Source organism: Pelodiscus sinensis, chromosome 12 (assembly GCF_049634645.1).
Source record: "Pelodiscus sinensis isolate JC-2024 chromosome 12, ASM4963464v1, whole genome shotgun sequence".
NCBI lineage: Eukaryota > Metazoa > Chordata > Testudines > Trionychidae > Pelodiscus > Pelodiscus sinensis.
In genome coordinates, this window is record NC_134722.1 from 8278630 (window position 1) to 8422808 (window position 144179).

Genomic DNA, 144179 nt, shown 5'->3' on the forward strand with positions numbered 1-144179 from the left:
AAGCAGAAGTATTAAAACCTTAACAAAATAGCTGTTATTGTTTCGGGCATTATGTATGATATAAAACACTGGAAATTCATCGAGTTGAAGGCAGGATTAACCAGCATACAGTACTGCCCCCTTTAAATTGCTAGTTTGTTAAGAAAAGGCTGAGTGTATAGATGAGAGTTCTACAGTAGTGTGCCACCCACATGAACTTTGAATAATGATTATTAAAGCTATAGTTGATATAGTTGGGGGGGGAAACGGGGTGTGTCTAAAAAAAGTGACGCAAGACACAAAGAAGTCAGTCAGGCTGAGATTGGGGAAAGAAAATTCCCAGAACTGAACTCCAGCCTTTCAAATTTTGTAATAAGAAGGATTTGTGGATAGTTCCAACAAAAGTAATGTTTGTAAACAGTGTTCTTTCTATTTTCTCCTTCCACGTGCAGAATACATTTTATGTGCACTGAGGCATGTACAGATGTGCACCACCAGCAGAAACACATGCTGTCTGCGATAGGCACTGTAAGCATATTCTGCTAATCAGCGGGGTGACATTTGAATCTCTCCTAGGTGGCTGCCAAAACTCTCAGTTTCCAGGGAACACTGTTTATATCCAGAGACACTCCTGCAGTGTTTTGGAAGTGTGGAGTTCAAAACTTTGTGAAACCATAGTCAGAGGTTAAATCTTACAGCAAGAATATAGAAGATTTCTTTGATTTCAGTTCCTCTATCTTAACAGAGATTTAGGGTGTGTCTACACAGCCGGGCTTAATTCGAAAAAAGCTATACAAATTGATCTATGTCAATTGGGCAACTTATTTTGAAATTGCAATTGGGAGCATCTACACAGCTCTTATTTTGAAATAGAGCACTCTTCCTCCAACTTCCCTTACTCCTCGTACAATGAGGGTTACAGGAGTCAGAGTAAGAAGTCCTCCAGCTTGACGGTATTTTGACATTATTTCAAAATAACTGCCTGCTGTGTAGACGCGGACTAAGTTATTTCAAAATAAAGCTAGTTATTTCGAAATAATGTTGCTGTGTAGATGTACCCCAAGTCTAACCATTCACTGCATTCCGAATGTTCATGTTGGGTAGGATACACAAAGGCACTTAGATGTTGCAATACTGGACCTCGTAGATGCTAACTTTTAGGCACATAAAACATCTCAGACATCCTCAGTGTCAAATTAGTTGCCTAGGCTCCACATACAATGAACGGGGATAGAGGAGAAATAGGTGTCGAGGAATTCAACATGCAAAGAGCCGGTGTGCTAGGCACAAAGTCACCTAATCTAGCCAAAGGGTCTCAGAGATGCCAACTCTCTCTGAGACAGATGCCTAAGGACAGGTCTACACTTAAGTCAATCTACCTCATGCCACTCAGTGGTACGAAAAAAAGACACCCCCATCCAAGCAACATAAATTACAGCAACCCGTAGCACTGTCCCCCACACCAGCCCTATGTTGGATGAGACGCTGTCCCTTTGACACAGCTTCCACCTCTCACGGAGGTGGAGTAATTATGCCAATGGGAGAGCACTTGCCGGTTGGCATAGAGCATCATAATTGAACATGCTATAGCCACACAGCTGCACTGGTGCAGTTACACCTTCTAACGTAGACCTGCCTTGAGCTTAGTGATCTGCCAGGGAATGGAAAGCAGTGAGCTGGAGTTAGATGGCTTCCGCATTTAGAATGCTTCTTACAGGAATGAGTGAGTCTGCCGTGCCCCACACAAAACAGCAAGAGGAGGTGTTACTGCTGCTGCCCACCTTATCCCAGTGGTTAGACTACTCAGCCTGGCACGTGGAAGTCTCAGGTTCAATTCCCCCTCTGTTTGCCAGAGGCACAGAAAGGATTTGAATAGGGGGTCTCTCCAGGGGCAACGTGTGGAGGGGTGAGGGGGTATGTCCCCTCCCCAAATGCCATGGACAGGAGTGGGGAGCTGAGCAACGTGGCCCTAGCCCACTGCCCCAGTGGCTGGCCTCATCGCTAGGGAGAGGGACCGACCCTGATATGCACCGCTGCCAGTGAGTGCATGGGAACTGACCCCTGCTTCCAATGCCAGACACCCACTAGTCCCCCGAGCCACACAGCTCAGTGGATGCTGGGGGGAGGAGATGGATAGTCGTGGAGCAAGGACACGGCAGGAGCGGGAAGAGGGGCGGAGCAGAAGTATAGCCTGGGGCCGGGAGGGGGTGGGGCTTGTCCAGGCCTTCCCCCCCCCCCCCCCCCCCCCGGTTAGGGGTGGTGCAGGGAGGAGTCACATAGAAAAGGTTGGTCACATGGCCGATGCCCCCTTGTGTCCCTCCTCACCATTTGCAGCTGGGTCTCTACCACCTCTTGGGAGGTTTCTCTCATCACAGGGCTATGTGGGGTTCCCTTGATCTTCCCGTTGAAGCTGTTCCACTGTGGCTCAATTGGAGCAGGGTTGTCTCATCAATCCTTGCCCCTGGACTTCTCGCATTCTCTTTGCCTCGGGCTCAGAGACTGTTCCATTGTGGATAAATACTTGGGGCTTCTCTCCACTTGAGTGTACCTACACTGACGGCAGGGGGTTGCCCACCAACAGGAGGGGTGCCCGAGTGACAGCAGCTAGGTTGACAGAAAAACCTCTTGCTATCTTCCCCCATTTGTGAATTACTCTGAGGTTTGTGGGGGGAAAGGCATCGGGATGCCTATAGGAAGATATTGGCATGCATGCCCAGCAGCAGGAACAGAGGTGCTTGTATGTTTTGGTGGGACTTTTGTGGGTTGCAGTGGTCTGAGTTTTTAGGCATCTAAATACCTCTGTGGATCTCACCCATTATGCTTGTGGTAGTCTTCTAAACTAGAGCATCATCAGCATGCCTCTTAACTGTTATTTCCGATCAGCTACAACCGGACCATTTATGGCTACATTTTCATCTCTATGTGAAACTGGTGAGGTAAGCAATAGTGCGTAGTATTTCATGACATACACGACATATACTTTAGAGTACTGATCAATTTCCTGTTTTTAGGGTCCAAAATAAATATTTTAGGTAAATTGATTTTCCTTTGATTCACTATAGAGTTAAAGAGATCGCCAAAGCTTTTTAATAATTATTTGCAAACCCTGGTTTATTTCTGTAATAAAAAACATAATTCATTTCCAATCATATCTTACTTCCCTTACTGAAATAAAAAGAAATAATAAACCAGGGTTTTTAGAACTTAAACATGTTACCTGAGCAAAGAGATTTTTTTTATGTAATAGTTGATTGAAAAAAAACCCCAAACAGTTGTCAAGTTGCTTTCATATTATTACACAAGATGAAATGTTGAAAAAAATGGAAAGCCCCATACAGTATCTCCCAAAGCAAATGAGTTTTCATAAAGATATGGTAACTACAGCTATTGATAACATCAGTTTTATCATGTCTTAAATAAGCACAGATTTTATTTTAGAGACCATGTATCTGATTTCCTTAGAACTGCAACATCATTTTATTTGAATCTTCTTTTGGAGATGAACACAGGTAATGCACAGTACTAGCACCTTTTGGGGAAAAAAAACTTTTAGTGATGGGAAGAAAGTCTCCTCCTTTTATTCTGCTTATTCTCCTTTTTTATCTGTTGCATTGATCTGTTTGAAATAGTCGATTTAAAAAATCCATTGACCCTGTGCTTGTTATGCATTAACATTCATCATGAAGACTTCCAAATAATACAAACCATGGATCCATTTTCATCAGCAAGACCTAACTCAGCTCCTTAGCTTTAGCAGTTGGACAGACCTAGTATAAGTTCTCATCCCTCTATGCTCCTCTCATTCTTCTTGTAAACCTTGATTAGTAGCTCAGGTAGATGTTTATGTCACTTTATTCTAGGTTTTAATGCTCTGTTCCTGATTAAACTCTGTTAGTAACTCAACCTACCTTCTTGTGCAAAAACAGTTCTATTTTAGCATTGTCACAATCTCAAAGGCTCTCCTAGCCTATGTCACACATCCCTTCATGATTTTATAACTCATCATTAGGCCCATCATAAGGTGGAGAGACATGTCAGTATTTATATTCTGTGGATTTACCTTTCCACACCCATCCCAAATCTAGCCCTGAAGTCCCACCCAGCTGCAGACTGCCAACTCGGTGAGAATCTGCAACATTCACCTGACAAGGTCAAATCCACCCTTGAAACTGCATCTGGTCTACAGGATCAAATATACCCTTGCAGAGTGTGTGCACTGCCTATTTTTTATCTCAGTGGTAGGAACCAAGTGGAGTGAAGTTGGCAGAAGACAGCAGATTATTATCCTCTATTGCAGTGTCTGTTTCACCCTCTGGTCCCTTTTAGTCTTGCTCCAGCTGTTTATATGACAACACTTTATCAAAAGAGCTACCTACTACTGCTGCATGAAGGGGTGTGTGACACAGTATAAAGGTGACTATGTTTACATTAATGCACCAAAACTTGCATAGTGGTGATAAATACTGTATAATCCATGCCTTGTAGGGTATCAATGGAAAACTTACAGACTACTAAGTATTATCCGGTTTAAGTCCATGTATCCTCTTTGTATATGAAGTTATGAATATTTGCTGAGTGTTTGTATCTCACATATGTTGTTTCCTGGGGTGAGGAATCCCCAAGACAGATTTGCCAGCCAGCCTGCTGGATGCCACATAAAGGACAATCAGCTCACCCCAGATGTGTCTACACTGCACCTTATTTCAAGATAACAAGAGTTATTTCAAAATAACTATGCGAGTGTCTACACAGCCATTCTGTTATTTTGAAATAACGGACGGTTTATTTGGAAATCTGTAAACCGCATTTTACAAGGAATAACGCCTATTCCAAAATAGCTATTTCAAAATAAGGCGTGTGTAGATGCTCCACTGCTGCTATTTCAAAATAGTCCCTCACCAGGGCTCTTCTAAGTTATACCTCCTGGGGCTCTAAATCGAGATAGTACATCTGCATTAGGGAAGCCTGCCTCAGACTAATTTTGAGGCTTTCCTGCAGTATAGATGTGTTATTTTGAACTAAGCTGTTTTGGAATAACTATTCTGGGATAGATTCTTTCGAAATAAACGTGCCATGTAGACACAGCACCAGTGAACCTGTCCTGGAAATGTTTCAGAGAAAACTGAGGCAAAATTCTACCCAAGCATTCAAGGAGACATATAAAGACACGTGATGTAAGATTCTTATCTTTTTTGCTAGAATCTTTCTGGACACGTGGGCTGAAAGTATAAAAGAGGAGATTGTGACATCACAACCTTGTCTTCAGTCCTGCTCCATGTCTCTGGCTTGTGATTTCTAACAAGGAAACTTGCTCCAACCCCCAGCCCAGAGCTTGTACTACCTCCTGTCCCCTAACCCCCAGCCCAGAGCCCCTCCCCAAACCTGGTGCCCCCATTCCAAACTCCTACTCAGAGCTGTACCCCCAGCCAGAGCCCTTACAACCCAATCTTGTCCTAGCCCTGAGCCCCCTCCCACACTCAGAACTCTTTGGCCCTGCTCCCACGATACAAATTTTGTCATGTGCACCAGTATGATGAGCCACACTGATGCACATAAGAAAATTAATTCTGCTCAGGGCTGGAAAATATTAAAGGGAACACTGCTGATGACCCCCAATCTTTTGGGTAATCCAAGAGACTTTCTGCAAGCTAGCAGACATACCATCACTGCTAATCTCCTGAACGACAGACTCCAAAATCAATTGTAAGATATAGGATTTCTTTAACAATTTAATAACTCTCTTCTTTAGTTCATAAATCTTTAGTTACTAAAGGAATTGGCTGCAGCATGATGTTTGAGATCTAAATCATATATTGACCTTTTCATTACCAGTATTGAATTTATCAACATTAATTCCTCGATGTGATAATGCCAGGGTGTATTTGTATGGGAAAGAAAGGAAAAGAGCTTGAATAAAAATCTCGAAATTCTATAACCCTTTGTATTAGGTGCCTTCTGCAAATGAGATAAGAAATAGTTATTTATCCCCGTTTTTGTGGAAGAGGAAACTAAGGCAAGGAACAATTATGTCATTTGTGAAGGTCACCAATGAAGTCTGTGACAGAGATGGGCACAGGATTCTGATAGTACAGTGTCCTAACTTCCAACCAAGGTTTTCTGGCTGATTGACAAAATATCCATTTGGTCTATGAGAACACAAAACAAAAGCATGAAATCACTATCACTGCATGTAGAAGTGTTCTTCGTGGGAGAGAGACACATCATACTTTTGCAAGAGTCCCGGGACATCACAGAGTGAGAGCCTTATTCCAAAGTATTTCAGTATGGAGCTACTCTGTTTGCAGGTCACTTGAAACATGCAATGTGCTGTATTTCAGTAACTTGGGGTGCGTCTAGACTGGCAAGATTTTGCGCAAAAGCAGCTGCTTTTGTGCAAAAACTTGCCAACTGTCTACACCGGCCTCTTGAATTTGCGCAAGAGCACTGACTTTGTAATGTAGAAAATCAGTGCTTCTTGTGCAAATACTTTCCCGCTCGGGAAATAGCCCTGTTGTGCAAGAATACTTGCACAAGAGGGCCAGTGTAGACAGGGAAGAACTGTTTTATGCAAAAAAGCCCCGATAGCTAAAATGGCGATCGGGGCTTTCTTGCGCAAAATCACGTCTAGACTAGCCATGGAGGCACTTTTTGCGCAAAAGCATCCATGCCAATCTAGACGCACTTTTGTGGAAATACTTTTAACGGAAAAACTTTTCCGTTAAAAGTGTTTCCGCAAAATCATGCCAGTCTAGATGCAGCCTTGTAGTACACACTTAACGATGAGAATAGGTCATATGAATAAACAGATAGATACCAACTTTATTAGGCTTCTTGATCCTTGTTTAGGGGCCAAAGCTACAAATAGCAATAATCTGTTCTTTTGATATGTGTCAAATGAATTATTATGAATTATTTATGGCAATAATTCATAGTATACCCCAAAATATTCTGTAATGGAGTCTGATCCTGAAAGTACTTACATGTCCCTAACTTTCTATATGAAAAAAGGGTTATTCCCCCGCTCCCTCCCCACTAAGGCTATGTCTAGACTGCAGTCTTCTTTCGAAAGAGGCTCTTTCAAAAGCACCTTTCGAAAGAGCCTCTTTCGAAAGATCGCATCTAGACTGCAGGCGGATCTTTCGAAAGAGAAATCCGCTTTTTCGAAAGAGAGCACCCAGCGAGTCTGGATGCTCTCTTTCGAAGACGGCCTCTTTACATTGAAGAACGCCTTCTTTCGAAAGAGGAACTTTCGAAAGAAGGCGTTCTTCCTCGTGAAACGAGGTTTACCGCCATCGAAAGAAAAGCCGCGTTCTTTCTAAATAATTTCGAAAGAACGCGGCTTGAGTCTGGATGCAGGGGAAGTTTTTTCGGAAAAAGGCTACTTTTCCCGAAAAAACCCCTGAGTCTGGACACGGCCTAAGGGTTTGCAGTACCGGGCTTCTATTTTGCCCAGGCCTAACAGCAGAAAGCAGAGGGCAAATGGGAGCAGCTGCTCTGGGGTCCAGTGTCTTAAAAGGGCTTGCAGCTGCCACCACTGCTAGTACAGCAAAAACAGCAGCCAGAGCCACAGGCACTGCTAAAGAGCTATCTGGGGGAGACTAACCTGCGCCACCCCTTCCACCTGAGGCCTCGCCTATTCTGGGGGGCTGGCGTTGCCTCCTCCTGCCCAGGGTCCAGTAAAGTCTGTTGGCTGCCCTGATTTAGCGTAACCAATTGTCTTACATGATGCATTCACTTGGACTTGGGGTTGTCAGGTGTTCCGTTTTGAACGGACAGTGCAGTGTTTGAGCTTTCTGTTCGGGAAGCAAATTGAGAAAATAGAAACATCCGGTATTTTCTAAATAGATTGTAATGTAGATTGTGATGTAATGGCAAGAGTGTCCGGTATTTTTGTTGAAACCATTTGGCAACCCTACTTGGGCTTGATCCAACTTACTGAAATATTCTTTTTGATTCCACTGGAACCTGAACTGCATCCTCGATGTTTTCACAATCAAACGCTTTGCTGAGGAGTGGGGCAAGAACTCACTCGATACCATCTCTGAAATAGTTATGAAAGATGCATTTCCTTTCAGGTGATCAATAAAGAGAAATATCAGTTTGGGTGTAAACAATGCACACAGAGAGGAATACAGTCTGATATTCTCAACATGTTTTATTTTTTTCAAATTGTAGAGACACCAAGAATTCCACACACAAGCATATATAATTAAAAACAAAACAAAAAAAAAATGACAAGCAGCCAATTAGTAGAAACAGAGAAGAGTCTTGGGGCATCTTTGTTGTGTATTTACACATGAAAAGGGTTGCACAAAGATGAGTAGGAACTATTCAGTCAACAAAGCAGTTTTCAGGGAGCTAAAAATGTTCCCTTATCCCTTTTTAAGATCAATTACAATATTTCCTAATGCAATGTAAAGGTATTATTACTGTACAGAGTACTTTTTGTAATTTGTTAAATTTAATAGTTTCTATTGTTTAAGAAAAACACCCAAAATATCCAGAGGGTTTTTTTTTAAACAAAGTATATACTTTGAGCCAGTTTTGTTTAATCTTTTGTGTCCCGAGGCATCGTTTCCTTTCTTTCACTCCAGCTATTCACAAGATGCCATTTTTAATTTTTTTTAAAAAAGCTATTCATATAGAGCAGTGGTTTTCAAGCTATGGGTTGTGACTCAGGCCTGGGGGGGGTGGAATGTTGGGCATTGGGGGTCAGGTGACCTGCAGGGGTGCTAAAGCAGCTACTGATCTGTCCTGCACCGCACACTGTGCAGCAGGCCCAGCTCCTAGGTGAGGGGAGGGGGAAGAGAGAGTGCACAGGGCTCCATGCACTGCCTCTGCCCCCCGCACTAGCTCTGCACTCCCATTGGCTGGGAACCTGCTGCTGGCTGCTTCTGGGGTGTATCATGGTCTGCAGTGCTAGGAGAGGCAGGAAGCCTTAGCACCCCTCCTCTGCAATGCTGATCCGGGAGCCACTCAAGATAAGCCCCTCCTGCCCCAGCCCTGACCCCCCCCCCAAAGCCAGAGCCTCCTCCTTCTACACTCTAAAGCTCTTGTCCTCAGTCCCCCCCCCCCCCGACCCCACATTCTAATCAAATTATGCTGGATCGTGGGCATCAACAAGCTTTTTTCAATTAGGTCACGGAGATCCCAAATTCCCCAATCTCCAAATGATGTTGAAAATGATATTTCTCTTAAAGTGCAAACACGTTTTTCTTAGAAGAATTTTCACATTTATGAGGCTTATACACCCCAGGAGCCAAAAGCAGGCAGGGCATTCCTTATACATGGGATAAAAGGAAAAACACAAATGTGAAGTACATGGTTGTGTTGCACAATGAGAGAGATGTGGATGAAGGGGGATTTGCAAGGAAGCTAGAGAAAAATTGATCAAGAGCACCAAAGCCAAACTTAAAGTCTTGAAGTCCACTCAGTGGATCCCCAAGTGACAATCAAAGAGCGTTTATGAGCATGACTGACTATCTGAACTGCCTGAGAAAGCTTTACAATAGTCACAATTATAGGCCTGACAATTCTGAGAATGGAAATGCTGCTTCAACAGCTGCATCACATCACAACCGACAATACACAAAGCCTGATAGAGCCAACAAATTATGAGTTCCTGGTTATAACAATAGGACCATGATTATAGGGCAGGAACTTCAAGAGTAAATAACATAATATGGCAAACTACAGACTTGGTATTAGCAAAATGTGTTATAAAAAAGTACAAAAGTTTCAAAAATTTCTAAAAATCACTTTGTGTTGGGATGAGCAATAGAAATCTATGGCCTGGAATTATTATTAATTGCTGCTATAAAAATTGCAGGGACAGTCGGAGTTTGCTGGTTCTTAACCTCTTGCAAATCAAACAAAAGATCCATTTGTAAACTGCTCCGGGGTGAATGTTGGAAGGCTAGCCAGACATTTGGTGAATTTAAATCCTTGCCGTAGACACAACCCTGCCTGTGAAGGATGCAACGACAGAAGGATTGCGCATGGTGGGGTAATACACTCTACAGGGGTGTGATTTCTAAAGCACGAGAACATATTGTGCATTAATTAGTCTGTGTTACTCCTGTTGATGCACTTTAACCCAGTGCTGTTTTAAACAGTTTTCTGTGAAAGGGCACTGGGAATTGTTAACATGCACGGGCAGGGTCTACAATCAAAATTTATTTCGTGTGCAGGGCATAAATCAGACTTCTTTGATACTACTCCAATATATGATTCTCCTTCCAGTTCAGTCATCCAAGCCCCAAATGGCATCCCAAAAATCCACATCTTTCCCCTATATCAAGTCCATCCTTGCAAGCACAACAGTTTTGCAGCCACCTGACCAAGGATCAGAGGGGTAGCCGTGTTAGTCTGAATCTGCAAAAGCAGTGAGGAGTCCTGTGGCACCTTATAGACTAACTGAAGTGTAGGAGCATAAGCTTTCGTGGGCAAAGACCCACTTCGTCAGATGCATATACTGACCAAGGAGTGTTTTTTGGGATCCTTGCATTGGCTGGTAAATGTCATCATTGCTAGAACCATGCTAAATTCAGCCATTCCTAGCTCCTGCAAACTCCCCCCCCCACACACACACTCTCCCCCATCCCATGGATGGTTTGCTCTTTGCCTTATGTTCATTTCGAGCTTTTGATTTCAAACATCTACCCTTCCCCCGACCTACCTCACAGTGAAGTCTACGTGTCTCACCAGGTTCAAAGGAAGGAACAAAACCTGGTCCTGAACTAGGAGACGTCAACCAAACCAAACGTGGTGTTGGATTTTGTTATGAAAGTTTTGCACAGTTCTAGTCATTAACAAGGGATGTCAAGGTTACATCACCTTTCCTGGATTTTGTAGACCAGGGGTGGGCAATAAGCAGCTCATGGACTGGACGTGGTTCACCAGGTTAGTCTCAGGTGGCCTGCCAGATGTTTCATTTACCTGTGCATCTGCAGTTCTGACCATCTGCAGCTCACGTTGGCCGTGGTTCGCCATTCCTGGCTAATGGGAGCTGTAAGCAGCTTTACCTGTGGTAAATAAATGTCTGGCAGGCTGCCAGGGGCTATCCCTGGCACACCGCATCCAGCTTTTGGGCTGCTTATTGCTCACCCTTGTTGTAGACCATTGCACCGTGGAAAGAGCAGTGGAGCTTACAAGCTGAGCCCAGATCCGTTACATGCCTGGACCAGAGCACCTCGCACTTTGGTCACTTAATAATATCCTCTGAAACGTAAGAGTACAAAAGTGTCATTTGCATACCAAGATGCCTTGAACACGTGTCCTTTAAATGGTTTCTCATGCATACCAGAAATCGGATACTCACCACTCTAGATTGCACTGTAAAGTACATTTAATGAAAAAAAAAAAATCAGGATTTACAACAAGATCCATATCAGTTTTCAATTGCAACTGCTTCTCGAGCTCTCTTTGCAACTTCAAACCGATGTTTGGTCCAATTTTCCTTCCCCGTTATTTCATTTTCTAAGTCCAATTTTTCAATGTTTTGAAAACGTGTACCTTTATTACAAGGGTGTGAGAGCCAAGAACCACAGAAGTAACAGACTGCGTCTTAAATGTACCAGATGGATAGCACAGCACCCTTTGCAACCTCACCCCCATTCTGCAGTAGTAGTTACCATCACAAGACCCTCACCCGAAGATGTTCAACCACATGTTCTTGAAGGTTTCAGAAACTGGTATCTTTTTTCCCGTAAAAAATAAAAAGATTAGAAAGAGATGATTAGCTACAAGCTTCCTTTGGATTCCGGCCACAAAGGTGGGTTATCCAAGCTGCGTCATCTGCCTCGATCCTGGTGCTTCTTCATTTTTGTCTTTTTCTTTTTGTCCTCCTTTTGGGGTTTCAACGCACAGACGCACGCAGACACGCCCGCGATCGCTTTGGGGAGGTCAGTTCCTCTATACCACTTGTTTTTCTCCTTGTCGTACACCTGGACAGTTTTGGAGAAGATGGTGTCTTCCCAGCTATAGCCCCCAAGAATATAAATCTTGCCTTCCCAGACTGCCACTCCAGACTCGCTGTTGGCTTGCAGCAGGGAAGAGACTCGGGTCCACTGGTTACACTGAGGGCTGTAAGACTCCACGCTCAGAATGTCAAAGCGTGCCATCGTTTCTATGTTGTCATCACTGCCGCCAATGGAGTAGATATTGTCTTCTAAGGTACACATGCTGTGCCACCCCCGAGCAGTGATCATCGGCCTCTTTTCCTCCCAGACATCTGTGCGGTAATCATAGCAGAGGAGATTTTTTCTATAGGGACCAATCTGGTAATCATGGCCCCCAGAGATATAAACAAATTCCTTGTAGACAGTGCCAGCATGCCCGTAGGTAAACCTAGGATAGGCCAACAACAACAATTTATTGTTTTTGCAGACAAGTGCAAATATTTAACCGTGATTGGTACTTATACATGCAGTCCATACACTGAAGTGGTGAGTTATTGAATATCTGTTACATTTTAAAATGATATTTCAAGTTGAACTAAGTTATAATATAGTTATTCAACAGGGATGCACTAAAGAACAATGTGTATTCAACTTTCTTGGCAGCATGAAAAAGGCTTTAGAGAGCAGCAAAAGCAGCACTGCTCTTGCTAGTATTATTAATAAGTAAGTACATAACATGTTTGGGTCTATCACAATCCCAAGGAAAGCACGTAGGAAAAAAGAGAAAAGAAGAGAACAGATTTCAAAATAACCTGCTTGGTAGTGTGGATGTAAATAAATTCAGCCTAAAGGGGGTTATTTCGAAATAACTCCCTAGTATAGACCAGGGCCGAGTGAGAGAATTCTAATAATCTGATACTTTAATCTATCTTCAGTGACATTTTTAATTTAATCTGCTATTTGGTTGCAAAACTTTTGTTTTGTAAACTTACAATAAAGCAGTGTTTCTTAAACTTTTTAAGACCGAGGAACACCAAACAATTTTTTTTTTTTTTATGAGGAACACCAAGGATTTTTTTGTTGAGAAACAAAAAAAAGGAGGGGAAGCAGAGGGAAAGTTATTGAGGGGAAAAAAAAAAAGTCACCTGCCCCTTTAAGAGCGGCCATTTTGAACTGTGTTCTCCACGGCACACCAGAATGCCACGTAACACAGTTTAAGAAACACTGCAATAAAGTAAACTGGGGCACAGCCTCAGAATTCTCTTCGGAGCTCCTGTCGTGGAACATTATTCTGATAGTATAGCTACTGAATGAATTTTCTGAGTTTGGTTTGCTGTTGGATATTATAACGCTAACTACTTTTTGCATATTCATAGCCATCCAGCAATTTTGATAGCAAAAAATAAAACAGAAGAAACTAAACTTGCTCTGCCGCCTTAAGTTTTATTCTAAACAGTCCTGGATTTTCTGGTCATAGTCCATATTTAGATTTACAGAGTATCCCAGAACATTGATTCTGCTTTGCAAATGATGAATCCCCCCCTCCCACTCCCACTGGTTTATTTAAACTTGAATATGTCTCTGGCAAATCTAAACTAATGTTTTCCTAAATTCTGGGAATGGGAGTTATTTCGAAATACCGTTAGTGTGGATGCTCCAGTACTGCTATTTCAAAATAACTACTTCCCAGAGTAATTTGGGCTAATTACTTCTCAGTGTTTCCTGGTGCTCTAAATTGAGGTAGCACGTTCACATTAATGGAACCTGCCTTGGACTAATTTCGAGGCTTCTCTGTATTGTGGACACGCTATTTCAATTATATTATTTCGGGAATTGTTAAATTGATTTCTGTTATTTTCCTACTGTAGACATGCCCTCACCATCCTCTAAAATGACAGAACAACCCCCCCCATATACCCGTGCATGCCCCTGCATACATCTAGTTCAGAAGCAGCTAATTCTTAGACAGTTACATTTCCCCCCATTCTTATCATACAAGAATTCAACATTTCTAGATTGTTCTGTTACAGCAGAAATAGATTATAGTTAAAAACACTTCCCTCCTATTGGAAATCTGGGATTGCCATAAAGGAACTGGTGGGGGATTCTATGATTAGCTCTCTGCACCCCTCCATTGGTGTCTAACATATATTTCTGTAACAAAGACATGGATAGTTGGCAAACTCGGTATTAAACCAGACGCGCATGCTACTTCCTACAGGGTGACTTGTACCCTTCCAACTCCATCTGCTCTTGCAATACAGCGATCAGAACCCATGATTCCTAAAGTAGATTTTTTGGCTTCACACTGAAATGGTTTTAACAGCATTAGCAATGGCAGCTGAATCAATATTAAAATCAGTTTAGCATGAAATAATTTTAAACCATGCTTCAACATGCTCATGACTCAATGTGGACCGAATCTAAGACTTGTTTTTATTTCACAGAGCAAGATTCTCTCTCAACTCCAGACTGCCAACTCTTTGCACCCTACTGCCGTAGTTTCTTCCACATCTAGATAGTGCAAAGAGCAAAGAAAACCCAGGTTTATCGTAAATTATCGTTTTGAGAGAAGATAAAAGATCTGAAGCAAAATAGAGGGCTATGTAGCACTTTAAAGACTAACAAGATGGTTTATTAGATGATGAGCTTTCGTGGGCCAGACCCACTTCCTCAGATCAAATAGTGGAAGAAAATAGTTACAATAGATATTTTCTTCCACTATTTGATCTGAGGAAGTGGGTCTGGCCTACGAAAGCTCATCATCTAATAAACCGTCTTGTTAGTCTTTAAAGTGCTACATAGTCCTGTATTTTGCTTCAGCTACACCAGACTAACACGGCTACATTTCTATCACGATAAAAGATCTGTACTTGTTAATCCAGCTCCATGCACAAGCCCATGACCCGGCACTCCTTCAGAATACTCTTGTTTGGAAGGCTTGTTACTGAGACACATAAGCAAGCTCCAACTCTAGGATACAGGAGGGTCCTTGAGATGGAACACAAGGACATGCATGGTTGGGGGGGGAGGGGGGGTTAAATTTAGATTAACTAACTAATCGAATAGTCGATAGGATTTCCCTGAGAGGCTTCTGCTTTTGGACTGTACAAGCACGTTGTATATTTCAAAAGCAGAATTGCAGCAGATGCAGAGCAAGCAGAGTCCGCTTCAGTCCCCACTCGCGCTGTTTCTGCTGTGCCTCTACCTCCCCTACTCCACGGAGACGGGGCTGGGGGGAACTGTTTTTTAAGCTGTCTCCCCCTCCCCCCAGCACCAGCTCTTGCTCCCCTCCCACTTTCTGCCTTTCTCTGATAGAGGTGACAAGGGGGGAGAAAGTGACTAGTTGCATCACTAGTCGACTAGTCTCTTACATCCCTAAGCATGGTCTCATCTCACTTGGTGAAACACTGCAACATGGGTGGAGCTTTGTTTGAGTAGCAGCACCATCCATCCAAGACTTTGTTGCATAGGACCAAGCTGTTAGACTCTCAGGGCTTGTCTTCACTCTGGGGAGGCTCAACGCTGCAGCTACCATGCCGGTGGTTGATTTAGAAAGTCTAGTAAAGACCCACTAAATCAACCATGGATCACTCTCCTGTCAACTCTCGTACTTCAGCAGAATGAGATGAGTAAGAGGAGTTGACAGCAGAGGTTTTTCGGTCAAACCCCCTTTCACCTGCAGGGTGGACCCCATGGTAAGTAAATCTAAGTTGCATTGATTTGAGTTACCCTACTAACGTCACTCAAATTGTGTGGCTTAGATCGCTCTGTCCTTGTAGTGTAGACCTGCCCTCAGAAGAGGCTTAAATTCTCTACACGAAGTGAGAACAAACTGACAGACATTCCACAGGAAGATCCAAACTCCGATGTTTTGAGCCACAAGCTGTGCTTGGACCTTTCAGCATGTCCTCCCCACCCAAAACAGACCGAGTTTACAGACAGTACTGAACATCCACTGCCCCCTCTCAGTACAATGGGAGCTGGGGATACACTGTGGCTTTAAAAACAGGATTCAAATGAACTTCCCCAATACTCTGTGCTGCATTCTGTTGTACTGCTGATGTGCACAGGGTCAACAATGATAAGCACCCATTGTAGGAAATCATAGTCCACCACAGTTTTTTGTTTTTATAGACAATTCTACTGACCCTGAGTGAACTCAGCTGACTTATCCATACCAACAGGACAGCAGAGTTCAGTAATGGCAGAGCAAGGAACTGCATTTGACATCCCTCCTCAAACACACCTGGAAAATCTAGCATAGACACAGCCACAGCCACAGCAAAAGCACAGAGGTTTTTTTTTTCTCCTCTTTGCCTTCTAACTGCTGAACAATTTTACCCAATAGTGTGAGTTCTACTGCAGCTCTGTAGGCGTATTCCTGGGAAGCATCAAGTTGCCTATCACTTCATTGCTTTTCAGCAGACGATCTCCCCAAAACAGCCTTGTCATACTTCAGCTTAAACGTGCTTGGGCCACACACACCAAGCGGACTTCCAAATCACAGCTCCAACCACTGTGCACACCCTTAGCTTTTGTCACCTTGAATTCTGTGCCATCACCTCTGTGTAAGCCTTTGAAAAAGGACGGGGGGTACAACATGACTGTGGTAGGCTTAACACAGCAGGCCCAGGCGTGCTCTCGCTGAAGGCACCAAGCGTTCTGCCATAGATATCTAAGGGAATGCAGCCAGACCTGCTGAGCAAAGGTGTTGAGAAGGAAAAGGTTTCAACCCGCAATATCAATTAGAGGCATGGTGCCAGTTTTGGAGAACCTTCTCCTGCTGCAGTGGAGTATACATGACAGCTTCTGCTGCAGTGGAACCATCCGGCGACTGCTAGAAGACAACTGCCCGACCAGTCTACACATGCAAAAGAGCATCTGCCTCTTGCATCTCAGGAACATGGAGCCTTGTTGTTGATCAAGATTATACTCAGCTACCTACATGAGTCCAACACAGAAATGGAAAAAGGATCTGAGCCTAAACTAGCTGCCTACGACTGTAAAACAAAACCAACCTGATGAGCAGCACACTTTTCTCTGAGTTGCCTGACGGGCTGTGGGCCCACAACTCCAAGCCTATAGCAAGGGCTCACTGCTCAAAAATATTCCTGACATTATGAAGGTGCCCTGACACTTCCCATTATAAGATCCCGTTTTCAGTGGCATATAATTTTGCCAAACTTTCGATCACTTAGGCTGAAAATTTCCAGGCCATGTGTCTGCCTCAGATGGAATTTAAAAGAATCAACCCAAACAGCTCGGCCATTTTCAAGCACCGGGCTGAAGTTTTGTTTTGCTCGTGACAAGAATTAAAGCCACCTTTTCTTTCAAAAGTGTGAGCGCCACCATGCTTTAGCTCAGGGACTTAAAATATGGCAAGGGGGTGAAGAGACCTTTGTAGAAACTCCTGGGGGTAGAGTGTAGGCAGGGCCAGGCTAGCGGTTTGGAAAGGCAGAGCCTTCCCCTGCCTTACACACTGGATGTCCATGGGCCCAGGATTCCTGTCTGCTGTTGTTGCTACAGTGGCGACAGCAGCGGCTGCAGCCTCAGGCATTGCTGAAGAGCTGGCTGGGGGTGGCCTAGCCCCCAGCCCCGCCCCATCTGGAGGCCTAGAGCTGGTTTCTTCACCTTGCTCAGAGCGCAGCAAAGTCTTTCAGCCCCCCTGTTAACTCTCATTTCTGCAGAACTCTCCTTGCTACCCAGGAGGCTGGGGGATTTGATGATATTTAATCACAACTGCCTGAGGGTATACATACCCTGAGCGGTAGACATACCCTGAGCGGTCTACACATGCAAAAGAGCATCTGCCTCTTGCATCGCAGGAACATGGAGCCCTGTTGTTGATCAAGGTTATACTCAGCTACCTACATGTGTCCAACACAGAAATGGAAAAAGGAGTCCTCTAGACATCTGGGCCCACACTAGCCAACTACAACTCTAAAGTTTAGCAGTTGGCAACTGAAGTGTTAGCATCAGAGAATAAGCAACACACTACAAACTCTAGGCATGGTAGATTTTGAAGCATTCTACTGGAGAGACCATGTGGCAACAGCCAAGCAAGCTTCATCACTGATGCTATGCACCCCAGTAACACAATCTGAGCAGCTGCTACCTGTGCAAACCTCGAAGACTTGTGCGATATCCCGACAACATCTGAACAGGCGTTTGCAACCCCATATCAAATGCTGCTGTACCAGTGGCAAAGGTCTCACTACCACCTTCCAAAAGTCTTCGCCATGAAGTGCTAGGTATCAATTTGGGAAGTAAGTAAAAGTGAGTGCTAATTGTGCACACAGTACAAATAAAGCAGCCTCAATGCTGGAACAACTAAGATTTAACTTTGGCCACAGACATGTGATACAACATAGAAACACAGAATCGTAGAACACTAGATCTGGAAGGGACCTCGAGAGTTCATCGAGTCCAGTCCCCTGCACTCATGGCAGTACTGTCCTCTAGACCATCCCAGATAGAAGTAGGAATGGTAGGAATGGTGTCCCTAGACTCTGTTGCCCTGGAAGTGGGTGACAAGGGAGGGATCATGTGAGGATTACCTGTTGTGATCCCTCCCTCTGGGGCAGCTGGTATTGGTCACTGTTGGCAGACAGGACACTGGGCTAGATGGACCTAGTATGGCCGTTCTTATGTCTATCTAACCTGCTTTTAAATCTCTCCAGAGATGGATATTCCATGACCTCCTTAGGCATCTTATTACAGCGTTTAATCACCCTGACAGTTAAGGTGTCCAACCTAAACCTCCCTTGCTGCAGTTTAAGCCCATTGCTTCTTGTCCTATCCTCAGAGGCCCAGGAGGACAAATTTTCTCCCTCCTCCTTGTAACACCCTTTTAGATACTTGAACACTGTTATCATGTCCCCTCTCAGTCTTCTCCTTTCCAAACTAAACAAGCCCAATTCTTTCAGTCTTCCTTCACAGGTTCTCTAGATCTTTAATCATTCTTGTTGCTCTTCTCTGGACCTTCTCCAATTTCTCCACATCTTTCTTGAAATGCGGTGCCCAGAACTGGACACAATACTCCAACTGAGGCCTAACCAGCGCAGAGTAGAGCAGAAGAATGACTTCTCGTGTCTTGCTCGTAACACTCCTGTTAATACATCCCAGAATCATGTTTGCTTTTTTTGCAACAGCATTACACTGTTGACTCATATTTAGCTTGTGGTCCACTATGGCCCCGAGATCCCTTTCTGCTGTACTCCTTCCTAGATAGTCACTTCCCATTCTGTATGCCTGGATCTCTTTGTACTGACGTGTGCAAGCAGGCAGCATAAACATGCTAGGGGTGTCACTGTGTAGTTGTCTACCCAATTAACCGATAAGCCTCGCCTTATTGGTTAATCTTATCGACTACACACCTTTATATCAGAGGCAGCAAGGGGGGGGGGGGCAGGCAGGAGCCAGTGCAAGGGGGGGAGCTGGTTTCCACACTCCCCCACCCTCCATGCTGCTAATAGAGGGCAGCAGCGCAGGGGTAGGGAGCGGGGGAGGCTGCTCCGTGGGATGCTGGCAGAGCTCCTGTCACCAGGAGCTCTGGACCCCTGTGGACAGGGGGGGCAGAGCCCCGCCCTGTTTGCCTCTGATACAGAGGCAGCAGCGCAAGCTGGCAGGGAGCTCCTCGGGAGTGTCACCGGGAGTGCACTGGCTGCCGGCCCCGCCCCCAGGGACCATTGAATAGTTGTGTCACCGCCAAGTTTTGATGCAGTTTCACGATTATTCAATTACTCGATATCTAACAGCCCCAAAACATACCTGCAAGGAAGAGCAGATGGCCAAATGCTCCCAGTACATCGAGGACCTATAATCCACCCAAAGAAAGCCTTGCTCTGAGATCTAAACAATCTGAAGGGATTCCACAGAGACCAACCTCGGGAAAGCCAGGTGACAAACACAGAACGTGAAACGAGAAGGCCCATTTCCCTGCCCGGACACAGCCGGTCACAAATTCATTGCCTTGAGAAGACGGCTCAGATCATTCCTTTCCCTCCCAGGATACTCACATAGAGAGGCCTGTCCACAGAGGACTCAGAGGGTTCTTTTCTTTAACGAAAACATGGTTTTCTAAACAGACCACTGTTACCTTGGCAAGCCTGCTATGTAAGACCATGAGTCTTTTTGAGGGCTATATGTCTCAGCTGAAGAAAGAGCCCCATTTTCATTCCTTCCACCAACAGCTACCAGCATATCTGTAATGGCTGCAAGGTAGAAATCTACTCGGCGTTGTCTCATGGAGGCAACCTGCGAAATACATAAATACAAATAAAACACCGCCGGCCGCAAACAATCGGTGAGTTGATTTAAAGAGTAAAGATTTGTTTCCTCCTGTGAGTTTTAACAAGAACTACTACAGGTTGTGCCTCCCTTCACTGGGACTCTCTGGCCCAGCAGAACCAGATGTCCCTGGACCACAAATCCCAGGTATAGGGAGGTCTGGCTGCGTGACCAGAGTGCGGTGAGGACACTGGCGACTCAGCTGGGAGCCCTGTGTTGGGGGAGGAGGGGAGAGCACAGTGCAGCAGGGAATTCTGGCCCCAGCAGCTGGGCACTAGCAGGAAGCCAGCTCCAGGCATGGAGTTCCAGCCCCGGCGGTGGCCAGGGAGCTCTGGCCCCAGCAGCAATGGGGCCAGCAGAAGCTAGAGACCTCTGGTCCTGGGAGGGGGGGAAGGAGGGAGGCAGAGGGCACAGCCGGCTAGGCAGCAGTAGGGCCGGGCTGGAGCCCTAGCTTGGGGGCAGCATTCAGCACAGGTCATGAGGGGAGAGACCTCCCCTGACCTGACAAATCCCTTCAATCAGGACCGGTCAGGTCCAACCTGTATTTGTGTTTGCCATGTATGTATTAGTACAGCAATAGAACTTTGCTCTTCTGCAGCATATGGTCTGTTGGCATTGAGGATAAAGGTCAGAGGGGAAATGGAAAGCATCTAAAGTTCTATCTACAGTTGGAGTTCGGGATGTGATTCTCAGCTTGCGTTCTTGTGCTAGGTCTCCTTGAGCTCGCACGCTAAAAATAGTAGCATAGCTGTGGTACCCTTAGCTTCCTGCGGTAGAAACCTGCCTGCACCCTATCGATATCACTTGGAGTAGCTTCCCGTGCTATTGTGCTTACAGTATTCTTTTTAGCTCAACAAGAGCTAGCACAAGTATCTATGCAAGCTAGGAATCGCAACCCTGACTCCAAATGCAGGTACAGCCTGAGACTACGTGTAGACTGCACTTTCAAATCGGAAAAAGATATGCAATTTGCATACTGCAAATTGCGTATCTTTTTTCGATTTACTTTCAGAAGAGGCTCTTTCGAAATTTGGCACGTCTACACAGTGCCAAATTGCAAAAGAAAGTGCTCTTTCAAGCTATCCCTTATTCCTCATAGAACGAGGTTTACAGGGATGGCAAAAAAAGCATGTCCGTTCTTTCAAAAAAAAATTTGAAAAACCGGACGCGTTCCTTGGATGGGGGGTTGCTTTTTTGGGATACCTGCAATATCCTGAAAGAGCAATGCAGCCTAGACATAGCCTAAGACACAAACCACTCTATTCCTTAATGATACGTGGGTCATCATGCAATATCTCCTGTGCCCAGAGTTACTGCAACAGACTCAACCGTTGAATCCCAGGGGGTTCTGAATGGAAGATCAGTCCAAAAGGCTGTATCAGTTTAATATCGGGAGGGTGGGGGTTCTACATTCAGACACAGAAGGGGAAAGACTTGATTCAATGTACGTTTTCCATCTTCAATCACTCTCATCCTGTATGGGTTGCACAGGACAGCCCTTTGGCCAGATTTTCATAGGTGGGCGCCCAATGCAATTTTCAAAAGTATCTAAGCAGATTAGGGAGCTTACACCCCAGCGGGGCGTTGAAAATCTGGCTCCTTGTCACTATCCATTTTTGAACAGTCATAATCTTTCACTACTGGTGTAAGGACAATGTTCACAAAAGTTCTCCAATGAGTTGTTCCTATTTCAAGGCGTGTTTTATGTTTGCAAAAATATAAGGGTATATTTTAGTACCCACCATGTGCGTTCTCCTTCCACCACCAAGGATAAAAACAAATATTAAGGAGTTTAAAAGGAAAAAAAAAAAAGATGCAATACAGCTCGAATCTCACCTTTATCCACTGGTTACAGCGGGGATCATACCTATATAGAAGATTCGATGCTGCATCCCCTCCATTGTCTCTTGAAAAGCTGCCGCCAGCTATGAAGATGAAACCTCCTAGCACTGCGACACAGTGGTGGCTTCGCCTGGCCGGGAGCGGTGTTTCTGTTACCCACTGTCCCTTTTTGGTGTCCAGGAAGCAGGTATCATCACTTAGCTCCAGGCACCGTTCCGAAACCTCCCCACCCACAAAGAGGAGTCTCTCTTCGTTTGTGCGCAGTGCTGTCCGCTTGTTCTGGAGTATCGGCTGGGCTGTGATGTTGTTATGATAGTTCACCGCTTCTTCTATAAACCCCTCACAGTTTGCTTCCTTTGGGAGAAGAGAGCACACCGCAGGCTTGACGCGGTGGAGGAGGTCGCTCTTCGGTATCAAGGGAAAGTGAATGTTATCCAGTACCTGGTAAGCCTCAGTTTCCCTTTCTGGGTACTGCGTCAGCCACTGCAAGGCAGCCTGCAGTAAGTCGTGCTCGCATTCCTGCTGCACATTGCTGCTCCCCAAGTACTGGCAGAGTTTTTGGATGGAAATGTTCTGCAGGAAGTTCGGCGTGAAAGAGAGCGTGCCAAAATTCTGCAGGATGAAAGAGTCGATGTAGGAGTCCAGGCGCTTCAGGTTGTAAATAGAGGCCAGCTCCTGAAGGTACAGGTAGTTCTCCTCGCTGACCTCATTTTCGAGATACTCACAACAGAAGTCAACCACTTTCCAGATCTGCAGCAGGTGAGCGGTTTCCAACACGTAATCAATGTTGCCACCATCTAAGGAGAGTTCACTGCCATACAGGAAATCCACCACAGCTTTGAGACCAATGTAAGAGGCTCCAAAGAGTTCAACCTCTTTTTGGTAGGCCTCTCGCATTCCGATGGTGAACATGGATTTGAAGTAGTCACTGCAAACAGCCAGGAGATTCCGGTGAGCAGGGACTCTCTGTTCGTCCACCACAAGAATAATATCGCAGAAAAGTCCCTGGTGTCTCTGCTCATTCAGACTCTGAAGGACTAGACTGGAGTGGTCAGCCCATTTGTACACCTGAAATAAAGAATTTCACTATATAAATCCATGGTACACCTTGAATACTGCATGCAGGTCTGGCCATCCTAGTTCAAAAAAGATATATTGAACGTAAGGACATAAGAACGGACATACTGGTCAGACCAAAGGTCCATCTAGCCCAGTATCCTGTCTGACAACAATGCCTCAGAGAGCGTGAACAGAAACAGGTAATTATCAAGTGATCCCTCTCCTCACATCCATTTCCAGCATCTGACAAACAGAGGCTAGGGACACCATTTCTACTCATTCTGGCTAATAAGTATTGATGGACCTAATGTCCATGAATTATCTAGTTCTTTTTTGAACCCTGTTAAACTCCTGGTCTTCACAACATCCTCTCTGTAAATGTTTCATTAAAAACGGAGGTTCAGATATAGCGTTGACCAAATTGGAGGAAATGATGGGAGAAACATAGAGCAGGATAAGGTGGAGTTATGTAGTTCCTTGCAAGTCATGACAAGATGCTTTGTACTACAAGCACTTTGGTTTATGCCAGGGCTGACTACTCCATTTTTCAATTTAGATGCCAATTTGTTTTCTTTCCTTATATAGAATCATAGAATACTAGGACTGGAAGGGACCTTGAGAGGTCATTGAGTCCAGTCCCCTGCCCTCATAGCAGGACCAACTACTGTCTAGACCATCTCTCATAGACATTTATCTAACCTACTCTTAAATATCTCCAGAGATGGGGATTCCACAACCTCCCTGGACAATTTATTCCAGTGTCTGACCACCCTGACAGTTAGGAACTTTTTCCTAATGTCCAACCTAAACCTCCCTTGCTGCAGCTTAAGCCCATTGCTTCTTGGTCTGAAGTCTAGAATGTGGCACATGGTCTGTTATATGCTAGATCAGTATTAATAATTATAGATGTAGAGAAGGTTACATTATGGTTGTGAAAACGTCTACAGGTGGGATTCTGCCCTATGGCAATGCCGCTACTTCCACTGTGGCACCATATTGGTGCTGGAACAGGGCTGCAAGGGACTAGAGAAAATTCAGATAAGCATCCTTAAATTGGTGAAGTGTTACCAGTTATACCATTAAGTGTACAGCTATAACTCCCCAAGTGAGCATACACTTTCTGGAGGAAGAGGGGCTTTTTTAGGTTTATCTTAAACCCGTTCTTAAGCAACATAAAAAAAATACACATTAGGAACGTGAACATACAACCATGGAAATGGTTAATTGATAAGCCTGGGCTTATTGGTTAATGTTCACGGTTACATGAAGGCTCCCACCCTGCTCCTGAAGAGCCGGCTGCCACCTCCGGCTGCTGCCTCTATATCAGAGGCAGTAGTACAGTGGGGGCAGCCAGCTCCCCCAGAGTGGGGCTGCAGGCAGGAGCCAATGTGCACTAGGAGCCAGCTTAAAAGCCAGCTTCCAGTGCACACCGAACCTTGGGCAGTTTTTCAGAAATTACACGATTATGCAATTACAGTAAAACCTGTGTTATCCAGCACGCTCGGGGATTAGGGCGTTATGGTTATCTAAAAATTCTGGTTATCTGAGGGTTCCATCAACCTAGGAAAAACCAATGGACAATAATAGTAAAACTCAAGTTTTTAATATTGGTAGTTTTGTAGTGTGAGGCAGTTGGTCTCACATTTCTATTTTGAGTTAAAGATGGTTAGTACTTCTTAAATAAAAAATTGTTACACGAGTCATGGTAAACCAAGCCAGGCCTGTGCGCCTGAAGATGTGACAGTATTGTGGCTGGGGGCAATGCCGGTTAACAAAGTTTTCTGGTTAACAGAGTGCCGGATAACAAAGCTTTCACTGTACCCGTTTTTTAACATTCGAAATATGCATCACTGCCAAATACATTGTTCTGCTGGAATAAGAGCATTCACACAAGGAATGGGGGAAGATTACATTAGTATAACCACATTGGTTTAAATTTGCACCTTAAATTATTAAAATTGTTCCCCATGTAGACAATGTCTTAGAATTTAAGTTCCCCAGGACAGGGACTAAGTGTTTGCACAAAACCCAGCATCATGAGGCCCAGATCTCAGTATCTCCAGATACTACTATATTACCAGAAATAAACAATAAAAATAGCATTGAAAGGGTCTCATTAATCACCGAAAATGTTCAAATGCTGTCAGCAGACGCCAAGGTGAACCCCCAATGACAAACAGAATGTATTAAAAACTTTAAGATGCTTTTCTCTTTGTTAAAGCAGCTTTCAAAAGCAGTCAAATAAATAAAAGAGCCTGCAAAGACACGAATGTGCTACATGGAGTCTCCAAAAAGTAAACCGGTAATTTTGGGCTGGTTCTGTAAGACATCTGTGACCCTATTCTGAAGTCCTTGGACATATAAATATTGGATTAAACTAAAAATAATATATGTTCTATTCCCTTTATAACAGGATTATCATCTCTCTCCAGTATTCTTTAATACCATCATCTTGCATAACAAGATTACAACAGAATTTACAAGTTACCAAGGCTCCTATTTATTAAACGTGCCAGAGTCAGCAGTGTAATCCTGCATGCCACTTATGACAACTATTCCCTGACTTTTCTCTCTTTCAAGAAGTGCTGCCACTTTGAACAGTAAGCATAAATTGAGCACATACATAGGACTATGCAGTAATGACTTTATCCACTTACCGCGTCATCTATTCACTCTTAGAATATTGAGAAAAAATGATAGCTGCAAAAGTCAAGACCAACACAACTTTGACATTAAAAATAGTATGGAAAGACTTTTATTCTGTAAGGGTATGTCTACACTACAGTGTTATTTTATTTTGAAATAGTTATTTTGAAATAAGCTATTTCGAAATAACACGTCTACACACAAAATGCATTTCGAAATAGCATTTTGCTATTTCGAAATAGCACGTCCACACCGAGTGGACTCTGAATCGCATTTAAGGCTGGCCGGAACCAGTTCCAGCAGGGCACCAGGACAGGGACTTACTGTGTGGGGCTGCTGCCTGAGGCTATCTGAGGTCTGTGCTTAAAAGGACCCCTCCCGGACAGCCGGTTCTCAGGTTTCCCTGCTTGCTTGTCTACCTTGATGAGGGACAGCAAAGCATTTTGTCTCTGCGTGCTCTGGTTGCCCTTACTCGGGACACCACAGCACTCTGCAACATGGAGTAAGAGCTGCTCCTGGTACTCTGGTGCTTCTCCTGGATGCGTTGCTGCAAGCCTGGCTGCACTTTCTGCAGGCTGCCATCCAGGAGGTCCATCAGGGGGCCCCTGTATCCAGGAGGCCATCCAGGAGGCCCTGCGGGAGAGCTTCCACCCTGAGGAGCACTAAGATCATGCCGGGTCTGGGGCTTGTGCCTCATTCCTCCCTCAGGTCCTTCCACTTACCCCTCCCTGCATGTGGCCTTTGGTGGCCAGGCTAGCAGCTATCCTACCATAGACGGCCACGTTCTTCCATCTAGTGCAGAGATTATAGACGTTGGGGGCATCCCCCCCAAACCTGAATAAGGTCCATGATCTCCACCCTGGACCAGGAAGGCTCCCACCTTCTCCGGGCCCTGGCAGGCTCCTGGGAGCTGGCAGACTGCTCCTGGGGAGTGGTGGAGGGCTGGCTGCCAGTGGCTTGCTGGCTCATGTTTTGGGGCCACTGGGTATGGGGCAGTGACTGCTGGCTCTGGCCTGGCTGGCTTGGAGCTGGCACAGGCACTGTGGCCAGAGTCTACCCCTTTAAGGGCCCTGGGGAGGGAGGAGGGAGTGGAGTGTTCTTGGTTGAGGCTGGAGTGGCCACTATGGCATTCTAGGAAGGCTGGAGGCCCCCTATTTCAAAATAAGTGTCTGCACAGCACTTATTTCGAAATAGCTATTTCAATTTTGGCATTATTCCTTGTAGAATGAGGTTTACCAAATTCAAAATAAGCGTTCCACTATTTCAAATTTATTTTGAAATAGCGGTTTGACTGCATAGATGCTACGAAAGTTATTTCGAAATAAGGGCTGTTATTTCGAAATAACTTTGCTGTGTAGACATACCCTAATACAGATTTAATAATAACTAGTCATTCTAAAGTGTAATGGTGACAGCAACGGCATATGCAAAAAAGACAACACTGTTAAGATTACAGATTTGTAAAGTGATTATCATGCTAGTTTTTAAATGCTACACGTGATCTGTGCAGTGGTAAAAGAACAAGATTGAAAGGCATGTATCTTAAATTTACCTGTTTCTCAACACTTGTCATTGAGATAGCTGAGAAAAATGTGAAGATCCATGTTACTCTGGACTCTTAATGATTTCCTCTTTGCTTTTCATTCAACTTTGACAACAAAAAAATTGAAACTGACGAATTTAGCTTTACTGGCTCCATCCTACTACTAGCAGGAGCTCTTAGTAATCAGATTGCAACATTCAGACAGCAAAAACTGCAAAGCAATATTGCAGTGCAACCCTCCCCCATTTTCAGTAGAATTAAATATAATTATGAAATCATTATTTACAATAAGGTTTTACAATATTTAGCCCCCATTTCTGCATCAGAATTTACTACAGGTTGAACCTCTCTAGTCCTGCACTCTCTGGTCCAGCAACATCATTAGTCCAGCATGATTTTAGTTAGCTAGAAGTCCACTTATTCTGGGTATGGCCAAATTTCCTGTGGTTCCATTAAGTTTGTTTTCAGCCACCAGTCCTAGCTGGACTGGCTGTTTGGCATCGGTCAGGTTTCAAGGGTGCCAGATGAGAGAGTAGTACAGACTACAGTGTATACCCAAGTGAAGTCAATGCAGCAGTGTATTGGTATAGAAACAGACCCCAATACTACTTTTACACAGAAAGTGAACATTAAGCATGTGAGTAATCCCACTGTGTTCACAGAGACTTCACATGTATACGTGTTTGCGGAATAAGGCCTCTATTTTGTACAAAATCTAAATCTCGGGTCTAAAATTTAACTTGTCTCTTTAAGAACTCTTAAATTTCAATTCAGTAGCAAAACTAAACACACACTCTTTGAATACCTAGAGGAAAAAAACCTCTTGATACAAAGAAGGATTGTGTGTTGCCAGTATGTGTCATTCAAAAAAATCATGAGTCACTCTGAACAGATACCTATCTGTTTGCTACAGAATTTTTAGTTTTTGTCAGTGGAATAAGTTTGCACTTTAAAATCAATTTGTTACATGCTAACTACATAATATACCTATGAACTTAATACCCTGTATTTCATCACAGTTTTCTTACCGCCCCCTTAAAAAAGGAGGGGCCTCTCTTTCAAAGTAAGTAATCATAATTTTAATGAAACATGTTAGCGAGCAATACACAATTCACTAACCTTGGAAGATTCACTAATCTTGTGCGGTCGCGAAATTCTCGTTTGTCTGGTGGCCTCCATTATAGTATGATTTGTGATATTTCTTCAACAGAAAACAGAAAATTAGTTCTCAGCATATGAGTCTAACACCAGCCTCTCAATGAGGGCTAAACAGTCACACCCTGATAAAAAAAAATAGACAATAGGAACACTTACATACAACTATATATATTCTATACATTAAAAAGAGTTCAGAGTTGAAAATATATTCTCTACTCCCCTCTAATGGTCTTACTGTATTAGTTGGCTAACAACTTGTGTTACCAAGTTTACTGGTAACATCAATACATATTCATGTATTATCATAGCTCATCATCACACTTTTAGTTAGGTACCAGCCAGTATTATTGATGTCATCACAACTCTGAAAATATTGCTTATTGGTTCACTGCTAGTCCTTACTCCTCCAGGAGAAAGTCTGAGCCTTCCCCCTCTTGGTTGCTGGTTCCAATTCAGCCCACGTCAGTGGCCCAGCATAGATGAAGGGAATTTTGTGGGGTTTCAATCTAGTTTTTTATTCGGACTGTGACTATATCACCAAAATCACCTCAACTAGCTCCCATATTAGCTGAGAGACTGAGTAAATCTGATCTACCAGATTAGATCTACAGATGGTCCTTGAGGCACACTGCCAGGGCAGAATAAATAGATCATTTTCTAGTGCTATTAATACAGTATTTCTCACCAGCAGTAAATTCACTTTATGAATAATAGAAAACAAGTACCCAAAACCACTGTACTGGGATTCTCCTCCACAAGAAGGGGCAGATGGAGTTTGAGCAGACATACTTGTCCATTTATTTATTTTAGGAGCTTGTATGACACAAAAAGTTTCTCCTACAGTTCTAAAGCTACGTCACAGTTTGGAGCCAAAAACCCGTGGGAGAATCCTTCTGAACTACTGAGCTATTATAAGCCGATTCAGCCACAGGGATGGGGAGGGGGTATAGACTTAAATAGCAAGATGCGGCTATGTCAAACATTATTTTTGAACCCAGTCCCAGATCAAGATATCACACACACACACACACACACACACACACACACACACACACACACACACACACACACACACACACACACACACACACACACACACACACACACACACACACACACACACACACACACACACACACACACACACTGAAGACATTTTGTTTCTCCACAGACTAGTGAAAATTCACCTGTCGCTGCAGAGGTCTGCCTGCTTGCTTTCCAGGATTTAACCCCTTCTCAGTGGAAAGACGCCACTCGCTCCACCAAGGAGGCCTCCGCCTGCTGCCCTGAGCAGAGCCGTCATTTGAAAGAGCGTTAGGGGTTTGGGCCTCTCCATAAAGATGAGGGAAAGGAACCACCGCCTCATTTGGCTCAGGATTTCTTCTATTACAGATATTCACCCAGTCTCTCTCTCTCTCTCTCTCACACACACCCCATTTCTGAGGGAATCAGCTCTGGTAACAGCTCCGAGATTCCTCGTCAGTTTGAATTGAAAGATATTATCTCACCACCTTGGCTCAGTCTTCCCACACACATTTATAACCTAGAGAGCCCTTCAAAAACCTGCTTCTGCTGGGGCAAGGGGCTACGCACCCCCACACACAGACACCCGCCCCCCCAATTTAGCTGTAGCCAAGCAAGAATCTGACCAGAGGCACTGAAACCCTGAAAGCACAGAGAAAAGCAGCCACCTGGACGACTTGATTTTCGATTGCATTGCATTGCAGTGCCTCAGATCACTAGCTCGGGACTGGAAAGGAAAAGGGGGCACAGAGTTGCCCTAACTAAAGGGGGTGGGAGTTAACTAAGCACTCTAAGGTTTTGCTCTGCTCCACGCTGAAGCAGGAAGCATGTTCCTGTTTAGTGCAATTGGGACAGATGAAAGGCTGGGACCCAATGCTGGCTAGGTACCAAGAAAAGGGGAATTTACCACTGTGCAGCGTCCCTACAGTCTCCAGGCTGGAGTGCCAGCTGCCCCAAAGGGACTCAGCGCCGCAGGCTGGTGCTGAGGCTGTCCTGGCTGCTGCTGGTGTCTTTCTCTCCTCTCCCTCTGCAGCCATGTCTCATCCAGGAAATGCTGGCTGGATTGAAAGGGGAAGGAGCCAATAGGGAGGCAGAAGCGGTGCTGTTTGGAGGGGAGGAGAAGGGGATAATAAACGGGGTGGGATTAGGAAAGGCTGCCTGACACCAGGCCAAATTACTGCAAACAAACAACAAGCAGCCCCCCCCAAGACAGGCAGCTGCTGCTCCAGTAGCCTGTGAGAATTAATATTCCACTCAGGCAGGACTCTGGTTCCTTCCTATCTTGCCCAGGGAAAAGGTTCAGCATTTGCAGAAGGGAGAAGGAGAGGCACAGGGACATTCATTACAGTCTCCTGCTCCCAGTGTCAGCTGGCACACTTCCTCTGGATCTCAGGGCAACCCCAGATCACCTTCTTCGGGCCCCGTCGTGCCATCACCTGATCTCCGAAGTCAGTGGAGAGTTACCGGTATGCCCTGAGTTTTGCATGACTAGACTTTTGTGTTGTTCAGTTATTTCCTGCCGAGGGAGATCAGTTAATGACTTTTAAGTAACTTCTGTTCCTTTGCTCTTCTCAACTCATCACGCCCACTTATCCTGCCCTCCTCTCTTCCCACCTGGCAAAGCTAAGGCTCTGTGGTGTTACCCATCAGCTCTGTGATTTGTTACCCACCAGCTCTGTGATTCTTGGGGAACCAGAACATGGTCGCCTGTCAGCCTTGTGCTCTTGGGGAGTCAGGGAGTGACATTCATGGAAAACCCTTCCCCTCCCTCAGGCCTCTGCTAGAATCAAAGACAAAGCAAAGAAAAGGCCGGGGAAGACCCACCTAAACTGCTTCAGACAAGGGTGATACAATTAAGGAAACACCCCAGCCTCATTTACATTAAAGATGGAACAGAGGGACATCTCATTAGCATACAGAATGGAGAGCAGCTCTTCCAAGGCAGGAACCGCAGTGAACTATGGAACACCGAAAGCAGAGAAGCACTGCCTGATGGGAAATCCCTGCTCCAGATGCTAATGAACCTAGGCCTGCTCACACCCAAATTAGTCATTATCAGACCAATTCTAGTAACGATCCTATTGACATCTAAAATACTGAAACTGCCTAGTTGCATTGTGAGCTCGTTCAAGGAACATCCCCCATAACCAGGGGTGATCAGTCTCTATTGTCTCTCCTCTTTCTCTTTGAACTATCTCTATAAAACTCCTCTCCTTGCCCCAAGAAAACTGTTCTGATACCTGGACTTAAACTGCATCAGTTCCATTGAGACTTCTTCATCTCCTGTCTGATCGTGCTGGGGGCTCTGTCCTGCTTTTCTCCTGCCCTCTGGACCCCCGGCTACCATCATCATCTGGGAACCCCGATCAGTGAAAGCTCCGTGGAGTGGTGAGGTCTCTCTCTCTCTCTCTCTTTCTCTCTCTCAACTATCTCTCTAAGCATAGCCTCCTGACCCTGCCCTGTGTAAACTGTTATATGGTTACCTAACATTTGTAATCAGCTTCAATTTAGATTTAATATTGTAATTGTTAGATTTAATATTGTAACTTTGATATCTATTCACTACTCAGAAATAAATCACTTTCATTGTTAAACTGGTTGCTTCTCTCTCTTTCTTTCTCTTTTGCTCACTCTTCCTTAAGGGGTGTTGTTTTGGCTTCCCCATTCGCTCTGCAACAACGCTTCTTGTACCCAAGCAAAAGATCCCTGTAGTGCCCAAAATCCTGTGGGGTTTGCTCATCGTGTGGTTTACCTGTGAATGACTGTGGTGTGAAAGTGGGGATAGGGGGTGCTGAACCTGGGGGCTTATGAGGATGGCAGCTTAAAGTGCTGTTTAATCCAGCCCACAGAGTCCAAAGGCACATGAGGGTGCAGTGTGGCATTGCTGTGAAACCCAGCCAGCTGAGTCCAGGGACATATGAGGGGGTCAGCTTGTGAGTGCTGAGTACCCAGTCCTCTCAGACGTGCTCTGTTAGTGGGTGTGAGTGTCTGTGTGTGTGGCTAAGGTGGGAAGAACCCCATCCTGAGGAACCTAGTTCCTGCAGGAGAGCTCCAGTGGGAGGGGGAATTGGCAGCAGGGAGAATTCAGCTCCATATGAGAGCCCAAGTAAGCACCAACAGTACACTGATAGAACTGTTAACCTTCCCCCAGTCCCATGAGGGTAACCCTGATAAATGAGCATACCCCAGAGTATTGGGCAAATCTGGTAACAGTGGTAAAGGCCAGGGCTGCTGAAAGGTTGGATCTGGAGGCTGGACTCTCACTTCCAAACAGATCTCAGCACACCCTGACTGGCCAGCTCTTGGCCAGGGACGCTAGTAGCAGGGAAGTCTCTTGACTTCCCGTGGAGCAGGGGATTCTCAAATCTTGCAGGATCGGGACCTGAAGGAGATGCACACTCTGACCCAGGGCATTTTCAAAGTAGATCCTAGCAAGTGGTTAGCTGGAATAAGCCTTCATGCCCAGCACACAACTGGAGGCTTCCTTTAAAATGGCTAATTGTTCTTTTATTATCTTAGCAGATGCCCATTTTGGGGGTAACGCTCTACACCAAATCCTTGCTAATTCAAAAGTTCCCTTTGGTAACGGGTTGTATGACAAATAGCTAAATACAGCCAAGCATAACACATCCTGTTGAGTTTTTCCAGCACTTCTTACGTATGATATTTGCAACTGTGGTTATAATTCCACAATGGTTTTGGAGATTAGCACCTAGCAGCAGTAGGGACGTAATGCCACTAAGATAACTGTTGCAAATATTCACAAAATAATCACTATAAGACACTACATGATTACTTGGGTGATGATCGTTATTAGTTAGGTTCTCTTTAACATTGTAATATTAAAAATCTCTGTAGAAATCTGATGAGGTTCAGCAAGGACAAGTGTAGAGTCCTGCACTTGGGATGAAAGAATCCCAAGCACTGTTACAGGCTGGGGACTGATTGGCTAAGCAGCAATTTGGCAGAAAAGGACGTGGGGATTACAGTGAATGAGAAGATGGATATGAGTCACTAGAGTGCCCTTGTAGCCAAGAAGGCTAATGGCATATTAGGGTGCATTAGGAGGAGCAGTTCCAGCAGATCCAGAGAAGTGATTATTCCCCTTTATTTGCCATTGGTGAGGCCACATCTGGAGTATTGTGTCCAATTTGGGATCCCCACTATCAAAAGGATGTGGACGCATTGGAGAAAGTCCAATGAAGGCAACAAAAATGATTAGGGGGCTGGAGCCCATGACCTATGAGAAGAAGCTGAGGGATTTGGGCTTATTTAGTCTGCAGAAGAGAAGAGTGAGAGGGGATTTGATAGCAGCCTTTAACTTCCTGAAGGAAGGTTCCAAAGAGGATGGAGAGAGGCTGTTCTCAGTAGTGACGGATGGCAGAATGAGGAACAACGGTCTCAAGTTGCAATGGGGGAGGTGTAGGTTGGATATTAGGAAAAACTATTTCCCTAGGAGGGTGGGGAAGCACTGGAATGGGTTCCCTAGGGAGCTGCTAGAATCTCCATCCCTGGAGGTTTTTAAGTCCTGGATTGACAAAGCCCTGGCTGGCTGGGATGATTTAGTTGGGGTTGGTTCTGCTTTGGGCAGGGGGTTGGACTCGATGACTCCTGAGGTCTCTTTCAGCCCTAGGATTCCATGTATTTGGGTGTGTGGGTGTACTCAACACATAGCCAGGCCATCAAAATATGTTCATAACAATCCCGGAACCACATGATCTCTTTATGTATCTGGATATGAAACCATGCATCCTCATGGGCTGCTGTGAGCAGGTACACCCACAATGACCACAATATCCACCACTCCTGAGTGTACACACTCAGAGACAGGGAGAATTTGCTGTCTGACCAGCACCAGCTCCTGGACTGACTGGTGTTTTGGAGTCCATCTGCACCTGAAGGGGTAGAAAGCAGCCATTCCACATGTCTTCCTTCTCCTATCAGGCTGTACTGGGCAGAGCAAGCAGGGGCCCGGTGGAGTCTGGGGGAGCAGGGAGAATGCAGCAGACTGGCAACTAATGTTCCCTCTACTTTTTTTTTCATCCACATGTGGAATAAATTTTGGTATGAGCACAAAGGCAGGTGCAGATGTGCACCACCAATTGAAACACATGCTGCCAGCTGGGGGAGGGCGTGAGCTAATCAGCCGGGCAGGATTTGAATCTCTCCTGGGCAGCCACTCAAGTTCTCATCTGACAGGGAACACTGCCCAAAGCTTCACCCCTCCCTGCCCTTGGGGTTCCACCCCTCTCGGGGGAAAGGGACAGGGATCTGTCTCCACTCCTCTCTGTCCTTGGCCCATGTGTGCACCATCATGTCAGTGTCACTTCCTGAAGGGAGCTTCGCCTGCTGAGCTAGAAGCAAAAGATGGTCCCGCAGAAGAGAAGGGGCAGGAAAAGCACAAAAGTGTGATGGATGAATGGCGAAGGAGCAGCAGCAAGCTGCTAATGATCCATATTAACTTATTCTCCCATGGCCAAAAGCCTCTAGGAGTCTTAATGAAGGATGTAAAAAACTATTAAAATAGTTAACCAGTTAACCATTTGTTTAGCCAGTTAACCATTTGTTTAGCCAGTTAACCACTGGCTGCGGGCAGGGAGCTGCTCTGGCCCACCATGGCCATGAGTGGGGCCCAGCTGGTCGGGCCCACCACAACCGGGGGTGGTGGGTTGCTCCAACTGAGCTGGTTAACTGGTTATTGGGCAAGCAGGCTGATAAGCCTACTGCTTCCCCAATAACCAGTTACTTGGTTAACCTCTTACATCCCTAGTCTTACTAGAGAAACCAGTCAACTCCCTCCCACCTCTTCTCTCTGGTCCAATGATTGTTCTGCTATGGATAAATACTTGCACAGTCATTGGGCCAGGGTGCAAGTGTGACAGGACTCTGTAGTCCAGTGCATACGGCACCCAGGTGAAAGACCCTAGGTCTAGTCTAGGGATGTCAATGGGTAACCAGTTAACCCATAGCCTGGACAGGCTAGAGCAGCTCCCTGCCCACCCACAGTGCAGCACAGTGAGCCCAGCCTGACCAGAGCAGCTCACTACACCGTGGGCGGGGGAGTAGGGGGGATAGGGGTGCTCCAGCCTGTCACACCACGCCACAAGAGAGGAGTCGCTCAGTCCCGCCAGGCTAGAACGGACCCCCCCCCCCTTAGGTGCTCTAGCCCCCTAATCATTTTTGTCGCCCTCCGCTGGATCCTTTTCAAGGCATCCACATTGCCTGGACATTCCCTGTAAACTGTGCACATAGGAGAGATTCCATTGCCTCCCAGCTGATTAGTAGAGTGCCCCATAGCTAGGTTTGTGTTTCTCCTGGTGGTGCACATAAGGCATGACTTGGTGCAAATAACAAACTTTATTCCGCACATGGAAAGAAAAATGCACATGGCTGGAAGAAGATTAGAGGAAACATTGCCTGGGGCTGTATTATCTTTCCAGTAGAATCTCTGCCTCCCCCTCCAAGCCCATCAACTTCTTCACACACATTGTTGGAGTTGCAGCAAACTCCCCCTCACCCAACCACATGGGACAGCAGGAGGGGAAGATCCATTCACGGGGAGGGAGGGAAGGGTGAGGAGAGCGGAGGAAGATGATTGGCCCCAGAATTACCATAAAAAAGACAATGGGCCAACATCTCCTTTCAGTTACACAGGTGCAAATTTGGTGCCATCTACCAAAGCAGATGAAGTGGTTACTGTTGTCCTCCTCCTAATTCACACTGGGGCAGCTGATAGCAGCATTTTATCCCATGTGCCCATAAAAATAATTACAGGCCTTTAAAAATTTTGCCAGGAGAAAGGAGCCAAAAAGAAGGAAGAGAGGAAAAGGAAGAAAAGTGTGTTACTTGAAATGCAGGATTTGGTCAAGCGGGGAGGGCCTGAATTTCCAGGACTTACATAACGTTCAGGGGTCACTGGCATGTCTAACGAAGAGCACAGAGGTTCCTGATTCATTGTGCTATCAATATTAATGACTCACATCCCTTGGGGCTTCACACATCCCTTGGGGCTTCACACAGTCCAACTACAGAAGAGTAGAGAAGTATACAGCTAAATGGTGGGTGGTTGAGACTCAGGCAAGCTTGCACTTTTTTTCTTTCCATTCTAGTGGCAGTGGAGCAATTCTCTGCTAAGTAAAAATGGACAAGGTCACTCAGACTTTCAAACAGGTCCATCAGGATGGATGGGCAGTTAGACCTAGGAAAGTGTGTGAACACACTGCCACCTAGTGGATGCAGCCTACCAGACTGCCAGGCGGATTGTCCCAGATGCTGAGTGCCTTCAACTCCCACTGATCTAGGGATTTCTCTCTACTCCCAGGCTGTGTCTACACTGGCATGAATTTCCGGAACTGCTTAAAACGGAATACTATTCCGTTTTCAGTTTTTCCAGAAAAGGAGCGTCTACATTGGCAGGCTGCTTTTCCGGAAAAGCCCTTTTTCCGGAAAAGCGTCCGTGGCCAATGTAGATGCGCTTTTCCGGAAAAGAGCCCCGAGCGTCATTTTCGCGATCGGGGCTTTTTTCCGGAAAAGACTACTGGGCTGTCTACACTGGCCCTTTTCCGGAACAGTGTTCCGGAATAAGGACTTATGCCCGAGCGGGAGCAGAATAGTTTTTCCGGAATAGTGGCTGATTTTGTACAGTAGAGCATCGTTGCTTTTCCGGAAATTCAAGGGCCAGTGTAGACAGCTCGCAGCTTATTCCGGAAAAGCGGCTGATTTTCTGGAATAAGTGGCCCAGTGTAGACACAGCCCCAATGACTTTACCTTTACCTAAATAATGGAGCTTACCTGCTAAGATTAGCCTGATTCACTATGATTTGCTCAGGCCTCTGCTTACCTGGGTCTTCTTGCAGGATCAGGGCTCCCTGCTGTCTAGTGGTAAGCCACATACTTTATAATTAACACGTCAATTAGTGAACTCACCGCCCTTTTTCCTCAGCAAATATTTACTAACTGAATGGCTTGATAGGGTCCTCTGTGGCTAGGACTCCATCACTTCTCCAAAATTGACAGCAGCATATTCTGAAATGCTACAGATAGTTAAATACAGGTAGTGCTGCTGTTTCTAGGGACCAATCTGGCTACACGGGCGGCGGATAATGTAGGCAAGGAAAGGCATTGCCTTCCCAGAATCCCCTACACTGCCAAGCCCCCCTGGGAGGGGTGGGGGCTGCACTAAGTGGTGGCTCAGCTCCCCAGTGGCTGGGGAAGGATGGGGACGTGCCTCGCGGCAGCCCTAGCCCTCAGCTGGTTTTGGGCTGAAGGTGAGGGAAAGGTTTTGACGGGGCATGGTCTTGGGGGAAGGGGCGGGGCTTCAGCTGCCTTCCCTTGCTGGGCCTTCACACGTGGCCCATGATTAACTATGTATGCTAAACAACATGAGTGATGGAGGTCGGGCCTCCGCAAACAGCCAGGCACGGCCCCGCCCACACTCCGCCCTGCCCACTTATCACCTCTGGTGCAGCTCTTAGTGCCCCTGTGCTCTGGCGGGAGTTGGGGAGGCTGGGGCCACATGCCACCCATCTTGCCCACACTCCAGTGTCAGCACTGCCCATTACTTGCCTTCCCGGTGTAGGGGTGGCTACCACCATCCCTGTGTTTTTCTGGGGCTGGGGTACTAGCCTGGGGCAGGGACAGGGGCTCCAGCAGGGCTTCAGGCACAAGGGATGGGGTTGGGGGCTAGCCTCCCCAGGGATGTTAAATATCAGTTAATTGTATAGTCACGTAACCTCATGAATTCTTATCCGTTAGTCGACTTTAGAATAGTCCCCAGGGGCCAGAACTGAGCCAAGCTTTCTGCCTCCAAATACACTTTCAATGCAGAGCCACAGCAGAAGTAGGTTCTAGACCCACCACTCTGTGGTCCCCAGGCAAATGCCTTATCCCCTAAGCCACTGCAGAACCCAGCCTGTGTCCCTTATCCTGCCTTCCTAGTATGGGAGCCAGCTCCATCCCTGGGGCAGCCTGTGTTGACTGTCCAGCTGCTCCTCCCAGGGTGGGTGGGACTCAAGCCTCACCCTGTGCTCCCCTGGTGAATGCCCTATCCACTCCAGAAGCCACCCCACCTCCCTACCTTCAGTGAGCCACAACTCAGCTGGGCTGCTGGCCAGCCTGCTAAAACATTTACTGTCAAGGGTCAGGGGAGGGAAATGCCTGTAGTCTGTAGCATTAACCTATAAGCTTTTGTTTATCGGTTAATCGGTTAATCAACTCACTATACTATTACCTTCCAAGCCTCCCCAAGCCAACGGTTCACACACTGCCAATGCTAATCCATCTGTTCTACCTTGTATTTAGCTGTGATACTCTGAGTCAATTCCCCAGACTTGAGAAAGAGCCCTGTGTAAGCTTGGACTATGCAGCACTTTAGAGACTAACAAGACGGTTTATTAGGTGATGAGCTTTCGTGGGCCAGACCCACTTCCTCAGATCAAATTGTGGAAGAACATTGGCATGACCATATATACAATCAAAAAAAAAGTGAACACATATAAAATTGACAAATCAGATTACAGAACAGAGGGAGTGTGGGGGGGGAGGTTAGTGTCTATGAGATAACGATATTAGAGGTGATAATTGGGGAAGCTATCTTTGTAATGGGTAAGGTAGTTAGCATCTTTGTTAAGGCCCATTCGTAAAGTGTCAAATTTAAGCATGAATGAGGTTTCCCAGACTAACAGGGCTACATCTCTATTACTGTGTAAGCTTGTCTGTCTCACCAATAGCAGTCAGCCCAGTCAAAGATACTACCTCACCCACCTTGTCTCACTTTCCATTGAAACTATTTACAGTTGTCAGAGGAAATGAACAAAGTATGGTGCCTACAATATGATGAAATAGGCTCTTTTTTATTGAGGTTGTTCATTTATTTGAAAAATTCAGTCATTGACAATGGGTCTCCTAGTTCTTTAAGAATCAGTCAGATTCAATGGTAACTATCTAGTTAAGAAAGTAAGAACGGCCACAGGGGGTCAGACCAAAGGTCCATTTAGGTCAGTATCCTGTCTGCTGACAGTGGCCAATACCAGCTGCCCCAGAAGGAATGAACAGAACAGGGAATCATCAAGTGATCCCTCCCCTGTTGCTCATTCCCAGCTTGACAAACAGAGGCTAGGGACACCATGCCTGCCCATCCTGGCTAATACCCATTAACAGGGCTCGCCAAGAGGCGGCGAGCCCCGCTTGCCAGCCGCGCGGTTCTGCGCTCTGTGCACGTGCAGATCGTTCTGCGCCGGCTCTTCCAGGTTGTAATCTACTCGCCACAGGCGAGTAGATGACATTATTTGTCAAGCCCTGCCCATTAATACCCTTTCAGTTTAACTTCTGTGCCAGGAAAGATAAAGGAACAAGTAACTAAGGAATTCATCTGCAAACACCTGGAAGAAAATAAGGTGACAAGTAACAGCAAGCATGGATTCGTAAAGAACAAATCATGTCAAACCAATCTGATAGCTTTCTTTGAAAGGATAACGAGTCTTGTGGATAAGGGAGAAGTGGTGGATGTAGTATACCTAGACTTTAGTAAGGCATTTGATATGGTCTCGCATGATCTTCTTATCAATAAACTAGTCAAATACAACTTAGATGGGGCTACTATAAGGTGGGTGCATAACTGTCTGAATAACCGTTCTCAGAGAGTAGTTATTAACGGTTCACAGTCCTGCTGGAAGGGCATAACAAGTGGGGTTCCTCAGGGGTCTGTTTTGGTACTGGTTCTGTTCAATGTCTTCATCAATGATTTAGATATTGGCTTAGAGAGTACGCTTATTAAGTTTGCAGATGATACAAAGCTAGGTGGGGTTGCAAATGCTTTGGAGCAGAGGGTCATAATTCAAAATGATCTGGACAAACTGGAGAAATGGTCTGAGGTACATAGGATGAAGTTTAATAAGGACAAATGCAAAGCACTTAGGAAGGAACAATCAGTTTCACACATACAGAAGGGAAGCGACTGTCTAGGAAGGAGTACGGCAGAAAGGGATCTAGGGGTTATAGTGGACCACAAGCTAAATATGAGTCAACAGTATGATGCTGTGACAAAAGTAGCAAATATGATTCTGGGATGAATTAACAGGAGTGTTTTGAGCAAGACACAAGAAGACATTCTTCCACTCTACTCTTCACTGATTAGGCCTCAATTGGAGTAGTGTGTCCAGTTCTGGGCACCACTTTTCAAGAAAGATGTGAGGAAACTGGAGAAGGTCCAGAGAAGAGCAACAAGAATGACTAAAGGTCTAGAGAACATGACCTATGAAGGAAGACTGAAAAAACTGGGCTTGTTTAGTTTGGAAAGGAGAAGACTGAAAGGGGACATGATAGCAGTTTTCAGGTATCTAAAAGGGTGTCACAAGGAAGAGAGAGAAAAATTGTTCTCCTGGGCCTCTAAGCATAGGACAAGAAGCAATGGGCTTAAACTGCAGCAAGGGAGGTTTAGGTTGGACATTAGGAAAAACTTCCTGTCAGGGTGGTTAAACACTGGAATAAGTTGCCTAGGGAGGATATGGAAACTCCATCTCTGGAGATATTTAAGAGCAGGTTAGATAGACATCTATCAAGTATAGATCAGTGTTTCTCAAACTGTGCTACGCGAGGTTGACAAACTGGAAACATCAATAGGTACAACACATAGAATCAGTGGACCGCTGGGGCTCCATATACATTTGTATGCATATAAAGGGCTCTGGAGCCCAAAAAGTTTGAGAACCGCTGGTCTAGATGGTACTGGGTGCTGCCATGAGGGCTGGGAACAGGACTTGATGACCTCTTGAAGTCCTTTCCAGCTCTAGTGTTCTATGATTCTATGGAACTATCCTCCATTAATTTATCTAGCTCTTTTTTGAATCCTGATAAAATCCTGGCCTTCACAACATCCTCTGGCAAGGAGTTCCACAGGTTAACTGAATGTTGTGTGAAGAAATACTTCTTTTTGTTTGTTTTAAACCTGCTACCTATTAATTTCATTTGGTGAACCCCAGGTCTTATGTTATGGGAACAAGTAAGAGTTTTCAGAACTCAGATTTTTTCCACTATTAATTACAACCTCTGATTAATGGTTAATTTCACTGCACTCCAGGCTCAGGTATTCATCTCCATTCTTGTGGGTGCAGAAATGCAGATCCAAAGTTTAAATCCTCTTATTCGCTAGCCCTGTTAAGTCTGTGTCCCAAACACCAACATCTATTCTGTTTTTATTTTTTGTAGTTGTTGTTGTTTTTTGGTAACACTCTCTTGAAATGATTGTAATTTGCAAACCAAGAGGGGGAGCTAGCTGCATCTGAAACAGAATCCAGCCCCCGCCCCCCAGAAGCCTAAAAAGACACAGGACGCTGGCACGCCCCCTTCCTCCCCCAAGTTCAAACGTAGGGTAATCCCGACTAACGGGAAATGCGAAATTACCCACACCCAGAGTTCAAGAGCTTCAGTACTGTATTCCTGCCATGGTTAAAAGCTTCTGGCTGGCTTCCCTTCTTTCCTGCCAGTGTTGATAGGCAGCCCATTATTTCGCCCTTCCAAGACTCTTTAAAAAGACTAGCATCAGCAGAATTGCCTGCTGCTTTGCATGCATGGAACACGCTCAGGTAATTTGCTCACACTCTGGCTTCTGAATATTACCTGCCCCCCCCCTTCCTTCTGAAAAATTAACTGCGCCTTTCCTTCCCCCCCCCCCCCAACAGGACACAGCCCTTCCGTCACATCCCCTACCTGCACCAGCCTGCTCCTGGTCAGGTATCCTCAGGTTGGGTGGCCTCTGGATCTTCTGGGACCGCTGCTCGCCCCAGAGGGGTGACCAGGGATGGGGTCATCTTGCGCAGCGCGGGTCCCTGTGAACGGGAGGGGAAGCGACTGGGTACAATGAGTGGCCGCCAGGGGGTGGCTCTCCTCATCCGATCCGCCCCCACGGACTCTAGTCTAGGGGAAGCCTCCTCGTCACGGAGCCGATCTCTGGCAAGGGAGGGGGGGGGGGGTCAGTGTCTTGGGCTTCCTGCCCCCGCTTGCTAAAGCTATTACATCATCGCTGAGCAATCCCAGGGACGCTTTGCAGAGCAGCCAGGAAGAAAGGGGGGGGGGGTGAAAAAAAAAAAGTCGTGGGAGGGGAGGGCCGCTCCACTGTGCTGCAAAGCAGAGGGGTGTTCCTCCCCCTTGCTGCCTGCGCGGCTGGGCAGAAACGCGCCAGCCCCCCCCTGCCACCGCCGGACTTGGGAGCCGCAGGCTGGGCTGCATCGGGCCCCCGAAGGGGTTAAGAGCCGGTGGGGGTTGCTCATTCAGTCGCGGCTCAGCAGCAGCGTCGGACCGGCCGCAGCGGGGCTCCGGAGCAGCAGCAGCCGTCGGGTTCCCTCGCGCGCAACGCTGCAGGTCTGGCTGGGTCTCTGCACAGCGCGCGCCGTCCGCCGCTGGGTCTCGTCTCCCCCGTCCCCGCTGCTTGGGTGTTTTGAGGGAGGGGGACGAACGCTTCCCTGCCTCTGCGATTCCAGCCGCCCCCCCCCTCGCAGCAGCAGCCGTCGCCCCCCCCCCCCCCCCAGGCAAATGGCAACGAAAATCGACAAGGAGGCGTGCAGAGAAGCCTACAACCTCGTCCGAGACGATGGCACGGATGTTACCTGGTAAGTTCCAAGCCCCCTCTCCCGTTCTGAGTCTCCTTCTGGCGAGTGTTCTCTTCGTGGTGCAGCCTGCAGGGAGAGTCAGCCAGCCCCGTCGCCCTGCCCTGGCCACAGACTTCTTGCAGTGTGAGCAGGTCTCTGCTAGTGGCCTCTCCTGGAAATTTAAGCTACTAAGCGGAATTTGCTCCTCTTATTATTCACCTTGACCAGCTACAATACACCCCTAGGATTGCATTTGTAGTCTGGAAACACTAGACTCCATGGAATTTACTCCAGTCTCTATGAAAGGGCTTAATGTTCTTAAAGAGTCTTTTTCCCCATCCAAGCACTAATACCTTTCTTTCCCCTTCCCAAAGGGTGACTTTTAAATATGATGGCTCTACCATAGTCCCTGGAGACCAAGGCACAGACTATGAAGCCTTTATAAGGGAATGCACAGGTAAGACCAGTCTCATTGCTTGTGGATTGCAGATACTTTGTTGGTGCCTAAATAAAAGGGAGGAAAAAAAATTAGAGTAAACTTGTGTCCAGGGGGATTTGTCTCTGCTTGTTTCAATAGTTTATTATCTCCTTCTGTCCAGATTGGATTTTCATACTGCTACAGGGTATAACTAGCCCAAGGCAGTGTTCCCACACAGCAGTCAAACTCTTTAATAATTCCTTTGTTTCACCCACAAATTTAAGTATGTGCAGAGGGTTTTTTTTTTTTTTTTTTTTTTTTTTTTTTGTACAATGACTGGGGAAGTACTGATTTCCTTCCAGTTTCTCTCCATACTGGAAGAACCTTTAACTCTGATTTTATTGTCTTAAATGATGAACTCTTACTGTGCAGAGATAAATACCCATTTAAGTTACAGTGGCTAATACAGCCACAAGATTAAAATCTTTGCTTAAAAGAAATGTACAATACATTCTTTGCATAGCAGTAATGTAAAGGCTGTCCTCGCTATAAGTCCAAGATAAGTTTAAGATGTTTCACTATAAGTCCAACTTTTTTTTTTTTTTTTTTGAAGTGGGGATTTTTTTTCCCTGCAGCTGATTTCTCTCTCTCTCTGTGTGTGTGTGTGTGTGTGTCTGTCTTAAGGGGGGAGGAGAGGGAATGGGAGGACTTATAATGCATAAGTTCCTACAAGTGTCAACTACTTTAGTGAGTAATGGATGTATAAAGGGGATGCCCTGGATGCAGTAAAAAACCCACTTCTTAAAAATCACAAAAGTTGAGAATTAATAGAATGAAAAATTAGGAGACTTTGTTTGAACAAATAGAGGGTTGAAAAGAAATTGTGACATCCTAACAGTTGCAGTTCAAGGTTGAAATGCGGCAGCTGTGTGTTCGGTTGTGTCCCAGAAGTAGTGCTAAAGGGCTGATGGAAGGTATCTGTTAATGGAAAGGTGGAACACCAGGAAATAGTTAATTAAGAGGGAAGTGTTTGCAAGAACTTATCTTGGTTACTTTCAAACTGTCGCTCTGGGAATACTGTATGCTGCTCCCCCACATGCCTGTTGGCGATGTGCCATTTAATTCATATGATGCATGGCAGGCATGAACTATTTATTGTTACTTGTTCAAGTACTAGCATGGATTTATTTCAAAATGTTGGTCTGTACTTCTGGCAAAGCCTTCCTGGCTCATCTGTCTTGGCGATGACTTTTGATTGTCTGCAATATTAATTATCTGCCTCATGGAAGATGAGCAAGCACTGTTCTACAAAGGAGTACCATAAAATGCTAACCCTGACCTGAGAAGGGTCTTTGGTCTGTCCAGAATGTGCCCAGCCATGAAGCCAGCTAGGGTCTCATCTTCGCACATTGAATTCAACAGGAAAACTTCCATGACTGTAAATGGGAGAGGACTGGAACTGTAATCAGTAGCTGTTGGCATGGAAAGCTATTAAATACCTGAGGGCTAGAATGTGTAGTCATTGAGTCAAGATGCCTTAATTGCCCTAGTCAAACCCTTGCGGGAGGATGCTGTCAGTTTGCACAAATAACTTTTTTTTAAAAGAGCATTAGTCCCCAGCTGATCTCATTTATTTTGCTGAGAAACTTAAATTCAAGTAGCTGAGTTGGATTCCTGTGCCCAGAAGTCCGAACTCTTTTCCCCGTGTCAATCGGTGACCTTTTAAGAATGGAGGGCGTGGGTGGAGCTAGCATGCCAAAAAAAAAAAATGCTGGACGAGGAAGAGGTACAGGTTGAGCCTCTCAAGTCCTGCACTCCTGTGACCTGACTGCTGCCGAAACAGAATTTGCCAAACCACAGGAGCCAAACTAGCAGCATGACCAACACTTCCACTACTTACTGGGCTCCTAGGAGACATTTAGGGGTAAATTAGAACTAAATAGCAATGCAGAATGCTGACCACCAGGACTGGTGGCTGAAAACAAACTTTGAGACTGTGGGGAAACTTGACCACACACATGATGAATGGACATCCGGCTACCTAAAACCATGCTGGACCAGAGAGTTCTGGACCAAAGAGTGCTAGACTAGAGAGGTTCAACCTGTGTTTGTGTTGAGAAGTGCCGGAGAAATCCATTTTGAAGGAGGGATGTGTGTCTGGATTTGATCACCTTCAGTGCCTATTGACATCCATTGTATTTGTGCTCAGCTCTTCTGTGATTCACCTCATTGCAGTGATTTCTAGAAGTCCCTTTAGGGTTGTCCCCTGGTGTGCTAATGATGCCACTGATGCCTGCCTTTTTGCTCCATGGGGCTTCCCACCACCACCGCCCTGTCCTGTTGAGCCAGAACTTCTGGTCTCCCCTGTCAAGGCACAGATTTGGAGTTATTGCCCCTGTGCAGAGCAACACAGATGCTGAACCAGCGCCGCTTCGGGAGAGTTCAGTACCCAGGAATCTGTCCCCCAAATGGGACAAAAACCCCAAGTAAATCCTTCTTACTCTGTGTAAAGTTTTATACAGACAAAGCTTAGAGGAGGTCTTCATCAATGAATGAAATTTTCCCCCTCCCCCTTCCTCCATAACAATTATTTACACTAGGCTTGATAATAAACAAGTGGGGGATTTTAGTATTAAAAAGTAGGATTTAAGTAGCTGCAAGTAAGATACTAAATGCTTAGCTAATTCTGATCCACTAAAACTTGTTACCTGCACATTCTTACCCTGAACAGCTGTTCTTATTTCAGGTAAAGAGCTTTGAGTCAGAGTTGATTTTTATTCCGCTTGGGTTTAGGCTCATTTTGGTAAGAGAGGGTCAGCCACAGGGCTCTGGGTTGGACAAGGATGATTAATAGCTGAGATTACTCAATATTTCTCTCCCCATCCAGTGACTAAGATAGTCAAACAGCTTCTCAGGCTGGAACCCTTCCACACTTATTTTCTCTGCCATTTATTTTTAAATCCCAAGTCTCTTGTTTTGTCTGGCTTGATTCTGACTGCTTCCATATGGGGAGTGATTGACCACCTCTTCCTGACCCATGCTGCTTACCTGCTAGCCTTTCCTTAAACATCCTCCAGAGCAAATAGGTGAGAGGTGAGGCTCTGTCAAACATCTGACCCCCCCCTTCCCCCCAAGATCTTCTCCTGGGCACACTGCAGAACTGGGAACTGCTGGAGTCATGACCTCTTGGGTGCAATTTCACTTCCTTGCCACCAATTTAGTGTCAACCCCTTATTACAGGTTGTACCTCCAAAATTTGGCCCTCTCTGGTCCAGCAACATCCCTGGTCTGGCAGGACCACAGATGCTCCTGGACCAGCAAGCCTGGAGCTTAAGGGCCAGCCGGGTTGGGCATCAGGGTCAGCAGCCTGGCTGGGGGCAGCATGGGATGGGGTCAGAGCCCTGCAGCAGCCTCTAGCAGCCCCTGGGAGAGCAGGAGCTGAGTCTGGAGCCCCATGGCAGTGTAGGGTCTGAGTCCCCGCAGCAACACCGAGGAGTAGAGGGCCTGGGTCAGAGCCCCATTGCTTCCCCTGGCTGAGCTAGGCTGGAGCCCCTGCCCTGAGGCTGCTCCCTGTTGCACAGAGCTGGAGCCTGTGCTGCCCAGGGAGCTAGCAGTAACTGGGCAAGCAGACTGCCAGCAGCAGGTGATGCGCTTGGGGGTTGGTGGCAATAGACCTCCCCAGTCTGGTAAACTCTCTCTTTCGGGACTGGTCCAGTCCTGGCAATGCTGGACCAGGGAGGTCCAACCTGTACAAGCAGCATACTGAAAAGGAGCTAGCCCAAAGGGGGATTCGCCCTACCTCTTCTCAGAGGGAATGTCTCAGTGCAGAGCTGACCCCAGCAGTCCCGCAGGTCCTCCAGCAGGAGTAGTGAAGCTCTGTGAGGCTCGGACTAGAAGAGGGAGGATTTTATATGGGGGCATGGCCAGGATAGACTTTGCATTAACCCATGGTAGGGGCAGGACTCAGCAGGTCTTGACTAGAAGATATAAATATGTGAAGCACGAGAGCCTGAAGCTTTAATAAGCCATAGGAAGTGAAGAAGTGCTGGTTATAGAGACTGGGCCAAGTGACAGACAGCCACTTCCTCCACCCACGGGCTAACGGAAGGAAGATCTGCGAGTTTTACTGGCTCCATCTGGGCAACCAGCCTGAGCTGCGCCACGAGGCCTCAATCCAGAAACAAGATTGGTGTCAGTTGCAAAGGCTGAGCTTTCCTTCCCAGCTGGAGGAAAGGTCACAACCCCTTGGACACGGTAGAGCTCGTTGGAAAATTTCAGTGGAAGCAAAAATTCCTTGGAAAAATGGGCCAGAATTCCAGCCTCACTTTACCGGCAGGGTGAAGTTGAGGGGGAAGGGAAAAGAGGCAACAATAGTTCCTGCCAAAATAGGAAGATAGATGGGACTTAAAACCATGCCACTGGCTTCATAGTAAACGTCTTTCCTGATTGTGGATTCCTAGTGCCTGAACAATACAGGTTTAATTCTTCCTCCTCCCCCTCCCCCCCTGCCTTCCACCCCAGCCCCCAAGACCTGCAGCTGCCTTTGTAGAGTGTCCTATGATTCAGTGGCTGAAGTAACGAGTGGGAGCTGGAGTACAAAACCTCAGCTCGTGAGGCGTAGGCTGAGGTACCTCCGTGCAAATTCGCTCTGCTCGGCTTACCAAACCATCTGTTACAGTTTGCTTTCAAATAGAAAGCATCTGGGCCTCCTGCTTTCTCTAATGGCCATCCTTATTAAAAGCACCTTGGCGCAGTGTGCACATTGCTTTCCCCCCTGGGCATTTAGAGGATGGGGGAAGGTGAAGTCAGTGGGTTCTAATTCACTTGGCTCAAAGATCCAGGAAGTTCTTTTGTTCATATTCTTGTGGGGTGGCTGGCGTTTTGCACTTCCTGCATTGTGTTAGGAACTCTTGGAAGAGTTGCCTGCCCAAGAGTAAAAAGATGGTCTCCTAGACCAGTGGTTCCCAACCTGTGGTCCGCTACGGTACTGCAGGGGGTCTGTAGAAAGTTTAAAAATAAGGATTGGACCTACCATGGTGGGGGTCTGATCCTTACTTTTTTCTTCTCTTCCCCCTTCCCCAGGAGCAGGGGCATGAAATTGTAATAGATTGAACAGGGGTCCGTATGCTCAAAAAGGTTGGGAACTGCTGTCCTAGACCGCTCCACTATGAATACCACTGGTGATCCCAGAATGTCTCTGCAGCAACTACAGCCTCCATGGGGAAAAATGAGGGAACTTGTTTGGATATGGGTGACAGGAGAGGGATCGCGTGAGGATTACCTGTTGTGTTCCCTCCCTCTGGGGCAGCTGGTATTGGCCAGTGTCGGCAGACAGGATACTGGGCTAGATGGGCCATTGGTCTCATCCATTATGGCCCTTCCTATGGTCTCAGGAGGATAAACAATGTATCGCTGGCTTCTTCATAATGTGACTTAGCAGTGACCAGCTAGCTCTTTATAGCCACCCTGGACATTCACTTAATAAAAACATTAAAGATTGTTAGGCATTCGGGTGCAACGGTTCTGGCGACTGTGGATCACAATCTGAGCACTGCTGCACCCAATCTGTCTTGTGAGGATTGGCTCCTGTGTGTGTTGTGGGTGTACAAGTCCATTTTACACTAGACCTGTGCCTTAGTCCTTCAGATAGGACCCGTTCCTAAGCCTTGTACCAAGCATGAGTGGCTATCTGTAGAAAAACATATGCAGCAAACCCCCCATTTTACCACTTCCCCTGGTATTCAGAGATGTAGAAATGACATGGGTGACATTTTTTCAATAGGAAGAGGAAAAACTGTGTGGGGAAACAGACTCGCATTTGAAAAAAACCAAACCTGTTACTGCGCATATGTCTTTCCTTTGAGCGTAGACCAATGTCTACTTAACTGGGTTTGCTAATATCTCATGGGCTTCTCCATTCAACAAGGATCTAATTTAAGGCTTTTGATCTACTTCATTTTGCAGATTGTTCTAAAGCTTTTGCCTGTGCAGGTGTTATGGCTCCAGCTGTAGAATTACACACTTGGACAAAAAGCTGAGTCGTATTCAGAGCCAGAAATATAGATAAGGGAGGGGAGAATCTGGTTTTTATTTCAAACCCTTATAATTGTGGCTGTTGACTACATGGCCGAGAAGAGTGGAATGACCTTATCTGGGCTCCTGAACTAAATATACCAGTCAGAAATACGTAGTTAAGGGTTTGTAATTGTCAGTGATTCCTAATTGTAACCAATAGCCGGGCTTAGTTTATTTTACACTCTCCAATATTCAAGTAACAAAGCATGGCAAAATCCATATCTGCAATTCTTTTTATTTCTGCACTGCAGTTCTTGAATGGAGCTTAGAAATTCCTCTGCCCCATAGAGAGCCAAACGTTTACAGTCCTGAGAGAAGAAATAACAAGCCTGTTAAAGTGTGAGCACTGATAAATACCTGTATTGACCGCATGAGATAGAAGAGCTATTAATGTGTCTGTTAAGAGCAGAACAAGGTACTGTGCCATCAGCATAAGGAGGAATGAAAACTCTCTTGATGGGGAATAGATACGGCATCTAGCATTTCAGGTTGGCATCCGTATAGGGTGGGGGATAAGGGGTGGAAGGAACTAACCCCAATCTGGGCAATGCAAGGTGGTTAGAACTTGCAACACTCCTCAGATAAAGGTATGGGTTGCAGTAGGTAAATATAGAATTTGCTACAGGTTGAACCTCTCTCTCGCTCTAGTTTAGCCCCCTTAGGACCTGACTAGTGCTGAAACAGAATTTGCTGAACCATGGAAGGTCAATATTGTCTAGCAGCATTTCCAACACTTCCATGGCTTAGTGTCTGGAACATTGTTTCCATCATCCATGTGTTGAACACAGGAACCAGTGGGAAAGGGGGTTAATTCTTTCCCTTCTGCTCCCCATGCTTGCTGTTTCTGTAGCCTATTGGAGATCAATCTGGTCCATGGCATCGCAGTGCTTTCAGGGCTGCTCTAACTTCAACTCTGCTTCCCAAAGCCTCAAAAAGGAGCCATAGCACAGTGTGTCTTGGGGCCATTAAATAACGAGTGGACACCTGCTCTGTTCCTCCTGGGTAACTTCTTACAGCAGTGGACTCCAACCTTTTTACACCCAAGATCACTTTTTAAATGACAGAACAAGCCAAGGTCTGAAATCTCGCCCCTTCCTTGAAGCCCTGCCCTCTCTATTTTCCTCCTCCTCCTCCTCCTCCATCACTTGCTATCCTCAACCCTTATACTACCCAGTTCTTCTGTAGGAAGAGGTTTTTCCAACATTTGGCCTGTCTCGACTGGACCAAATGTCAGGGAAAAAAAACCCTTCTTTTGGAAGCCCCCTTATTCCTCGTGGAAAGAGGAATATAGGAGTGACCGTAAGATCATGTTTGCTCTTCCACTAAAGAAGCAGAAGAACAAATGCATCTCTGGATGCAGAAGTGTTTTTTCTGGGATATCTCGGAATCCTGAAAAACTCCTGCAGTCTAGCCGCAACCTCGCTGGGTTGAGACAGGATGTGTAGGCTCCAGAGTGGGAATGAGGGATTTGGGTGTGGGAAGGAGTGAGAGGTGCAAGATCTGGGAGAAAATCTGGATGCAGGAGAAGGTGAATAAGGGGATGCTGGCTCGGGGAGGGGGTGCCAGGCTGGGCAGTGTTGAGGGTCAGATGTAGGGTTAGGGTACTAAGCAAGCCACAGACTACTAGATGTGAGGGTTCAGGAATTTGCATTGGAGTATTTGAGGGGCTCAGGGCAGGGGGTTCCAGTGTATGATAGGCTCAGATGTAGGGTCTGGGGGAAAGGGGAGTGCAGGATGCTGTAGTCAGATGGGAGCTTGGCCCCAACAGGCTTCATTTTTAAATAAAATACTATGTCAAACAAAAAGTTTGTCTTTATTTCTGAGAAGGGCAGGAAACCTGTTTTGAGTCAGGGGTCACTGACCCAAGAAAAGTCAGTTGGGGCCACACAACTGCAAAAAACCCTCCTCCAACCCTTCTCTCCCCTACCCAGCGGCCTCCCCCTGAGCTTCCCTAATGTGGCCCCAACTGTGTTGGTGGGAACAGGGGACATAGTACTGGGGAAAGGTGCCAGTGGGGACAGAGTTCTGTGGCTTGGGACAGTGGGGAGGGAGAACAAGGAGCAGGGGAGTGGGGACAGGGTGCCAGTGGAAGCAGAGAGTGTCCTGCATCTACCTCCTCCCAGGATTTTCTCCTTGCCCCCCGAGGGAAGCCGCCGCATGCCTGACTCTTCTCTCCGCGTCCCCCGCCCCCCCCCCGGGCTCAGGGAAACCCCGTGCGTGCCTGCCCCAGGGTCGACTCTCCCCTCCTGCGCCAGTGCAGGGAAGTCGCCGTGTTCCTCCTCCAGGGCCGACACACTTCCAGAATCCCCAGAAGTGGCGCTAAGCTGCGGGACTTCCGTCCACCCGCGGGAAGCCAGCACTACCTCAATTTCCGCTGGAGGTAGGTAGTGGGGCTTCTCAGGTGCGGGAAAAATAGGGGTGGGGCCGGACACCTCGCGATCGACTGGTCGAGGCCTCGCAATCGACCAGTCGATCGCAATCAACCTGTTGGTGACCATGGTCTTACAGCTTACCCATGACAAGCCGTTCATATCTGTGACCGCCGACCAGGCTACAGAGAGTGGTGCTCTGTGCATATGGCACTAAATGAGCACTCAAGGCCATAAGATGGTGACTTCCAAGTTTGCAGTTAAATATTCTTTGGGACTGGAACCAATATCTAGTTGTAAGAGAACTCCTATATTGGCACCATGTGAATTCTCTTGAGTTTCAAACTAACATGGCTTGAGTTATACAGGCAATAATTCTTCCCCCCAAAGATTTTAAAAATCTTTGCAGATGTGTCTTATGTGTGCAGAAAGCTGCATTCCAGAAAAATAGTGTGTAACTGGAATGAACCTCCTGTATATTGCCTTGTTTGGGGGGTTGATTTTATTTTCTCCTAGCAGAGTTGGATTAGAAAAGTGATGAGCTTTTTCTCTTCTATTACTTTTACCCTCAGCAAATTAATCACAAATCAAAATATGTACATAGAGGAGGTATCATTTAAAGGAGGAGAGCTACAATTCTTGCTTCCAAGGGAGAAAAAGTGGGGTGTCCCAAAATGTTGGCCAGGATGTGTCAGTGGTAGCCTTTATGGAAGAGGGGTATAGAAAGTCTATGGTTGTAAATAGCTGTAACTCAACAGTTCATACCATCTCAGTATTTGGCCTCATATTCACAGCCTGAAAAGCACAACTGTAGTTGTCCTGTTCTCATGAATATACTTGGCTATATCAGTTAACAGTAAGTTAAAGGAGAGACCTTAGGTTTTTAAAGGTGGCTTTAATTAGTTATAAAAGTGGAGTTGCTTTCCTCAGAGCAGTAAGAGAAATTCCTCAGCAGTTTTACTTCCTTTTTAAATCCTTCCTTCTCCCCCTCACCTCCTCCTCTTTTAAACTTTGCACAACTACTGTAGTAGAGTTGCATTGTGATGTCCTGATAAAATGTGGTAAGATGGCATTGGTGCTACAAACTCGATAGGAAAAAAACTGGCTAATCCAGGGTTCCATTGATCACATAACGAAGAATTTTCGCTTTCTCCAGACATGCCTCTTTTGAGGATTAAATAACCCAGTGTTTTCCAAGTAAAAATGAATAAAGCCAGATGGAAAGCCGTAGGAGCCAGGATAATTTTGGGGGGAATCTGCCACGTACTCTGGGCCCAGGTATTCCTAATACATGGTAGGAAAAGACTAACCCTTCTGTTAGACTCTTCCTAGCAATCCCTGGGTGCAGTAATGTGAGGATCATAAAACTAGGAGTGGTGACCTTATCTAAGAATGACTAGTTCTTCTAGAGCAGGGGTGGGGAACCTTTTCTGGGCCAGGGCTGTTGACCCACAGAAAAATCAGTCAGGGGCCACACACAAGTGAGAAGCGCCAAGCCAAACCCTCACTGATGTTGCCCTGGACTGAGAAGCAGAAAGATTCTCCTCATGTACCTGCACTTAGGTGGACCCAGGCTAGTAGATTTTGTGCGCTCCAGCCATGCAGTGGGCTAGCAGGGGGGCCAGTGTGTGCTCCCCAGTGCTGGGGGAGGGGTGCCGCCTCCATCCCCTGGGCCTTAGGTTCCCTACCCCGGTGTTAGAGCAATAGGACTAATGTTAAAAGGCTTTTTGGCGTTCATATAACTTTCCTTATTTTAGTCAGTGTGAAATGATGCTGCTTTGTAGTCTGGTGGGGAAACTTTGATTCAATTGCATTAAATTGCTTAGGTGGCTCAGAATAGGCCCTGCTATCAGGGAAATCACTTGGGGAAACCTTATCTACTGATAAGAAACTTTGGAGAGGGAGATTAAGTGGCTTTATTGTTGAGGTGTTCATTGTACTATTTCATTATGTACAAAGCACCTACCTCACCCTTGGTACGTACCACTGTAAGATAGACCTACCCTCTAATCTGTGCAGCAGCACAGCCCTGCAACTGCTTAATGAGCCACACCCTGCCAGGGGCTCCTGGCCCTGTGCACAGAGCTGCCTGGCTGGGGGAGGAACACGTCTCCCTCAATGATCGCAGCAGCTCCCTGCTGAGAGAGCAGCGAGCCCCTCTCTGTTAGCAGAGAGGTGACGTGTCCCTCCTAGCTGGGAGAGACTCGCTACTCTGTCCTCAGCAGGCAACTGCTGCTGTCCCTGAGGAAGAAGTGCCCTTCCCGCCCCCCCCCCCCCCCCCCCCAGCCAGGCAGCCTTGTGAGCAGAACCCAGAGCAGTTGGCTGGGCTGGGCTCATTAAGCAGCTGCAGGGCAGTGCGGCTGCGCATCTTAGGGGGAACACTGCTGGCGGCTCCAGCAGGCTCTGCAGCAGCCTTGTAAAATCTTCCTAACTATAGTCATTGTCTGTGCTGGGTCTAGGGTTAGTGGCGTGGAAGATGGCTCTATAGAAGCAGGGCAGGATTTCTTCTTCCAGAGGATGTTTGCCGTCTCGTTGTTTAAAATGCCCCTGCAGACACAGACCTCCATCTTCTAAAGCCAATTTAAGCCCCTTTTTGGAGAGTGGGAGGAGGGAATTAAAGTGTCTTGGGTTTCTTAGTTGGAGGAGGAAGAGCAGCCTGGAGCTGACTCTGCACTGACTACTTCTATGTAAGAATGGCCATATTGCGTAAGACCAACAGGCCATTCTAGCTCTGTGATTTCCTTCCCGCCCCCCCCCCCCCCCCAAGTATGGGTCAAGACCCAATATTGGGTCATGGAAAGTCAGGCACTGGGTTGCCTTTCTGTCAAGTGACCCACGGGGGGCGCTAAGGCAGCTTTCTACCTGTCCTGGCACTGCAGACCCTGCTGTGGCCTGCAAGCTGATAGCAGCAGGCCCGGCTCCTAAGTGGAGGTGAGTAGCCAACTCAAGACTGGGGAGGAGGGGAACAAAGCAAGCCAAAACATGGAGCCCATCCCATCTCAAATCAAGCCCAAAACTATCTCCGTCCATTTGTGCTTGGCGACAAACCAGGAACTAGCCAGTGAGGGTGTGGAGCCAAAGCTTGGGGTGGGGACATCCGGCAGAGCTGCCTCACCATTCCACTGCATCAATGACTGAGAACCAACAGTGGTAAGCAGGTGCCCCAGCAATCCCCTGTCCTAGCCCTGAGCCTCTCCTGCACCCTAAACACCTCATCTCTGGTTGCATCCCATAGCTTACACTTCCTGTATCCCACCCCCATGCCCTATCCCAGAGGCCCCACCTATATACAAACCCCTCTGCCCCCCCCTGCTCTGGCCTGCACCACAAACCCCTCATCTCTGGCCCCACCCAAGAGCCCACACCCCCCAAGGACAGTTTTCACCCACGGCACCCTCAACCTCTCATCCCCGCGGCCCATCCTGGACCCGCACTCTAGTCAAGATATAACTTCCTTCAACTGGGTCGCAAGAGTTTCTCCTGATGGTCACCAATGTTCATTGCTCCTGAAGCATTTAACAGATTGGTGCAATTTCAAGTGTTCCATCCCAAGCTTCTGACACCTGGAGGTTTAGGGGCCCTCGGGCATGGCTTGGCTAATAGCTGTTGATCGATAACTTCATGGATAATCTAACTTTTGAATCCAGTTACACTTTTGGCTTTCCTAACTGCTCCAGGCAACGATTTCACAGCTTGACTGCCAATATCATGTGATGTACGACTTCCTTTTGTCTGGTCGCTGCAGAGAGGATTTGGCAGGATAGCACGGACTTCCTTGGGAAGAGGAAATCCATGAATATACAAGAATTTAAACTTGGATCCTGTTTCACTGACAACTAGGGATGTAAAATCCCGTTTAATCAGCTAAACAGCACTTAACTGGTTATCCACTTAAACAGGTGTGGGTGGAGGCTGCTCTAGCCAGACTGGAGCGCCCCATACCCAGGGTGGGTCCCGCTGGGCTGGGCCAGCTCTTACTGGTTAGCCATTCAATCCCTACTGACAACTTGTCACTGAACATGCTTCTGACTGTTTGTGAAACTCGACCGGTTCAGCTCCGGGATTGACTGTGCAATCTGACCTCTGCCAGAACGATCTGCTTCTCGTGTGGGTGAACAGTTGGAAGAAAAGCTGGTATAATTAAGTCACACAAAGGCAAAAGCTTAAACACAATGGGTCTACAAGGCAATTAAACACCCATGGCTGGTCTGTCAGCTGGCTCCCGTAGCAGGGTTGCAAAATTGCGGTGTGGCAGTCCAGGCTAGGATTAGAGTCTGGGTTCCTGGGCTATGCAAGGGGAGAGGGTCCCATGTGAGCACTCCTTCGGTCTGGGGGCGACCAGTGCTAGGGCTTCCTCCATGTTGAGCTCCCCTCTTCTGCTGGGAGTCAAGGTGCTGGGGCTTCCCTTACCCACCCCATGGCTTCTGCTAGCACTCCAGGGTAACAGACTTCTTCCAGGGGCCCCATTTTTCTGGGGCCCCCATTTGGCCTGGGCCCATTGGATAACTTGTGCTGGATAACCCATGAAGACCTAATGTGGTCATGGAACAGTTGGTCTGCTAACCCAGCCAGGGAGTCTCCTAGTGAATTGCATTTTGTCCTCTTGGCTCTGAATGCTGGATGCTAAGAGCAGCTTTCAGAGAGCATGAGTGCTTTTCCTCCTGCCCTTCCACTGAGAATCCAGGTTGCCCCACATCTGTGGGTCACAGGTCAAAGTGAAGTTTGCACTGTCAGATGGTGTGGCTCTTCCTCAAAATGTGGACCAAACTTTTTTGGCTTGTATAAGAACGGGGACTTTGAGTGCTTAGCAAAAACGTGGCTCAAAAACACATGCAGTAGAGTTGAAAGAAGGGAAGGAGGCTGTTTTTGTCTTCTACAGCAGCGGTGGGCGATAACTTTTGATGGGGGGGGGTCACTCCAAGATTTTGGTAAGTGGTCAAGAGCCACACTCTTCTATGGGAGGGAGGGGTCTGGGATGGAGGCTGGGTTCAGAAGGGAGTTCAGGGTTGGGGACTGGAATGCAGGAGGGAGTTTGGAGGGAGTTGTGATCTGGGGGATGCAGAGGGTTTGACTGGTGCCCTGGGGCAGGGAGGGGCTGGAGTGCCAGAGGCAGTCTTTGGCTGGGAGGTGCTTACCTAGGTGGCTTCCTGTGACTCTCTGCTGTAGGTGCTGGGAGGGTGGGAGAGGCTTCATGCACTGCCCATGCCCCCAGCAAAATTCCTTAGCTCCCATTGGCCAGTTTCTGTTCACACCCTCTGCGCCCCCCCCCCCAGCAGATAGCCACAGGGAGCAGCCAGCTGCTTAAAACTGCCAGGGGCTGGCTGTCTGTGTGCCTGAGGGTCCCAGCTGGGCAGCCCATGGGCCAGATCAGCAGCTTAGTGGGCTGCATCTGCCCACCCCTGTTGACAATCACACTGGGATATTTGTGCTCCCTCTTCACACAAATGTTTGTCTTTACTTCCCCATCTTTCATGCTCCCTTTTTAGTCTCAACTCAATAACTAATTGAAGTATTGGTGCTTGTGTAACTGCCTGCAGGTAGATTTGAACCTAGAACCCCTGGAGCTTAGTGTTGGAGCCCCTACAGCCTGAGCTATAAAACCAGCTGGCACTCTGCTTAAACTGTACAGCTCACTCATTCTTCTAAGTGCCACTCACTACATGGGGACAGGGAACCACATCCACTACGTGTGTGGGTTACACCTGCAGCTGGAATTTCTTACTACAGATTTTTTCATACCAGCCAGTAATAAAGCCTTTTCAAGAGAGACTGAAGCTCTGCATGCACATAGTGCTGGTAGATGTGGCACTTCTGCTTTTGGGGTGTCTTTCACAAGAGCCAATCAAACTCTGGACTGGAAAGTATTTTGCTAGAAAATGGCCTTTTTTGAAACTGCAAAAATGTCCAACATTGGGTGTGTGGAAGGGCCTTTTCTCTTTTTTTTTTTTTTTTTTTTTTTTTTTCCAGTTTTGACAAAACAAGAAAACTTTGTTATTCCTTCTCTTCCCTATATCTCTCCTCCCATCCCCTCCCCCAGCTCAGGGGCAAAGGATGGGGAAAGTATAAAACTTGGCAGTGAAAAAGGAAAACTAAAGAAACAACATTGAAGGGGGGGTGGGGAGAATGTGGTAAAAATGTCTTTGCAAAAGTATCAAGCAAATGAAAAATTGACAAATTTCCATTTTCCAAACAAGTGATATTTATTGTCCTTCAAAGGCAGCTTCTTGCATTGGCTCTGGTACTTATTTTCTGGGGGGAGGGGGAGACAGGGGAGAGTGGTAAGAGCCTTTGTTTCTATAATACTCCATGGTTCTTTTATATGCTGCACCAAAAGGACACCAGGTGACCTACAAACTGATGAAGCAGCTGTGATTCGGTGTAGTCTGTGCTAGCTGGACTGCCCATCTGCTCTGCCCCTCTGGAAGATGAGCATTGATGTAGGTTTCAATATCTTGTATGCTCACAAGAGACGATGGAGCGAGGTGGTTTTTTTTTACGTTTGGGGTTGCAAATGCACCCAGCAGCTTGGATTGGTGATTCGCACCGCAGAAAGAATGTGGAATCTGTCAGACTCGAGATAGAACTGGAAGGGTCCTCAAGAGGTCATCAAGTCCAGTCCCCTACCCTTATGGCAGGACCCAGCACTGTCTAGATGTTTATCTAACCTGCGCTTAAATATCTCCAGAGATGGAGATTCCACAACCTCCTTAGGGAATGTATTCCCGTGTTTAACCAGTTAGGAAGTTTTTCCTAATGTCCAACCTAAACCTCCCTTGCTGCAGTTTCAGCCCATTGCTGCTTGTCCTATCCTCAGAGGCCAAGGAGAACAATTTTTCTCCCTCCTCCTTGTGACACCCTTTTAGATACTTGAAAACCACTATCATGTCCCCTCTGTTTTCTTTTCTAAACTAAAAGCCCAATTCTTTCAGTCTTTTCTCATATTTCAGTTCCCTAGACCTTTTAATCATTCTTATTGCTCTTCTCAGGACTCTGTCCAGTTTCTCCACATCTTTCTTGAAATGTGGTGCCCAGAACTGGACACAATGCTCCAACTGAGGCCTAATCAGCACAGAGTGGAAGAATGACTTCTTGTGTCTTGCTCACAACACTCCTGTCAATGCAACCCAGAATCATGTTTTGCCCCCTCCCTTTTTTTTGCAATGGTGTCACACTGATTCAAATACTTAACTTGTGGCCCACTATGAGACTCAGATCCCTTTCTGTAGTACTCCTTCCTAGACAGTCACTTCCCATTCTGTATGTGAAACTGATTGTTCCTTCGTAAGTGGAGTATTTTGCATTTGTTCTTATTAAACTTCATTACTTTAGACCATTTCTCCAGTTTGTCCAGCTCATTTTGAAATATGAACCTATCCTCTAAAGCACTTGTAATCCCTCCCAGCTTCGTATCATCTGCACACTTAAGTGTACTCTCTGTCAATGTCTCAATCATTTATGAAGATATTGAACAGAACCAGTCCCAAAACAGACCCCTGCGGAACCCCAGTTGGTATGCCCAGCATGATTATATGTAGACGGTCACTAAATAGGCCAAACTAAGGTTATTTAACAAAGTTGAAGCTATGCCCTGCAACAAGCACTACAATGACCTTAAAATCAAAGGGTCTGTAGGTGGCGGTCAGTGAAAGGGAGTAAATTTTGGAAGTGAGTATGAAATGCCGCTGCAACTGGTTGCGCCTTAGGGTGCGTCTACAGTGCACCCGTTATTTCTAGATAACAGTGCGAGCGTCTACATAGCCATTCTGTCTGTTTGAAATAACAGATGGCTTATTCTGAAATCTGTAAACGTCATTCTACCAGGAATAATGCCCATTCCGAAATAGCTATTTCAAAATAAGGCGTGTGTAGATGCTCCACTGTTGCTATTTTGAAATAGAATGGCTCTGGTAAGGGGCTAAGTTATTCCTCTCCAGTGCCTCCTGGGGCTCTAAATCGAGACAGGCTTCCCTAATGTAGACGTGCTGACTCGGACTAATTTTGAGGCTTCCCTGCAGCGTAGACGTGCTATTTCGAAATAAGCACGGAATAGCTGTGCAGTGTAGACATACTCTTAGTGGCTGCGGACTGTGGGCGAGGGAGCTAGCTGGTTGGGAGGGTGAAGTGGCCATTGTTGGATCTCCATCAGGAACTCCCAGGGGTAGGTAATACAGCTAAACGCCACCTTGTAGTGTAGGGGTGGAGAATCTTTTTTGAGTCGGAGGCCAGTGATGCACAGAAAATAAGATGGGGACTGCACAAAAGCAAGAAGCCCAAAAAACTCCAAAGCCCCAATGTGAGTGTTGGGGGCCGGATCCGGGCCCTGAGCCTTAGGTTCCCCAATCCTGTTGTAGCAGCACCACAGGGTCATCAAGGGTTTATGCCTGGGCAGTATGGCTCCCAAAAGAGATGTGCTGCAATGGGGAAGAGAACAGGAAGCTTGAAAGATTCCAAGATGGATCCACACATTTGGTATCTGCTTTGGAGGATGGGGTAATAATTCAAAATGACCTGGACAAACTGGAGAAATGGTCTGCGGTAATTAAGTTTAATAAGGACAGATGTTAAGTGGAGTACTTTGCAAGGAAAAATCCGTTCCCATTCTGCATGTGTGAAAGGGACTGTCTAGGAAGGGGTACAGCCGGAAAGAACCTAGGGGTTGTAGTAGACCACAAACTAAATGAGTCAACCGCGTGACAACGTGTTGCAAAAAAGAGCAAACATGATTCTGGGATGCATTAAAGGGAGTGTTATGTGCAAGATCCGAGAAGTCCTTCTTCCTCTCTACTCTGCACTGATTAGGCCTCAATTGAAATATTGTGCCCATTTGAGGAAAGATGTGGGGAAATTGGAGATGGTCCAGAGAAGAGCAACAAACATGATGAAAAGTCTAGAAAACATGACCTATGAAGGAAGACTGAAAGAACTGGGTTTGTTTAATTTGGAAAAGAGAAGCCTGAAAGGGGACATGTTAGCACCTTTCAAATACCTAAAAGGTTTTACAAGGAAAAGAACTTTTCTTCCTCCTTAACATCAGGATCAGACCAGAAGCAATGGGCTTAAAATGCAGCAAGGGAGGCTTAGGTTGGACATTAGCGACTGTGAGGGCAGGGCACTGGACTTGATGACCTCTTGAGGTCTTTTCCTGTTCTACTAATCTCTGACTTTCCCCCATAGATCAGAAGGCTCTGAAGGTTGTGCCAATTCTTTTAGGTAACAAACCCCTTCCCCCTTGAGCAGAGGCAATGGTGTACAGACCATAGTTAGGGAAGCTTCTAGGAGTTCTCCAGGGAAGAAGAGAGATGGTGCAGCATTTTCTTGTGATTCTCTCCCACCCCGTCCTGCTAACCCATGTGTCTTAAAGCTATACAGCTTCTGGAATTGTAAAAGTTGCAGCTGTAATTGAGTTACATTTAAATGTCTAGCCTTCGTGGCTGCAGAGAAAGTGATTGAAAAAAGGCTCTCAAATGGACTCAGTTTACTGTTTATAAAACTTTTTTTTTTCACCCAGTCTCGAGATTTTTTTTTTTTTTTTTTTTTTTTGGGTGGCTTGACTGTTCATTTCTGAAAGCTGGGTGTTAAAAAAACACTTGTTTGCTTTACTCCAGGAATACTGCCGTGTTCCATTGAGGAGGAATTGTCTTTCTAGGATTCTTTACCATGACCAAGTGAGGGAGCGGAGGAAACAAAGGTGTTTGAGATGCCTTTTTGAAGTTCTCTCTTCCCCCCCCCCCCCTCCCCCGTGTGGTTTTTAGTAGCAGGGAGTGAATGTCTGCAGGTCAGACACTTAACTGGAGCATCCAGAGGTCTTGGACTTTGGATTACGCTCAGCATGGCAGCGCCTTTGTAGACTAGACCCTTTTGCTATGTGAATCTACAGATGTCTCCGGGCTAATAGGGAATAGTACTAAAGAGTTGAGCTCTCAGAAGAGAGCCCAGGTGATCTATAGGCATCCAGCACACACACTTCTATATGAGATACTGTGAAATGGCTGAAAGGTTATCACTAACCCCAACCTTAATGGGTTAATGCTCCCACCAGTGGATCTTGACATATTAATGGGAGCAGACTAAATATGAAGAGTTGCCTGGAAACTGTTTGGCGAGAACTAGAGCCTTGAGTGCAGGTGGGTGGGTGTGGAGACAGGTGGCTGTAGTTACAGCCATCAGGAGGCAAAGACAGTGTGTCTTGTTCTGTTTGTTTTGTTCCCCCAGGAAGAAGGGATTAATTTTGTGTGTGTGTGTGAGAAGCAGTACACCAGCCCATTGATGTTTCTGCCCCTCGGTAACTACTGGTCTTAGTTTTTGTTCAGTCAGCAATTTCCTTGGCCTGTGTGGCTGAGCTGTAACACCGTCAGCTATTATAGTGACTCATGGTCTGGACTTGTGTCTCATTGCTCAACCATGAAGGCTGAAGTGTGGTCATAGGTCTCCTGTCCTGCCTTGCACGGGTGGTTTCCTGCCTACCCGAGCAGCTTGTGCCTAGGGACCAGTTCAGCGTCTTCCCTTTTCCTGCATGCATTGTCCAAGCAAGCGATGTGGACTTCACCTGGCAAGCTTTCAAGTGTGTTCATTTCCAAACTAAGCAGCTGGCATGGTACAGCTGTGGCAGCCAAGTAACTCCTAGCCGGTGAGAGTCCAAAGGCAAATGGCAGAACTAATTTGGGAAGCACATCGACTATATACTTGAGAGAATCTGTCTGTTCAAGAACCCTTCCTAAACAGGACCACCAAATTTGGCATGCAGCTTTCTCGGAACCTAGCGTAAAGCAAGGTCAGGGTTTGGTTGTGCCAGGAACATGCCAAGAATGGATTGCTTCTAAGAAAAGACAATATCAGCAGGCAGGCAAAAGGGTTGGCTGGGGGTGTCCAGTCCTGAGTCTTCCATAAAGGGCACCCTAGGGAGATGGAGCATGGGATGGCTGCAGCCCCTTCCCCTCCAATTTGTACAAAAGCATTGCTGGCTGTTCCCCTTTGTCTGGGAGCAAGGGGAAGGTACACAGTTTGCTGCATTCCTCACTCTGGCAGGGGAGGGCCGGGGCAGACTAACCGGGACCTGCCCCAGCTGGGGGACATGCTGCCCTCCCCTTCACTGTGCTAGCTGGAGCTGCAGTGACCATGGAGAGGTGCTTCTCATCTGGCCCCAAGCTCTTCAGTGAGAGAAGGTTAGGGTCATCCTCTCTCCCCGGGGCAGCTTGCATACAGAACCCTTCATCTCCAGCCCCACCTCAGAGCAATGATTTTTAAATGACGCAAGTACGTTATCCTTTTATTTTCCAAAACCAAAAATTCAACACTGGGTAAATTCTCCTATCCTATATAGGAGAGTGTTTGTATGCACAGGTTTCTCTATTATAATCGCTTAGGGTTGCCAGATACTTTCACGAAGAATACCGAACATGGCAGGAAAAAAATTGGTTGAGCAAAAAAAAAAAAAGTCGGGGGACCACACTTGTTAGGGGGCAGGGGAGAGGGGAAGATGCACTGCGCCTTTAAATCCCCACACTCTGCCCCGCCAGATGCAACAGGGGAAGAATGTCCAAGCGGCCTTCTATCCGAGAAAAAGAAAATACCAGATATTTTACATGTTCGGTATTTTCTGTATTTTTTAATGGACAGAGGCCACAAATACCAGACTGTCCAGGCCAATACTGGACACCTGGCAACCCTACAATCGTTTGTATATTTTTATTAATCTAGAGAGTTGGTCTCAATACCTGAAATTCAGATCAGGAGACATTCTGGCTATGCTGAGAATTGACTAAACTAACGCTTTTCTAGCGAATTAATATATATCTTTTTGTCTCTCTTCTCATGAAGTCTTTTTTTTTTGTTTAAGATGATATCCGGTTGTTTGGCTTTGTCCGATTTACCACCGGAGATGCCATGAGCAAGCGAGTCAAGTTTGCCCTTATCACTTGGATTGGAGAGAGCGTCAGCGGCCTGCAGAGAGCCAAAACCGGGACTGATAAAACTCTGGTCAAAGAAGTAGTACAGGTAACGCCATCTTTCTGACCTTCTCTGCCTCTAGCCTTTGCGGATGTGGTGTGGGAGGTGGGAAACGATTCCCTCTTTAAAGCTCCAACTCTAACCCTCCTCCACCTCCTCAAGACTCCAGCTGCCCTTTGAATGATCTGTTAAATGATGACCTTTGGACTCTCAGCTATTAACAGAGCTCTTGGCTGTAAATGTTTCTCTCTTCACCTCTGTTCTTTCTCTCCCTGATACAAAAACAACTTAATATTGAGGCATGTCTAGCAGCACATGAATAGTTAAATTGGATACGGTTAATAAGGGAAGGCGCTGCCATCAGTAACTCTTGTTACAGTGATTCTTACTTCAGACAATGTGAAGGGTTCAGATTTCACTGTGCAGAGACAAAGGACTGCAAGGCTGGGCTTCCAATTGGTATTAATTAACAAGCAACTTTTAATAGTTAACTAGATTAGGATAGCTTCCTGTTTGGCATTGGGTGTAACAGGAACATGGAAATGTGTGTACTAAGCTCTGTTTCCTCAGTGTTTGTGGGGTGTTTTTTTAAACCACTTAGATGCATGCCTAGGGCATTCTGGTGCAGAACTGTTCCCACAAAATTCAACTCCAATAAACTTAAATCTAGGAGGGAAACTTCAGTTGTTAGAGAACTGCACTGTGGAATGTTGTGAATGCAATACCGAATCATCTCTTAGAAGTGGAGAGGGCAATGGGGGAAGGGGTCAATTCACAGCTCTTCCACTGGCCTGTAGAGTAGTCCTGGGCAAGTCACATCCCTGCTCTGTACCACCATTTTCCCATCTGTAAAATGGGAATAATGATACTGACCTCCTTATTAAAGGCTTTTGAGATCTACTGCTGAAAGCTCCATTAGAGCTAGGCATTAAAACAGTCTTACAGCTTAAGGCAAGAAGGGACCACCAAAATGTTCCTACCTTTGTTGTACGCAAGAGTATCGTAGCCAACAGCAACACAACTATGCCTGAATAGATTTACAGTTCAGCATATGCTTCTTCTGAAGAAATGTTTATGGTGGAACCCATCTCAAACAAGTTCTCTAAATGTACTGTCTCTTCTTGGTGCCTAAGCAAATCCCTATTCCTTGGGCTGTCAGAAAACAGGCTGAATATTGAAAATCCTACAAGGGATTGGAAAGGACCTCATGGGTCACCCAGTCCCGTTCTTTGCACTCAAGACAGGGCTAAGTAATAACTAGACCATTCCTGACACTTGTCTGACCTGTTCTTAAACTGCACAACCTCCTTAGGCAATTTGTTTCAATGCTTAACTATCCTAATAGGAAGCTTCTTTTTCCTAATGTCTGGCCTACATTGCTGAAATTTAAGCCCATTGCTGTTTGTAAACCTGGGAGGTTTACAAGAATAGGTTTTTACCCTCCTCCTTGTAACAACTTTGTCCCATAGTATTTGTCTACATTAAGAAATTCCTTTTGAAAGGCAAGTGAGGAAGATAAAGGCTCCTTCAGTTTAATGAGCGGTGATTGTCATAATGATTCTGACCTACACAAGTCAAATGTTACAGGCCTGCTAAAAACACTGACGGACCGGGCCAAGTCTGGGCACAGCTGAAGGCGTCCTCTCGGGGTGAATTGCTCAAATGCGGGGCTCCTTACAGCCCCCAGATTGGTGACCTTTCCAAACAGGCCACAAACCAGTCCCACAGAGTGCTTCAGCAGCCTGCCTGAAGCCACACGAGCAAAACCCCTCCGACACGCCAGCAATATCAGTGCCCCAGATGGCCCTGGGCCTCATATACCGGTGGGGGGGGGGGGTGTCTTAGAACCCAATCCCACCTACCCTGAACAAGTTCTGTCCGGTTCCAAGAAACCAGCCACAGATCCCTGGTCAATTTACCCTCTGGATCTTACCCACAAATCACGCTGAGCCAATCCTTTAGCATCTAACATCTAAAGGTTTATTATTACAATAAAGAAAAGCATGAGAGTAAGATTGTTAAAGGATAGTACGTTACATGCATCGAATCTCCCAGTTCTCGATGCAGGATCTAGCAGAGATGTTACAGCTGCTGGCTCAAAAGTCCTTGTTGCGCATCCTAGGATCAGGATGGTTCCACAGTTCTTCCTGGCTCTTCGATCCCTGCTGCTAAAATTCAAACTGAAATGGGAAATACCCATTTATGCTGCACCTCCCAACACAGGAACTACCCAGAAGGATTCATGCTGAACCGAGACGTTTATCATTCTCAATGGTGGCGATGAAAGTAAGACTCCGTTACTATGAAGTAGCTGAAACTGTGTAATTTGAAGTTGAAGCAGAACATAAATCATGCTCACAACAAAGCCACACGATAGTCCATAACGTCCTGTTATGTGTCATTTAAAACCTGATTGGTTGCCTTTTTTAATAGCCTACTTGATTTAATAGGCGACTGGAGTGTTAACCACTCTTGACATTTGCATAAAGCCTTGATTGTCTAGTTAATCAATATACACCCAGTAAAAGCTCCAAAACTGAATTATGAACGCAATAGAAATCCTGCTATAAATCAACCTTATTTGGCAAACCCTTCTCTTTTGAGTTCATCCTCAAACTGTCGTTAAACATTGACAGTTCTCCTCCTTCAGAAAACTAACCTCCATTCAGCAAATTCTTTTGGGCAGTTCTTAGAGGGATCATTTAAGGCAATTGGACCGGTTTTGTGCTTAGTCATAATTAACAACAAATATAACCCATGCCCTGGGGGCTGTGCCCCATGGAATTTATGCAGAAAATTAAACACACATGTTTACCTGGGCTTTACTTTGTGAGAAGCCGCACAGAATCTACAATGGGCTGGAGAAGCAGCCAGCCGCTGGACCGAAGGACACGAGACAGAGGCCAGATGCTTCGAAGCCCCCAGTTAGCTAGTCAAGTGCTCAGTTATGCTGGAAATGACATGCCCTTAGTGGCCCTCTACACCTCTAGTGTAAACCTGGACTTAGACTCATGTTTGAGCCAAATGCCCCCTTCTGCCCACATATGAATCTATGGCTACGTCTAGACTACATGCCTCTGTCGCCAGAGGCATGTAGATGAGGCTACCAGGCATAGGAAAATGAAGCGGCGATTTAAAGAATCGCCGCTTCATTTAAATTTACATGGCTGCCGCGCTGAGCCGATCAGCTGTTTGTCGGCTCAGCGTGGTAGTCTAGACGCGCGGGTGTCGACATCAAAGGCATTTGTCGACCACCCAGGTATGCCTCCTGGAATGAGGCTTAAATTTAAATTTAAATGAAGCGGCCATTCTTTAAATCGCCGCTTCATTTTCCTATGCCTGGTAGCCTCATCTACATGCCTCTGTCACTAGAGGCATGTAGTCTAGACGTAGCCTATCAAGCTCAGGTCACCAGGCACTCAAGACCTGGGTTTAAAGCCAGGTGGTGGGTCTTAGCCTAAGTCCCACTTAGCCGAAATCCCCATTGCTGAGCAGCATGTGGGGCAAGCAAGGGAACCTGCCTGGGGCTCCCCACTGCCTCCATGGGCTGGATCCGGCTTGCAGGCCATCTTTTGCCCAGGCCTGACCTAGCCTAGGAAATAACTCTGTTGTATAGTTTTGCACAATAGTATTTTGTTACTTTTCTTGATTTAAATGGGGCTGATTTTTCCACTGTGTGGTTCAGCTGCCTGTTGACAGGGGCATGTCCACTCTCCACCCTTCCCAACTCCCCTCTTGATCTCTGTGGTATGGCCTGCGTGAGAAAGGCATTACTGTGGCAGGGTCTCTTAAACAAAAAGCAAGCTCACCGCGCTTATTTTCAACCGTGGGACAATGAATTGGACACATTTCTATATTTCCTGGTGCTCTGAGTTGCATGCTGAAAATGAATGTTGCAAACCACCACCATGCTTTGCAGCTAGTTACATGGGTGCAAATTCAGTAACCACCCCCTTGACTTAAGCTCTGGTGGGATGCGAACTAGGAATGTAAAAGGTTCACTGGTAAGTATTACAGGTGATGCTTACTGGTTCTGGTTAACCAGTGGGGGGAGAAGGCGATCCCTGCCTGCCGTGAGAAAGGGGCTGTTCCAGCCCTATGGGACCCGCTGCACACAGGGGCTGCTTCCGCCATCCAGAGTAGCCACTGACTGGGGGGGGGGGGATGCCCCCCTTTAATTGGTTAAACAAGACATTTAAATGGGATTTTCCATCCCCAAGGTGAGCATAAGTATTAAAATCCATCTGGTTCCCCCCAAGAAAACACAAGTTGTATCTAGTTTGGGTATCTGGGTGGGATAAGGGGTGCTCTGAAAAGATAAATATCATTTTAAAAAAAACAAGCCTGGGTGAACATCTCAATTTTGTGGCTCCTTTTGCAGCCCAGCTTCCATCTAAGCTTATTTGTATTCTACCCACGCTTACTATGGGCAACACAGGGATGACCCCAGAATTGGCAGTATGGCGCACAGTTTTTTTTTTTAATATAGCAGCAGGCCTGGAAGGGCAAAGGAGGTAGTTGCCCTGGGGCCCAGCCGTTCAAAAGGGCCCAGGGTTCACAGCTGCTGCAACTGAAGGAGCGGCAGTGGCCGGAGCACGGGTGGTATAAATCGCTGTGTGATGCTCCAGCCAGCTCTCAGGGCAGGCTGGCTGGGGCGGGAGGGGCCAGCGTGCTATGCTCCTGCTGGCCCTGAGGGCTGCCTGCTCCAGTCCCGCCCCTTCTGCCACAGGCTCCCCCACACACACCTTGCCCAGGGGCCTGGCAAGTCTGTCAGCCCCCCTGTATAGCAGAGAACAGCTCTGAGTTTTAAATCATCAAAATGGGGTGCAAAATGGAAGCGGCTTCTTTTTAAGGTGGCAGTGATGGGCTTTCACTCTGAACTGAGTTGTGCGTGTGTTCTGACTCTAGCACGATTGTTTAATGAGACACAGTCTTAACCAAGCCCTCTGCATAACGTGTGTTGCCTCTGGTGCCTATCCATTCAGTCATTCTTGGGAGACACTGATTCACCAACTCTAGTCACTCAAACAGTAGTTTAACATCTCTCATAGCATGATCATTTTTTGTCACTGCTGGGCTAGGTCTATACTCGTGGCTTCTTGCACAAGTACGGCCGTTCCTGCCCGCTCTTGTGCAAGGAAACTTACAGTATGGCGTGGTAAGAGATGGCTCCTTGCGCAAGAGATACGCTTTTTTTTTTTAAATCAGGTGTAAGCCCTCTTGCACAGGAGCTCTTGCGCAAGAGGGCAGTGTGGACGCTCGGCAGGGATTTCTTGCGCAAGAAAGCTCTATGGCTAAAATGGCTGTCAGAGCTTTCTTGGGCAAGAGAGCGTCCACACTGCCATGGGTGCTTTTGCGCAAAAGCACTGCTCGCACATGGCAGTGTGGACATTTTCTTGCGCAAGATGTTCTTGCACAAGAAGCCACCAGTGTAGACATAGCCCAGGTGTTTCCATCTAATAGCTGTATCAATGGCGATGGAATCCCCTCCACCTCCTAGTCCTGGGATAGTTCAGGACCTGACTTCCTCAGCCCAGAATATACAGTATCCGTAATCCAGTTTTTGATTTCTATCTACATGTTAAATCTCTTGGAAAATGTTAGAGATCAGCTCAGATATAATTGTCACTGGTTGGGTCCATGTTTCCCAGAGGATCGCACCGGCTTCTCCCTACAGTCAGAATTGACCCAGTCTAAGGTTGAGGGATGTTGCATTCAAAATGGTTTCGCCTGTTGGGTCGGGCAAAGGCCCTTTGTGGCTGTGGCACTGGCTACAATGGCAATAACTCACTTATATTAGTCTAGTGGCTAAAAGGTCCATTCCAGATTGAGGCTCCCTTAGGCAGGGGCGGTCAGACATGGTGAGGGGTGGCCTTTCTCCCAAGCTGCCGGTAATGAAATAGACCAGACCAAGAGGGAGAGGAAGGAAGCAGTCTGTGCCTCACGTCCCCATCTGTACAAAGGGGATAGAGAGCATGTGACATGCCCACCCACAATATGTCTCTAGGATGAATCTGAACGGGATGTAAACCAGCAGCTGCCTCCAGTTGGCAAAAGGGGTGGAATTCCCTCTGCTGTGCATCCAGGGAGGATTCTGGGCTGCTGTGGGGCCTATTGCAACTTCCTCCTCCTCCTCCTCGCAGGAGCTACTGTAACTCTCAGTGCATAGTCCAGGAGGATCAGCATGAGGACTCCCCTGCCCTTGGCCTGCAATGGCTTGCAACCCCTTTTATGCCAGGGTATAGGAGGGAGCCTGTGCAAAGCAGTCTAAGGCCCAGGCAATACCTGCAACCAAGCAAATTCTGTCCTGGTTGGCCAAAGAGCTTTTAGGGCCACTGTATTAGAGCATTCGGGGCAATATGGGGGAGAGATGTTTCTTCCATACAATGTTTAGTAGAGGAGAGCAAGAGAGAAATGGTACATAAATCCCTTGCCTCCACGTGGGAGATACAGGCCCCAGTCCTGCACTCTGACCACTTGGATGGACTCTTGCCTCAATGCAAAGTCCCTTGGAAGTGGGCGAGGGTCCACGCAAGCAGAAGGGCCTGCCTGCATGGATCAGCTTGCAGGGTCGGGGCCTTTGTCACTATTGCTTTCTCCTCCTCTAAGCACTCAAAGGCAAAACAGACCATGTTTTCCCATGTTGCAGGGCACTGGATACACTTTATTTTGTGTACAATGATTTAAGGGGCAAAGCAAAGATGCTCCAGTTATTGCTGAGTCCCACTGTCGACTGAGAGAACAGCCACATTGTTTGTGTTACCCATAGACTCGCTGGTGGCTCTGGAGTGAATACAAAGGCTGCAATTCACTCTAACGGCTCTGCTGATGTGGTAAAATATATTTTTTTGTGGAGGGAGGGGGTGGCAAATCAAGAGGTCTGCGAACAGCCCTGAGAGCTAGAGTCAGGTCAGCTTTGTGCCTGGATTAGCTGCGCCTGCTCTGAAATTCATTTGAAAGGAAATAAGAAAACTGTGTGGTGTGGGGCAGAGAGTAAAAACTTTCCCCCCTGTTTCTCATCGCCACCTTCCTTTTTCTTCCTCCAGCTCCCCAGGGAAAATAAGGCAGCTCTGATGCTAGCTAGAGCAGAAATCTGCTTAAAGCCTGATGCTTATGGATTCCTGTCTTCTAACTCTATTGGGAAGACAGGAGCTAGTTTGCTTATTGCTAGACTATTTGAAACCACAGCTAAGTACAGAGAGCTGCATTAAATGAAGCAAAAATCATTCCTAGGCTAAACCAAATAGAACCATCTTGTGTCCTCTCAACAGTCAGGAGAAGGGTGCATTTCAGAGGGGAGAGCCCTGTTCTCAGCCTGATCCCAGGAACTAACCGCTATGAGCTTTGTTGGCATGAAGGAATGTAGGGCAAGAGGTGGTGTATCTAAGGGTATGTCTACACTAGCTTGTTAATTTGAGCTAGGTAGGCAAATCAGGCAACGGGAGTTGCAAAGGAAGCCCAGGATTTAAATATCCCGGGCTTTATTTGCATATTCCCATCCAGCTGCCATTTTTAAATCCCCCTTAGTTCGAACAAACTGCCCACAGCTACAAGCGGCAGTTAAAGTTAATCCAAAATAAGTCCTTAGTTCAGATTAACTGTTACTCCTCATGGAATGCCTAGGGAGGTTGTGGAATCTCCATCCCTGGAGATATTTAAGAGCAGGTTAGATAAAAATCTATCCAGATTATCTGGATGATGCTTTGTCCTGCCACGAGGGCAGAGGACTGGACTTGATGACCTCTCGAGGTCCCTTCCGATTCTAGTGTTCTATGCTTCTAAACAGCATGCACAAGGTTACACAGGGCATATTTGGTAGCAGGAAGTTGAATCCAGGTCTCCAGGCAAGTAATCAAACCATCGAACCAGAGTTTCTCTCTAGCACCTACATGCCAGGCTATGCAGACCTTTAAAGATACCAGCAATTAAACTTGCACATGGAAGTGAACAGGAAGTCAGCACAAGAACTGTGTACCCCTCCACTGATAGTGTCTGCACTCAGAAAGCGACAAAGTAAAGACTTAAATAGGGCAGTGACCCAGATTACACTTTTAGGGTAAACGAGCCAACAGAAGAGGCATCTCAGACATATAATAGGATAGCAATAGCTAAGAAGCACAGAATAAACTGCCGGTGTAAACTTGTCTCACCAAGTTATGTCCTACCTTGATAATTCATGGGAAGTCATTCTCACCCTGAAGGGTGTGTCTTGCGTGTCTGCTCAAACCCTAGCCATTTAGAACAAAACAGTCCGCTTGTATCCTTTGGGCAGCTGTTTCATGGCAAAGATATTATATGTTCAAAAGTGTGTTCCTCCAACTGCTGCAGATGGAGTCTACTTATTTTGCTTAGCTTTGTTAGCTTTATAGAGCAGATCCCAAAGGAAATATAATTACTGTGTGTTTTATCATGTCCCTTCTCCTTCCCCTTTTTTGTTGAAATTTGGGTAAACAACCTTTTGATTGAAACTTTAAGAACGGCCATACTGGGTGGTCAGACCAAAGGTCCATCTAGCTCAGTATCCTGTCTTCTGATAGTGGCCAATGCCAGATGCCTCTGAGGGAGTGAACAGAACAGGTAACCATGTCATCCATTTCCATGATCCCTCTCATGTCATCCATTTCCAGCTTCTGACAAACAGAGGATAGGGACACCATTCCTACCCATTTTGGCTAATAAGTATTGATAGACCAATCCTCCATGAATTTATCCAGTTTTTTTAAACCCTATTAAAGTCCTGACCTTCACAACATCATCTAGCATGGAGTTCCACAGGTTAACTGAAAACATTTTGACCAGCTCAACTGGTAATCTGGGATACTTTAGGTTTGGGGTTTTACTCCAGACTGATAAATCTTCGTTTCCTATTCTCACCTTCCCTATCCTTCTCCCGTCCACTAAAATGCTAATATTAAGGTAGATGGAGCACTGTAGACCCTCCCCCCGCATTCGTTTTCTGCTCTTGTTCTTCAACTCCAATTTGGAGGGAACAGTGCGTCATTCTGTTACATTCTTTCCAATCATTGGCAACTGACAAAGAGCTACAAACAGCTTGTGGTATTCTACATCGTTAGCACAAATTCCGTCTTATCTGTGGTGTGATTCATAGGTAATGCCTCAAACTGTAACAGTATAATGCACATTATTTGGCTCGGGGATCCTGATGATGCATGAGCAGGAAAGACCCCAGTGTGAATTTCACTGTTAACTAGGGTCAGCTTGGAGATCTAGCAGTCGAGTAGATCTCATCAGGGCATCGGACTAGATGACCCAGTGAGGTCCCTCCCTCCAAATCCTACATTTTTATGATTCTCTGATTGCATGGAGACACCGTTTAAAAAAAAAAGCCATGTGGGCCAGCTACAACTCTCATTAATGTCTATGTAAAGACTGAGGCCTTGCCTACACAAAGGAAGATCACCACGGCCACAATCAAACCTCTGGAGTTCGATTTAGTGAGTCTTAACTAGACTTGCTAAATCTAATTCAGAGGGCACCCCTACCAGTGTCCAGTACTCCTACTTTTATGAGGAATAGGGAACTGGATGGGAGCATTTGCTTCCCATCAGCCTCCCGCTATGGGGACACCACCAAACTCAGTTTACGGTAAACTGACTCTAGCTACATATTGTACATAGCTGAAGTTGAGTACCTTAAGCCAAGCTGCTGGGTCTAGTGCCTTACGTTACTTTACTGTAATCCTGGCATTGACAAGCTTGTGTGTTGCAGAGGGGAAAGTTTACTAGTCCCCAGGTTAAACTGACTGAAACGGCTCACGAATGGGGGTGGTAACACAGCCCAGTGAACAGCTTCTGAGTAGGTCTCCATTTGCTTGGAATTAACACAAGCTGAGCCTCTCCTCAGGGCTCCACGCAGGAAACTGGAAGTATAATGGCTCTTTGCTGGGTTTCTTAGCTGGGGAAGTGCTTGGGGACTTGAATGCCTTCATAGTCCCTTCTCTATTCCAGACTGCTGAGCATGGCTGGATTAAGTGCTTCTGGGTTTCTCCCTTTTCAACCCCAAACACTTCATTTTAAATAGTCACAATCTGTTCGTTTTCAGCCAAGATGCTTCAATGTAGTGTCCTGGTATCGGGAGCAAACAGATTATAGGGGCAAGGAGCAATGATTTGATCTGGGAGTCTGAAGTGCTGCCAAGCCACTGACATTTTCTAGAATTCCTTCTGGATGCGATGTAAATGAAAGCAGAGAGAACCAAGTGTCACATGGCTGCTATAAGCTTTTCCTTCTTTTAAGTATTGAGGGTTCCCTGCAGTGTGAAACGGGGTCAGTCATGGCCAGCATGCTTTTCCTCTTCCACTGCATGAAAAAAGTGGCAAATCTTTCCCAAACCAACCCTTTTTTCTCAGTCTCTCACCCACTACAAATTGAGACTCTCGAGAAGCTGCCAAATAAAAGCTCTCCATGTGGAGTAGAACTTGATGCCAATATAAAAACCCCTTCTTCCCTACACATATATGGATGGTCATGGCTGGTCTGTTCCAGAACAGTTTAGACCCAAACAAGATGACTGCTTCCCCAGGAAAGCCTTGCCTTGTTTTCTAGGCTTCTTCTATTGGGGTTTGGGGCTTTTGTTAACAAGGAATCCTGGCACTGTTGACTTCTTGGTGTGGTCCAGCTGGGAGATCAGACTTTTTGTTGACAATGCTGCTGCTAATAAGCATCCAGGGCCAGACAGAGGATGAGAACATAACTTTTTGGTTAATTGTCTGATAGATTATGAGCAGTCCTGTGTCCTCTTAAACTAACCAATATATCATAAGCTTTTGTGGGAGGGTAAAACCCACTTTATCCCATGAGTTGGAGTAGAAATTACAGAATCCAGAGGATATAGAACAGCAAAAGCATTTTCCTGTCAATTGTAGGACCAGTGTTAATGATGCTAATTGAGTCAGGCTGGATGTGTCCCATTCATAGCTTTTTATGTGTAAATGCAAATCTCAAAGGCAGGGGAAGTTGCCTTTGTAGTGTAATAGATCTTAGTGTCTGAAATGGGGAAAGGATAAATGAAATGTTTTCAGCTGTGGGAAGTTCGATTTAGGGAGTGAAGGGGAAATAGGAAGCAAGAGGCACTTTGTGTGTGCATGCATGCGTAACCCACACACCTAGTGTGGTTACTGAGCAATGCAAGTGGCACCTAGACAACAGCAACGGTTAAGATCAAGAGACCTCTACAGCATGGGCTGGGAGCCAGCTGGCTTTTAGCTCAAAGGGTAGAGGCTCCTATATTCCACTTCAGAGATCCCAGGTTCAAACCCACCTGGATACCATCCCTGCACAAGTGCATTTCACTAGTGATCAGAGAATGCTGAATCACCACCAGTAGACTTGTTCCAGTATAGTAGTAATAGTTTCCCACAGGTGCTGTGGAACCTCTTTCCTAGACTGTTCGGGGAGGGGGAAGAATCTCTTGTGTGAAACCCACGTCGGCTTCACAACTGACCTGCCTCTGAGCTGCATATAGCTCTGCAGCTCTTCTGAATCTCTGTGCCAGCGCATATTTAACAGCCAGTGTCCCAAAGAACAGTTTATGCTGTGTTGTAATAGAGACATCCAAACATTCTGGAATCTAGGGATTGTGAGACTAGTTCAGACTCAAGGCCTGTTTAGTCTAGTTCTGAAGCAGTAGCAACTCTAGTGCCTACTGCTTTAGTGAACTATCCACACTATTCTGAAAATGTAAATAATGTAGCTACTGCTATAGCCAACTGGCCAAATTGCCACATGTGGCTAGTGGCTAGCGTGTTGGACACCATGGGTTCAATAGATTTTTATCCTCCCAGCATCTGTGTGAGGTACAGCAATAGAGATGGACTAGAGGCCCAAAGGCTAAATGATTTGCCCAAGGTGATGCAGGAGGTCAGTGGCAGAGCAGGGACTTGGCCCTAGTCTCCCAAGTCCCAGGCTAGTGCCTCAACCACTGAGACCTCCTTCCTCAGCCCTGGATTGAATGGCAAGGGTTCTTGCTCCCCATAAATCATCTGCAGAATGTATTGGAAACAGCTTCTCTCTTGCATTGGCCTAGGCCAGCCTGTGATGAGAGCAGAATGATGCCAGCAGTAGTTTAAAGGAGCCTTGGTGAAGCTGGCAGTATCCGAGCCCAGTGTCTGAATGTAAAGCAATTAAGTGGGGGAGGGAGGAGTATTAACTTTTAGTCAGTGGATGTGATTTTATTTACTTCACATCCCAGTGATATGGAAATTAGCCTCCCACACAGCTCATGGAAATGATTTTATCAGGATGACCTCTTGCTAATGGTCTCAAATACCAGTTAAAACATCACTTTCAAATACCGGTTCGCATTTATTTGTGATGACAAGTGCTGCTTATGCTTTTTCCACTTGCAAACAGCTCCACATAGCACAATGGGCACAATTGCCAGTTCTTGCCATGATGGGTTGAGGAAAAGGTAGTGGGGACAGAAGGAGGGGTCCTTGCAAAAATATCTGCAAGAAGTTTGTTCTGCCAGGGAACCGGTTTGTGTTCTCTTTTCGGTCATACTGGCTTTCAGGCATTCGTAGTCTGCATCTTTGGACAACCTTAACTTTTAGATATGGTTATGCACAATGTCGTTAATGGCTTCAGTGAAAACTCTTCCCTGTACTGCACTTGGAGTAAGAACTAGTCCTTTTCCAAAATCCCATCTCTCTAAAACAACCTTTCCCTCTCTTACAATAGCACTTAAAAGCATCAACCGAAGTTGGGATTCCATTATTCATAGGGGCGTGTGAGGGGGTTCACTCACCACCATAGCACCCCCTGCCATCTGTCCTAGGGATTAGCTCCTTCTGCTGGTGGGGTACCTTCCCTCAGGTGGTGTTTCCCCTCTTTCCTCCAGGCCGCGGCGTTCCCTTCAGGACACTGCCCTCCGGCAGTGCCCACATCCGTCTCTGAGCCCCCCTTCCGGGGGTGGTTGTTTCTTCAGGGGGCCGTTCTTCAGGCCCTGCAGTCTGGGGGTTTGCTTGGCCAGAGCTCCCCTAGTCCTGCCTTGCCTCCCCAGCCCTGCCCTAGCTCCAGGGAGCCTCTTACTCCCCCAGCAGCCAGGCTCTCTCTGGGAGCAGTAGCCCATTCTCTTATATAGCTCCCAGCTGGGCCCTAATCAACTAATGCAGCCTCAGCTGGGGCTAAACTCCCAGGCCCTGCTCCAGGCTGGGGTTTACCCTTAAAGGGCCAGTGCAGGGCGAACGCCCTGCCACAGGGTGGTAAAATAGTCCCTACCCCAAAAAGGGCTAAATTGACAAAGTGTGAGCGAATGAGTTGCAATCTGCATCTATATTAACCTGAAGTGTCCTGGGCCAAAAAAGGAGGTTCCAGTGGAAACAGCCTCCCAGTGTTTACACAGCTGAACAGATCCTGGTTCCCAGATAAGGTCATTTCTGTTTACTCTTTTCTCTCTGTCTTTTAGAACTTTGCCAAAGAATTCGTGATCAGCGACCACAAAGAGCTGGATGAGGAGTACATCAAGAATGAGCTGAAGAAAGCAGGGGGTGCTAATTATGATGCCCAGAATGAGTAAATGCACTAGCCGCCTGGTACCATCTGCCTGGATCAGGAAGGAAGGGGCAAAGCACAACCACCCAAGTAAAATGTGACGAAGCAAACGAGAGAAGACATGGCTTATTTGTGTGCACCTAAGAAGTCTCTTCCCTTCTCCCAAAATTGACTTTTATTTTCCATTCCACTTAATGAAACTTCCCTCTTCCATAGGAGCTGTTCTTATTTTTTACAAAAGTTGCACAAGTAACTCAGTCCCCAAACAGATGCTGATGTGTTACCTTTCTGTTTGGCTCTGCACTTGTCCTAGTCAGCCTTGCTGCTCTAACAGGCCTGCTATTAAGTCTATGTTTTTGTGTATGTTTGCATTTGAATGAAGTTCAAAATGGTCTCCCATTACCACCAGGAGAGAGATCTCTAGGAATTGTGGTTTTGGCTGTGGCTATTCTTGGGCCTACATAACTTGAGCTGGCTCCAGTTAAACTTTGATTAAATTCCCTGAGCGTAAACGTCCGGTAGTGCTAATGATGCTTAGCAGGTCCAAAAGCAAATCTCATTCTCAATGCTGAATACATGAGAAGAAATAAATTTGCCTTAAAAATTGCTTGACGGTTGCTGTGCTCTGTGCTTTAAAAAAAAATTGATCCAATGTGATTCGAATGATTTGAGGTTCTGGCTCACTGTTTTGTATATGTCCATCTCTGGGGTTATACCCTGAATTTCCCAGTGTAAAAATGCATTGCTGGTGAATGGATGAGGAGGGAAAAATTCAAATGCATAGATTTTTCTTACGTGACTGCCAAAGTATCAGTTGCAGCATCTAAGCAGCTTTTTAAAAAATTTTCTCCCTTGCAAAGGTCAGTTTAAAAACAACATCTTGAATCATTTGGGGGCCTTAAGGCAGCTCACTGATGCTCTAGCTCTGTGATGGGCAACCTGCAGCCCATCAGGGCTGTGTGTGTGGCCTGAGACGTTGCCGTCCGTGTCGTTTTTTCCTACTGCTGTTACAACAGCGCCATGCACGTGAAGCCAGGGCCTGTGAAATGAGGAGCATGCTGCTTGTACACAACATTGACTGTGAGTCATGTTCTCCCTCTGCATCCAATCACCCCGCAAATTGTAGGCACGCAAACAGTCAGCAAAAATACCCTGTCCTGGGAGACCATCTTGGTTTCGGCAAATTTTGTGGCTCATGGAGATGGAGGAGCACTCACATAGCCCACTCACTAGCCTAGGCTGCTCACCGCTGCTCTGTTATAACCCAAGAGATGGAGCAGAGCATAATGCCCATTTGGAATGCAATGTTCAATAGCAGTAGGTCAATGCTTAACATTCAGGGATTAATTAAATAACATGGGCACAATTTTCAGTTACCAAACAAAGATCTTCTCTGTCTTTTTCCCTCTTCCTCTCCCCTTCTGCCCCCACCCCTCCCGTCCCCCCCTCCCATTTATGATTGTTCCTGGAATTTTAGGGGAAACTTGTGTATGGGGGTTTGAAAGTTGGCGCTAATAAAAACCAGCAAAGGATTGTTTTTTCAAAATTTTGTGTGACTGTTTAGTTCTTTGAATGCAACTTGTTCGACTTTGGAGGCTCTCAATTTTGGGTATGTGTAGTGGGTGAATGGAGGTGGGATACAGATCAGGCAGCCTCAGTGCTCATTAGTAGAGCTAAGTACTAGTTTAAATCCATGTAAGTGCATGTAATGTATACAGACCCAGCCTGCATGTCCCCTTCTTGTAAGACAGTCAGCTGGCACACTTTAGAGAGCTGTGTTCAGGAGCTCACGGTGTGAATTTCCGGCAGTGCAGCACAATCTGGGAAATATAATTGGGTCGGAGCATGTTTCTCTCTCTCAAAGCAGATGCGGGAAGGTCACGAGATTTCTGATGAATTTTTCAGAGCAATTTCCCTTAACGACTCATGCCGCATGCTACAATGCTGAGCTAACCGGGGTAGAAACTTACCTACAAAGTAAATGAAATGGACATTTCTGTGTCTAAGTTATCAGTAAAAGAGGAAACAGAATGGAGTCTTGATTTCTAGCTCATCAATTCAAATTTAGCCCAGGTCACTATGCATTTAAACACTGTTAATGTCCATGAGCCAGTGTGAAATGACCGAGTTAGATTACAGTTTAGGAAGAAATCCAAAATTTCCATCCAACGGTGAAGCCTTATTACAGGCGACCCCTGACTTACAACTCCCTGCATTTACAACCATTTTTTTCATGTGTGAGAGCTCCTAAACCCCCGCCCCCTCATTTATATCTGCAGCTCGCATTTATGACGGTATATGACGTACACTCCACGCATCATCCCAAAATAGGAAACGTACAAAGTCAGACTTGCCAGTCTGCAGCTGCTGCTTGAACTGCATGCATCTCCGCCACATCGGTCTTCACTTTTTAGTTAGTTCAAATAATGTACAAAAATGTTTAGTTTAGTTTTCCTCCATTTCTATAGTCAATTTTGGTATTTTTAGGGTATGAAATGGATTTCCAGGAACAGAACCGCCATTTGTAACATTGCGCCTATGGGAAATCAGGGTTCGACTTAAGACAGCTCGACTTACAACGGTTCTCCAGGAACCGATTAGGTCGTAAGTGCAGGGGTCACCTGTAATTGTCAAAGGATTGTTTGGCATAGAGCCAATGGGAGCTATGATCACCCTTACTTGTGGTAGTGCAGGTAAATATAGCATCAAGGGCTAATCCTGGTGAGCCACCACCATTTTATTGCCTACTCCTGGTCTAACCTGTCAAAGACTCCATAAAACTTAAAAAACAATGAATAGTCTAGAAGCATCTTGAAGACTAACAAAACATGTAGATGGTGTCGTACTTTCGTGGCACTTCTTCATAAGTGCATAAGAATGGCCATACTGGGTGAGACCAAAGGTCCATCCAGCCCAGTATTCTGTCTGCTGATAGTGGCTAATGCCAGGTGTCCCAGAGGTAGTGAACCGAACAGATAATGATCAAGAGATCTATCTCCTACCATCCATCTCCATCCTCTAACAAACAGAGGCTAGGGACACCATTCCTTACCCATCCTGGCTAATAGCCATTAATGGACTTAATCTCCATGAATGTATCTAGTTCTCTTTCAAATCCTGTTATAGTCCTAGCCTTCACAACCTCCTCAGGCAAGGAGTTCCACAGGTTGACTGTGCGCTGAGTGAAGAAGAACTTCCTTTTGTTTTAAACCTGCTGCCCATTAATTTCATTGGATGGCCCCTAGTTCTTATATTATGGGAACAAGTAAATAACTTTTCCTTATTCACTTTTTCCACACCACTCATGATTGTATAGACCTCTATCATATCCCCCGAGTCTCCTCTTTTCTAAGCTGAAAAGTCCTAGGCTGTGTCTACATTGGCACCCTTTTCCGGAAAAGGAATGCTAATGAGACCAGTCGGAATTGCAAATGCTGCGGGAGATTTAAATATCCCCCGCGGTATTTGCATGAACATGGCTGCTGCTTTTTTCCGGCTCGGGGCTTTGTCGGAGAAAAGTGCCAGTCTAGACGGGATCTTTCGGAAAATAAAGCCTTTTCCGGAAGATCCCTTATTCCTCTTAAATTCAGGAATAAGGGATCTTCCGGAAAAGGCTTTATTTTCCAAAAGATCCCATCTAGACTGGCGCTTTTCTCCGGCAAAGCCCCGAGCCGGAAAAAAGCGGCAGCCATGTTCATGCAAATACCGCGGGGGATATTTAAATCCTCCGCAGCATTTGCAATTCCAACTGGTCTCATTAGCATCCTTTTCCGGAAAAGGGTGCTAGTGTAGACATAGCCCCACTCTCTTCAATCTCTCCTCATATGGGACCTGTTCTAAACCCCTAATCATTTTAGTTGCCCTTCTCTAAAGCTTTTCTAATGCCAGTATATCTTTTTGAGATGAGACCACATCTGTACACAATATTCAAGATGTGGGCGTACTATGGATTTACATAAGGGCAACAAGATAATCTCCATCTTATTCTCTATTCCTTCTTTAATGAGTCCTCAAATCCTGTTTGCTTTTTTGACTGCTGCTGCACACTGTATGGATGTCTTCAGAGAACTATCCATGATGACTCCAAGATCTTTCCTGCGGGGGAGGGATAGCTCAGTGGTTTGAGCATTGGCCTGCTAAACCCAGCACTGTGAGCTCAATCCTTGAGGAGGCCATTTGGGGCAAAAATTGTTAGGGATGGTACTTGGTCCTGCTATGAAGGCAGGGGACTGGATTCAACTCAATTACCTTTTAAGGTCCCTTCCAGTTCTAGGAGACAGGCCATCTCCATTAATTCAGATTAGTTGTAGCTAAGTTAGCCCCCATCATATTGTATTTGGGGTTATTTTTTCCAATGTATATTACTTTACATTTATCCACATTGCATTTCATTTGCCATTTTGGTGCCCAATAACTCAGATGACTGGAGTATTAAAAATCCAGATCCAAGAAGAAATAAGGGAAGGTGGGGGGAAAAAGGAGCTAGGGGAAGGGGAAAAAAAGAGAAAAAATAGTTAATTAGATTGTTCAAGTTATAAGAGGCGATAAGAACAATTTGCACCTCTATAATTACCCATTGTTTGGTTAGCTGGTTAAGTCATTAGGACATGGAAGATCGTGCACAAGCCAGCCAATATCCATAGGCATGAACAGGGGGTGTGCCCACGTATACCTTAATGTCTAAAAAAAAATGGCTTTGCATTTTAATTTAATCGCATGATACTCTCTTTTAAGTAAAGTTTAGCTGTTAATTTTAAAAAAAATTAAGTTTAGTTAAGTTTTAGGTTTCTTAGTTTGTTTGATGAATAAAAATAATGTCCTTTATGATTGAGTATTCAATAAATGTTCACCTTTAAAATAAATAAAAAATAAAATTCCCCTGGGTGCACACCCTAATGAAATGTGCTGCGCATGCCTATTCCCAGGGCTTGACAAATAGTGTAATCTACTCGCCCCTGGAGCCACAAATGGTTCTTTAATGTGGCTCCTTTGCAGAACATGATATTTAAACACTGTAATTTAATTATTAACCAAACTAAGTTATCAAGCAATCGGGTGCTTTTCCTGTTATGTTATTAACCTAATGTGGGGAACCTGGACAGTCACTTTGTTGAGAGAATTTTATACATCTAAGCTGTGCTAGACCCCAGCTACCAGTACCTGTATCTCACCATACACGCCAACTATAGAGAGTTATTGAAACAATGAATTGACACTACCCTGGCTCTTTTGGGCAATATTGATCGCTAATTTGGCTCCTGAACTGTGAAGGTCTGAGTATCACAGGCAGGGGCAACGTGTGAGGGGAGGCCAGAGGCAGAATGCGACACCCCCAAATGCTATGGGCAGGAGGGGTAAGGGGCCAGAGCTTCTAAGTGTCCTTGGGAACTAGCGGCGGGAGGGGGTCTTGCACCTGCAGCAAGGAGTTGATTCCCCCCCCCCCCCCACCGCTCACTGGCAAACGGGGGGGATGCAGTGGAGAAATGCAACTTTGCTTCCCCAGGTCCCAAGTTCATCACTTGGAGCAAGGCCGGGAAAGAGGTAGGGCTGGGGAGGAGAAGGGGTGGGGCCTGGGCTGGGGGAGGGAGGTGTTCCAGCTCTGCACAGGGTGAGCGGGTGGCGAGGGGGAGGAGTGAGTGGAGACCCTCACCAGTCCACTGAACCCTGATCTGGTCTGACCTCTTACATAAGCTAGGCCAGAGATTTTCACTCCATTGTCCCTGCACTGAGCTCCATACTTGCATTTGACTGCACATTTGATTTTAGGAACTATTACTAGCTTGTCTAAGTGAGTAGAAGTGATATGAATATGATGGGAACTATCTTTCTGTTTCTTGCCTTCTCTTTGGATCTTACTGCTCTGCTAACACGAAATGAACAGTGTATGGTGTGTGTGATGCATCTGCCTTTTCCACTCCCGTGTCTGAACTGCTGCTAGCAACTTGTCAGCAAAAAGGTACAGCAGCAGACTAAGTCACACACAACTGCCACTTACAGAAGATGCTAAAACAAAGGGGGATGTGGGTACTTACAATATAACCTGCATGCTGTGACTAGTGCAAAGCGACACAGTCTAGTATTAAAGCTAAAATTCAGATGACTCTTATAGAGGCCACCACCTACAGCTTTAAAATCTGTGAAAAACTTCTACAATGTTAAGTATCAGAGGAGTAGCCGTGTTAGTCTGAATCTGCAAAAGCAGTGAGGAGTCCTGTGGCACCTTATAGACTAACTGAAGTGTAGGAGCATAAGCTTTCGTGGGCAAAGACCCACTTCATGCATCTGACATGCATCTGACAAAGTGGGTCTTTGCCCATGAAAGCTTATGCTCCTACACTTCAGGTAGTCTATAAGGTGCCACAGGATTCCTCGCCACTTCTACAATGGTGTAAGCAGAAGAACTTCACACGTTGCTTTCAACAGTCGAAAACCACCAGATAATAGTCCAAAATTCTCCTGGAGCTGGGCTTTACTGAACACTTAAATCACAGAAACAAAGTAAACTTGAGCAGAAACTTTACGGCTGTGTCTAGACTGGCCAGTTTTTCCAGAAAATCAGCTGCTTTTCTGGAAAAACTTGCCAGCTGTCTACACTGGCCGCTTGAATTTCCGCAAGAACACTGACGATCTCATGTAAGATGTCAGTGTTCTTGCGGAAATACTAATCTGCTCCCGTTCAGGCAAAAGTCCCTTTTGCGCAAAGCTTTTGCGCAAAAGGGCCAGTGTAGACAGCTCAAATTTGTTTTCCGTAAAAAAGCCCCGATCGCGAAAATGGCGACTGGGGCTTTTTTGCTGAAACGCACGTCTAGATTGACACGGATGCTTTTCCGCAAGAAGTGCTTTTGTGGAAAAGCGTCCGTGCCAATCTAGACTCTCTGTTCTGAAAACGCTTTTAACGGAAAACTTTTCAGTTAAAAGCATTTCCGGAAAATCATGCCAATCTAGACGCAGCCTACAAGTGTGGCTGTTCCCATAGTTTCTTGGAAATCCTTTCTCATTAGTTTGCTCACTTTTCTACTAGCTGAAGCTAGCAAGATCCAACTGCTAGTGTGAGTCAGCAATAATTACTCTTCTTTTTTATGCAGGCAGTAGCACGTGAATGCAGTATGACTCAAAAGTCATCGAATCCTAGAGTTGGAAGAGACCTTAGGAGGTCATGGAGTCCAATCTCCAGCTAAAATCAGGACCAACCCCAGCTAGACCATCCCAGCCAGGGTTTTGTCAAGCCAGGACTTCCACCATCTCCCGAGATAACCCATTCCAATGCTCCACCATCCTCCTAGTGAAATAGATTTTTCTAATATCCAACCTAGACCGCCCACACTGCAACTTGAGACCATTGCTCCTTGTTCTGCCATCTGTCACTATTGAGAACAGCCTCTCTCCATCCTCTTTGGAACCTCCCTTCAGGAAGTTGAAGGCGGCTATCAAATCCCCCCTCACTCTTCGCTTCTGCAGACTAAATAAGCCCAAATCCCTCAGCCTCTCCTCATAGGTCATGTGCTCCAGCCCCTTAATCTTTTTTTGTTGCCCGCCACTGGACTCTCTCCAATGCATCCACATCCTTTCTGTAATGGGGGGTGGGGCCCAGACTTGAGTGTAGTACTCCAGATGTGCTCTCACCAATGCCAAATAAAGGGGAATCATCACTTCTCTGGATCTGCTGGCAATCCTTGTACTAATGCACCCCAATATGCCATTAGTCTTCTTGGCTACAAGGGCACATTGTTGACCCATGTCGAGTTTTTCATCCACTGTAATTCCAGAACTGCAGAACTGCTGCTTAGCCAGTCGGTTCCCAGTCTATGGCAGTGCTTGGAATTCTTCCGTCCAAGTGCAGGACTCTGCACTTGTCCTTGTTGAACCTCATCAGATTTCTTTTGGCCCAATCGTCCAATTTGTCTAGGTAACTCTGGATCCTATCTCTACCCTCCAATGTATCTACCTCTCCCCCTCGCTTAGTGTCATCTGTGACTTTGCTGAGGGTGCAATCCATCCCCTCATCCAGGCCATTAATAAAAATGTTGAACAAAACCAGCCTGCTAGAAACTGTCACTCTGTTAAAAAGGTAGTTTGGATTCATACTTTATTGCAAGATGTGGCATATAAAGAATCACAGGAACACACACACACACAATGGAAAACAGGTATTGATTTTATCTTAGGGACAGATTTTGTTTGGCTTTGTCTACATTGCCAACTTTAAAGCACTACTGCAGCAACACTAACATAGTAGTGTGATCACACAGCATCAGCAATAACTACTCCTCTCATGAAGGTGGTTTACCTAGTGCACTAATAGCACTGAGGCCAGGTCTACATGCGACCTGGCAGTGCGGCTTAAGGTACACAACTCTAGCTAAGTAAAATACATAGCTGGAGATGGTTTACCTTAAACCAATCTTGGCGGCATCCCCACAGCGGGAGGCTGACAGGAGCAAACACTCCTGTCCGTTTCCCTTACTTCTCACAAAAGCATGAGTACCAACAGCTGGCACTCTCTGAGTTTGATTTAGTGAGTCTTAACTAGACTTGCTAAATCAAACTCCAGCCAATCAATCGTGGCAGCAGTAATCTCCCATTTAGTGTACAATGCCTGAGAGCATGGCTCCTAGTACTGTAGCCTGATTCTCACTCATGCTTTACAGAGCTGTAGCTTTCTGCACTTGGGAGGTGTTCTTTCACATCCCAGCATGAGAAAGATAGTGTAGACAAGCCGTTACTGAAATCTATGCTGCTGGCAGAGGTGATGTCAAAGCAAGTGGTTCTGACATGTTATATTTTGAAACTAAAGACATTTCTTTGGAAGAGATGCCACCTACCTAAATGAACAAAAGATCTTTTTGTATATATATGAAAATTGGCCCACTACTGGATCAAGCACTCCAAGCTAGCAAACAAGGAAACCTTCACCAGCAATAGACCATTTGGGGACTTCTTACAATAGAGTTTTCTCATATCATTCATAGCAGTAATTTTTTGAATTCTTGGCTTTTGAAAGGTTCATTGTGAGGGAAATGTGGATAAGATTGAATCAGGGATATGGGTGTTGGAAGAGAAGCACGGTCCACTCTCCTGTTGAATAGAATACTTTTCACATTATGTGGAAGTGTGAATGAATCAGAGATGAATCATGCGAATCAGCCTGATTTCCAAGTGTGGATACACAACCGGATCTGAACTTCCCCTCTGTTTTGGACCTTGGGAAAAGAAAAGAAAGTCGTGTCTAGGGTTTTGGATCCAGATCAACTCTAATATAAATTACTGACTAAATAAAAAGGAAAGGAAGGGCTACTTCGGGAGCGTAGCCCTGAATTGCTACATGAGAGTTTTTAAATCAAACCCTGCAGTGTCCTGGTAACTGGAAGCATGCAGCATCTCCCCAGAGGTCCTCAGCACCTGAAAGGATCCATCCCTTAGTTCACAATTTCAGTTGATACTCTATGGCTTTTTGTTTATGTATCAATGCCAGTGTGGAGAAACAGAATGACGTGTCTAGTTTCCAGGACATCAAACACAATGACCCATCTGTTGAAAGACGGAGGAGGTGTGCAAGGACTTGAACAATAGTTTCTGAGGCTGCCTCTTGCTGAGTGGTGTATGGAACTGCATTGCCATTGGTCTCTGAGCAGGCAGTAACATTGTGATTTGGGGAATCAATTACAAACACACACAGGATAGGTTGGACCTAACTCCTGGCACTCACAGCTTTTCTTATCAATGATGGTGATGCCATGACAGATGAATAAACCTCTGCCAGCATTTCCAGCTTGAATCACTGACTGAAATTAAATTAATTTCATATCACCAGGGGAACTGACTCCAACTAATTTCAGCCGTGAAGAAATTTTTCAAAAGGGAAAGATGCCAACATGTTAGAGCCAAACATATCACAGGGGAAATGTGTAGTAGCATGTGCAAGTAGCTGAGTCTAACTGCTCCTACTAAAGGGGCTATTTTTCATACACACAGATCCCTTTACCAGTGTCTATTCGGCAGTGTCCTTTGAAAGTCAGGCCTTCAATGGCCCACTGTCAAAAATATTTTTTTTTGTTTCTTTATATGGTACATCAGCAGTCAGCATTCAAAAGCCTGCCTGCAATTCAGTGCTCAAGCTGACAACTAGAGAGAGAAAGGCAAACCTCAGTATATTTACACACACACAACCTCCCCAAATGTCAATTTCATGGGGATTTTTCTTTGTAGCTCCGCTGACAAAACATCCAGACAAATTCTGTTCCGTGACTGTTCTCTGGGTGGTCACAAAACTAAATCCCAGAACCTCTTCTGCCATAGCACATCAAAATATGCACTTCCCCAGCACTCCTGAACCTTAGAAACATTGTGCTAGAAATATTACAAACATACAGCAGTCAGAGTAATATACCATAGGAGAGGCAGTGGGGTACCAGGTTACCTTCTCACTGCAGATTTGTGATGGGGTTGAGGTAACATAGTTCAAGAAGGAAAGAGATGGGAAAGATCGGTTCCAGTAGGTCATCTAATCCATCCTGTGGCCAGGGCAAAATTGTTCTCTATGGTCAGGATAAAAGCGGTCTCCAACAGATGCCAAGTTATGTGTGTTTCATAGTCCCATATTGAATTTAATTGCATGATTTAGTACTAAATATTAATTCGGAGTCCAGTCCTGTAAGGCGCTGTGCTCTCTCAGCTTTTTCAATAAACAGCCTCATTCCTGCTCCACTGTTTTTATAACCAATTTTTACAGGAACAGGCACTCAGCTATCACTGTGATGGGTGTTCAGACAGACAGACCATGCCCCTGGGTTGATGAAAATTGAACTTGCTCACCTCTAACAGCACTGGGGGCTTAGTTTAACCAACAAATTTTAAAAAAGGGGAAAAAATAATTCTCAGGAGGTAAGTTATTCATGCTTGTTCTTTTATGCCAGAAGGTAAGTTTGGTTTCATCAATAGAAAATTTGATCCACTCAAGATCATCTCATCTGACTTTGTTTTCGGCATTGGGTGAAATTTATTTTCGGCAATTGGGCATTGACTGGTACTGAACCAGAGAATTTGCTGGACCACAGAAGGTCAATATTGTCTAGCAGCATTGCCAACACTTTCACTGCTTACTGGCTCTTAGGAGACATTTAAGAGTAAATTAGAGCTAACTAACAGCACAGAACACTGAGAGTCAGGACTGGTGGCTGTAAGCAAACTTTATGGGACCACAGGAAATTTGACTACACCCAAGATAAGTGGACATCTGGCTAAGCAAAATCCTGCCAGACCATGGATGTTGCTGGACCAGAGTGGGCCGGATTACAGAGGTTCAACCTGTGGTGGTTTAGATACTGCCAATTTGTTGGTGCTACTGCATCTATTTTAATTCGTTTTAAGGGTGGACATGCTCCCAGAGACGTTGGCAACGTGTGCCTGTTGTAAAGATACCTATGTATGCTAGTAAACCCAAATCAATACAGGACTCTTTTACACATGGAACCACGGTTCTGAGACAGAAAACTGGGAGTCTGAGCTTTAGGTATCCGCATGGATTGAGCGGCTTAGTAGAGTTCAGTTAGCACATGATGGACCAAATGGTTCATGAGACACATAAAGAATAAACTCCCAGTCCAAATTACAACTCCTGCTTCCGGATAAGTAAGTAAGACACACTTAAAACGATAAGTAAGACACACTTAAAACAGAGGCTTGAGTGACTTCATGTCCTGAGGGAACAAAGAGTTCAGGGTCAGGCTGATCTGTCTAATATTCTCCAGACAGAGGCCATGTCAGACCTTAAACTCGTCCTGCATTTGAACTAGGGATGTGAACGGGTAACTGGTTAACTGGTAAGTGTCACCCTTAGGTGTCTGGGAGCAGTCCCACATCTGTGGCTTGCTGTGGGTGGAGGGCTGCCCCAGCACCAGCCAGGAGCTGGTGAGAGCTGTATCCCCATCACTGGGACTGGGAGCCAGCCCCAGTGCTGGGGGAGCCGGGAGCTTGAGGCAACCCCAGCCCCAGCACTGAGCCTATAAGCTTGCTGGCGGCCACCTCAGCCCCAGACCCAGTGCTGTGGGGGCCGGAAGCCTGCCAGTGGCAACCCCAGCCCGGGGGTCAGCACAGGGCTAGGAGCCCACAGGCTGGGGACTGCTCCAGTCGGCAAGCTCCCAGCCCCAGCGCTGCGATCCCGCTTAGTCAGTTAACTGGTTAAAGGTTAGATTAACTTAACATTCAACTAGTTAATCAGGATTTTACCTCCCTAATTTGAACCTGCACAACTTCTTTAGCATAAGCCTGTAACTACTTACGTCATGCTATGATGCTCCATTAGCCATCTCACGACACTTGCCTGCAAGGAGAGAGGGGCTTATTTCTATTTGTTGTTTTCAATATACTGTTGATCAGAGGGTCTCTTGATTTGCATTTGTGGAAAATCCTGGGAGTATTTTTCCCCTGTGCAGATACTTTTGGGGATTCATGGCTGTTAAAGGGTATCTGTGTCCCACATCTATGCATATATCTGTGTGCAATAAGGTACGGGGTTAGCTCCCTGGAGAGGGCTTGCTGCTACTTAAATGAGACTAAACAGCTGGTCTCCAGTTGAGATTAGCAGATCAGTCTGTTTTATTCAGATACAGTCAGTTCTTCATAGACACACACGTCACTTCACAAACAGGGAAATTAACAGGGTAATTAGTCTATACTTTACAGCAGGGGCAACCTAGGCTAATGAGTGGTCCTCCTTCATCTCCGTGGGCTGCAAGATTGTCAAACCCAAGACAGTCTCCTGGCCTAGGGCAGTTTTGCTCACTGCATTTGTGCGCCTAGAATTTGCAGGGCATGCCGATGGAACTGTGCAGCGCTTTGATTGGATGAAGAGGGAGCACATGGGTCTCACAGTCAGTGCCCCTCACTTCACGTGCCCTTGCTTTACGTGCGTGTCACTTTTGTAATTCCGGCAGAAAAAAAAGCTGCATGGAGGAAAACCAGCGGAATCTGGCAACCCTGTGCATGGACCATGGTAACAAAATGAGCCCCACACAGAACCCCAATGGGCCATATTCAGCCCTCAGGCTGCGGATTGCCCACCACGGCTTTACAGGGTTGCTTGTACAGTGCTACAGGAAGTCTTAGTCATACATGCTTATAAAAGGAAAGGGAAGAGCCTTCCAGTTTATTGAGCAGCCCCACCCCAACGTGAGAGACGAATCATGCCCATATATTTGCCTGTATTCCAATCACAAAGAGTTCTTTAGCTAAGTGATTTCCATGTGCTTTTTGCATCACTGATACTCCTGGCGATGCCATGTAAACCTAATGATTTAATCCACTATTACTGTTACTATTTACTGTTTGTTTTACTATAATGCTTAAGCAGTCCAGTCATAAACCAGGACTTCTTTGAGGTAGGTTCTTTACGAACACAAAGCAAAAAGACACTCCCTTCCCCCAGAAAGAAACCAAGCTAAGTTCTGTTTATTCACACAATATCACTTCCCACCGATCCTGCTAGGTCTTACTCCTTCTGGATTCCTTGCACAATGTCACACCGATTGCAGGTTTTCCTTTTACTGGGTTATACATTTACAGGTCAGAGATATGGAAAGTACCTACTTAGCCATTGCTGGGGGTATTTTGTGGGTAATTGATAACCCTAGAACATCTATTACACTCAAGTATCAGAGGAGTAGCCGTGTTAGTCTGAATCTGCAAAAGCGACGAGGAGTCCTGTGGCACCTTATAGACTAACTGAAGTGTAGGAGCATAAGCTTTCGTGGGCAAAGACCCACTTCGTCAGATGCATGTAGTGGGTCTTTGCCCACGAAAGCTTATGCTCCTACACTTCAGTTAGTCTATAAGGTGCCACAGGACTCCTCGTCGCTATTACACTCAGTATACTTTGAAAAGCTCACACCTGGAAGAACATGCAGCTTGCCAGGCTGATCTGAGCTCAACATTTTTAGGTTTTTTTAAGTGTACAATGACAACCTGTTTATGAAAAATGCACCGTCTATTTAGCTGTCATTTGAAAAGGAACACTCTGATTCCCTGGGATACAGCCAAGTTATTAGTAAAACAGCACAAGGCAGCCTCTTTCGTGCTGTTAAGGGTTGGAAGGCAATTTGTACCATCTTCTTTGCCTTTGTGCACCCCCACGCCCCCATGCTGGTTACAACACTTCTGGCCAGCTACCACCCCTTCCTAAGCAAGCCCATAGAGAATAGGATTAAAGGCCAAAGTCATGCTCTTTTAATTGCAGGTAATATCCTAGAAGAGGCACAACTTGTGTTCAGGCCAGAACATGGAACTGAAACTGCTTTCATGCTACCCATGGATGACTTCCTGCTGTTGTTGCGTAAAAGGCAGACATCTATTCACATGCCTCTGGGTCTCTCTGAAGCATTCAGTGCAATCAGCCATGAGATGCTTCTTTCTCAGCTGAGAGAGGGGAGAAGGAAGAGTCTATGGTGATGTGCTAAAATGGTTTGAGCCCTTTCTAGAAGGATGCATCCAATGAGTACTGATGAGAAATTGACCTTCCGCCATTAGAGCCCTCATTGATGGAGTCCCACAAAGATCAATTTTCTCTTTGCTACTGTTCAACATGGTGCCATGGAGCGAACAGGTGAGATAACATTCACTTAAGGGTCAGCAGCAAGATGCAGATGGCGCATAGCTCTACACCACACAGGACTGCACCGTTACCACTGAGATGGCCTGGTACATGAATGAGCTCAACGACGGCTGAAAACAGTTGGCTGAAGCTGAACTTGAACAAGGCAGAACTGATGTCGGTGGTTGGGAAAAGCCTTTTGAGGCATTCACAGTCATGGTGCTTTCTTCTTCAGTTGAAGGCACACACCTTCTGTACCTTAGGAGTGCTCCCGGATCCCTCACTGATATTAAACTACTTAACAGCATTCATGAGCAACTTCCTACCATCTCCGTTTGTCTAGGAGACTCTGTACCACACTGGGGGATGGGTGCTTCCGTTATCCATGTCTCCATCACCTCCACTCTGAACTATATCAATACAATATATCTGGGCACGAAGCCTTCAGCACTTAGGAAACTCTGGCTAGTGCATATCCACAGCCACACAGGATCTTGTGAGCACATTTCAAATGGCTACTGCTTTCTTCACTGCCCCCCGGTAGAATATTGAGGTTCAAGGTTTTGGTCCATATCTTCAAGACACTGAGTGGCCTGGCCCAGCAGAACTAAAAGATTAACTCTAACTTTGGGGTAAAGATGGTCATCCTCAACATCACTCATTTGACACAATGGACATTCCTACAATAAGGGTAAAGCTCATTTGTGCGGGAGATGGAGTTTTCTTGAGGACCAACCTAAGACTGCAGAATGAACTCCCTCAGGAGTTAAGAGCCATCTCAGACCTCACCATCTTCTGCTCTAGGTGCCCGGTGGGTTTCTTTGAACTGCCTTTTCTAGAATAAAATAGCTTTCATAGTTATAGATTTTTTTAAAATCCCTACCACAACAAAACATACTTCTTCCCAATGACAATTTAAAGAATATACAAGAGCAGACAAATGTTAGTCACATTGCTTCTTAGAGCACCACTGATGGCACTTAGGCCATGTCTTCACTTCCCAGAAGATCGACACTGTGGCAGTCGATCTTCTGGAGTTTGATTTAATGGGTCTAGTGAAGACCTTCTAAACAGAATGCTGAGGGAGTCCCTGTCAATGCCAGTACTCCTCGAATCACAAAGAGTAAGGGAGGTCAATGGGAACATTTGCTTCCATTGACCTTCCACTGTGGAGACAGTGCCAAAGTTCGAATTAAGGTATGTTGACTCCAGCTATGTAATTAATGTAGCTGGAATTGTGTATCTTAATTCAAACTTCCACATAAATATACATGTAGCCTTAGATACAACAATGAACATAGTATGCAAACCAATATAGAAGAGAAGAGATGAAATGATCTGTTTCCATTGAAATATGTGGGTCAGGATTAAGCATGAAATCAGCTGTAAGTATACAACACTTGTATGATGCTTAAAAGGACACCTTTGGCCAGGAGAACTGCTATCGACTGCACAAAGGAGATTAGAAGAACCCATTGTGAAGAGGGGTTAAGGATGAAGAAGCTCCTATATCATCAGTCTTTTAAAATGAATCCCAGAGCAAAAATCAAACCAGTTTTGAACAGTATATTTTATGCAGTTATTGAAGAAATATGCTGACTAAACTGCTATTTCACATCTGCTTTGGCCATATGTGAGGGGAAGTGGACATTCTCTGTAACAACGTGCCATTGGAAACAGAGGAAGTCCCATAGCCTGAGTCACTTAAATCTGGACTGATGTAGGGAGTGATCCGATGACCTAACAATTTTTTCCATTTCTGGTTTCTACAGTTGTGTGGGACAATTTGTTGACCAATACATTCCTGCTCACATGCATATATGTTGTCTCTGCATTATTCATGCCACATATATTAAGTATTAAACACACATATTATTAATCACGAATATACATATGCAGTATTGTTGCAGCCAGATAGGTCTCAGGATATTAGTAAGACAAGGTTGGTGAGATAATATCTATTATTGGATTAAAAAGAACACAAGTTCTGGATAAGTTTGAACAACAAAGTTGGTTGAATAAAAGATATTACTTCACTGACCTTGTCTGTTTCAGCATAAATATAGGCGTTTGATCACCCAAATTGGCCAATACCTTCATTGTAACTCTGTCCCTTCATGCTACATATCCCATAATGCCTTGCATTAGCTCAACTAAACTTTGGCTTAAGTAGATGGGGAAACTATCAGTATCAGAACTTATAATTATTTTATCCTAGCAACAGAATGGGAGTTACCCTCAGATCTCTATTTACTTTGGTATGGCCTACCAGCTGCTTTTATTACTCTTAGTATTTGGAATGCATGTGTCTGGAACAAAGATAAGAGGAACACTATCACCTGGAATGCCTCGGTTCATAGCAGTGAAAATGGTTACACGATAGAGCAAAGAAACAAGGTAAAAAAATCTGATTGAGGGAACTGAGTTTCAGATGACATGTATGGTACCATACAGAACCTTTTTTTTTTTTTTTTTTTTTGGAGCCTGGTATCATACAGAACTGTTTTTTCCCCTGTACTGTTTTAATAAGCCTGACTATCTAGTCTCTTGAGTATATCTCATAACAAACTCCAATGTGGTCAAGCAATGGATTATGCCATTTATTAATAGATTTCTATTTGGCTGACTTGATTAAATGCTTGCAAATCTAAATCTAAGTCTCTCCTAGATCTGTGGCCCACTTCACATACACCTCAGTTAGAGGTTCCTAAAGAAATGATGCACCCTGATACTGGTGCAAAATATGGATAGGCAGGTGCAAAGCATTGGATTAGAACAGACGTCTCTGCTTGCACAGTTCACAGAAATAATAGGAACAATAATCCTGAAGAGAAGGAAGGGTAAATTGAGTAATAGTAGTTGTTCTGTTACCAGCACTTATTCTGCCTACACCAGGGCTGCCTGTTTGATTATGCATAATTGCACAAGTTCCCCAATACGGTGGGTGTTTTCAGCAGGGAAAAAGATACTCGCCTTTTTAAAAAGAAACAAACAACAGCTGTTCACTTGGTTCCCTTTATCTTGTGACTTCTCTGTATCACTCAGTGTTTTCCAGAATGAATATTCCGTGGACTCAGGCTCATAACGCCAAAGACAACTGAATCCTGATCCTGAGCCAGTATATACAGGCGGTGCAGCCATTGAAATCAGTGGAACGAATCCAGTTAACACTAATCAAGGCTCTACCCCAATGATTCTTAATTCAGTTTTAGGCGGAACCTCTCTAGTCCAGCACTCTTGCGACCTGATCGGTGCCGAACCAGAGAATTTGTCGAACTACGGGAGGTCAATATTGTCTAGCAGCAGGACCAACACTTCCACTGCTTACTGGGCTCTTAGAAGACATATTGGGATAAATTAGAGCTAAATAACAGCACAGAACACTGAGAGCCTGGGCTGGTGGCTGTAAACAAACTTTATGGGACTGGTAAATTGGACACACCGATGATAAGTGGACATCCAGCTAACTAAAATCATGCCAGGCCACGGATGTTGCCGGATCAGAGCACGCCAGACTAGAGAGGTTCAATCTGTACTTCCATTTCCATCTGCATCTCCAGTTTCCCTTCCTTTAATGCTATTTCGCAGAGGGACTCTTCCATCAACCTGGGATCCAGACTCAAGTATTTACTGTTCTCTACTTTTTATTGTGCATTACATGGCAGCTATTAGGGCCTGATTTGTCACTCGGTGGAATCATTTACAGCAGACCCGATAAAAGGGAGGGGATGCCGCCAAATCAGAATGGCTGTATTTTATACCCACTTGGCACAGGTGCCAATGGCTGCTCAACATGCCAGGCACTGAAGAATCAGGCCCACTACCCTTTCAATGCACATGGCAATGTGAAACCTTGGCGCATTGATTGAGGAGGCTGTTTAGCATGCACACAAATCAATGCGTACAAAGTACTTAGTCAGGCGTGCTCTATTATGTTTGCATAGGGCCAGACAAGTAGCCTTAAAATAATGCAGAATTTCCAGTCCCTGCCACTGTAATACATCCCTGTAACTTAATGAGACTTGTGTTATGTAATAGTATGTACTGAGCAATCTACTCTGCTTTTTGTATTGTTCGCAAGCACGATTATGATCGTGGGATTTGGGAGTAAATAAACCACATATTGTAATTATGGGTTATTCCCGAATCCTGGGGATGCAGTATGTCTCCAACAAAGAGCTGCAAACCAACCCCCAATTCCCATCAGTCCTCAGGTGACATGAGGGTTCTCAGCCCCTCCCAAAATTTGTCACGCAGTCCCTTTTCCTTACGTCACTTGGAAGACATCTTTGTAGCGCCTTCATCTTAACGACACTAGCCACTTGCTTAAAAATTACCGTTTTCTAACAGAACACAGAAATTAAGGCAAAATCAGAACTTTACAGAGGATCTTGACTCCAGAATCCCTCCCTTCTTCCCATGCTTCAAAGATCTCATGCAAGTATAAGAGCAAGATTTTGGCCTGATGTATTTTGCATTAGTGCTGAGTTTCCCCAAACTGTGTGTGATGGGAAGGGCACAGAGGAATGTTCGGCGGAGTGTGGCTAGGTCCCAGGCTAGCCCGCCCCCATAGGGCCAAGAAGAAAGCACCACCCAGCCCCTCTCCTGACCCTGTCTATGGGGCTTCATTCCCAGCCCTGGGTCCCAGCTGCTGGTTTCACGCCTAGGGCTCCATATCCAGTGCCCTAGCTGCTGCTCCAGCCCCCAGCTGTAGCCCCATCCTCAGACTCTTTACCGCTGTCCATATTCCCTCTTCCCAGAGCGATGGTCCCATTCCTGGCTACAGAGGGGGTGCAGAAAGGCATAAGAAAGGGCACAGAGCAAAAAGTTTGAGGACCCCTGCTCTAGTGAAAGGGGCAGAAGTAGGATGTTCCGAGTCTCCCGAACAAGAAGCTGCATACATGAATTGCTCACTCCCACTGCAAGATCCATGCTGTCTCTCTGAAATAAATAACTGAAGAGCTGACATCAGAGCTAGTCCCAGTGAAAGGGCAGCGGATTTTGTTACACCAAACAGGAGTGAAAAGTTTTCAATGCCTCTGGGTCACCACACATTCCTTCACGCAAGTAAATCCTTCCTGAATTAGCTTGTCTTCTGTTCCTAAGGCAAAGATTATAAGCAAGTATTGTTAATGGAGAATGGTGAAAAGAGAAACCGAAGAAGGTGAGTTCACCACTAGATAAACAACCTGAGTTGGACTCTCTGCTAGCCTTCCTTTTGTGGGTGCAGTGTGGGAAATATAATCCAGTATGCTGTGGGATAAAGATTTCACAGACTGGTTCTGTGGGCAAAGCAACTCAATCTGGGTTGTATCTTTAAAAACAACGAGCAGTCCTATGGCACCTTAGAGACTAACAAATATATTACATCATGAACTTTTGTGGGTAAAACCTACTTTGTCAGATGAGTTGGAGAGGAAATTACAGATCCAGGGTATATATAACAGTAAAAAGCAGTTACCTAGCCATAGCAGGACCAGTGTTAGTGACTCTAAGGGTACATCTACACTACAGCATTATTTTGAAATATCTAATTTCGAAATAGTTATTTCGAAATAAGATATTTTGAAATAACATGTCTACACACAAAATGCATTTTGAAATAGCATTTGGTTAGTTTGAAATAGCGCATCCACACTGAGTGGACGCTGAATCACATTTAAGGCCAGCCGGAACCAGTACGGCAGGGCATCAGGTCAGGTTTAGATGGGATTGGTCCTGCCTAGAGCAGGGGCTGGACTTGATGACCTTCTGGTGTCTCTTCCAGTTCTATGATTCTATGATAAGGGGATGATTTGATGAGATAACATGATCTTGGTAACTAATTGACATTATCAGTGGCAAATAGGTCAATGGAGGGATGATAGGAGTTACTATAGAGAACTTTCTGGGTGTCTGGCTGGTGAGTCTTGCCCACATGCTCAGGGTTTAGCTGATCACCATATTTGGGGTCAGGAAGGAATTTTCCTCCAGGGTAGATTGGCAGAGGCCCTGGAGGTTTTTTGCCTTCCTCTATAGCAGGGGTCTCCAAACTACGGCCCGCAGGCCGGATGCGGCCCGTGAGGCCCTCTCATCCGGCCCGTGGAGACCTTTTTGTCTGGCCCCGCCTTCTTCCGCGTGCCGGTGTGACGAGGTGACCCCCGCCCATCCCTGGGGCGCCGCCGAACGGGCCCTTCTTGCCGCGGGGGGGGGGAGGCCCTGTCAGGGGTGTGCGGCGTGTACTCACGCCGCGCCGGGGCAGGAGAAGCGGGCCGCTCCGCTGACAAGCGGCCGCGCGGCGGCAAACGGCGCAGGGGGCGGGGGTTAGCACGGGCGGCGTTCCCCCGCCCAGACTGACAGGGCAGCCGGCCAATCAGGGGGCAGGATGGGCGGTGGTGGTCACGCCCGCCCGGCGACGTGCGGGGGAACGTGAACCCCGGCGGGAACTTTAAAAAGGTGACCCCTTCCGCCCGGGGGGGGGAAGGAGTGAGCGGTGGCAAGCAGGAGGGGAGGACAGCGTGCAGAGGAAGGGGAGAGCAGGGGGAAAAGCCCCCCCCCCTTCCGGGAGAAACGGATTCGCAGGCGAATATTCTGAAGAGGAAACATTAAAAGCAACAATCTCTCTACCATAAGTGGATATATTTGCACACTATATTCAGGTAAGTTTAACTTAAGAAATCACAACATACCTGTGTGAACAAACATTTTCAAGAATGAAATATGTGAAGAACAATTTGAGAACAAACTTGTCCGATGATAATCTCAGGTCACTGTTGATGTTAGGGACAACAAATCTAAAGCCAGAAATGTCTGCTATTTTGGCATCCAGGAAACAATTTCACCATTCACACTAATACAGGTGTTCATGTGTAGTGTATCAATGTGTTATTAAATAATAACTGAATAAAATAATATTAAATAAATAATTAAAAACAACATCCATGTTTTGATTGTTTTTTATTTGGACCTCAAGTGTGTAGTCGGCCCCCAAACTGCTGTTTGATAGTTAATGCGGCCCTCGGGCTGAAAAGTTTGGAGACCCCTGCTCTATAGCATGGGGCACAGATCACAGCTGGAGGATTCTCTGCATCTTGGGGCCTTCAAAGTATTTGAAGGCTTCAATATCTGAGATATAGGTGAGAGGATTATTCTAGCAGTGGGTGGGTGAGATTCTGTGGCCTGACTGTGCAGGGGGTCAGACAAGATGATCATAATGGTCCCTTCTGACCTTAAAGTCTATGAGTCTATGAGGAGTTCCTTTGTGTGGCTCTTGCCTGAGGCTATCTAAGGCCTATGCTTAAAGGGACCCCCACAGACAGCCAGTTCTCAGGTTTCCCTGCTTGCTTGCCTACCTCAATGAGGGACAGCAAAGCATTTTGTCTCTGCGTGCTCTGGTTGCCCTCACTCGAGACACCACAGCACTCTGCAACATGAAGCCAGAGCGTTGCTGTGAGCCTGGCTGCACTTTCTGCAGGCTGCCATCCAGGAGGTCCATCGGGGGGCTGTCAGTATCCAGGAGGCCCTGCAGGAGAGCTTCTAGCCTGAGGAGCACTAAAAGCCTCCCCGGTCTGCCCCACTGGGGGCTTGTGCCTCATTTCTCCCTCACGTCCTTCCACTTACCCCTCCCTAACCCCCCTTCCTGATGTCAAATAAAACACATGTATTTTCATGAACACAAACTCTCTTTATTTAACAAAATGGGGAATTAAACTCTGGTGAGACTGGGGAAAGGAGGCGGAAGAGGGGATGAGAGAGGGTGGGAGAGGGGAGGAGGAAACCTGGGAATAGGGAGCTGGAAGGGGGAAGCAAGGGGAAGAAGGGGGAGGGGAAGCTCAGGGCTCAGGGTTGGGGGGTCTCACCAGACCAACTTGATTTTCATGTGAACATGCTCCTGGGTTCGCATGTGGCCTTTGGTGGCCAGGCTGGCAGCTATCCTGCCATAGACGGCCGCATTCCCCCATCTAGTGCAGAGATCATGGGTATAAAATACTGTGCCATGTATTCAGAATAGCAATTTTGAAATTGGTGTTATTCCTCATAGAATGAGGTTTACCAATTTTGAAATAAACCCTCTGCTATTTCGAATTAATTTCGAAATAGTGGTTGGCTTGTGTAGATGCTAGCTGTTATTTTGAAATAACTTCCATGCATAGACATTCCCTAAATGCGTCAGGTTGGATATGTCCCATTCATAGCTTCTGATATGTAAATATGAATATCAAAAGTGGAGGAAATTGCCTTTGTATCTCTTTGCCAACTCACTGCAGCAACCTGACTTCACAAGGCCTTCAACATTGCCTGACTTGGCTTTAGAATGACAGTGGAAACATGAATATGAGCTCTGATGTGATTGATGTGTAGGACTTGTACTTGTAATTCCTCACTAGTTAGCTTGTTCATGTACCTGGCACGATGAGTCCAGTGCTGTTCCATATATTCATCAATTATCTGGTGGAAGCGATACACAATAAAGTGGCAAAGTGGCAGATAACTTTCTTGAGCAATTTTGCAAAAAGTCCAAAGCTGACTGCGAAACTTTACAAAGGGATCCCACAAAACTGGGTGAATGGCAACAAAATGGCAGATGAAATTCAATGTTGATAAATGCAAAGTCATGCACATTGGAAAACATAATCCCGACTATGCATACAAAATGATGGTGTCTAAATAAAGTGTCACCATTCCAAAATAAAGATGTTGGAGTCATTGTGGATAATTCTCTGAAAACTTCCAGTTAATGTGTAGTGGCAGTTGGAAAAGCTAATTGAATGTTAGGAACCATTAGGAAATAGATAATCAGACAGAAAACATCCCAATGCCACAACAGAAGTTCACGGCGCACCCATACCTTGCATATTAGATACAGAGGCACCACTGTGGAGTGGCAGGGGGCTGGAAACTATCTGCCAGCTTTGCCTTTAGAATATAGAAAGTCGACTAGCCGCTAAGAATCCATGCAGTTAGTCAGCTATTCTATCACCCACTATCTAACATCACTACTGTGGACTACGTATTCTCCCCAGCAAATATCTTTGTGTGACTAATATTGGACTTCATTGCATTTACTAAATAGACATGGTCTTTGATGTAAGATTGACGTAGGAAGTAGAAACCTTCTCCACAAATTTTCCACCATGGACTTAATTTTTAGGGTGCTGAGTTCCTTCAGATCCCTTGGAAGTCAGGTGGATTTGAAGACATTCAAAACCACAAATACTAAACTATGCATTTACCGAGTATCGGAGCAAGCTCTATTTATTATATTTACTCTGTTTCCTATATTGGAACTATGTGGGAAACAGAATTTCCATTTCATGGGAAATTCCACAAATTCAAAATGTAATTCCAAATTGGAATAAAAACATTTTGAATTTTGAAACTTTCCATGAAATTACATTTCTGCAAAAAATTAGTATTAGGCCAATGAAACTTTTCATTCCACGGTTGACATTTTTTTAAAAGTATGTTACAAAATAGAATTTTTTTAAATGAAAAATCATTTTGAAACAAAGACTGAAAACATTCCACATCCAAAAGTGTTGAAAAACAGAATCTTTTGAAATGTATTATAACGCTTTTAATTTCTTCCATTCCCCCCTCCAAAAATGATTTTTTTTCTATCTTGACATATTTACCTGGGGAGTTTTGTTTTTGGCAAAACAATATTTTTGATGGAAAAATATTCCATCAGAACATTTTCAACCATTTTCATCCTGGTTTTTTGTATCACTTTAGACTGGTTTTAATTTTCATCTATATGACATTGCCTGCTGCTCTTCATGCATATCTGCAACAGGTAGAATCATCTACACAGGAAGGTTCTGTTACTAATTGGGATTTCAACCTCACATCCAATGTTTTTCCCCTACTCGTAGCACGTTTTGAGATGGCAGAACCGGAATTTTGGACATATTGCTGGCATGAATACAAATGTCTCTCGCACATTAGGCACTGTTGAATTGCTATGGCAACGGTTGTCAAGGAGACTTCTAAAATATTGATTCATTGGGAGCAATGGTAAATGCTTCTGATGACAATTAAAATGTTTTTCTGTAATATGCATTTCTGAGGAGCTTTGGGCTTCTAACCGAGCGGAATTAATTGTATGTTGTTTTGAGCCTACATTCCTTAGCTGTTGCAGGAGACCTTAGTGAAACACAGTTCATCATAATCACTTTTTCACATCCTTCATCCATCGTGAAATGCTTCAACGATCACATTTGCTTTACTTAGAACAAAACTGGCAAAAAATGGCATGGTCCTTAATGTCTGCAGCTGGATCCTTTTTATGCTAATATTCAAAAAGACAAGAAGAAAAAAAGAATGTGTAAGGATTCCCATTGAACCCTTTTGCTGTTAAACATTTGACTTTTGCATGTCTTCTCCTTCTCTTCCACAGTGACAGATGATGGGCTATTTGTGATGATCAAGATTAAGGGGGGACATGATAGCGGTTTTCAAATATCTAACAGGGTGTCACAAGGAGGAAGGAGAAAATTTGTTCCTCTTGGTTTCTGAGGACAGGACAAGGAGTAATGGGCTTAAAGTGCAGCAGGGGAGGTTTAGATTGGACATTAGGAAAAAATTCCTAACTGTCAGGGTGGTCAAATATTGGAATAAATTGCCAAGGGAGGTGGTGGAATCTCCCTCTCTGGAGATATTTAAGAACAGGTTAGATAGACATCTGTCAGGGATGGTGTAGACGGAGCTTGGTCCTGCCTTGAGGGCGGAGGCTGGACTCGATGACCTCTCAAGGTCCCTTCCAGTCCTATGATTCTATGATTCTATGAAGTAGGAGAGAGAGAGTGGATAGGGCACTAGAAAAGGAGATCTGGATTCTACTCTTGGCTGTGCCATTGAGACTCTGGTAGGAAGTAACTCAGGGGAGTTTTGCAGGGAAATGTCAAAAGAACCTGACCAACGCTTGTATTTTGGTTGGACCCCACCAAGCTGGTGGCAGGTAAACCCACCACCAACAGGGCCCTGGATTGGGACCTGGTGGAGAGAGGGGGGCTAGGTCCCCCTACCCTGGCCACTACTAGTCTCAAGGTAATGGCTCAGATTACCAATGGTATTGACTCTGGCCATTGAGCTGAACCGCCCTGTCAGCAAAGGCTGCTGCATTGACTTTGGCAGGTAGGTTGAACTGTCCTTCTATCAAGGACTGTATTAAAGAATGTGGCCCCTGAACTGCACAGCCCCGAGATGTGGGACACCCCTCAGACTTGGCTATAGTACAGTAACACACCTCTTCCCTACCCGAAGGATGCCAGGGTGAATCAGCCCCACAACACTGATCATGAATGTGCTACATGAGTATCCACATAAGACTGACTAAGTCGCTTACAGTCCTGTCCCAGCATGCACTGGGCTCTTGGTAAAACCTTGGCATGGACTCTTTGCCGGAAGCATCTTCTTTGTTTTTTCCAGGCTCCTCGCCATCTGGACAGCACACCCATTAGAAATGTGCTGACTGTTGTGTACAGTCACCTAAGATTTCCATATCGTTATTAGCAATGCAGCATTCATGAGTGTGGTTTGCCCTTGTTGAAGGACACAAATGACATGGAAAGGTCCCCAGAAAAGACAATACATTCCCGGGTTATCTGTGTAGCAGTGTGTGGAGTTGCCAACTGCCATTCAAGAAAATATAGTTCTATACAGTTCTAAAATAGAGTGTTTATTAGAGAGACACTTCCTGATTAGAACTGGAGATACAATTAGAAGCAGTGGCTAACTTCACAAGTGCATGTTTCTTAAGAAAAAGAGAGTTGCATTAAAACACAATATTGTACTGTAAGCAAACGTAATCAAAAAAAGGAGACAAGCTTAAGAAAATGTACAGTCAGGAACCAGTCATTTTGTTATTAGAAACTCAATCTTTCTGTGCTAGATGCATGGGGTGAAAATGTATTTTATTTGATTAAAATCAGATGCCATTAGCAAAAGGAGCTGGATAAATTGGACAAATTGTTTTGTGCCACTTCTCTGAACTGATTCAGCTAAAAATATTTCAAAACCATTTTGGCTGCGATTGCTTTGACCCTTTTACAAGGATTCTGGTGCTTGAGAGAATACTTTGTAGGAGCATTTTAGATCTTCATTTAATGCAATGATTGTAACTAGTTCTGAGATCCGGCCACTGCTCTGATGTTTCACAGCTTCTTTGTAGCACTGGTACATCTCATCAGGCGTCTCAATCTTTCCACCACTTTTTCAGCCTCCTTGAAGTGGTCTGTGTGTGGCCAATATAAAAATCAGAAGTACAGCCAGTGTTCTTCCTTTAGAACAGATTAAGTGCTAATGGCACTGGCACCATGTACCAGACTTCCTGCAATAACGTAAAAATAGCAATAAATTCATTTCAGGCCTCCCTGTTTGCCTGAAGAACTCAGGGGTTTGTAATAGAGAAGAGCCTAAACCAGGGGTCGATGTGGTTCACCAGGGTTAGCCCCTGGCGGGATGCAAGATGCTGGACTTGATGACCTTCTGAGGTCTCTTCCAGCTCTATGATTCTATGCTTTATTTACATGCACGTCCTCCGGTATGGTTGTTTGCAGCTCCCGCTGGCTGTGGTTCATTATTCCCAGCCAATGGGAGTTGTGGGAAGCTGACATAAAAACACTGTATCTTATTTAGAATAAACCATTGCAGGGTTGATACTTTATCTATTGAACATTCTAAAGAATTTCCAAGTCACAATAGTTTGGTTTTTAGCCAACATATTTCAGTCATAGAATCATAGAGCTGGAAGAGACCTCAGAAGGCCATCAAGTCCAGCCCCCTGCTCTAGGCAGGACCAATCCCAACTAAATGTCAGGATGGCAGTCGGTTTCTAGCAGAGTGCCCCAAGGTTCAGTTCTAGGAATGGTTTTGTTCAATATCTATTTCAGTGTTTGGACGCTCCATGTTTTATCAAAAAATGTAACATTTTCCATGGAAAATGGACACAGAGTGAAATTTTTTCATTGCATTGGAAATCGAATTGTCTGTCAAAAATCAGTTTTGATGGAAAATATTCAGCTTGGCCTCATGATACCTGCCCTTGCGCAAACACCTAACTTGGGGTTTTACCTGCTCACAAGTTACAGGACCAGGTATTTTCTTTGCTGTGGGTTAGAATCCACCATGGAGTTACGACCCTATCCACGTTTGGAGATCCTTGAAAATCTTCACCTCCACTGCTTGACTATTTGATAATGCTGAGGAAATGACACACCAAAGAATACATTGATCACAAGCTAATTTTTGCCTGGGTGCTCATGCATGCAGACAAAGCAAAATAATTTTCTGGGTCATTTTGTTTAATTTCAGTGCACAGTCCACAGAGAGAAAGCCACAGGCCCTAGCGAGAGGAAAAGAAGAGCTCTCTCTAAGCCCTTTCCTGCAAGCCTCTGGATGGAATCTGTAGCTGTGGATGGGCCAGGGATGGATTATAGTAAATCTACACCTGGGTTATGACCTAACCATTACACAGAATTAACACAATGTACATCATTTACAAATCTGAATTGTCCTGTCCTTTAAAAGATCCAGGGTGACAGAACACCTGTCCCCAGCTGCTTTCATAGGGGTAGCAGGAGAACGAAACAAATGGAGACAAAGAACTGACAAGGTAGCCTCATGGTTCCTCTCTAACTACTTGGGTTACTCAACCCAGAAGCTTCCTTATCAAATCCTTTGGAAATTATGAGCTTGTTAAGCCTGTGGTGCTGATCCATGACAGGACTTCTAGATCCCACCATGATACAAACAATAAACCATCATCATTTTGTCTGGAGAATCTTCATTGCTGGTGACGACACAGGAGGGTAGGAATCTAGTTTGACACTCAGTCCCAGGCTGAGTTTGCAGGGTTGGCAGTTAGAAAACCATTTTTTTTACCTGTAAACTGAGCACTTTGGAAACAGAAATTACTGAGAGACAATAAACATAAGTAGAGCCCTGCTATGGGTACCAGATGGGTTTCAAAAAAATACCAGACACATGTGATCTCAGAATGGGATGTGTGTGGGGGGAGAGGGGACCAGCTGGGAGGGGAGAGGGGTTGGCTGGGAGAAGATCAGGGGGAGCAGAGCTGGCTGGAGGAGATCGGAGAGGTGGGGGGGAACGGCCAGTGGGAAGCAGGGCTGGCTGGGAGAGGGTTGGGGGGCGGGGCTGGCTGGGGTTGGGGGTAACTGGCCAGCAGGGAGCGGAGCTGGCCTGGGGGCACGCAGATCATAGGGTGCTGTCTGTCTCGCGCACAGTCTCGGTGGGGCGCATGGGCGAGTCCGGCCCCGGGGATTCCATCCCGCCCCGGCCCCCCTTCTCTCTACTGCGTAGTTGCGTACTGCCTGGCTAGTAGACACGTTCACTCAGCGTGAGCGTGTCTACCAGCCAGGCAGTACGCAACTACATACTGATACTCATGATAATAATAAAACTTACTTAATTAGAAAATACCGGACATTTAAACGTCCAATATTTTCTCAATTTGTTTCCCGGACAGAAAGCTCAAATACTGGACTGTCCAGCTCAAAACCGGACACCGGCAACCCTAAGTCCTGCAAATTGGTGGAGATCTGTTTTATATCTGCAGGTATCTGCAGATGTGGATGCGGGTATCCGCAGCTCATTTTTGTGGGTATGGATGCAGATATAAATTTCGCATCTAGAATCCTGCAAATGTTTAGATATATTCGCTTTATATCCGCAGGTATCCGCATCCGCGGATGTCAGTGAGGATATCTGTAGCTCATTTTTTGTGGATACAAATTTTGAATCTGCACAAGGCAGTACACACAGGATCACATGTTGCTGTGTCAGATCCATGCTATGCAAAAGATCTGGGCACTTGGGTAGCACGTGATATGTTCATAAGAAAGAAAGGTGAAAATTATACATTCAAATCCTCAAAGCAAAAACAGTTTTAATTTTGGTTTTTAATTTTATTTCAAAGTAAAGTTGGGGAGTTTAGAGGAAACATGAGAAGAATTTTACTGACAAAAAGTTATTTTTTTAGAAAAGAAGAAGAAAAAAAAAAGTCTGTTGGCACTAGTCCACAGACCAAAGAGGCAATTTTGATAATTAACTGGCAGGAACATTGCTTCAATACTGACTCAGCTAGAAGAATGCTGAATGTGGAATCTTTATCATCCCTTCTTACAACAACATGGTCTTTCCTTAGAGGTTTCTTACCCAACATTGACCGGACAGCCTAGTGCTTAGTATCCTAGAGCTGACCTACACAAGCCATAAACTGTGGGTGAGGATTTTCATCGAAGGGCCAGTAGCCGTTCAGGTAGAAGTTGAACAGCAGTTTTCAAAGCAAGTACACAACACAACTCTGGTATCTAGGCCTACATTCCCTATCCGGAATAAAACCAACCCACCAACTTCACTGGTGCCAGTCTTCATGTCAGTATGTAAGAAATTACTGTGTACACAATGGCAGCCATGTTTATATAGTCTCTTCACTTGTCACTCCTTTACCACTCCATCATTAAGTGTTTTGTAAAACTCCTTTGGGACATTTGAGGCTCTGAATGGCCCCATAGAAATGCAGTGTGATGTCATTTTTGTACAGCAATCAAAGCGTGAGCCAGAGTGGAAGCGTAGAAAATAGGGCACTTTAACCTTAATTTGACACACTATTCAATCCTAAAAGCATGAGAACAAAACAGATAGTGAAAGGGAACAACAATAAGTCTTTTTTCCCCCCTTACAACCTGCTGACAGTAATCAGTATTCAGTCCACTCCGGAGCAGGAATGCTTCCCATCTTATAATTGTGCTTCACTACTCCAGTACCAGCTCCTGAGAATGAATTTCTAGGTATGTAGAGACCAGCGCAAGACATTAAAACAAAAGAATGTGCTGAGAACCAGCCTTTGGCTTTTGCTAAGGTTTTAACCTTCAGTGACCCCGTGTCTTGTTGCTCTGTTATTTGTAGGATCCAACAAGGGAAATATTTTCACACTCCTGTTATCCAACCTAACAAAATAAGCCAGAGAGTTTCTGTGTGATTTAGCATTGAACTGGTTGCAATTCTTGCTCTGACACTGATTTTCTGGGTGGCCTTGGGCAAGTCACTTAAGGTGGGTCTAAACTTACAGTGGCATATAGTGAGCAAACACTGCACACCTAGCTAGCATGGGTAAAAATAGCAGTGTAGATGGTGAATACAACCGAGGAAGTGCCCTGGATGCCTGAACCCCAGGGTATACACTTCTATGTATCTACATTCATGAGCAGTGCCTTGCATGTCTATACTGCTATTTTTAACAGTACAGTGTCCCTCTGCCTCCTTGTTGTGGGAGACTTTCTCTACCACAGTGAAAAGCTCCAGCAGCGGGAAAAGCTCTGGCAGAAGGATAAGGCATGGGCAGGGGAGGCCCTAGGCCAGTGGTAGGCAAATACCAGATCCAGTCTGCCAGAGATAGCTCCTGGCAGGCCCTCACTGCTATTTTTACCTGCACAGCTGCAGGCACCGGCAATTGCAGCTCTGATTGGCCATGGATCTCCATTCTACTGGGATACTGCTTCCTATCTGTGCCACTTCCCACCACTCCCACAGGCCTCAAACAGTGATCCATAGCCAACAGGCACTGCGATCGCTGGTACCTGCAACCATGCAGGGAAATATAGTGGCAGCCGCCCACCAGTGGCTAACCCTGGCGAACCACCACTGCGTTATTGCCCACCCTGCACTAGGCTAAGCCTCCAGCGCAGGGAAACGGCTCTTGCAGTGCTGTGGGAACACAGTGGGGAAAGGACACAGCAATAGTAGGGCTGGATTAAGACATCCTGAGGCCCTAAACTATGTCCAGTTTAAGAGGCCCCATAGCATTACCAAAAACTGCGTGTTCAAAGCTTCAGAGGGATAGACAAGTTAGTCTGTAACTGGAAAAACTTAGAATCATAGAATAATAGGACTGGAAGGGACCTCAAGAGGTCATCGAGTCCAGCCCCCCGCCCTCAAGGCAGGACCAAGCTCCGTTTACACCATCCCTGACAGATGTCTATCTAACCTGTTCTTAAATATCTCCAGAGAGGGAGATTCCACCACCTCCCTTGGCAATTTATTCCAATATTTGACCACCCTGACAGTTAGGAATTTTTTCCTAATGTCCAATCTAAACCTCCCCTGCTGCACTTTAAGCCCATTACTCCTTGTCCTGTCCTCAGAAACCAAGAGGAACAAATTTTCTCCTTCCTCCTTGTGACACCCTTTTAGATATTTGAAAACCGCTATCATGTCCCCCCTTAATCTTCTTTTTTCCAAACTAAACAAGCCCAGTTCATGAAGCCTGGCTTCATAGGTCATGTTCTCTAAACCTTTAATCATTCTTGTCGCTCTTCTCTGTACCCTTTCCAATTTCTCCACATCTTTCTTGAAATGTGGCGCCCAGAACTGGACACAGTACTCCAGCTGAGGCCTAACTAGTGCAGAGTAGAGCGGCAGAATGACTTCATGAGTTTTGCTTACAACACACCTGTTGATACAACCTAGAATCATATTTGCTTTTTTTGCAACAGCATCACACTGTTGACTCATATTCAACTTGTGGTCCACTATGACCCCTAGATCCCTTTCCGCCATGCTCCTTCCTAGACAGTCGCTTCCCATCTTGTATGTATGGAACTGATTGTTCCTTCCTAAGTGGAGCACTTTGCATTTCTCTTTATTAAACCTCATCCTGTTTACCTCTGACCATTTCTCTAACTTGCTAAGGTCATTTTGAATTATGTCCCTATCCTCCAAAGAAGTTGCAACCCCACCCAGTTTGGTATCATCTGCAAATTTAATAAGCGTACTCTCTATCCCGATATCTACATCATTGATGAAGATATTGAACAGTACGGGTCCCAAAACAGACCCTTGAGGAACTCCACTTGTTATCCCTTTCCAGCAGGATGTAGAACCGTTAACAACAACTCTCTGACTACGGTTATCCAGCCAATTATGCACCCACCTTATCGTGGCCCTATCTAAGTTATATTTGCCTAGTTTATCAATAAGAATATCATGCGAGACCGTATCAAATGCCTTACTAAAGTCTAGGTATATGACATCCACCGCTTCTCCCTTATCCACAAGGCTCGTTATCTTATCAAAGAACTTAAAAAAACTTAAAAGAACTTAAAAAAAAGCTTCATGTAGCATGAACACTGAAAGGGTATTTCTGCACTACAGCACTAATTCAAATTAACTTTGGGTATGTCTACACTACCACCCTAGTTCGAACTAGGGATTTGAATTTCCCGGGCTTCATTTGCATCTGGCCGGGCGCCGCCATTTTTAAATCCCTGCTAGTTCGGACTCCGTGCCCGCGGCTACACGCGGCACGGAGCAGGTAGTTTGGATTAGGCTTCCTATTCCGAATTACCGTTACTCCTCGTGGAACGAGGTTGCCTACATTCGAACTAGGGTGGTAGTGTAGACATACCCTTTATTCAAATTAGTTAATTCGAAATAAGCTAATTCGAATTACAGGCAGTCCCCGAGTTACGCGGATCCGACTTATGTCGGATCCACAGTTACGAACGAGGCTTTTCTCGGCCCGGAGGACGGGAGCGGCGGGACGCCCAGATGCGCCGCGGTACGCTGCCCCCGTCCTCCAGGGGGAGAAAAGCTGCTCCCCGTCTCCCTGGTCTGCAGGGAGACGGGGAGCAAAGCCTTGGAGCACGCCCGCAGTGGGACAGCCCAGGCGCGCTTGGGCTGTCCCGCTGCGGGCATGCTCCAAGGCTTTGCTCCCCGTCTCCCTGGTCTGACCAGCAGACCAGGGAGACGGGGAGCAAAGCCTCGGAGCACGCCAGCAGTGGGACAGCCGCGGCACGCCTGGACTGTCCCGCTGCCCGCGTGCTCTGCGGCTTTGCTCCGTGTCTCCTAGGTCAGCAGACCAGGGAGACGGAGCAAAGCCCTGGAGGACTTGGGCGGTCCCGCCACCCCCGTCTCCCTGGTCTGCTGGGGGGAGGGGTGCAGCTAGTGCCCCCCCCCCCCAGCAGACCAGGTTTTTTTGCCTACCCCTGGGGTAGAGCAGCTGGGGGCTGCCGGGTTGGTCCTGCAGCGCCGCTACGGACCAACCCGGCAGCACCCCAGCTGCTCTGCCCCAGGCGTCCTGATTCAGCCGCTGCTAGTCAGTTTCAGCAGCGGCTGAATCAGGACGCCTGGGGCAGAGCAGCTGGGGTGCTGCTGGGTTGCTCCAGTAGCGCCGAGGAGCCGCGCTACTGGAGCAACCCAGCAGCACCCCAGCTGCTCTGCCCCAGGCGTCCCCAAGTCAGCCGCTGCTGAAACTGACCAGCGCTGACTACAGGAAGCCCGAGGCAGAGTTGCTCTGCCCCAGGCTTCCTGGAATCAGCTGCTGATCAGTTTCAGCAGCAGCTGACTTGGGGACGCCTGGGTTTCTTAAGTTGAATCTGTATGTAAGTCAGAACTGGCATCCAGATTCAGCCACGGTTGAAACTGATCAGTTTCAGCAGCGGCTGACGCCTGTTCCGACTTACATACAGATTCAACTTAAGAACAAACCTACAGTCCCTATCTTGCACGTAACCTGGGGACTGCCTGTAGTGCATCTAGACCTAAAAACTGAAGTTAAGGCTGGCCGGAACCAGTGCTGGCAGGGCCTTAGATTAGGACTTAGAGTGTGGAGCTGCTGCCTCAGGCTAGCCGAGGGCTGTGCTTAAAGGGACCCGACCCCCCACCCCGGAAAGACAGTTTTCCTGGTTCCCTGCTTGCTTGTCTAACTCGATGAGGGACAGCAAAGCAGTCCTGTCTTGGAGTGCCCTGAGTGCCCACACTCGGCACATCACAGCACTTGGCCACCAGGCCGGCTGCACTTACCGTAGGCTGCCATCCGGGAGGAGAGGGGGGTCAATCGGGGGATCCAGGAGACCCTGCAGGAGAGCTTCCACCCCGAGGAGCCTGCAGAGCCACCCCAGTCCTCCCCATTGGGGGCTCGTGCCCCATTCCTCCCTCACTTCCTTCCACTTACCCCTCCCTAGTCCCCCTTCCTCATGTAAAAAATAAAGGACACGTGTGTTCAAAAACAGAAACTCTCTTTATTTAACAAAACTGGGGGGAGGGGAGGAGATTAACCTCTGGTGAGACTGGGAAAAGGAGGGAAAGAGAGAGGTTGGGAGAGGGGAGGGGTAAATAAGGGGATGAGGGAGCTGGAAGGGGGAAGAAGGAGGGGGGGAAGTATAAATCTATGGTACGCCATATCTTCAGTACTGTGTACAGATGTGGTCTCCTCACCTCAAAAAAGATATTTTGGCCTTGGAAAGGGTTCAGAAAAGGGCAACTACAATGATTAGGGGTTTGGAACAGGTCCCATATGAAGAGAGGCTAAAGAGACTGGGACTTTTCAGCTCAGAAAAGAGGAGACTGAGGGGGGATATGACAGAGGTCTATAAAATCATGAGTGGTGTGGAGAGGGTGAATAAAGAAAAGTTCTTCATTAGTTCCCATAATATAAGGACTAGAGGACATCAAATGGAATTAATGGGCAGCAGGTTTAAAATGAATAAGGGAAAGTTCTTCTTCACGAAGCACATAGTCAACCTGTGGAACTCCTTGCCACAGGAGGCTGTGAAGGCTAGAACTATAACAGAGTTTAAAGAGAAGTTAGATAAATTCATGGAGGTTGGTTCCATGGAGTGCATTAGCTATAGGGTAGGAATGGTGTCCCTGGCCTCTGTTTGTGGAAGGCTAGAGATGGATGACACAAGACAAATCACTTGGTCATTGTCTTTGGTCCATCCCCTCTGGGGTACCTAGTGTTGGCCGCTGTCGGCAGACAGCCTACTGGGCTAGATGGATTTTTGGTCTGACCCAGTATGGCCGTTCTTATGTTCTAAGCTCAGGGCTCAGGGTCGGGGGTCTCACTGGACCAACTTGATTTTCATGCAAACCAGCTCCTGGGTTCTCATGTGGCCTTTGGTGTCCAGGCTGGCAGCTATCCTGCCCTAGACGGCTGCATTCCTGTGCCTAGTGCGGAGATCGCGGATGTTGGAGGTCTCCCCCCAAACCTCGATGAGGTCCACGATCGCCGCACTAGACCAGGCGGGCGCCCGCCTCTTGCGGACCTGGGCAGGCCCCTGGGAGCTGCCAGACTGGTCCTGGGAAGAGGCAGAGGGCTGGGTGGCAGAGGTGCTCAATTGTAATGGGTGAGCAAAAGTCTCTTTTCCGTCGCACTAGCAGTATTAGGTATCGTGCAGATGGAGAGTTTCTGTAAAAAGGAAAAATAGCATTGGTCTGATTGCTGTGGCAGTCAAATACTATTGTATTTTGCAAGTCACTGAAGGTGTAATCCACATGCAAACTCTGTAGACAACTTGCACTAATAACCAGAGCAAGCAGCAGGTCTAGGGGGGATGGCAATGTGGGTGGCCATGACTATGGGTATGGAGGTTATATTGTGTTAAAGTTCTCCTGTCACATAGATGCTCATTATAGGTCTATGTGACAGGAGAACTTTATTGCAAGGCTGAGATATAAAACCCTTGCTGAAGATCCTAACGTAAGAGACAGTGGAGTAGAGGTGTCAGCCTCGGTCATTCAGGTTGCCTAGCTTGGGGTAGCCGTTAAAGCCGTAAGGTGAGGCTAAGGGAAGGCACTACTGTGATGTGACCACTTGGCTTTCTCTCTGTTTCCTCAACTTCAGACACCTTTTTGCACAGAACTACGGGCTACATCTACACTCGGGGGGTTTTGCAGAAGAGGAAATGCAAATGGAGTGCTCGTTTGCATCTCTCATGGTCTCATTTGCATATCTTCTTCCCATCCTTTTTGCGGAAGAGGTTTTTGCGATAAAAAGCCCTGTGTAGAAGTGGCCATTTGTCACAAAAAAGCCCTTTTGCGCAAGAGTCCTTATTCCTCAAAAAATGAGGTTTACAGGCGCTTGTGCAAAAGGCTTGTTTTTGCATCAAATGGCCCCGTCTACACAGGGCTTTTTATTGCAAAAACCGCTTCCGCAAAATGAATCAGAAGAAGATATACAAATGAGAGCACAAGATATGCAAATGAGCACTCCATTTGCATTTCCTCTTCTGCAAAACACCCGCAGTGTGGACGTAGCTATGGGGACCAAGCCCAGGTCCTCCTGGGACTTACACAGTGGGTCCCCAGATCCTGATGGGGACCCTTTGGACCCAGTGCAATATAAATAATAATAATTTTAAATCCCCTGACCTGTCCCATCCTCAGCACGTTTAAGTGCTTTGTATTTCCTCCTTAGAAGTTTCCCCCTAGACTTGTCGTCTTGGAAAGATTGTAAATCAAACCAGTCTGAACAACAGACGGGACTCAACTGAGAGCGCTCTCCTATGACATCTCTGGCTGACCTTTCACTGTCTCCATTAACATCGGTCGCTGTGACATTTTAACCTCCTCGGGCAATAAGAGGAAATGAATGAGGCAGTGTACTCATCTGCTAGAGTTTCAAAATAAGGACACGGGAGTATTAACAGATTTGGGATATCTGTGTATTCTCCAGGTGCTGTATTGCATGCGGCGCCACCACAGACAGATCACAATGGGCAGCAGTTTGTCATTCATGTTAACATGAAGGGGAAAGGAGTCCAGGACAGCTGGCAGTATTTTAAAGAAGCCTTATTGAAGGCACAGAAAGAAACCATCCCGACGCGTAGCAAGAGAGGCAAACATGGTAGGAGACCGGTCTGGCTTGCAGGGGAAATCCTTGGTGAACTTAAGCACAAAAAGGAAGCTTACAAAGAGTGGAAACTTGGACAAATGACCAGGAAGGAGTTTAAATGAATAGCTCGAGAATGCCGGGGGGTTATCAGGAAGGCGAAAGCGCAAATGGAATTGCGACTGGCTAAGGATGTGAAGGATAACAAGAAAGGTTTCTACAGGCATGTTAACAAGAAGGTGATCAGAGAGGGTGTGCGGCCCCTAATGGATGAAGGAGGTAACCTAGTGACAGATGATGTGGTGAAAGCTGAAGTACTCAATGCTTTCTTTGCCTCTGTCTTCACGGACAAGGTCGGCTCCTGGACTTCTGCGCTAAGTGACACAACATGGGATGAAGAAGGACAGCCCGTGGTGGGTAAAGAACAGGTTAGGAACTATTTAGAAAAGATAAACATACACAAATCCATGGGTCCGGACTTAGTGCATCCGAGGGTACTGAGGGAATTGGCAAATGTCATTGTGGAGCCTTTGGCTATTATCTTTGAAAAGTCGTGGAGATCAGGAGAAATCCCGGATGACTGGAAAAAGGCAAATGTAGTGCCCATCTTCAAAAAAGGGAAGAAGGATGATCCAGGGAACTATAGGCCAGTCAGTCTTACCTCGGTTCCTGGAAAAATCATGGAAGGGATCCTTAAGGAATCCATATTGAGGCACTTGGATGAGAGGAAAGTGATTAGGAATAGTCAGCATGGATTCACAAAGGGCAAGTCGTGCCTGACCAATCTGATTAGCTTCTATGATGAAGTAACTGGCTCGGTGGACATGGGGAAGTCAGTGGATGTTATATACCTTGACTTTAGCAAGGCTTTTGATACGGTCTCCCACAATATTCTTGCCAGAAAGTTAAGGATTGGATAAATGGACGGTAAGATGGATAGAAAGATGGCTAGAAGGCCGGGCCCAGCGGGTAGTGATCAATGGCTCGATGTCAGGATGGCGGTCGGTTTCTAGCGGAGTGCCCCAAGGTTCGGTTCTAGGACCGGTTTTGTTCAATATCTTTATTAATGATTTGGATGAGGGGATGGATTGCACCCTCAGCAAGTTTGCGGATGACACTAAGCTGGGGGGAGAGGCAGATACCCTTAAGGGCAGAGATAGGGTACAGAATGACTTGGACAAATTGTTGGATTGGGCCACAAGAAATCTGATGAGGTTCAACAAGGACAAGTGTAGAGTCCTGCACTTGGGACGGAAGAATCCCAAGCATAGTTACAAGCTGGGGACCAACCAGTTAAGTAGTAGTTCTGCAGAAAAGGACCTGGGGGTTACAGTGGATGAGAAGCTAGATATGAGTCAACAGTGTGCCCTTGTAGCCAAGAAGGCTAATGGCATATTAGGTTGCATTAAGAGGAGCATTGCCAGCAGATCAAGAGATGTCATTATTCCTCTTTATTCGGCTTTGGTGAGGCCGCATCTGGAGTATTGTGTCCAGTTCTGGGCCCCCCACTACAAAAAGAATGTGGACGCATTGGAGAGGGTCCAGCGGAGGGCAACCAAAATGATTAGGAGGCTGGAGCATATGACTTATGAGGAGAGGCTGAGGGACTTGGGTCTGTTTAGTCTAAAGAAACGAAGAGTGGGGGGGGATTTGATAGCAGCCTTCAACTTCCTGAAGGGAGGTTCCAAAGAGGATGGAGAGAGGCTGTTCTCAGTAGTGACAGATGGCAGAACAAGGAGCAATGGTCTCAAGTTGTGGTGGGAGAGGTCCAGGTTGGATATTAGGAAAAATTATTTCACTAGGAGGGTGGTGAAGCACTGGAATGGGTTACCTAGGGAAGTAGTGGAGTCTCCATCCCTAGAGGTGTTTAAGTCTCGGCTTGACAAAGCCCTGGCCGGGTTGATTTAGTTGGAATTGGTTCTGCCTAGAGCAGGGGGCTGGACTTGATGACCTTCTGAGGTCTCTTCCAGTTATATGATTCTATGATTCTATGATTCTTCTTCTGCTTGACTCTGAACTCATCAGAATAACACACCGGGCTCTTATCATGAACCTTATTTGGATGATGCAACAGCCAGCGGTGAAAGGAACTTACAAGTTCTTACAGGTGTTGTCCCATTGCAACCTGGGTCCCTGACAGCTCTTCAAATAGCTCCCTGCTGGCTTTTGCCACAGCTCAGCCAGCTCTTGCCGGAGCTGTGCACCAGGGCGCGTCCACTTACTTTCACCTCTGGAAACAGCCCTTATAGCACTTGTGCTATTTAGACCGGCTCTGGACATAGCAAATTATCGGAAGCTCACTGAACAAGATGAGTTCTAAGCTATTCACCAAAATGCAGTTCAATTAGTCCCCTTTTCCCAGGTGAATTAATCTGAAATAGCCTCCTGCCTGCCTGAGCCAAGAACAGATCTGGTTAGTTAATGCTTTAAAAAAGAAATCACAGAAAATTCATTGAGTTGGCTTTTGAGGGTCTCTTGAAATGGATTCTGAAGCTGCTCCTGTAAATGAGCCATCCCAGCTGATTAAGAGTGTGAAATAGTCACACAAGTGCTTCCCAAAGAAACCTCACTCAAGCTCATCTGAGGAAATGGGTTTTTTCCCTCATGAAAGCTCATGTTACTATATATGTTGTTGTTAATCTCTAAGGTGCCACAGGACTACTCATTGCTTTCAGAGAGCTAGTTGCTCTGAATGTGATGGGCTGCACCACGCCTGACAAAAGGAAACCAAAATGGTTCTTCGTTGCCATTTTATTTTAAAAGGGAAATCATGCAAAAGACTATTTCATGAACAAAGTGGAGCACTGTGAGATTCAAACACTGCCCAAATCCTTTGAGAGACAGAGATTATAACTCATGTATACAGCTAGAGTTTGAGCCTTCATTCTTGGTCCTCAACAGGAGCTGTGGATGTTTGCATGAACATCAGCTGTAAACGGGATGATTTGATCAGGGCACCAGTACATGACATGTGCTCATATGCAGTAGAAAAACAAACATCGGCTAGAATGTTGTGTTAATTGCATCTGTTCTAGAACAGCAATATCAGATGAACTGAAGAGTTCTTACTGTTAATGCATCATCACTATGGTAACCCTGTATAACAGGGTACATACTGTCCATGTTTTTGGTAGCTGATCCTGATCACATTGCTAAAGAAGCATATGCAGAGACTGCCATGAGACTATTAACTTATGTTCTGTGTCTTATTTTACAGTTTCACATGGAACAAATAGCTGGGGAAGAAACAAACATGTTCTCCTGGGGCATACTTCTTTAATTTCACATGGTGACAAATTTTAGAGAGGGCAGCTGTGTTGTTGTTTATGCTGAAACAGACTGAGGAGTCCTGTGACAAAGCCCACCAAAGTTGATGCCCAAATAAATCTGTTAGTCTTCAAGATACCACAGGACTCTTCGTTAATTTCACAGGTAACTCCTGAGGCCAACTTGCCTAATAAAATTATTTTCCTTGACAGTCTTTTAATAAGCAGCTGGGTAAGTAAGGATCACAGGTGTAATTCTTCTGTCATTTGCCCAGGAGCACCCATACTGACCTTTTTCTCAAATCTCCCTTGAACTCTATAGGGTTAGATGGATGTGACTTGAAAAGAGACGTTTGCCTGCCACTTGGAATTGTCTCTGGGTCGCTGTTGGACATCCCGCCAACTCTGCCTCTGGTCACATATTGGCACCTTGTTCCCATGCACTTACTATTTTTAAATGTGGATGTAGAATGGAGATACTGATGGGAAGACAGCCTTTTAGCAACAGGCAAAGACAAAGCAGCTTTGCTGATTTTGCGTCACTTAACTGCAGCCTTCAGGGATGTTGACCGTATGGTTTTGTTGGCTTGTATGAAGTGCTTTGCAGGACTGCATGTGAAGACCCACTAGTAGGGATAATTCCTCTCTCATGGAGAGATCATAATATGCGGTGGAATCACAATATGCGAGGTAGCAGGCAGAGCTAGTCCACGAGGGGAGCCAGTTTAAAAATTGGCTTCCCATGCAGACCGGTTCCCATCTGCTTCCCTGCGCTGCTGCCTCTTGATACAGGCTGAGAGACGGTGGAGGGAGGGAGGCTTAAGCCTACTCCCTAGAGGCACTGGCTCTCACCTACGCCCCTTCCCCCCTTCCCCCGCCCTGCTGCTTCTGATACAGAGGCAGCAAGGGGGAGGGGTCGCCTGTAGTCATTTGGATTATAAGCCTAGGCTTATCGGTTAATCATTTTAATAACTATATGTTGACATCCCTCATGGCTTCCATTATCAATTACTAAATAAATAAAGCCTATGAGGTACATGAGGTACCCAGAAGTTAAATGCACCTGTTTTTTCTAACCACTCCTAGAAATGGACATCGATGTGCTCCAGAGTACTGCTGCGAGGTTTCTTTATGTCTGTCAGGCATTTTCAACTGCTCGAAGGAAAGACACTAATGTCTATGATTACTGTAATTCTTATTCGTAGTTATTATTGTCTCTAGTGCAGCTACAAAAATATTCCTGCGAAATGGTCATGCGGCACCTCACCGCATTGCTTCAGTACGGGTGTTAGTGTGTGAGCGGCTTTTTTCCTACCTTAATTGCTCCTCTCCACCTTTACGGGAGTCTCTCCACCATCTCACAGAGGAGTTCCTATTTTTGGAAACTACTCTGTGCTGCAAGGTGATTGTGTTATTACAAGTCTGAGCCAACCCATGGGAAATTCAACCTAACCCAGGCATCCTGGGAGACCAGAAGGTCTCCCTGAGGGCTTTCAAGAGCACACCATGTGATTAACCCAAAGCAAAGGGCAAAAAGTGTGTGTGGGGGGGGAGTAGGGGAAGGTGAGGGGGAGGAGGAGGGAGGGAAATGCCCAAAGAGAAGAAATCAGCTGAGTTCAAAAGAAATACATTTGCACTGGGGTTTCCTAAGACTCTTTTACTCTTGTGCATGAAACATAGTGGAAAGCAATTAACCTACTTAAGGCTGGTTAGGACCTTATTTGAATCCCTATGACATCCCATCAACTTCAATGCTAGAAGAGACAAGCCTTATTGTGCAGCTACCTTTTACTGGGATAATTAAGTACCTGGTGAGTTCTCTCATCCTAACAACACGATCATCCTCTGATAAACTGACCTCGGCCAGTCTTGATCTGAATGGAACAAGTATTTACATTCTAGCAATAATGGCACGACTGAAATAAGCATACAAGGATCTGCGCTTCCCATAAACCTCCGGAGTGCTATATTCAAGGTATAAAACAATGCTAGCTGTGCTTATTGCAAGTGACTTGAAAGCCATAACGTATGTATTGCAAAGCATTAGTGGCTTCTGCTAGCTTCATGATTAATAATGCAGCCGTTGCTACAGTCAGGAAGAAGTAAATACCATTTGGGCCAAGTTCATCGTTGGCTAATACATCAGGGAATGATCTGGCCCATTTTATGCTTCTCAATTTGTTTTACTGTGTAAAAAAAGCAGCGGTGCAGGTCTCTTTGCAAAAGAACAGATTTATATAACCAAGCATATATAATTCATGGACTTTACTGTGCTAATGAAAACATAATGGCCTTGTGGCTGTGACCTTACATAAAACCCTGCGCTTTTATTGTTAGTAACTTCCATTTATTACAGGAGTCACATGGAATGTAATGATACCGAGAATACCAAGGCAGCTCAAGTGTCTGAGACTGGGCTTCGGATGGGCTGGATAATTGCAGGCTTGATTTCCACAATGGCTTCCCTTCTCCTTCCTCATCAGATTCCAGGTCCTTGTCCCCTCCTTCAGGGCTCTGTCTGCAATTCTGATCTCATTTCATCCACGGACTGTCCCCATTTCCAATCTTTTATATTCCTCCTTTCTCTTCCATATAACCTTCTCAAGCTTTGTTACCATTGGTTGGAGTAGCCTCTCCCTCCCTGTCCAACCATTCTGCCTTTCCTCTTCAATACCCCCTAAGATGGACTTTCCTTGCCAGTCCTTCCTACCTCAGTCTTCTCTGTATCTTAGGTACTAGTCTTTGACAATGTTTTGCATCTGAACTGTTGTCCTGTGTATAGTTATCTTGTGCCTAACTTTGGCAAAAATAAATAAATAAAATAAAAGGGGGGAGGGGTTAGGGTTTAATGTTAGGGTTAGTCTTGTCCAGACAAGCTGAAGAACAGTGTGGCTATAACTTTTGCCTGATTATAATCTAAGGTATGATGGGAAAAGCACCAGCTAAGAGTAACGTATATTTTATAGCCCCACCACTGTGAAATTGAAGTATGGAAGAAAGCTCGGTTGGTCAAATTCAGTCCTTGTGAACTCCATTAATGTCCAGAAAGCCCCCTCCTAGAGATACATGTGGTGCATCCACTGTACTGTTGTTTCACCCTTTAACAATTATTTCAATACATTATCATCCTGTATTCTTAGCAACCCCACTGCAGCTGGTGGAATCCCAGTGAAAATGCGATCTATTGGTCATTTATATTTCCTAGGTGTCTTGGATGGGTTTCTGCTGCAGGACCAGACACACAAAAGAACTACTGCCCTGATCTAAGAACTAGTTGGCCAACTGGAACTGGCTGAAATTTTCCAACTGGAATTGCCACGGGAGAGTATAAACGAAAAGAGAATTTGGCCAGGTATGTGGTCAAATCAAGTAAAGTTCTCTCTCACCAAGATCTCGAACAGTTCCACAGAAAATAAAAATGAAGTAATGGATGCAACACCTTTGGGCTGTGTCTACATTGGTGCGATCTTGCGCAAAAGTGGCTGCTTTTGCGCCAAAACTTGCTGCCTGTCTACACTGGCCACGAGTTCTTGCGCAAGAACACTGACGTTCTAATGTATGAAATCAGTGCTTCTTGCGCAAGAACTATGATGCTCCCGCTCAGGAATAAGCCTGCTTGCGCAACTGCTCTTGCACAAGAGGCCAGTGTAGACAGGCAACATGAATTTCTTGCGCAAGAAAGCCCTATGGTTAAAATGGCCATCAGAGCTTTCTTGCGCAAGAGAGCATCTACACTGGCAAGGATGCTCTTGTGCTAAAGCACATCTCTTGCGCAAAGGCACATGCCAGTGTAGACGCTCTCTTCCGGAAGAGTTTTTGCACAAGAACTCTTCCGCAAAAGAGTTCTTGCGCAAAATCATGCCAGTGTAGACGTAGCCACCATGTTCACAGTATACTGTGTGCATTTGTGCTTAGCAGCCATATATTCCAGAGGGATCAAATCACTGACTTATTTAATATTTGCTTGAAGCAGTGTCCTAATAGGTGGTGAACTATATTTCCTAATGCCACCATAGTGTATTTATCCCCAAAACACTCTGAAAACTTGAACTATATCAGAACTTTACACAGAATTTGCTTTGCTCACACACAAATGTGCAGGCAACGCCGGAGTGGAACATGGCAACTTTTTAACAGTGTGCAGCTCTATTACATGTCTATTTAAGACAGCAGCCCAGGAACAGTATTCAACTGAAACAGCAGGAGGCATATAGGCCAGCAGAATGTAATTACCCAAGTTGGAATTTGACCAGGACACCTGGATTACTACGGCTAAGAAAAGTGCTGTGGGACTTTTAATCTGTACAAGTGGTCAAAACCTGTGCTTAAGGGGAGATTTATAAAGACAAGGGGGAGTTAGGTACAAATTCCAACTGACTTGCTTTTGTTGGGCATCTGATTTTTCTGCTTTTAGAAATCTCCCCTGTAATGTGTCACATGGTGACATTCAGTTGGTCATAAACGTTCATTGTAATTCACTATATTCTAAGCCAGGGGTGGGGAACCTCAGGCCTGGGGGCCAGATGCAGCCCCCTGCTTGCCTGGATCTGGCCCCCGAGGCTCAGGGCCCCCCCCCCCCCCGCATTGGGGAACCAGTGCTGATGTTCCAACCCTCCACCCTACCCTGCCCCACTGCGGAAACACGCAAAATCTACTTGGCTGGTCCCTCCCAGGCTCTTGTGTGTGAAAGGAAAGTGGGGAGGTCTTTCTCCTTCGTAGTTGGGGGCTACGTCTGTGAGGTGTCGGGGTTTTTTTATTTTTTTTTTGTCTTCTCATTTGTGTGCAGCCCCTGACTGATTTTTCTGTGGGTCAGTGGCCCCTGACCCCAAAAAAGTTTTCCCACCCCTTTAGAGGCAAAAGGTTTTTTTAAGGTTTTCAGTTTAAAACTTTTCCTCCTTATTTTTCTTTATAGCTAGAGAGAGCAGAATGCAGGGTTAGATTTAAACCCAGACATGTCACAATAGGAATCTATATACATAAATGATTGACATGTACCAAAGCTTAATAGATTTATAAGTACAATATTTACCTCTTTTCTTTTAGAGAGCTTCCTTCTTCCTTGATATGGGTCCAATCCTGCAAGGTATTGAGCAAAACCCTGTGGGAACTGATGGCCCTCAGCACTGGGCAGAACCAGGTCCTATCAGTCCTAGTTTGAGGTGTCCAGCCTACTGGAAGATAATTCAGTTGCCAAGAACCTACAGTGGGGTACATCTAGACTGCATTCTAAAATCAAAAAAAATTGCGTATCTTATTTTCATTTTATTTCGAAATATGCTATTTCTAAATTTGGCACGTCCATACAGTGCTAAATTTCGAAATAAAGCACTATGTTGAGACATCCCTTATTCTTCGTGGAACAAGGTTTACAGGGATACCAAAATAGTATGTCCATTATTTTGAAATAGCAGACGTGATCCTTGGACGTGGGGTATCCTGAAACAGCTTTGCCGTCTAGACGTACCCTTGTATATTTGTGACACAAAACTCAACTGAGCTGGAGGAATTTCTATATGTAACGTCAGAGGGAATATTTGGGGGGCATTCTTTACACTTTAGGTGAGTTTGCAGACTGCCCCTTATAACCTTTTGAGCTGACATGAGCTCAGTCAGGCTTACCCTCTTAGCTATTACTAGCATGCAAGAAACATCTCTTTGCCTTCAGCATACCTGGCTTAGCAGGGAAACTGCCTGTGTAGAATAGGATTCCTGTTGAAGGGAATACAGCCAGACCCGGCCATTTTCAGAGATGAATAATCTTCAGCAAGTTTCTGGCCAGAACTAACCCGTCCCTTGCAGTTTTCCACGTTTGCTGACTCACAAATCCATCCACGTGGCTGCCTTCAGTAATGTCTTTACCCAGTAATCTGAGCATTAACAACTGCTAGGGCCTAAGCTTCTTCCAGGAGTACCCACTCTTGCACGCTATTACCTTCTACTAGGAGGGGGGTGAAGTGCATAGGTTTATTATCTGACATCTGTTGGACAGGCTTTTTCAGCTGGTTATTTCATAGGGCTGGGCTACCATTACCACTCAGCAAGGGCATTTAATCCTCTCCACCCTAGTTTGCCTTGGTGAATCGCAATAGCCATGCTTACTTAATTTTTGTGCGGCCGCACTGAATGACTTAGTGTAAGGACCCCCTAGAACCTGATAACTTTGTCTTCTTGGGGCCAGCGGTGGACTTGCCAGCCATTGCTCAGAACACTTTATTAAGTAGGATTCATGATGACAGGTATAAATAAGAAGCGAGCTTAGGGTGACCACACGGACTTTCCTGAACAAGAAGCAGCCCAGGTAGGAAACTGACAGAGAGAGTCAGTCATGGGGAGACAGTAGGTGGGTTGAGTCTGTTTCTGTATGCTTCCCATTGCACCAGCACTGCACAGCTACATCACCAGGGTGTTGGGGGACCAAAATCAAGCCTTTCCCCACTTCCTTTCTTATTCCCACTTCCTCTCCCCTCCCCTGCATATTGGCCAGGTGCATATAATGACTTCAAAGAGCTTATTTCACCTTTCCCCTAATGCTCCCTGTATCACTGCACAAAGAAGGCCACAGTTTTGTCATCATTGGCTGCCTGGCTGCAGCTCTAAGTTGCCTTGGGGCTGGGGCTGAGAATCAGCGTGCCAGAGCAAACTCCCTTTAACTCTCCTGCACTGAGAATCAGTCCTGGGGTCTGTGCTACCAGGCCACTTGAAAAATCTAAAGCCCTCTCTCGGTCCCTGTGGCAGCCACACTGGCAGACATAGGAACAGCCATATTGGGTCAGACCAAAGGTCCGTCTAGCCTAGTGTCCTGTCTTCTGACAGGGCATGTCTACACTACAGCATTACTTCAAAACAACAAGGGGAGCATCCATACAGCAAGCCCGTTATTTCGAAATAGCAGGCTTCTTATTCCAGAATAAAAATCCTCATGAAATGAGGGTTTAAGGCCTATTTCAAAATTGCTATTTCGAAATAGTGGTAGTGTGGATGATCCACTGCTGCTATTTCAAAATAGCTCCTCCCCAAGGCCATTCAAATCAATTATTCCCTTTGTAGTGTAGGCATATCCAGAGTGACCAATGGGCTGCCCCAGAAGGAATGAACAGAACAGGTAATCATCAAGTGATCCTTCCTCCGTTGCCCATTCCCAGCTTCTGACATCACTCCTACCCATTCTGGCTAGTAACCACTGATGGACCTGTTCTCCATAAACGTATCTAGTTCTTTTTTGAACCCTGTTATAAGTCTTGGCATTCCCAACAGCCTCTGGCAAGGAGTTCCACAAGTTGACTGTACGTTGTATGAAGAAATACTTCCGTTTGTTTGTTTTAAACCTGCTACCTATTCAGTGACTCCTAGTACTTTGGGAAAGAATAAATAAGACTTCTTTAGACACTTTTCCCACACCATTCATGATTTTATAGACCCTCCCCTTAGTCATCTCTTTCCCAAACTGAAAAGTCCCAGTCTTATTAATCTCTCCTCGTGTGGCAGCTGTTCCACACCCCTCATCATTTTTGTTGCCCCTTTCTGAACTCTGAGCAGACCCAGTTGCTCTCTGCTCTTCCCAGCAGGGAGGGGTGGAGAGGTTCCTAGCTCTAGTCTGGACTCTCCCTGAGCTTAGAGAAGTTATCAACAAAGAAGTTGGTTTGCCTGTATCCACCACATGTTGGGCAGCGTGTTTGTAGATCTCACAAGCAGGGCTGAGCCCCACAGCTACCCTTGGCTGGTGTCCTGGGAAGTGCTGTTCAGATGAGTGGTGCATCAATGATGATTTGGCTCCTGAATTTCCTACTTTCGGCTGAGACATAAAACCAATGCCTTCACGCTTTGTGTCCTGCAGGGCTCTGCTTTTCAGAAGCCCAACAGTCATAAGCCTATATGTGGGTTAAGTACTGCAGCTATGGTTAGCAAACTGGGTATTTGCAAAGGCGGATGATGTGTTGGGAGTCTAACTAGGTGCTTGCATAAGCAAAGATCCAATCCAAACAGGCCTGGTTAATGTATGAACAAACTAGACATTCACTTGTGCCCAGAATTTGCATGTGGCTCTCAATTGAAAATCATGCTTTGGCAATCTCTTAGGACTTTCCATAACAATACTGATGTTAGTCCCTGTGCCCTGAACCAACTCTGGATAATATTCTGCCTACGTGACTTCCCCCCCCCCCCTCACAGTTTCAAATGGATGCAGTTTTCTTCCGCATAGTTTGCCTTCAATTATTACGGTGTTTCTGGGAACTGATAAACAGCTGCTGTGCTCCATCCACTCTTGAGACAGTAAATGAGATCACTTCTCTAAAAATATGAATTCTAATTATTGATTTTTGCACTCCTTCTGTAGCCAACAGAGTTCACCTACTAAACAAGAGAGGAAACCCTCGACATTCCTGGTGGGTGCGTTCCTGGGACTACTGCGAATGGCGAAATTCATAAATACCGGGAGCCACGGCTTCCGGCCCCTGTGGTGAGCTTCCCGCAACTCCTGAACTCACTGCGGCTCTGCCCACATCTCTTGGCTGCTGCGCTGAATTCCCAGCATCTTCCGGCCCCCACTGCCCACCCCAGGGTGGGCCGGGAGAGACCTGTGATTCACAGAATCGCACATAGTTATTCTGTGAATCGTGAGGGTTTACTGTATCAAGCTGCCAGGATAGACTAATCAAGTTTGCTACCATCTAAGAAGAAAAAAACCCAAACCATCTCTTTGTGCCAGAGTGTCACTGAACTAACATGTTGTCGGGGGGCACGCCCCGGACTTGGGGTGCGTCCTCCTTCTAGGGTCCCATGTCTCGGTCCCAGCCCCTCTGTCAGGGCATATACAGTACTAGAGTCCTGGTACAAAGTCCAGGCCCCTCTCTCAGGGCATATATGGGCCTAGCTCCGGGAAAAAGCCTCTCCTGGCTGGGGTGATTTCCCAGGGTGCGGAAAGGGCTGGTAGGGGGATCCGGGCCCTCCCTCTCCACCAGGCCCCAGCCCAGGGCCCTGTAGGCAGGGACTCTTGGTCCTGCCTGCTTGGTGGGGAATCCAACCAATACACACCAAGCTGCATTATGAATCCCTTGCCCTGGGCTGCTTCCTACCACCCTGGCACCGCTATGGTCTATCCGCCTGAGCGGCAGTCCTTACCGGGACCGGGGCTGGCAGCATAGGTGGTCCGGTCCCTCAGGCAGGATTGGTGTCCGGCTTCTCTCCCGGGGTCCAGGGCTGGTCCTCGCTCTGTTCTGAGCTGCTGCAGGAACACCAGGTTTGCAGCCTGGGTCCTTCTAACCTCCCGCTGTCCCCCCCCCTTTGCCGGCCTCCCTCTGGCTTTATATGCTGGCTCTGCTGGGAGCATGCCCAGCAGGGCTGGAGGGGTGGGGCTCTTTCAGGCAGCTGGGCCTGGGCTACTCCCAGTCCTTCAGTGCAGTGCCTGTTTGCCCCATCACACATGTAAAAGATGAATATTGGTGTAGCAAGGCCACCAGGATCCTTGGAGAAGTGGTTTTAAATTTATTATCTGAAGATAGCTCAGGCTGTCACAGGATAACTTATTAACCTAACTTATTAACCTACATACAATTTCCAGGAGAAAACACTATGGCTACGTCTAGACTGGCCCCTATTACGAAATAGCCATGCTAATTTCCAACTTTGGAATAGGGAAATCCGCAGGGGATTTAAATATCCCCCGCGGGATTTAAATAAACATGTCCGCCGCTTTTTTTCCAGCTTGGGGAAAAGCCGGAAAAAAGCGTCTAGACTGGTGCGATCCTCCGGAATAAAGCCCTTTTCCGGAGGATCTCTTATTCCTACTTTCAGGAAAAAAAGCGGCGGACATGTTTATTTAAATCCCGCGGGGGATATTTAAATCCCCTGTGGATTTCCCTATTCCAAAGTTGGAAATTAGCATGCCTCTTCCGGAGAAGGGGCCAGTGTAGACGTAGCCTATGAGATGTTCCTCAAACTATTTCTGTTGATTCTCTGCTGTGTTAATTTCCAGCTTCTTTTATTGTGCATGTGTGCGTTTTTATCCTTTTCACGCAAGGAAGATAGTGACAGATCTGGAAACCCACCCATGTATGTCTTCAAGACGAAGAGAGACTTTGTGGCTGAACTTCTCTTTTTGCTGGTTCAGCTGATACGGTCAAGCATAAAATCTACACCCACACAGTTGGTTCCCCTTTCAGCAAGAGGCTGGATGTGTGTAAACAGATTGTTTCATAATGTCTATCCCCCACGCCCATGAGAGTCAATTCCAAGTGGTACCCAGATGAGATTCAGTTTCAACCAATGGCCAGATCCTCAATTGATGTAAATTAGTATAAGTCCGTTGATATCTATAGAGTTACAGAAGCTGACATCAGTGTTCGGGCCCCTCCCCATGGTGGCAGGAGTCACAGGGAAACAGAGTGAGTGCGTTTCTCGAGTGCACTAGGTTTCCTCACGGCTCTCACCGCCACACGAAATTCAGGCGGCCTGACCACTACTGCCATCCACGCTAGGCCCCCACCCCTGATAATTCCTGAGGCCTTGTCCCTCAAGGTACAGGGTGCACTGGGGGGAGAGGGCAGGGTGATGGTGGGAAGAGGCAGAGTTTTGAAGAGAGGAACACATAGGTCCCCTCTGGCCTGTCAGGCCTCTAGGGCCGGATTGCACAACTGCTCTGTCTGGGGATAGCCCATGGGCTGGGAGTTGGAGATCCCTGGAATAGCTCAAAAGCTGGTCTCTCACCAATGGAAGCTGGTCCAATAAAAGGTATTACCTCACCCACCTTCTCTCTAAAATCCTGAGGCCAATATGCCTACCACACCACTGCCTATTTCATCATCTGGCAGGATTAAACTGACTCCACGATCTTCGGGGGGAAAAGCCTGTTGATCGACAGGTGGGAAAACACCTGAGATGCTGATTGACTCTGATTATTTGATTCAATGGGAATTATACTCCCTAAGCGCAAGAAACAAAAGACTTCCAAGAAGGCTGTTTCTGGCCCATCTGTTCTGCAGTTATTTCCACCAAAGGGGAAAAGAAAGAAAGACAAACAATTGAAAAATGTGTGCTTGTTGTCTGGGCTTGTATATGAATCCTCTGAGGCTGGCAAAAGGGGTTGTCATGGCAATCACTTAGGACTTTTGAATGAGGGTTGATAGGAAAAGTAACAGACATCTGTCAGAGTCTGATGGGTATGCTAAGGACACACGGACATCACCATGGGATTTAGGTACCAGCCAGGGAGTTTGTGACCTCTCTAAGCAGATGACTCTGCAGTGATGGTAATTGTGAGAGGTCTGTTGCGAAGTCAATTAGTGCTATTGAGGAAGCCTTTTTAACAGTGAATCCTAGCTCAGGTCCTGTTCATGAGTAGGACCCTACCAAATACACAACCACAAAAAACACATCACGGCCTGTGACATCTGTGACCTCGCCCTGTGGAATCTGGCCTTGTGTGCTTTGATCCTATACTGTACAGATTTCCAAAGGGAGATCAGCATTTTTCAGCAGGGTGTCCTAACCCAACAGGGAATTGCAGGGGGTCATGAAGTTATTGTACAGGGGTTGCAATATTGCCACCCTTACTTCTGCACTGCTGCTTTCAGAGCTGGGCGGCAGGAGAGTGGCAGCTGGTGGCTGAGGGCCCAGCTCCAGAGGTGGCAGTACAGAATAAGGTCATCAACACCCTACCAGGCCATTCTTACTTCTGCGCCGCTGCTGGCGACAGCTCTGCCTTCAGAGCTGGGTTCCTAGCCAGCATCTGCTGCTGTCCAGCCACCCAGCTCTAAAGACAGTGCCACCATCAGTAGCACTGCAACCCCCACCCCCAATAAATTTGCAACCCCTCCTCTGTAGAGGTCAGGATCCCTACAATTACAACACCACGAATGTTCAGATTTGAATAGCTGAAATATTGAACTTGGCGATTTAAAAAATCTTATGACCCTGAAATTGGCCAAAATGGACCATGAATTTGGTAGGGCTCTATTCATTAGACAAGCCGAGCATTGAGTTACCTCAGTCAGAAGGGACTGGAGTCATTCAGTCCCTAGCAGAATGGAGGCCTGAGAGAAGGTTCTTCCCTTGCTCTATCAAAATGGCCTCCTCAGAATTGATACTTATAACAAACATGGGGACCAATCCCAAACCTATTGAATTATCAGGACCAGGATTAGGCCCTGGATGAGTGAAATACAGGTTGGACCTCCTTGGTGCAGCACCCTCAGGATGTGAGTTGTCCCATATGAGGGATTTTGCCTGACCCGGGGAGGTCATTTCTGTCCCCCCCCCCCGCCACCGGCCTCCCCAGCCCTGACCCAGCCACCAGCCCACTGGCTGTTTCCCCCCTGCTGCTGTATACCAAGCTCTCAGCCCCTCCGTCCTGTGCCAGGCACCTGTCAGAGAGTGCTGGTTTAGAGAGGGTTAACTTGTCCTGAATAAAAAATCTAAAACCTTTAGTAACAAACACTAGCCAGAGGGCCAGGTCTGTGAGGTGCTGAGTGTCCTCAATGCCTGTTCCCTTCACTAGGATCGGAGAATGCTCAGCAGCTTGCAGGAGGCGCTCATCAACGGCGCTCCCCATTCCGAGTTTGTAAAGACTGGTCCCACAGACGCTTTCTCCAAGGTCAAACACAAAGGAAGTCTGTAGTCTGCGGTGCTATAAAAAGCAAAAAGTATCCCATGGCAACTTTTATTCTGCGATTTACAGAGAAAAACCTTTCCAGCACAGCAAATGAGAGCAGTGGAAGTGGATGCACAATCACAGCCATGACACACGCCTCTCTGGGGCATGTGTGTGTCACTAACATTCCCTGGCTCTAGGAGTTTCAATTGTTTGCCTGCAGGTGGATGTCATCCTGGCTGCATCCTCAGGGGGCTGAGCAGGAAACTCACAAATGCTCCAGGCCATTCCAGACTCTGGAACTTCAGAGCTAGGGATTTTATATTGAGCAAATATAGGACCAGATTTTCATCTGCCTGGAGCTTCTGTAGAGTACAGCTAGCAGGGATAGAAAAAGGGTCTGCCAGGGAACTGCCCATAGCTCGCTGGGGTTGGTTCTTTACTAGTCTTAGACCTGGTGCAGACCAGAACGAAAGGGGCCCATGGGCTGTCCATCAGACAGTAAAGTTGGGCCGCACACTGAGGACTGAAGCGGGAGTTCTATCTATGCCAGCGGAGCACTCCACTCTGCTGTTGCTTTCTCAGCTCTAGCTACTTTCAGGAGTCGGTCAGAGAATCTGGCTTTTTTTTAAAAACTCCCTATATGCCCTTTTCTCTTTGCTCTGAAAGCTCTGCTTGGTGGCAGCACGGAGTTGCGTAATGAGGGTCCAAAATGTGTATGATTTCGAAACTGGAAACCTCAGAAATCTGCTCCTAGGAAACAAAGAGAGACGATCTAAAATGGGAACCAGAGTTCTAATCCCCGTGACATGGAATCCCTCTGTGACTCTGGGCTACTCACATAATCTCTGTCCCATCAGTAATGGGCAGCCCTCGTAGTGGGTCATATCCTGCAATTTACACTCAGGCAAATCGGCCACTGGTGCTTTTGCCTGAATGAGAATGGCAGACCTGGCTCTGAGTGAAAACTCACTTGAGACCACTGTGTACATGGCAGCACATTTTGACTTGCTGTTTGTAAAGCACTTGGCAGATGAATGAAATGCCCTGTCTACATGGTCAGAGTTATGTTGAGAATGGGAAAGACACCGTTTCCCACTGCTGCTCCTTCTGCTTGACCATTTTGTCTGAGGAGGCTGTTCTATAATGCCAGAGCAGAGACAAAAACCACTCTTTGGGGCCGATCTCAGAACACACTTTTCTCCTTCGCATTCAGGTGTGTTCTCTTGTGATCTTTTTCCGTCACCACCGAGTTGGCCTAAACTTTATCTCAGAAGCCAAATGTTTCTCAATCACAAATAACCAAAAGCACCTCTCGTTTAACCCAAGCACCTCTTGTTTAATGGTAACCTTTTAATAACCCCTTGGGATTCAGCTTGCTCTGTGTTGCCAGACACCCTGGAAAGTCAGTGATTGTTGCCATTATACTTAACACTGCATTAGACATATGTTGTGTGAAAGCAGAAAACTCGCCAGCTGAGCAAATTGCTGGGTGTTGCATTGGGATTGCGTTTGGTGCTGTGGTCACTGACTCCCTTGAGAAAGCGACAAACCCACCTCTCATGCAAGTCCTGCCAAGAACCTTGAGTGCACGCCAGCTGTCAGGGTAAGAGCAGGACTGTAATTGGAGTGATTAAACACTCAATTGTGACAGCCACGCTTCTCCGGTTAAGGTGGAATGACCCTGCCGTTTCATACCGAACACTGCTACTCTGTAAAGCGTGCAGAGTTTGCCTGGTCACTTTAATCCTCCAAAGCCCAGACCTAGGGGATGGCCTTAAAGGAACACTTCTGTTATGTTCTAAAGTTTTCTTTTGTTCTGGAGACTGAAACATAAAGGCACCAGTTCATTTGGAGCAACAGATTGACAATTTTAAGCACTGATTCTGTACCAGAGGTTTGGTTTTTAAAATAAATCCGTGCTTGAATGCATCAGAAGAGCAATGGCAATTTTATCACCCTAGCAGTGAGGTGATGGTGAGCTGTCTCAGGATGGTTCTAGGAAATGACAGTTCTAACCTATAATATGACCAAGAACACAAAGGACCAGACCCTCAATTAGTGTAAATTAGTGTAGCACTACTGAAGCCAGTGGAGTTATGGTGATTTACAGCAGCTAAGCTTCAGGCCTAAAGCATGGCTTGGCTTGCAGGGATATATACAAGCTACAGTGTGTATGGAGAGAGATAATACAGAGGCTTTTTTCGGAATCCCTGTATGTTGGCAGGTTTGCCTTTTTCTCAAGAATTTCTTCCTCTCTCCCTCGAGCTCCTTGAGATAAAATGGACCCACAGATAAATGAAAAGCACCATCCTGTTACTCCAGTTGCTTTCTCTGCGTGAACATTTTCAGGCAGGTTAAAAATAGCTTTAAACCCTGGGTTAAGTAAGCTTCTTATATTTGAGGAACCTGCTTGGAGCTAACAAAACTAAGACACCATAAAATGCCTTAGGTTTCAGGGGCTGAGGCTTGAATAACTTTATCAGTGTCAAGAAGGAACCAGTAAAACCGAAACGACTGTTGTGCAGGGCAGAGTAGATGTGAATAAAGGAAATGTAGGGAAATAGGATGTGGGTGTCAAGTTCCTTTTTTAACTTTCTCTGTTAAGTTGACGTGAACTTCCTTTTCTAGTCTTACAAGAAGTAGCCTGACAATTCCTTACTAGGTTATGGTCAACATCTCTTTGGCCATACCTCTGAGCTTTATGTCAGAAGAGAAGGCTAACTTACAAACGGGTCACAACCTGTTATATAACCTAGATGAGGCATAAAAACATGGTCATCCCTAGCATTTAGTATTTCTAACAGAACTGGAAAGTTGTCCTGCATCTTCCCATTCACCCGCTTGATTTTAAAATTATTTCCATTTACAGCTTTTTTTTTTATAGTTACCGGTCAAATTAAATGAGGGGGAGGCAGTAGGGTCCAGTGGGAAAGTCAGTAAATGAAGAGGTGGAGAGATAAAGGTCTACGTCAGTTCTGCTCCTGGTTTGCTATGACACATTGAGCAAATCGCCTTGCTGGCCTCTGAAAAAAGCTGGGTGTGTGGAGGGATATGAATCCTTTCCTTTGTGAAATCTTTTGTGACAAAGCTCCTCCTTAGCAGGTCCTGTGCTGTCAGGCAGATTACGTGCCTTAGAGCAGTGGTTCCCAAACTTTTCAGCATCACACCCTTTTTGATTTTTGAGAAATCCTCATGCCCCTTGCCAATAGCAGGAAAACTTGTTGAGCAAAAAAAAAAAAAGAAAAAGGGTGTGTGTGTACAAAAAACAAAAAATAGCAGCAAAACTTGGAGGGACTGATGGGGGGGCTGGGTCACCTTGCACCCCCCCTGGAATTTCTGCACACGCCCCCCCAGTTTGGGAACCCATGCCTTCGAGGCTCACAGCAGCCCTCAATTTAGACACCTGCTTGCTGTTCGTTGAGCTACTCTCTTCATTGGCCAGCATGGGGAAAAGAGGCGAACCAAACTTCATAGTCGCTGTGACCCCTTTCAGAGGTACAGGGTAGGACAAGCCTGTACCAAAGCAAGTCTCTTCCTAGTACTCATATAGGGTATGTCTACACTACAAAGTTAGTTCGAACTAACGGACGTTAGTTCGAACTAACATTCATAGGCGCTACACTAGCGCTCCGCTAGTTCGAATTTAATTCGAACTAGCGGAGTGCTTAGTTCGAACTAGGTAATCCTCATTTCACGAGGATTAAGCCTAGTTCGAATTTACTAGTTCGAATTAAGGGCTGTGTAGCCCCTTAATTCGAACTAGTGGGAGGCTAGCCCTCCCCAGCTTTCCCTGGTGGCCACTCTGGCCAACACCAGGGAAACTTGTCTGCCCCCCTCCCGGCCCCGGACCCCTTAAAGGGGCATGGGCTGGCTACGGTGCCCATGCCAGGTGCAAGCCTGCCAGCACCCAGCCAGCAGACCCTGCACCTGGCACGGATCGAGCCACCCACCCGATGCCCCCCAGCCCTCCCCCTCTTCCCGGGACCAGGCTGGCGGCTCCCGGGAGCTTGCCCGGGACCGCAAGAGGCGGGCACCCGCCTGGGCTAGTGCGGACATCGTGGACCTTGTCCACGACCTCCGCACTAGGCACAGGAAGGTGGCCGTTTAGGGCAGGAGAGCTGCCAGCCTGGCCACCCAGGAGCAGGAGTGCATGAAAATCAAGGTGGTCCACTGAGACCCCCGACCCTGAGCCCTGAGCTTACAATGGCCGTCCTGGGTCAGACCAAAGGTCCATCTAGCCCAGTAGCCTGTCTGCCGTCAGCGGCCAACACTAGGGCCCCTGGAGGGGATGGACCGAAGACAGTGACCAAGCCATTTGTCTCGTGCCATCCCTCTCCAGCCTTCCACAAACCTTGGGCAGGGACACCACTCCTACCCCCTGGCTAATACCACTCCATGGACCCAACCTCCATGACTTGATCTCACTTCCCTTTAAACTCTGTTCTAGTTGTAGCCTTCACAGCCTCCTGCAGCAAGGAGTTCCACGGGTTGACTCTTTGCTTTGTGAAGAACAACTTTCTGTTACTAGTTTGAAGCCTGTTACCCATTCCTTTCCTTTGGTGTCCTCTAGTCCTTCTTTATGGGAACTAATGAACTTTTCTGTATGCACCCTCTCCACCCAACTCCTGCTTTTAGAGACCTCTATCCAGTCCCCCCTCCGTCTCCTCTTTTCTAAGCTGAAAAGTCCCAGTCTCTTTAGCCTTTCTTCATATGGGACCTGTTCCCAACCCCTGATCATTTTAGTTGCCCTCCCCTCTCCCAGCCTCTCTCTTCCCCTCTCCCACATCCTTTTCCCAGTCTCCCCCAGTTTTGTTTAATAAAGACAGATTCCATTTTGGAAGACACGTTATCTTTATTTTGTACATCAAGAAGAGGGGCTAGGGAAGGGTAAGTGGAAGGAGGTGAGGGAGGAATGGGGTACGAGCCCCCGATGGGGAGGACTGGGCTGGCTCTGCGGGCTTCTGGGGGTGGAAGCTCTCCTGCAGCCCCCCAATTGCCCCCTCTCCCCAGATGGTAGCCTGCGGCAAGTGCAGCCGGGCTGATGGCCGAGTGCTGTGATGTGCCCAGTGTGGGTACTCCGGGCACTCCAAGCCAGGACTGCTTTGCAAGCGGGGCACCCCTGAGAACTGTCTGTCCGCGGTGGGGGTCGGGACCCTTTAAGCACAGCCCTCGGCTAGCCCGAGACAGCATCTCCACGCTCTAAGTCCTCCTCTGATGCCCTGCCGGCACTGCTTCCGGCCATCCTTAACCTCTGTTCAGGGTCTACTCAATGTGGACATGCTAGTTTGAATTAGCAAAATGCTAATTCGAACTAGTTTTTAGTTCTAGACGCGTTAGTTCGAATTAGCTTAGTTCGAATTAACTAATTCGAACTAAGTTAGTTTGAATTAGCACTGTAGTGTAGATGTACCCATAGGGAGTCGGTGATGGGGCAGGGGAAACCCAGGCCCATCCTCTAGTCCAGCTTCCAGCCCAGGGACTCTGTAATAACAGCTGTCTGCAATTTTTCTAGTAACAGCTACAAATCCCTGGGCCACTTCCACAGCCTTTCCCAGAACCTTCCTTACCACAGGTTCTTCCTCCTAGTATCTGCTTGTACTTTCTTCTTCCAGGCTACGTCTACACTGGCAGCTTCTTGTGCAAGAACTGTTTTGCGGAAGAGTTCCTGTGCAAAAAGTCTTCCACAAGAGAGCGTCCACACTGCCATGTGCTTTTGTGCAAGAGATGTGCTTTTGTGCAAAAGCGTCTATGGCAGCATGGATGCTCTCCTGCGCAAGAAAGCTCTGATGGCCATTTTAGCTATAGGGGTTTCTTGTGCAAGAAATTCATGTTGCCTGTCTACACTGCCCACTTGTAGAAGAGCTCTTGCGCAGGAGGGCTTATTCCTCGTGGGGAGAGGAATAACTCTTCTGGAAGAAGCCCTGTTTTCCGACGCTGTACTGTAAATTTACTTGCGCAAGAACGCACGTGCAGTGTAGACACCTGGCAAGTTTTTGTGCAAGAACAGCTGTTCTTGTGCAACGAGCCACCAGTGTAGACGTAGCCCCAGACTCTCCACCACACCTATTCTCATCAGCTCTTTCCTCAACCCCTGTACAGACAGAAGAGAAGCCTTTTTAAACCAGTTTCAACTGGTTCTTAACTGGCCCCCTAGGACTATGTCTACACTGGCGGGTTATTGCGCAAGTACGGCCGTTCTTGCGCAAGAATCCGCAGAGCGTCTACAGTGCTTACACGCTCTTGTGCAAGGAAATTTACAGTACGATGTGGTAAGAGACGGCTCCTTGCGCAAGAGCTACACTTTTTTAACAGGTGTAAGCCCTCTTGTGCAGGAGCTCTTGCACAAGAGGGCAGTGTGGATGCTCAGCAGGGCTTTCTTGCGCAAGAGAGCATCCACACTGCCATGGGCGCTCTTGCGCAAAAGCACAGCTTGCACATGGCAGTGTGGACGTTTTGTTGCGCAAGACTTCTTGCACAAGAACCCTGCGCAAGATGTTCTTGCACAAGAAGCCACCAGTGTAGACATAGCCCAGGTGTTCTGCTTAACCTGTCTCCCTTGAGTCGGAAAGCCTCCTAATTGGTTTCAGGTGTTTTAACTGACCTGATTGTTCTTATTGCTTCTAGCAGGTTCCTGCGGGTTCTGTATTAGCCCTTGTGAGTTACCCTGGGGCTAATATATTTCCCCTCCAGCACTCTCTTGGGCCCCCTTTTGCCTGACCTTGTTGCACTATGGCCCCAATCATGAAAGCCGTTCCTTGCGGTCTTGGTGAATGAAGGACAATTCTGATCTCAGGTTATGTTCATGGGGGGATAACTGTCCTCCCAAGTAACTTATCGAATCTACTTTCATCCCCTGTACAGCATTGGGGGAAGAAGAAAATCCACCGATCTGTAGTCATTTTAGCTAGGGTTAAAACCAAGATGATGAAAAATTAGCAAGTGTATGTGGGAAAGGAATGGGATTCTATTTTTCCTCTGTCTTTGTTGATATCAAAGTAGAAAGCATGAGCTCTCTTAACTATGACTTTTTAAAGCCCAGAGCCTGGGGAAGGGAGGAATATTTTTCTTCTCTTGCTCACCTGTTTTCACCCGAATCTCAGCAAAATCCCTTGTATAAAGAAACTATTCAATTGAATTCCTGGGCTTCTGCAGAACCCTAATGTGTAAATTAGCAAGCAACCAGCAAGATTTGCTTTTTATCAATGTGAGATGGTTCGTTGCCTTAGAGATGGACAAATACAGAGTTAGGAGTCTTACATTGATTAGTACTCTACTATACAATAATCCCCTTGAAAAATTAGTGGGATTCTTACTGATATGTAGCATGAGCTACACAGCATGAGCATAGCTGTATCAAGCCCTGCATAGATAAACCAGAAAGAGGAAGTCCTTGTCACCATGTTTCAAAGCACCTTTCTTGACAAGTTCTCTCTTGTGCCTTCCTTTAAGAATGCTTTGATCAAGGATGCGGTGCAGTTAAATGTCTAATCAAGCAGGAACAGTAAGCCATGAGTTAGAAATCCTGAATTTTGCTTAGGTTCTAAACAGCGTTGCTGGTGGATCATTAGACAAAACTTAATGTAGAACAGGGCGTTCTATTGATAAAAGATACAGTGCCTACGTGTGCATGCACACACCTGCAGCATTCCTGATCTCTGACACTGTGGCATTATAACAAATCTCTGAAATAGATTTTGATCTCTTGTGCTGATGTAAATCATGAGTAAATTCACTGAAATCAAGCTGAGGTATCCTGAGGTATGAGTTTAGATAGTTCATTGACCTTTTCCTTCTGTAGGGAAGTGAAGTGAGCATTGCAAGTGGCTTGTTTGGTTTTTGTAAAGTCTAGCCACAAGGAAGTTTGTGTGGAAGCTTGGTTTTTATGAGAGTTTCTAGTGTTGAGAACTCCTCCTTGATTTTCTTCTGTTTGTTGTAGAGGAGGCTGATTAGGTTGTTCCTCAGTTTCCTTGAGGCTGTGTGGCATATTTCTCACTATAGTCTGTAGGGGATGTAGATTGTAGTGGATTTTTCACCTTTAGTCCATTGGGTATGATGTTAATCTGTTTGCACTTGGATAGAAAGATGATGTCAGTTTGGATCAGCCAGGCTTTGTCTACACAGCAGGGTTTTTGCAGAAGAAGCCTTTTGCGGAAGAGTTCTTTCACAAAAACGTCTTGTGCAAAAGCGCGTCCAGACCTCAAAGCACATTGAAGAATCCACGTTCACAGAATGGCCATCAGAGCACCTGTGCTTTTTCCAATAGGGGTTTCTTGCGCAAAAATCCCTCCGGAGCATCCACACCTGCCTTTTTGTGCAAGAGCTGTAGTGCAAAAAGGAGTTATTCCTCGTGGGGAGAGGAATAACTCTACCAGCAAAACAGGACTATGTAGCACTTTAAAGACTAACAAGATGGTTTATTAGGTGATGTAGTACTTTAAAGACTAACCATCTTATTAGTCTTTAAAGAGCTACATAGTCCTGTTTTTTGTTTCAGCTACACCAGACTAACACGGCTACATTTCTATCACTATTCTACCAGCAAAAGCCCTCTGTTTTGTCAATTTTCTTGTACAAAAACATGCTTGAGGTATGGACACTCTGCCGGTTTTTGCGCAAAAATGGCTGTTTTTGTGCAAAAACCTTGTAGTGTAGACATAGCCTCAGAGTTTCCTTGTGTAGTTATGGATTTCCATTCCACATGGCAGTGCCCGAAGGAGATGTGAATCAAGCCCTTTGAATTTGCTGTGAATGTTTCTTAGCTCTGTTAGGAAGGAAGGATGTGTGAAACTGTGCAGGATGAGTCATGATGTCTATCATTTTGCCACCTTCTATTGCATGTAACAAACAGAGAAGAGGTTCCACACATCCCCGGATACTTACAAATGGTAGAGTTGCATGAAACAACAGGCTCAGGCAATTGTATTGAGGATGAGAGGTGAGAGATTCCTGTCTGATAAGATGTACCTTAAACCAGGTTCTCTGGGCAGAAATTGGTCTCAATGAATTGCAGGGGGTTTGTCATTGATCAATAGTGGGGTTTCATGCCTTCACAGGGGAGCTTGTTTAAACACATTGATATTGTTTGCTTTGTGGGAATGGGTCACTGCTAGATAGCGGGATCAGAACCCAAACCAAAGTGATATATTCTGCTGCTGCATTGCATGAATCTACTAAGAAGTCACCTGATAATGGGATAAAGGAGAGCCCTGAAAGCGGCACAATCTAATCTGATATTCCCTAAGTGACTGATAGAAAAACTGCCAAACCAACACACAGGAACACAGAAGTAAAACCACAATAAATGCATGAGATGTATTGCCAAGAGGAAATGCTCAAATGCCATATTCCTAGTGCTTCAGCAACTCACAATTGTGCTGTACCAGTCCGTGTAGCATCACATCCTGACAAGAGCAGGAAGCTTACAGGAAAGCGAGGCAGGTGGGCTGGTTTCTATGCACTCCTTTTCGCCAAAGGGAAATTGCTTGTTTGTACATGGCTTGCACTTTACCAGTAACTAACCCCTTTCAGATCCACTTCCAAACTCTGCTTCTTTTTGCCTGGGTTTGTCACCCTGTTGACTATATGCCGGTTAAGCCTTGACAGATTTATGTGCTCTTCAAATCGCTGGGATGGCTTTTCCTGTTCATTTCCTAATAACATCACCAACATCAAGAACGTGCCACTGCATGAAATATGTGCACTGAGTACTCTGATCCTGTACTCTTGATGTGCAGAAATTATAGGACATCTTAAACATTAAAATCTCTCCATAGGCTTTTTGTGTGTCACAGTGTATTGTGACACACAAAAAGCCTATGGAGAGATTTTGATGTTTAAGATGTCCTATACTTTTCACACATCAAGAGAGTACAGGATCAGAGTGCATAATTACTGGTCTGTTAAAGTCCCCAAGTTAGCTGCAAAGTAGATATTTCACTGGCATCTATTTTTTCTCCCTCTTCACTCCCCACAATCTTCCAGCTTAAAAATGCAAGCAAGAAAGATTTTAGAAATCCTGGAAAAGGACAGTGCCTGCCAGCATAAATCAGTAATGGGTGGGGGAGGGGACGCTGAGCTTTTTACTTGGCTACTATGCAAAGAGGGATTTCTGCTGTGCTCATGCAGCCGTTGAGTTGATAATTGGGGCTAATGGCGATTTTAAAAACATGGCAGACCAAACTTGAAGCCTACAACTCAGAACAGAGCATTTCCCTCCGTCTGCAGTACTACAGATCAGTAGGTTGGGGTCTGTTACTGGAAAATGGTTGCATGCCACAGGAAATGTTTATACTCCAGAGCCCCCTTTGAAAAGAACATGGTGGGCAGAAACAAACATGTTATATGCAGTGTTGTACAGGTTGAACCTCCCTAGTCCAGCACACTCTGGTCTGGCAACATCCATGGCCTGGCATGATATTAGTTAGCCAGATATCCAGTTATCATGGGAGTGGCCAAGTTTTTTGTGGTCTCAAAGTTTGTTTATAGCCATCAGTCCTGGCTCTCAGTGTTCTGTGCTGTTATTTAGCTCCAATTTATCCCTAAGTGTCTTCTACGAGTCAATAAGCAATGGAAATACTGGTAATGCTGCTTGCCAAGATTGACTTCCCGTGGTTCAGCAAATTCTCTGGTTTGGCACCGGTCAGGTCCCAAGGGTGCCAGACTAGAAAGGTTCCACCTGTAGCCATGTTGGGTCCAGGATATTAGAGAGCCAAGATGGGTGAGATCATATATTTTTTTGGATTGACTTCTGTTGGTGAGAGAGACAGCTTGGTCCAATAAAAGATATGACTTCACCCACCTTGTCTCACAGAAGGAAACAGGATTAACTTATAACTCTGAGGTGACGCGACTACTGGACATGTTCATACCAGTCTATTGGAGAAAGTTACTAATGTACAAAGTAATTTGTTCCTTCTTCGTTCAATTCATAGTTGGCATCTTGATAGCCTTTGCATGATTTCTTAGCTGGCTGAAAATTGCAGGGTTGTTGGGTTCCAATGAGAATGCTACATTTCTAATGCTTTAGAATGCTTACAATTATTTATTTAATTTATTTAAAATATTTTTACTCTGTCTCTCTATTTAAAATATTCGAGGCGGCTTACAAAATTTGTAACACACAATATAAAAATTAAAATACAAGACTCCAAGGTGGACATAAAACCTGCTAAGACATCTCGAGAGGAAGGACACACACACATACTCACAGAGACTCAAACACCAATAAAAGCATGAGTAAAATTAGAATTAATGAAAGCGTTAAACTGCTGAAAAAGACCTAGAGTGAATCAGACAAGAGAGTCACAGAAAGAGACGGTAGGTAACTCAGGGAAGCAACAGAAAGGGGGAGGTCACTAGCTAAAGGGAGACACATGACACCTCCTCATGTGACCCCCAATGTAACTCCTGCCCATCTCACACCCAGATTGGGGCCCCCATGTTCACTCCATCCCCTCCCCATCCCATGTTACCTGGCAGGGCTCTGGCTTCCCACTGTGCCAGATACTGAATCCTGAGCCACGGGGTTCTCTAGACCTGCAGCAGTGAAAGGAGCAAAATGTAGGGCCGACAGGTGGCCCCACGCACTGGCAGCTCCTCTGTCATGTCTTTGTCCCTCTGTGGGGTTGTAGAGACCACAGGCGGTGCAGCTACATGGAAGGGCTGAGGTGAGACAGCCATGCCGAAGGGACTGCCGGTGTGAGGCCACTGGGCAGCTCCAGGTTCTGCACCTTTCACAGCTGCGGTTCCCAGCTGAATGTGCCCCCCCTCCATGTTTAGGGAGGGGCATGTGGCCCTTCTTGCCCTTCCCATGTATCACCATTCCGTCTTGAGTTTTAGAAGGCTGAATTCAGGTGGTGTCTTTTCACTAAATATTGTAGTTCTATAGCAGCCATGATGTCTCTTTCTTCCTTTGCTTCTGCGATTCATAATGCCACTGGGCACTCAATTGCTCTCTCTCTGACTTCAGCATAGTGTAAGAATAGTTTTGGTTCAGCTGAACCTAAATTCATTATCCAACATTCACATGAAACTCAATTTAGGTCCAATTTATTTTCCCCAGATCTCTTAAATACCTATTAAAATGTATATTGCTGGGGAGGTTTGAGTAAGACTACAGCAGAAGGACTGGTCAGATATAGGGAAGAGTATACTAGGAAGATGATCCTAGGTCTTGCAGCAAGAATTATGGGGTGAAATGTCATGGTCTGTGTCATGCAGGAGATCAAGTTAGATGACTGAGAGTCTCTTTTTTATCTAAGAATCTGTAAAGAGCAGGATGAATGACAAAAGGATAATTTAGCTGGTAAGGTACTGGAGAGAAATTCAGGAGATCGGGATTCAAGTGCAAGCTCTGCCCAAATTTCCTATGTGTCCCTTGGCAAGTTGCTTGGGATACATCTATGCTGTGGAGCTATTTCGGGATACTGGGAGTATCCCGAAATAGCTATTCCGCATCTATTGAAGCAGCCCGTTATTTTGAAATAGACTGGGGGGGGAAGGATGAGGGATAAGAGGTTGCTAATTGTAACACTGTCATTCTGAAATAGCAAAAGCACCACAAATGGGTTTGCAATAAAACAATACCATAGGCAGAATAACACAGGGTATGTCTACACTACCCCGCTAGTTCGTGAAATGAGGAGTAACGGTAGTTCGGAATAGGAAGCCTAGTTCAAACTACCTAGTTCGTGCCCCGTGTAGCCGCGCTGCACGGGGTTCGAACCAGCGGGGTTTTAAAAATGGCGGCTCCCCGCTTATGCAAATGAAGCCCGGGAAATTCAAATCCCGGGCTTCATTTGCAAGTGCGGTATGCCTACATTACCCCGCTAGTTCGAACTAGGAGGGTAGTGTAGACATACCCACAGAGAGTATGTCTACATGGCAGTTTTTCCAGAAAAACAATACTTACATCCACACTGCTGTTGTGTTCTTTCAACAGAAAGTTGAAAGACCGGAGGGCTTTTTCAGACAGCAGTAAACCTCATTCTATGAGAAAGAAGCCTTTTTCGGAAGAAGCCTTTTTCAGAAAAACGCATATGTGGACATGGAAGAGAGTGTTTTTTCAAAAGAAGAGGCCTCCAGGAAAAAGCACAGTGCCCTGATAGCCACTCCGTCCACAGTAATCACAACTAAAATGCGAGATAGTGTCCAATAAATGTGGACGCTATCTTTCTAAAAGAACATCACTTTTTCGTTGCGCTTTTGCAGTGTAGACACTCTGGGTACGTCTAAACTACATGCCTCCGTCGACGGAGGCATGTAGATTAGCCAGATCGGCAGAGGGAAATGAAGCCGCGATTAAAATAATCGCGGCTTCATTTAAATTTAAATGGCTGCCCCGCTCTGCCGATCAGCTGTTTGTCAGCAGATCGGGGCAGTCTGGACGCGACGCGCCGACAAAGAAGCCTTTCTTGATCGGCACAGGTATGCCTCGTGAAACCAGGTTTACCTGTGCCGATCAAGAAAGGCTTCTTTGTTGGCGCGTCGCGTCCAGACTGCCCCGATCTGCCGACAAACAGCTGATCGGCAGAGCGGGGCAGCCATTTAAATTTAAATGAAGCCGCGATTATTTTAATCGCGGCTTCATTTCCCTCTGCCGATCTGGCTAATCTACATGCCTCCGTCGACGGAGGCATGTAGTTTAGACGTACCCTCTCTTTCAAAAGAAGTTTTTCCAGAAGTTCTCTTCCGGAAAAGCTTCTTCCAAAAGAAGCCTGCAGTCTAGACGTAGCCAAACAGTTGACCATGCTATGCCTCCAGGCTTATTCCAATGGTTTGATGCT

At 46.0% G+C, this 144179-nt stretch overlaps 2 protein-coding genes and 1 long non-coding RNA gene across 5 annotated transcripts; 2 read left to right on the plus strand and 1 right to left on the minus strand.

Moving 5' to 3' along the window:
• Window positions 1–8116: 8116 nt before the first annotated feature.
• Window positions 8117–42408, minus strand: KLHL36 (kelch like family member 36). Of its 3 annotated transcripts, XM_075939979.1 has the most exons (6): window positions 42148–42408; window positions 30350–30544; window positions 28381–28462; window positions 22008–23081; window positions 19981–20138; window positions 8117–12327 (listed from the first exon to the last, which is right to left on the minus strand). In XM_075939979.1, exons 3-6 carry the CDS (start codon window positions 28438–28440, stop codon window positions 11772–11774), a joined length of 1848 nt encoding a protein of 615 aa, XP_075796094.1. In that variant the 5' UTR covers window positions 28441–28462; window positions 30350–30544; window positions 42148–42408; the 3' UTR covers window positions 8117–11771. The 3 variants fall into 3 exon arrangements, with proteins under 3 accessions (XP_075796094.1, XP_075796096.1, XP_075796097.1); XM_075939981.1 differs by lacking the exon at window positions 30350–30544; XM_075939982.1 differs by lacking the exons at window positions 30350–30544; window positions 42148–42408 and adding an exon at window positions 27271–27366.
• Window positions 42409–42709: 301 nt separating this feature from the next.
• On the plus strand, window positions 42710–78890 carry COTL1 (coactosin like F-actin binding protein 1). Its single transcript, XM_006134870.2, has 4 exons — window positions 42710–43046; window positions 43400–43482; window positions 63724–63881; window positions 77259–78890. The coding sequence occupies exons 1-4, from the start codon at window positions 42970–42972 to the stop codon at window positions 77367–77369; spliced, it is 429 nt and encodes a 142-aa protein (XP_006134932.1). The 5' UTR covers window positions 42710–42969; the 3' UTR covers window positions 77370–78890.
• Window positions 78891–117707: 38817 nt separating this feature from the next.
• LOC112547727 (uncharacterized) lies at window positions 117708–130737 on the plus strand. The gene is made up of 4 exons (XR_003091540.2): window positions 117708–117972; window positions 121012–121158; window positions 126142–126264; window positions 130300–130737. It is a non-coding gene; the product is annotated as an uncharacterized LOC112547727 (long non-coding RNA).
• Window positions 130738–144179: the final 13442 nt, after the last annotated feature.

What these genes read in the sequence shown, in the direction of transcription:
- KLHL36 (XM_075939981.1), bottom strand. Translation starts at nt 28,440, where the DNA reads ATGGAGGCCACCAGACAAACGAGAATTTCGCGACCGCACAAGATTAGT. An exon ending in AGATTAGTGAATCTTCCAAG is followed by an intron (nt 23,082 to 28,380) that starts GTTAGTGAATTG and finishes TCTTTATTTCAG; the next exon opens with GTGTACAAATGGGCTGACCA. An exon ending in GCTGTAACCAGTGGATAAAG is followed by an intron (nt 20,139 to 22,007) that starts GTGAGATTCGAG and finishes TGTATTTCGCAG; the next exon opens with GTTGCCTCCATGAGACAACG.
- COTL1 (XM_006134870.2), top strand. Translation starts at nt 42,970, where the DNA reads ATGGCAACGAAAATCGACAAGGAGGCGTGCAGAGAAGCCTACAACCTC. An exon ending in GATGGCACGGATGTTACCTG is followed by an intron (nt 43,047 to 43,399) that starts GTAAGTTCCAAG and finishes CCCTTCCCAAAG; the next exon opens with GGTGACTTTTAAATATGATG. An exon ending in TGGTCAAAGAAGTAGTACAG is followed by an intron (nt 63,882 to 77,258) that starts GTAACGCCATCT and finishes TCTGTCTTTTAG; the next exon opens with AACTTTGCCAAAGAATTCGT.